The sequence below is a fragment of the Balaenoptera acutorostrata genome, chromosome 15, assembly GCF_949987535.1.
Source record: "Balaenoptera acutorostrata chromosome 15, mBalAcu1.1, whole genome shotgun sequence".
NCBI lineage: Eukaryota > Metazoa > Chordata > Mammalia > Artiodactyla > Balaenopteridae > Balaenoptera > Balaenoptera acutorostrata.
In genome coordinates, this window is record NC_080078.1 from 56,194,636 (window position 1) to 56,338,814 (window position 144,179).

The 144,179-nt window shown below is 40.5% G+C and overlaps 4 protein-coding genes across 7 annotated transcripts in view; 2 read left to right on the forward strand and 2 right to left on the reverse strand.

Annotated features, from left to right (window-relative positions):
* The first annotated feature begins 25,220 nt into the window (after nucleotides 1–25,220).
* LRRN4 (leucine rich repeat neuronal 4) lies at nucleotides 25,221–40,546 on the forward strand. Its single transcript, XM_007191803.2, has 6 exons — nucleotides 25,221–25,376; nucleotides 25,728–25,835; nucleotides 28,384–29,062; nucleotides 30,926–31,130; nucleotides 37,564–37,701; nucleotides 39,255–40,546. Exons 1-6 carry the CDS (start codon nucleotides 25,221–25,223, stop codon nucleotides 40,498–40,500), a joined length of 2,532 nt encoding a protein of 843 aa, XP_007191865.2. The 3' UTR covers nucleotides 40,501–40,546.
* A 3,654-nt stretch (nucleotides 40,547–44,200) lies between these two features.
* On the reverse strand, nucleotides 44,201–70,731 carry CRLS1 (cardiolipin synthase 1). The gene is made up of 7 exons (XM_028168925.2): nucleotides 70,194–70,731; nucleotides 67,265–67,402; nucleotides 62,533–62,662; nucleotides 49,655–49,740; nucleotides 48,643–48,711; nucleotides 46,936–47,027; nucleotides 44,201–45,190 (listed from the first exon to the last, which is right to left on the reverse strand). The coding sequence occupies exons 1-7, from the start codon at nucleotides 70,497–70,499 to the stop codon at nucleotides 45,103–45,105; spliced, it is 909 nt and encodes a 302-aa protein (XP_028024726.2). The 5' UTR covers nucleotides 70,500–70,731; the 3' UTR covers nucleotides 44,201–45,102.
* A 20,091-nt stretch (nucleotides 70,732–90,822) lies between these two features.
* MCM8 (minichromosome maintenance 8 homologous recombination repair factor) lies at nucleotides 90,823–134,628 on the reverse strand. 2 transcript variants are annotated; one of them, XM_007191721.2, is made up of 19 exons: nucleotides 134,356–134,628; nucleotides 131,145–131,291; nucleotides 130,767–130,850; nucleotides 128,670–128,752; nucleotides 127,227–127,376; nucleotides 120,347–120,450; nucleotides 119,362–119,560; nucleotides 115,229–115,314; nucleotides 110,565–110,716; nucleotides 110,125–110,320; nucleotides 106,946–106,976; nucleotides 105,882–106,022; nucleotides 103,701–103,842; nucleotides 99,679–99,874; nucleotides 97,707–97,926; nucleotides 97,209–97,418; nucleotides 96,292–96,368; nucleotides 92,146–92,335; nucleotides 90,823–91,435 (listed from the first exon to the last, which is right to left on the reverse strand). In XM_007191721.2, exons 2-19 carry the CDS (start codon nucleotides 131,287–131,289, stop codon nucleotides 91,343–91,345), a joined length of 2,499 nt encoding a protein of 832 aa, XP_007191783.2. In that variant the 5' UTR covers nucleotides 131,290–131,291; nucleotides 134,356–134,628; the 3' UTR covers nucleotides 90,823–91,342. The 2 variants fall into 2 exon arrangements, with proteins under 2 accessions (XP_007191783.2, XP_057386038.1); XM_057530055.1 differs by lacking the exons at nucleotides 119,362–119,560; nucleotides 120,347–120,450.
* A 148-nt stretch (nucleotides 134,629–134,776) lies between these two features.
* Nucleotides 134,777–144,179, forward strand: part of TRMT6 (tRNA methyltransferase 6 non-catalytic subunit) — a 12,757-nt gene continuing 3,354 nt past the window's right edge. Inside the window, exons 1-10 of one of the 3 annotated variants that reach the window (XM_007191719.2) lie at nucleotides 134,777–135,061; nucleotides 137,606–137,733; nucleotides 139,201–139,310; nucleotides 139,863–139,954; nucleotides 140,085–140,168; nucleotides 140,434–140,558; nucleotides 141,325–141,683; nucleotides 142,078–142,163; nucleotides 142,813–142,915; nucleotides 143,018–143,104. In XM_007191719.2, coding sequence (XP_007191781.1) covers nucleotides 134,934–135,061; nucleotides 137,606–137,733; nucleotides 139,201–139,310; nucleotides 139,863–139,954; nucleotides 140,085–140,168; nucleotides 140,434–140,558; nucleotides 141,325–141,683; nucleotides 142,078–142,163; nucleotides 142,813–142,915; nucleotides 143,018–143,104 — 1,302 coding nt within the window. In that variant the 5' untranslated portion in view covers nucleotides 134,777–134,933. The remainder of the gene's footprint in view (nucleotides 135,062–137,605; nucleotides 137,734–139,200; nucleotides 139,311–139,862; nucleotides 139,955–140,084; nucleotides 140,169–140,433; nucleotides 140,559–141,324; nucleotides 141,684–142,077; nucleotides 142,164–142,812; nucleotides 142,916–143,017; nucleotides 143,105–144,179) is intronic. The other 2 variants (XM_057529783.1, XM_007191720.2) reach the window with 2 other exon arrangements.

Here is a 144,179-nt window from a genome sequence, read left to right on the forward strand (position 1 = left end):
ATCTTTAATGTGGCTGCTTTAGCTCCAGGCATTATGTCACATGGCTTCATTTAGCTACAAGGGAGATTGAAATATTTGGTCTTTATTCAAAGTAACATGAACTCAATTAAAAACTGGTGTTCTTTTTCTGATAAAGGTGAGAATAGTTGTTGGGAGATGAGGAGCTCCCTCTGCCATAAGCTCCTGTTACATGCTACACACTATGTCAGCTGCTAAGGAGAATCTATTGAACAGAGTTTATAATCTAGCAAGAGACAGGCCTCTGAGCAAATAACTTTGTAATGTTGTATAACAGGTATTCTTGATATATAAAAAAGATATATGAGAAAAAGAGGAGAGAATAGTTTTGTTAGATCAGGAGCAAAGTAGGAAGGATTTCCCAGAGGAGGAGACATTTAGACTTGGCTTTGAAGGAAGAGTAAGAGTTTGCCAAGTGAGGAGACGGATGGGAATTAGGCCAAGCTTGCCAGAGTAGCCACTAGTAGAGAGAGCCACTGAATGTTCTTATACTTGTGGGGCCATAATCAGATTTGCATTTTAGAAGCATAAGTCTGGCAGCTGATGGAGGATGGTGGTAGGAGGGCTACGTTGGAAGTTGGAGGGTCAGTTCAGAGGCTGCTGTGATAGACAAGTCAAAAGACACTGAGGACTGGAGCTAAGAGAGTGGAGAGAGAGATAGGAAACCTGAGAGCTATCTCAGAACTAAAATCAGCAGACTTTGCAACTGTGACCAACACTATTATTTACCCACCAACACAGTTTTACCTACCAACACAATTTTCCCTTCTTCCTTGCTAACAAAACTGGAATTTGGCTGAGGGAATGTGTCTAGACCCAGGCATGGATCTTTATTGGTCTGGACCAATCTGACCATCCTGTTCCACACTTCCCAGTTCCCTTTGCAGGTAGGGGTGTCCATGTGACCGGTTCTGACCAATGAAGCCTAAGGGAAAGTACACTGTGGAGATTTCTGGGAAAGCTTTTTCCATCCTGATAAAAGGGATATGCAGCTGGCTTCACCTTTCCCATTTTTCCTGCCTTGAATGTGGATATGTTGCCTGGAGGTACAGCAGCCCTCTTACAACCCAAAGGCAACAAGCCTGAGGATGAAAGGATCCCCTTTGATGGTGGAACCTGAAAACAGAAGGAGTCCATGTCATCATGGGACAGCTGAAGGGACACCAACAGCTGCCTAATTCTGGACTTTTTGTTATGTGAGAAAAATAAACAAATGTGTTTAAGCCACTATTATGTAGGTTTTCTATAAATTTCAGCTGAATGTATCCCCAGCTGATTGTGGTGAACAGTAAACAAGTGAATTTGTAGAGTAATGGAGCAGAGGGTCGAGCTTTACCTACAGTTTCTAACTTGGCTAGTTGGGTGGATGGAAACCCAGTTGATAAATTAAATATAAAGGATACTGGAGACCAGAGCCTCCCATCAAGCCTCTTAGATAGCCTCAACCACCAGAGGGCAGAAAGCAGAAGAAAACTATAATCCTGCAGCCTGTGGAAGAAAAACCACATTCACAGAAAGATAGACAAGATGAAAAGGCAGAGGGCTATATACCAGACGAAGGAATAAGATAGAACCCCAGAAAAACAACTAAACGAACTGCAGATAGGCAACCTTCCAGAAAAAGAATTCAGAATAATGATAGTAAAGATGATCCAGGACCTCAGAATAAGAATGGAGGCAAAGATCAAGAAGATGCAAGAAATGTTTAACAAAGACATAGAAGAATTAAAGAACAAACAAACAGAGATGAAAAATACAATAACTGAAATGAAAACTAAACTAGAAGGAATCAATAGCAGAATAACTGAGGCAGAAGAACGGATAAGTGACCTGGAAGACAGAATGGTGGAATTCACTGCTGTGGAACAGACTAAAGAAAAAAGAATGAAAAGAAATGAAGACAGCCTAAGAGACCTCTGGGACAACATTAAACGCAACAACATTCGCATTATAGGGGTCCCAGAAGGAGAAGAGAGAGAGAAAGGACCCGAGAAAATATCTGAAGAGATTATAGTCGAAAACTTCCCTAACATGGGAAAGGAAATAGCCACCCAAGTCCAGGAAGCACAGCGAGTCCCATACAGGATAAACCCAAGGAGAAACACACCAAGACACATAGTAATCAAGTTGGCAAAAATTAAAGACAAAGAAAAATTATTGAAAGCAGCAAGGGAAAAACAACAAATAACATACAAGGGAACTCCCATAAGGTTAACAGCTGATTTCTCAGCAGAAACTCTGCAAGCCATAAGGGAGTGGCATGATATACTTAAAGCGATGAAAGGGAAGAACCTACAACCAAGATTACTCTACCCGGCAAGGATCTCATTTAGATTCGATGGAGAAATCAAAAACTTTACAGACAAGCAAAAGCTAAGAGAATTCAGCACCACCAAACCAGCTCTACAACAAATGCTAAAGGAACTTCTCTAAGTGGGAAACACAAGAGAAGAAAAGGACCTACAAAAACAAACCCAAAACGATTAAGAAAATGGTCATAGGAACATACATATCAATAATTACCTTAAACGTGAATGGATTAAATGCTCCAACCAAAAGACACAGGCTTGCTGAATGGATACAAAAACAAGACCCATCTATATGCTGTCTACAAGAGACCCACTTCAGACCTAGGGACACATACAGACTGAAAGGGAGGGGATGGAAAAAGATATTCCATGCAAATGGAAATCAAAAGAAAGCTGGAGTAGCTATACTCATATCAGATAAAATAGACTTTAAGATAAAGAATGTTACAAGAAAAAAAAAAGAATGTTACAAGAGACAAGGAAGGACACTACATAATGATCAAGGGATCAATCCAAGAAGAAGATATAACAATTATAAATATATATGCACCCAACATAGGAGCACCTCAATACATAAGGCAACTGCTAACAGCTATAAAAGAGGAAATTGACAGTAACACAATAATAGTGGGGGACTTTAACACCTCACTTACACCAATGGACAGATCATCCAAAATGAAAATAAATAAGGAAACAGAAGCTTTAAATGACACAATAGACCAGATAGATTTAAATGATATTTATAGGACATTCCATCCAAAACCAGCAGATTACACTTTCTTCTCAAGTGCACACAGAACATTCTCCAGGCTAGATCACATCTTGGGTCACAAATCGAGTCCCCGTAAATTTAAGAATATTGAAATCATATCAAGCATCTTTTCTGACCACAACGCTATGGAATTAGAAATGAATAACAGGGAAAACAACGTAAAAACCACAAACACATGGAGGCTAAACAATACGTTACTAAATAACCAAGAGATCACTGAAGAAATCAAAAAGGAAATAAAAAAATACCTAGAGACAAATGACAATGAAAACACGATGATCCAAAACCTATGGGGTGCAGCAAAAGCAGTTCTAAGAGGGACATTTATAGCTATACAAGCCTACCTAAAGAAACAAGAAAAATCTCAAGTAAACAATCTAACCTTACACCTAAAGGAACTAGAGAAAGAAGAACAAACAAAACCCAAAATTAGCAGAAGGAAAGAAATCATAAAGATCACAGCGGAAATAAATGAAATAGAAACAAAGAAAACAATAGCAAAGATCAATAAAACTAAAAGCTGGTTCTTTGATAAGATAAACAAAATTGATAAGCCATTAGCCAGACTCATGAAGAAAAAGAGGGAGAGGACTCAAATCAATAAAATTAGAAATGAAAAAGGAGAAGTTACAACAGACACCAAAGGAATACAAAGCATCCTAAGAGACTACTACAAGCAACTCTATGCCAATAAAATGGACAACCCGGAAGAAATGGACAAATTCTTAGAAAGGTATAACCTTCCAAGACTGAACCGGGAAGAAACAGAAAATATGAACAGACCAATCACAAGTAATGAAATTGAAACTGTGATTAAAAATCTTCCAACAAAAAAAGTCCAGGACCAGATGGCTTCACAGGTGAATTCTATCAAACATTTAGAGAACAGCTAACACCCATCCTTCTCAAACTCTTCCAAAAAATTACAGAGGAGGGAACACTCCCAAACTCGTTGTATGAGGCCACCATCACCCTGATACCAAAACCAGACAAAGATACTACAAAAAAAGAAAATTACAGACCAATATCACTGATGAATATAGACGTGGAAATCCTCAACAAAATACTAGCAAACAGAATCCAACAACACATTAAAAGGATCATACACCACGATCAAGTGGGATTTATCCCAGGGATGCAAGGATTCTTCAATATAAGCAAATCAATCAATGTGATACACTATATTAACAAATCGAAGATAAAAACCATATGATCATCTCAATAGATGCAGAAAAAGCTTTTGACAAAATTCAACACCCATTTATGATAAAAACTCTCCAGAAAGTGGGCATAGAGGGAACCTACCTCAACATAATAAAGGCCATATACGACAAACCCACAGCAACATCATTCTCAATGGTGACAAACTGAAAGCATTTCCTCTAAGATCAGGAACGAGACAAGGATGTCCACTCTCACCACTATTATTCAACATAGTTTTGGAAGTCCTAGCCACGGCAATCAGAGAAGAAAAAGAAATAAAAGGAATACAAATTGGAAAAGAAGAAGTAAAACTGTCACTGTTTGCGGATGACATGATACTATACATAGAGAATCCTAAAACTGCCACCAGAAAACTGCTAGAGCTAATTAATGAATATGGTAAAGTTGCAGGTTACAAAATTAATGCACAGAAATCTCTTGCATTCCTATACACTAATGATGAAAAATCTGAAAGAGAAATTATGGAAACACTCCCATTTACCATTGCAACAAAAAGAATAAAATACCTAAGAATAAACCTACCTAGGGAGACAAAAGACCTGTATGCAGAAAACTATAAGACACTGATGAAAGAAATTAAAGATGATACAAATAGATGGAGAGATATACCATGTTCTTGGATTGGAAGAATCAACATTGTGAAAATGAGTATACTACCCAAAGCAATCTACAGATTCCATGCAATCCCTATCAAATTACCAATGGCATTTTTTACGGAGCTAGAACAAATCATCTTAAAATTTGTATGGAGACACAAAAGACCCCGAATAGCCAAAGCAGTCTTGAGGCAAAAAAATGGAGCTGGAGGAATCAGACTCCCTGACTTCAGACTATACTACAAAGCTACAGTAATCAAGACAATATGGTACTGGCACAAAAACAGAAACATAGATCAATGGAACAAGATAGAAAGCCCAGAGATTAACCCACGCACCTATGGTCAACTAATCTATGACAAAGGAGGCAAAGATATACAATGGAGAAAAGACAGTCTCTTCAATAAGTGGTGCTGGGAAAACTGGACAGCTACATGTAAAAGAATGAAATTAGAATACTCCCTAACACCATACACAAAAATAAACTCAAAATGGATTCGAGACCTAAATATAAGACTGGACACTATAAAACTCTTAGAGGAAAACATAGGAAGAACACTCTTTGACATAAATCACAGCAAGATCTTTTTTGATCCACCTCCTAGAGTAATGGAAATAAAAACAAAAATAAACAAATGGGACCTAATGAAACTTCAAAGCTTTTGCACAGCAAAGGAAACCATAAACAAGACAAAAAGACAACCCTCAGAATGGGAGAAAATATTTGCAAATGAATCAACTGACAAAGGATTAATCTCCAAAATATATAAACAGCTCATTCAGCTCAATATCAAAGAAACAAACACCCCAATCCAAAAATGGGCAGAAGACCTAAATAGACATTTCTCCAAAGAAGACATACAGACGGCCACGAAGCACATGAAAAGATGCTCAACATCACTAATTATTAGAGAAATGCAAATCAAAACTACAATGAGGTATCACCTCACTCCTGTTAGAATGGGCATCATCAGAAAATCTACAAACAACAAATGCTGGAGAGGGTGTGGAGAAAAGGGAACCCTCTTGCACTGTTGGTGGGAATGTAAATTGATACAGCCACTATGGAGAACAATATGGAGGTTCCTTAAAAAACTAAAAATAGAATTACCATATGACCCAGCAATCCCACTACTGGGCATATACCCAGAGAAAACCGTAATTCAAAAGGACACATGCACCCGAATGTTCATTGCAGCACTATTTACAATAGCCAGGTCATGGAAGCAACCTAAATGCCCATCAACAGACGAATGGATAAAGAAGTTGTGGTACATATATACAATGGAATATTACTCAGCCATAAAAAGGAACGAAATTGAGTCATTTGTTGAGACGTGGATGGATCTAGAGACTGTCATACAGAGTGAAGTAAGTCAGAAAGAGAAAAACAAATATCGTATATTAATGCATGTATGTGGAACCTAGAAAAATGGTACAGATGAGCCAGTTTGCAGGGCAGAAGTTGAGACACAGATGTAGAGAATGGACATATGGACACCAAGGGGGGAAAACTGCGATGAGGTGGGGATGGTGGTGTGCTGAATTGGGCGATTGGGATTGACATGTATACACTGATGTGTATAAAACTGATGCCTAATAAGAACCTGCAGTATAAAAAAACAAACAAAACAACTAATACTAAACTTTCATTGGGTTATTTGTATGGAAATATGGTAATATAAATGTTTCAGACATTACATGAAATTTCTAAAAATCTTATATTTGTATTTGTATGGAAATATGTTAATATAAATGTTTCAGACATTACATGAAATTTCTAAAAATCTTATATTTGTATTTGTATGGAAATATGTATGGAAATATGTTAATATAAATGTTTCAGACATTACAGGAAACTTCTAAAAATCTTATATGTTCTGGTATAAGGTTATAAGTAATAATCCTAGTTATTACTTTAAAATGTATATCTCAGAAATAACTAATTTTCTTGTCAACTGCATTATTATGAACTTTCATCAAATCTTTAACCATGGTCATTTTTAAGTCTTCTGTCATTTACAGACAGTTCTGGGTGTACTCTGATGATTTTGCAAATATGTTCCTATAAAAGGGTTTCATCTTCAAGAAATTCATGGAAAAGACTCTGACAAGTACAGGTTTCTGGTAACTGACTGTACTGCTGAACTGAATGAATAAGCATTTTCAGAACTCTAATGAAAAACTGATGAACTCATAAAAGTGCTAACAAAAGATCAAGATGAAAAAAAATTAATTACATGGGACTGAGTGAACTGATGAGGATGAGTATAATTTTTGTGACTTTCTGTCTGAATTAAAAAAAAAAAATCCCACAAGGACTCAGAGGCAAAGAATATACAAATCAATTTTCACTGCAAAGTAAAGGAGCTGTTACAGTGGAGGATTACTGGACTGAATGTCAATATTATGACATAGTATGAGTGTGTTTCATGTTTGGTAATTGCAATCATTGTTGCTTTTGTTGTGGTCATCCATGTACAATGCTTGGTGTCAGTCTATTTATCTCTTGTAAAAATAAAATACAGTGTGTGTGTGTGGAAAAAAAAAAGAAATAAAAGGAATACAAATTGGAAAAGAAGAAGTAAAACTGTCACTGTTTGCAGATGACATGATACTATACATAGAGAACCCTAAAAATGCCACCAGAAAACTACTAGAGCTAATCAATGAATTTGGTAAAGTTGAAGGATACAAAATTAATGCACAGAAATCTCTTGCAAAATTAATGCACAGAAATCTCTTGCATTCCTATACACTAATGATGAAAAATCTGAAAGAGAAATTATGGAAACACTCCCATTTACCATTGCAACAAAAAGAATAAAATACCTAGGAATAAACCTACCTAGGGAGACAAAAGACCTGTATGCAGAAAACTATAAGACACTGATGAAAGAAATTAAAGATGATACAAATAGATGGAGAGATATACCATGTTCTTGGATTGGAAGAATCAACATTGTGAAAATGAGTATACTACCCAAAGCAATCTACAGATTCCATGCAATCCCTATCAAATTACCAATGGCATTTTTTAAGGAACTAGAACCAATCATCTTAAAATTTGTATGGAGACACAAAAGACCCTGAATAGCCAAAGCAGTCTTGAGGGAAAAAAACGGAGCTGGAGGAATCAGGCTCCCTGACTTCAGACTATACTACAAAGCTATAGTAATCAAGACAATATGGTACTGGCACAAAAACAGAAACATAGATCAATGGAACAAGATAGAAAGCCCAGAGATAAACCCATGCACCTATGGTCAACTAATCTATGACAAAGGAGGCAAGGATATACAATGGAGAAAAACAGTCTCTTCAATAAGTGGTGCTGGGAAAACTGGACAGCTACATGTAAAAGAATGAAATTAGAATACTCCCTAACACCATACACAAAAATAAACTCAAAATGGATTCGAGACCTAAATGTAAGACCAGACACTATAAAACTCTTAGAGGAAAACATAGGAAGAACACTCTCTGACATAAATTACAGCAAGATCTTTTTTGACCCACCTCCTAGAGTAATGGAAATAAAAACAAAAATAAACAAATGGGACCTAATGAAACTTCAAAGCTTTTGCACAGCAAAGGAAACCATAAATAAGACGAAAAGACAACCCTCAGAATGGGAGAAAATATTTGCAAATGAATCAACTGACAAAGGATTAATCTCCAAAATATATAAACAGCTCATTCAGCTCAATATCAAAGAAACAAACACCCCAATCCAAAAATGGGCAGAAGACCTAAATAGACATTTCTCCAAAGAAGACATACAGACGGCCACGAAGCACATGAAAAGATGCTCAACATCACTAATTATTAGAGAAATGCAAATCAAAACTACAATGAGGTATCACCTCACTCCTGTTAGAATGGGCATCATCAGAAAATCTACAAACAACAAATGCTGGAGAGGGTGTGGAGAAAAGGGAACCCTCTTGCACTGTTGGTGGGAATGTAAATTGATACAGCCACTATGGAGAACAATATGGAGGTTCCTTAAAAAACTAAAAATAGAATTACCATATGACCCAGCAATCCCACTACTGGGCATATACCCAGAGAAAACCGTAATTCAAAAGGACACATGCACCCGAATGTTCATTGCAGCACTATTTACAATAGCCAGGTCATGGAAGCAACCTAAATGCCCATCAACAGACGAATGGATAAAGAAGTTGTGGTACATATATACAATGGAATATTACTCAGCCATAAAAAGGAACGAAATTGAGTCATTTGTTGAGACGTGGATGGATCTAGAGACTGTCATACAGAGTGAAGTAAGTCAGAAAGAGAAAAACAAATATCGTATATTAATGCATGTATGTGGAACCTAGAAAAATGGTACAGATGAGCCAGTTTGCAGGGCAGAAGTTGAGACACAGATGTAGAGAATGGACATATGGACACCAAGGGGGGAAAACTGCGATGAGGTGGGGATGGTGGTGTGCTGAATTGGGCGATTGGGATTGACATGTATACACTGATGTGTATAAAACTGATGCCTAATAAGAACCTGCAGTATAAAAAAACAAACAAAACAACTAATACTAAACTTTCATTGGGTTATTTGTATGGAAATATGGTAATATAAATGTTTCAGACATTACATGAAATTTCTAAAAATCTTATATTTGTATTTGTATGGAAATATGTTAATATAAATGTTTCAGACATTACATGAAATTTCTAAAAATCTTATATTTGTATTTGTATGGAAATATGTATGGAAATATGTTAATATAAATGTTTCAGACATTACAGGAAACTTCTAAAAATCTTATATGTTCTGGTATAAGGTTATAAGTAATAATCCTAGTTATTACTTTAAAATGTATATCTCAGAAATAACTAATTTTCTTGTCAACTGCATTATTATGAACTTTCATCAAATCTTTAACCATGGTCATTTTTAAGTCTTCTGTCATTTACAGACAGTTCTGGGTGTACTCTGATGATTTTGCAAATATGTTCCTATAAAAGGGTTTCATCTTCAAGAAATTCATGGAAAAGACTCTGACAAGTACAGGTTTCTGGTAACTGACTGTACTGCTGAACTGAATGAATAAGCATTTTCAGAACTCTAATGAAAAACTGATGAACTCATAAAAGTGCTAACAAAAGATCAAGATGAAAAAAAATTAATTACATGGGACTGAGTGAACTGATGAGGATGAGTATAATTTTTGTGACTTTCTGTCTGAATTAAAAAAAAAAAATCCCACAAGGACTCAGAGGCAAAGAATATACAAATCAATTTTCACTGCAAAGTAAAGGAGCTGTTACAGTGGAGGATTACTGGACTGAATGTCAATATTATGACATAGTATGAGTGTGTTTCATGTTTGGTAATTGCAATCATTGTTGCTTTTGTTGTGGTCATCCATGTACAATGCTTGGTGTCAGTCTATTTATCTCTTGTAAAAATAAAATACAGTGTGTGTGTGTGGAAAAAAAAAAGAAATAAAAGGAATACAAATTGGAAAAGAAGAAGTAAAACTGTCACTGTTTGCAGATGACATGATACTATACATAGAGAACCCTAAAAATGCCACCAGAAAACTACTAGAGCTAATCAATGAATTTGGTAAAGTTGAAGGATACAAAATTAATGCACAGAAATCTCTTGCAAAATTAATGCACAGAAATCTCTTGCATTCCTATACACTAATGATGAAAAATCTGAAAGAGAAATTATGGAAACACTCCCATTTACCATTGCAACAAAAAGAATAAAATACCTAGGAATAAACCTACCTAGGGAGACAAAAGACCTGTATGCAGAAAACTATAAGACACTGATGAAAGAAATTAAAGATGATACAAATAGATGGAGAGATATACCATGTTCTTGGATTGGAAGAATCAACATTGTGAAAATGAGTATACTACCCAAAGCAATCTACAGATTCCATGCAATCCCTATCAAATTACCAATGGCATTTTTTAAGGAACTAGAACCAATCATCTTAAAATTTGTATGGAGACACAAAAGACCCTGAATAGCCAAAGCAGTCTTGAGGGAAAAAAACGGAGCTGGAGGAATCAGGCTCCCTGACTTCAGACTATACTACAAAGCTATAGTAATCAAGACAATATGGTACTGGCACAAAAACAGAAACATAGATCAATGGAACAAGATAGAAAGCCCAGAGATAAACCCATGCACCTATGGTCAACTAATCTATGACAAAGGAGGCAAGGATATACAATGGAGAAAAACAGTCTCTTCAATAAGTGGTGCTGGGAAAACTGGACAGCTACATGTAAAAGAATGAAATTAGAATACTCCCTAACACCATACACAAAAATAAACTCAAAATGGATTCGAGACCTAAATGTAAGACCAGACACTATAAAACTCTTAGAGGAAAACATAGGAAGAACACTCTCTGACATAAATTACAGCAAGATCTTTTTTGACCCACCTCCTAGAGTAATGGAAATAAAAACAAAAATAAACAAATGGGACCTAATGAAACTTCAAAGCTTTTGCACAGCAAAGGAAACCATAAATAAGACGAAAAGACAACCCTCAGAATGGGAGAAAATATTTGCAAATGAATCAACTGACAAAGGATTAATCTCCAAAATATATAAACAGCTCATTCAGCTCAATATCAAAGAAACAAACACCCCAATCCAAAAATGGGCAGAAGACCTAAATAGACATTTCTCCAAAGAAGACATACAGACGGCCACGAAGCACATGAAAAGATGCTCAACATCACTAATTATTAGAGAAATGCAAATCAAAACTACAATGAGGTATCACCTCACTCCTGTTAGAATGGGCATCATCAGAAAATCTACAAACAACAAATGCTGGAGAGGGTGTGGAGAAAAGGGAACCCTCTTGCACTGTTGGTGGGAATGTAAATTGATACAGCCACTATGGAGAACAATATGGAGGTTCCTTAAAAAACTAAAAATAGAATTACCATATGACCCAGCAATCCCACTACTGGGCATATACCCAGAGAAAACCGTAATTCAAAAGGACACATGCACCCGAATGTTCATTGCAGCACTATTTACAATAGCCAGGTCATGGAAGCAACCTAAATGCCCATCAACAGACGAATGGATAAAGAAGTTGTGGTACATATATACAATGGAATATTACTCAGCCATAAAAAGGAACGAAATTGAGTCATTTGTTGAGACGTGGATGGATCTAGAGACTGTCATACAGAGTGAAGTAAGTCAGAAAGAGAAAAACAAATATCGTATATTAATGCATGTATGTGGAACCTAGAAAAATGGTACAGATGAGCCAGTTTGCAGGGCAGAAGTTGAGACACAGATGTAGAGAATGGACATATGGACACCAAGGGGGGAAAACTGCGATGAGGTGGGGATGGTGGTGTGCTGAATTGGGCGATTGGGATTGACATGTATACACTGATGTGTATAAAACTGATGCCTAATAAGAACCTGCAGTATAAAAAAACAAACAAAACAACTAATACTAAACTTTCATTGGGTTATTTGTATGGAAATATGGTAATATAAATGTTTCAGACATTACATGAAATTTCTAAAAATCTTATATTTGTATTTGTATGGAAATATGTTAATATAAATGTTTCAGACATTACATGAAATTTCTAAAAATCTTATATTTGTATTTGTATGGAAATATGTATGGAAATATGTTAATATAAATGTTTCAGACATTACAGGAAACTTCTAAAAATCTTATATGTTCTGGTATAAGGTTATAAGTAATAATCCTAGTTATTACTTTAAAATGTATATCTCAGAAATAACTAATTTTCTTGTCAACTGCATTATTATGAACTTTCATCAAATCTTTAACCATGGTCATTTTTAAGTCTTCTGTCATTTACAGACAGTTCTGGGTGTACTCTGATGATTTTGCAAATATGTTCCTATAAAAGGGTTTCATCTTCAAGAAATTCATGGAAAAGACTCTGACAAGTACAGGTTTCTGGTAACTGACTGTACTGCTGAACTGAATGAATAAGCATTTTCAGAACTCTAATGAAAAACTGATGAACTCATAAAAGTGCTAACAAAAGATCAAGATGAAAAAAAATTAATTACATGGGACTGAGTGAACTGATGAGGATGAGTATAATTTTTGTGACTTTCTGTCTGAATTAAAAAAAAAAAATCCCACAAGGACTCAGAGGCAAAGAATATACAAATCAATTTTCACTGCAAAGTAAAGGAGCTGTTACAGTGGAGGATTACTGGACTGAATGTCAATATTATGACATAGTATGAGTGTGTTTCATGTTTGGTAATTGCAATCATTGTTGCTTTTGTTGTGGTCATCCATGTACAATGCTTGGTGTCAGTCTATTTATCTCTTGTAAAAATAAAATACAGTGTGTGTGTGTGGAAAAAAAAAAGAAATAAAAGGAATACAAATTGGAAAAGAAGAAGTAAAACTGTCACTGTTTGCAGATGACATGATACTATACATAGAGAACCCTAAAAATGCCACCAGAAAACTACTAGAGCTAATCAATGAATTTGGTAAAGTTGAAGGATACAAAATTAATGCACAGAAATCTCTTGCAAAATTAATGCACAGAAATCTCTTGCATTCCTATACACTAATGATGAAAAATCTGAAAGAGAAATTATGGAAACACTCCCATTTACCATTGCAACAAAAAGAATAAAATACCTAGGAATAAACCTACCTAGGGAGACAAAAGACCTGTATGCAGAAAACTATAAGACACTGATGAAAGAAATTAAAGATGATACAAATAGATGGAGAGATATACCATGTTCTTGGATTGGAAGAATCAACATTGTGAAAATGAGTATACTACCCAAAGCAATCTACAGATTCCATGCAATCCCTATCAAATTACCAATGGCATTTTTTAAGGAACTAGAACCAATCATCTTAAAATTTGTATGGAGACACAAAAGACCCTGAATAGCCAAAGCAGTCTTGAGGGAAAAAAACGGAGCTGGAGGAATCAGGCTCCCTGACTTCAGACTATACTACAAAGCTATAGTAATCAAGACAATATGGTACTGGCACAAAAACAGAAACATAGATCAATGGAACAAGATAGAAAGCCCAGAGATAAACCCATGCACCTATGGTCAACTAATCTATGACAAAGGAGGCAAGGATATACAATGGAGAAAAACAGTCTCTTCAATAAGTGGTGCTGGGAAAACTGGACAGCTACATGTAAAAGAATGAAATTAGAATACTCCCTAACACCATACACAAAAATAAACTCAAAATGGATTCGAGACCTAAATGTAAGACCAGACACTATAAAACTCTTAGAGGAAAACATAGGAAGAACACTCTCTGACATAAATTACAGCAAGATCTTTTTTGACCCACCTCCTAGAGTAATGGAAATAAAAACAAAAATAAACAAATGGGACCTAATGAAACTTCAAAGCTTTTGCACAGCAAAGGAAACCATAAATAAGACGAAAAGACAACCCTCAGAATGGGAGAAAATATTTGCAAATGAATCAACTGACAAAGGATTAATCTCCAAAATATATAAACAGCTCATTCAGCTCAATATTAAAGAAACAAACACCCCAATCCAAAAATGGGCAGAAGACCTAAATAGACATTTCTCCAAAGAAGACATACAGATGGCCACGAAGCACATGAAAAGATGCTCAACATCACTAATTATTAGAGAAATGCAAATTAAAACTACAATGAGGTATCACCTCACACCAGTTAGAATGGGCATCATCAGAAAATCTACAAACAACAAATGCTGGAGAGGGTGTGGAGAAAAGGGAACCCTCTTGCACTGTTGGTGGGAATGTAAATTGATACAGCCACTATGGAGAACAATATGGAGGTTCCTTAAAAAACTAAAAATAGAATTACCATATGATCCAGCAATCCCACTACTGGGCATATACCCAGAGAAAACTGTAATTCAAAAAGACACATGCACCCTAATGTTCATTGCAGCACTATTTACAATAGCCAGGTCATGGAAGCAACCTAAATGCCCATTGACAGATGAATGGATAAAGAAGTTGTGGTACATATATACAATGGAATATTACTCAGCCATAAGAAGGAACGAAATTGAGTCATTTGTTGAGATGTGGATGGATCTAGAGACTGTCATACAGAGTGAAGTAAGTCAGAAAGAGAAAAACAAATATCGTATATTCACGCATGTATGTGAAACCTAGAAACATGGTACAGATGAACCGGTTTGCAGGGCAGAAGTTGAGACACAGATGTAGAGAACAAACGTATGGACACCAAGGGGGGAAAACCATGGTGGGGTGGGGATGGTGGTGTGCTGAATTGGGCGATTGGGATTGACATGTATACACTGATGTGTATAAAATGGATGACTGATTAAAAAAAAAAAAGAAGTAGTAAGAGTGGTCATTTTTATTTTCTTCCCAACTTCAGGGAAAAATGTTTAATATTATTTAATATAAACCAAAAATAATGATGCTCACTGCAGGCTTTTGGTAGATATATATACTTTATCAGATGGAGGGGGTTCCCTTTTTTTTAAACATCTTTATTGGTGTATAATTGCTTTACAGTGGTGTGTTAGTTTCTGCTGTATAACAAAGTGAATCAGCTATACATAAACATATATCCCCATATCCCCTCCCTCTTGAGTCTCCCTCCCCCCTCCCTATCCCACCCCTCTAGGTGGACACAAAGCACCGAGCTGATCTCAGGGTTTGCCTTCTATTCCTAGTTTGCTAAGACTTTTTATTTTAGTGTCTTGGATTGAAATAAATGTTTATTCTGCATTTACTAAGATAATCATATAGATTTTCTTCCTTATTCTGTAATTGTGCTAAAGTACATTGATTTTCAAAAGTTCATACCAACTTGAATTACTGGAATACACTTTGTGATGTCATATCCTTATTTTATTTGAGTGCTGGTGTTTTGTCGAGAATTTTTGAATCAGTGTTCATGAGATAGCTTGATCTGTGATTTTTCTTGTATTAGCTTTGTCAGGTTTTGCTATAAAGGTTACACTTGTATCATTAATGAATTCAGAAGTGTTCTTTTTCTATTTTCTAGAAAAGCTTGTGTGATATTGGCATTATTTCTTCCATACGTGTCTGGAAGAATTGAAGCCACTTGGAACTGTGATTTTCTGTGTGAAGATATTCAGATTTTTCTGTTTCCTATTGTGTCAATTTTGGTAAATTGTGTTTTTTAGTATATTTGTCCATTTTATCTAAATTGAATAAAGTTTCTCATAAGATGAAAAAAATGGATACTGGAGGGAAAGGAGGCATAGATAATAATCAGTGGACATAGACAGTGAGTTTGTTTTGGGTGAGTCTGATATCTCTATCATTCCTGACATGATGTAATTCTATGAAGTATGTGTGGACTTTGGCAAAGGTGCATCCTCAGAACTCCCCTTTGGAAATTCTCAGCAAACCCTCATTCACCTTACTTGGGATATCCTGGCTGTAGATGAATCTCCATTACTTTCATGGGGGATTCAGTTTTTGGAAATATTTAAAACTAAATAAGGTGAGTTATGAGATTGTGATAATTTTTTTTTAATAAATTTATTTTATTTATTTATTTTTGGCTGTGTTGGGTCTTTGTTGCTGCGCACAGGCTTTTTCTAGTTGCATTGAGCGGGGGCTGCTTTTTGTTCTGGTGTGCGGGTTTCTCACTGCGGTGGCTTCTCTTGTTGCAGAGCACGGGCTCTATGCCCGCGGGCTTCAGTAGTTGTGGCTCGCAAGCGTAGTTGCTCTGCAGCATGTGGGATCTTCCTGGACCAGGGCTCGAACCCGTGTCTCCTGCATTGGCAGGCAGATTCTTAACCACTGCACCACCAGGGAAGCCCCTAGAACGAGATTGTGATAAAATATTTTGGTGAATGCTCTAATAAATAAAAGTAATCCTGTTGATTGTTTTGTGCACGAATCATAAACTCCTTCTAAAAGCAATTCCGGAACAAGAATTACAAATATATTTTCAACACTAAAAGCATCATTTGCAAAAGGATACCACCTACCAAGTAACTCTGCTCAAGACCAACTCTTGCCAGAGAGTTTTTTTAATTACTCTCAGGAGTTGATGATCCAAATATCCTCTCAAGTAAAACAGGCAGGTATTTTCCATGTCCTCAGTACTCCTAAAAAAAAGAAATGATCTCAGAGTTCTAATCCTGGGTTCTTTCTCAGACTTACTTTATGAAGTTACTGTAGTTCCTCCAAGCAATAAAGCTGAAATAACAGCACATACCCCCCATCTAAAGGAGTGTGGTGAGCAAGAATTGGTCGTCAACTTCCTAGAATTTGGAGCATCTCTCATATGTTCCACAAATACTTGGCATAATTAACAATCACCAATAAACTGATTTTGTTGTTAATGTATACTTGAGGATAAATAATCATGTACTTATGATCTATATTCTTTTCAACAATAACAGAAAGCCATCACTGTTAAACTCTGCTTTTCAAACAAATACCTAATGTTCCTACTCTCTAAAATTACTATGACGTACACCTTCTTTTCTTCTTAACCCTCCTCAACACCTACCCTCAGCAGATGATGTGTAACATAATTGCCTGCACATTATTGGGCACAGTGAAATCATCAGAGGGGAACAGCCTCATCTTTTCACTCTGCATCCGTCCTCACAATGTCCTTCCCTCCTGCCCCAGGGAGAATAGTGCTCAGTCTCCAGCCTTTGAGTATTGTCCCCTTGTGACCTCCGAAGGACTTGTTGATTCCTGAAGTTTCCTCTTCTCTCTCCCACATCATTCACCTCTACCCATCTCATGGTGCATTCCCATCCAGCCTGCAAACATGTTCTGTATCTGTAGGAGTTTAAAACATAGCTGCAAATTCTCTGACTGTCCTCCCATCAAGAGGTGGGGGCTATGTCCCCTCCCTTAAATCTGGGTGGGCTTCTGGCTGGATTGACCAATAGAGTACAGCAGAAGTGATATTCTGTGATGCCTAAACATCAGTCATAAAAGGCCACGTAGCTTCTTTCTTGTCACAGGACACTTGGAGCCCTGAAACCACCATGCTAGAGAGGCCACAAGAAGGCACTCCAGTTGACAGTCCCAGTGGAGCGCAGCCTTCCAGCCATGCTCACCAAGGTTCCAGACCTACGAGTGAAGCCATCTTGAACCCTCAAAAACAGCCCGTTCAACAGCTGAATACTATCAGTGACTCCAGTTGGTGCAACGTGGAGCAAAAGAATCATCCAGCCAAGCTATCACCAAATTCCTGGCCAACAAAAATCATGGAAAAGAATATAATGACTATTGCTTTAAGCCACTAAGTTTTAGGGTACTTGTTAGGCAGCCACAGATAACTACAACAATATTTCCAACCTTAAAAAGTTTTGAACTCCACCTTATCCCATTTTTCTGCTCCTTCTCACAGCAAAATTTCTTCAAAGAGTTAAGAAGGCTAATACTACCCCGTTTCTCACGTCCTTAACTCCTCCTTCTCTGGCTTCTGTCCCTTCGCCCTACCCCAAACTCTGCTCTCATCCAGGTCATAAGTGTCCTCCCCTTATTCGCTCTCTCAAAGCCTGGTTGGCTGTGCCCTCCTCACCGAAATTCTCATGATACAGAACTTTCCTGAGTTTTCTTCCCCCTCCCTTGCTGCTCCTTCTCAGCCAGATAGGCTGACTCCTCCTCCTCGGCTCTACCTGCAAATGTTGGCCCAGCCCCCTCCTTTTCTCTCTCCACACTTTCCCTGGGAAGCCTCAACCAAGCCATTGGCTTTAAGCACCATCTATGTGGTGACGCCTCCCAAGTGTAGCTCTCCAGCTCTGACCTCCCCCCAGAATTCCACAGTCTAGTTATTTCCTCAACATCTCCTCTGGAAGTCCAGCAAACATCTCAAATTTAATATGGCCTGAACAGAGCCTGTGATTTTCCTACCCTGAATCTGTTGCTCTCTGAGACTTCTCTTTCCCAGTAAATGGCATCTCAATCCATCCAGTCCACAGGCCCAAAAGCCTAGGGATCATCCTTCATACCTTCTTCTCTCTCCTCCCTCATGTATTAGTTTCCTGTGGCTGCTATAACAATTGCCACAACCTCAGTGACTTAAAACAACACATAATATTATTCAGCCAAAAAAGAAATGAAAACTTGATAGATGTTACAACTCAATGGACCTTGAAAACATTATGCTTAGTGAAATAAGCCAGACATAGAAGGGTAAATATTATATGACTCCACTTATAGGAAGTATCTAGAATAGACAAATATAGAGACAGAAAGTAGAACAGAGGTTACCAGGAGTTGGGGATAGGGGAGAAGGAGGGGTTAGTATTTAATGGGTTCAGCGTTTTTACTGCAGATGATGAAAGTCTTTAAAGCAAAGATAATGGTAATATTACACAACATTGTGAATGAGTTTAATACCACTGGCTTGAACACTTAATGAATGGTTAAAATGTTAAATATTATGTTATGTATATTTTACCACAATAAAAACAACAACGGTAGCATAGACATGTATTCTCTTAAGAGTTCTTGAGGTGAGAATTCTGAAATCAGATTCACTGGGCCAGAATCAAAGTGTCAGCTGGACCACGCTCCCTCCAGAGGGTTTAGGGGAGACTCCACTTCCTTGTCTTTTCCAGCCTCTAAAGCTGCAATCCTCACTCCAGCAGTGGAGCATCTTCCTTCAGTCTCCACTTTGCCTTCTTTTTCTCTGCTGTAAAATCTCCCTCTGCCTCCCTCTTCTAAAGATACTTGTGATTACATCCAGATAATCCACGATAATCTCCCCATCTCAAGATCATCACCTTAATCACACATGCAAAGTTCCTTTTGCTATATAAAGTAGCATCTACAGGTCCCAGGGATTAAGACATGGATATCTTTGGGGGCCATTATTTAGCCTACCATACCTCACTTTCAATCCATTGACAAATTCTGTGGATTCTACTTTCAAAACATATTTCAAATGTGTATACTTGTCTCATCTTTTATTGTCATCACTCTCAAGCCAATATCATCACCTCCCCCTTGGATACATTCAACAGCCTTCTAATGTAACTCCCTAGCTTTGCTCTTGCCTACAATAGACATAGAAAAAGAATGACCTTTTAACACACCAAGCAGGCCATGCACAACTTACTTGCAAGATAGCGTCCCTAAAAAAAAAAGATAGTATCCCTGCCTCCGCCTCCCCACCCCCACATTCCTCTAGACACAGAGATCTGCTTTCTGTGGCTCAAACACAGCAGGCCCTTCCTTGCAGGCTCTTCCCTGCTGTTCCCTGGGACATTATTCCCATGGCTCTTGGCATGACAGCTCCATCCCACCCTTGGGTCTCAGTTCAAATGAAGCAACCCCTCTTGATGATCATCTCCACTCTCCTCCCCAATTCCTTTACATCATATCAGCCTGCTTATTTCCTTTATAACTCTTACTGCAATCTGTAAGTCAGATTGTGAATTATTCATGTGTTTGCATGTTGTCTGTATTCCCCAACAGAATGAAAGCTCCTGAAAGAAGAAACTAAATCTGCTCCAGCATTTAGAACACTGGTTAGTGCAGAGCAGAAGCTCAGTGTGTTGAATTAATTAATTAATTAATTAATTAATTAATTAATTAGTGAGTGAATGAATAAATGAACAAACGAACTTGACACCATAATCAAGGCCTGTATCAACCCAAATAGACAAGGATATGCTGCAGTAACAAGCAACCTAAAACTACAAGGTTTATTTCTCACACTACATATGCCTGTGTTCAGCCTCAGGGGAGTTCTGGTCTTCCTAGGGACCAGGCTGATGGAGCAGCCACCATCCCAAATAGTGCCAATTGCAAGAGGGGAAGAGAGATCCCTGAAGGGTCTCATACAGCAATTAAATGCATTGCCTGGAAGTGGCACACACCGCTTCCTGTTACAACTCATTGGCTGGAACAAAACATGGAAACATGGTCCCACTCAACCACAAAGGGCCAGGAGTACAGTCTCACCAAGTGGCCAGAGGGAAAGAATCTGAAATATGCAGCAAATAGCACAAATGATGACCACAGGGCCTTTTACAAAATGGCCCAAGATACCTTCCCATTCTCTCTCTCCCCCCACTCCTCCTCCAAGGCTCCTGCAATCCTCCTGCCATATTGAGCTGACCCTTCCCTCAACACACCATCACTTGTCAAAACTGCATTTCTTTGTGCATAACTGGAACCTCTGCCTGGGATGCTCTTCAGAGGTTACCACTATCCTAACCTTTGATTAGTTTTGCCAATTCTTGAACTTCATATAAATGGAACCATATGGTATGTACCCTCGTGCCTGGTTTCTGTTGCTAAACACAGCATCAGTGAGCATAATCTGTGGTGTCGAGCGTGTCATACTTCATTCTTTTTTGTGGCTGTGTCATGACTATACCATTGTATGACTATACCATGATTTATGTATCTATTTTCCTATTTATAGCATTTGGGTTGTTTTCAATTTGGGGCTTTTGAATAAAGCTGTTATAAACATTCTTTTGGTGGATATATGCACTCATTTCTCTTGAGAAGAAACCCAAGAGTGCAATTGCTGGGTCACTAGGTAGATGTATGCTTGGCATTCATGGATCGATACTGCCAGTTTTCCAAAGTAGTTGTATCACCTGACACTCTCATCTGCAGAGCATAAGAGTTCTAGCTGCTCCACATCTTCCCCAAAACATGGCACCGTCAGTCTTTTTCATTTTGGCCATTCTGGTGGATGCATATTAGTATCTTACTGTGGTTTAAATTTGCATTTCCATGGTGAGTATTGACATTGAGCACATGCTTGTTTGCCTATTGGATGGCATACATTCCTTCATCCCACAAAATGTTATCAAACGTCCACATTGCATGTGCATGTGGCTATAGCAATGGGAATAAATAACATCCAAGCTCCATGAAATTCCAAATCATTGCCTTTTTTGTGCAACTCAAACACTGTTGATTTTGGAAGAATTTTATTCAACATATTAAAAATCTAAATAAATATACAGGCAAACCCTGACTGTTCTTCTATGTAAAATCCCAAATTAGGAAATATAACTGATCAGAAACAGAAGGGGAGGACACAGTTAATAGACACTTATTCATTCAGCAAATATTTCTTAAGCACATACTGTATGCAGGTACGGCCAGATCCTGGAAACAGCAGTTCATGGGCTAGACACGCCCTGGGGCTAACAGAGCTCACAGTTCAGCCCTTTGTAACGCGACAGTGCACTCACACTGTGCGGGATTGTTTTCTGTCTTCTGCCCCTTCTAGACTGGGAACTGCTTGAGGACGGGGTCCCTCTTTTATATACTGAGAACCTGGGGCAGGTGCTGGCATGTTCTGAGGATACATGTGCTCAATTGCTAAGCCTGAACCAATTCATTTACTTAAAAATATGAGACAGAAGTTTAAGGATACATTGTACCCAATAAAATATTAGCACTGTTAGGATGCGAACCCAGTATCCTGTCCCAGTTTAAGGAAATTTTCACTTGTATGCTGCCTCTGGGCTGTGGTAAATTCGAGAATGTAGTTTATAAGAACAGCCTATATGCTATCTTATCCCACTTCCTACAGCCACATGCAGAATTAAGTGGCAGAGTCTGACTTTTCAGTTTTAATCTTTTCCACTACAGATTTTAACAAGACCCCAAATGGTATGTATTTTTTTTTATTTCTAAGCATCCTACAAATCCTCATGCTAAAATTTTACTGCCACTGAGTGACACCTCAATAGAAAAATAAATGAGTCTCAACCCGTTACTATTTCATTCCCTCAAGGTCATTTCCTCACAGGCAGATCGGCCACATCAGTGGAGCCCACTCAGATGTCTTGGGCCCCACCTCTGCTCTGCATACCATTCCATGAGAGCTGCTGCCCGGAGACTTGACAGCCTGGTACCATCTCCTCCCACAATCACCCTCCCATTCCTCCAGCTTATCTCTGGTGTCAGAGAAGAATGAGCCTTCAAGTTTGTACATTCCAACTCCAGCACTTGGGGGAAGAACCCTCAGCACAGTCATCTGGCATCTGGACGGCAGGGCAGGGGAGCTGGCTGCCCAGGCACCTGTCATCTAGGCCAGGCCCCCTCACCCAACCCAGGCTGCCAGAACTGTGAACAGAGCCAGACAGGACTGCCTTGGAAAGCACAAATTCTGGGTCTCTGGGGCAGCCTGTATTAGGGGTATTTATTTCTGAGGTTCTGGGGGTGGCATCAGGACAGCAGGTGTCAGAACCCCTAGAAACTCTGCCCAGTCACCTGATGAGTCAGGTGTGTTTAGTCATGGGAAACCATGGGGAAAGGCCCACAGTGCTAATGCCAGGGCAGGTGAGACCTGGCTGACTGTGCAAATGAGCCCAGAGCCCAGAATAGAACAGTGAGAATTAGGTCACCTTTCCTTCTCACTGGACTATTCGGACACAACTATGTGACCCCAGACAAGCCAATTTCCCTCAGTGGCGCTCAGTTCTCTCCCTCTAAAATGGACAAGGAGGGGTGGAATCAGACAAGTTCTAAAGTCACGTCTAAGGCCAAGGACCCATGACTCTGATTTTGATCTAAATCCAGAAAAGAACTGTGGCCAGGTGTCTAATTACTGGCTCATTGTTTTTCTCCTGCAGGCTATGGGTTTACTAACACTCTAACCTTGTGATCTTCTTCCAAGAGACCTTCCCCCCAAAGATCCATGGGAGTACTGGGAAAATGGATTGGAGACTTCTTTGTGACTCAGTTCTCTCCTTCCATTCCTACCCCCACCCGCACCCACCATGCCCATCTCAACACTTACCTGAGCCCTTCTCAAGGCTGGGATGCTGGCAGACCTCGGATGCAAATCTCAGGCACTTGCATTTAATGTTTGCTGTTTTGCGTCCTGCCCTATCCACACCTGGGCACCTCGGAGGACATTCTAACTCACCATGTACTCTTTTCCCATCCATTTGTTGAGTGTTTCTCCCAAGTGCCAGACTCTACTCTGAGCACCTGGGCTGCCGAGAAGAACAATGTGGCCCGTTCTCAGGAAGTTGTCTTAAATTAGGGAGGAGCGCATCAGTCCGAGTGACAGCAGTTAACCCCAGGTCAGCTGGGAGAGAACACCAAGTGAGGACCTGCCTGGGAGAAACCTTGAAGGTGCTACAGCAGGTGCCGCCAGTGCCCACCCATCCCCCTAGCCCTCCTTAGAGTTCTCAGGGCAAACCAGACGTTCCAGGCAGTAAGAGCCACAGGAAGAACCCTTGAGCCAGCAAGCAGCAGAGACTAGGGGGTAAATACCCCACCACCTGGCCACATGATGAAATAATCCCAAGGCGGCTGGCCACAGCCTCCCAGGGGATCCCAGGGGGACTGAGTGACCTGCTCATTAACACACCTGCAGTGCCTGCCCTTCCCGGTCTCACTTCCTTACTCCCTCTCCATGCTTCTTAGGATGGTCTCTGGAATAAACTACATGAATTCATGTCTTTACATCAGGGCTGACTTCTGAGGGAAGCCACAGTAGGTCTGGAAGAGTGAGCTGGATTGGGGAGTAAGGTGATCGGGGGGAGGGCACCCAGACAGAGGAGCTGCTTGGGAACAGCGCTGGAGGGCGGGACGAGGCATGGCATTCTGCGTGGGGCAGCATGTGGAGGACACACTTGACCCCAGGACTCTGTTGTGGGACCTTAGCACCCTTGTCCAAAGGGGACAAACACTTCAGTCATCTTTTCCAGATGTGTCTGGAAGAGGAGAAGCGGCTGGAGAAGACAGCCAGGGCTTTCCTGAGAGGTGCCCGGTGGCCCTGCCCAGCCATCTGCCTCAGTCAGTCCTGGGTCCACAGGGAACCAGGAAGTCGGCTCCGTTTCTTTGGAGAATGAGCTGCTCAGCTATGAAAGGAAATATCCCAACTGTCCTGGCTTCTTGAGTGATTTGGATCTCTCTAAATATTTGGAAGAATTTCTTTTGTGCTTACAGGGATATTACAGTGTCAAATGCTGAGGCCTGTGGAAGGCAATAGAAAGCAGTGGGTAAGCCAGACAGACTAACTGGTAGTGTGCTCCAGAGCCTAGTCAGCCTCTGGGGGCCTCAGTTTCCTTACCTGTAGCATGGGAAAAATCGTACCTGGTGAGCATTCAGTAAGATAATGCATATGGCATTAGGCTCTGAGTATAGTAAGTGCTTGAGGATGCTGGTGACAAGCAGAGTGCACCCCTGGGGCAAGGCCCACCTGCCACCTGGGTGAGATCACAAAGCAAACGCCACCGTGCAGGATCTGCCACCAGACTCCCCGGCTCAAAGGTCCACCTGGGCAACCCCCCGAGAGTGTGTCTGCTTGGGTTGGGTATGACCAGAGCAACAGAGCAGTCCAAGGGCCGAGCTCATACATCGGGTCCGCCTGTGCAGGCCAGGCCCTTGCTGACACTGGTGAGCCAGCCAGCAAGCAGCGGGGACAAGAAGCTGGCTCAGAGGGCCTGGGGCTCTGGCAATGACGCTGGCCAGGTGATGACCTCAGCCAGGTCCTGTCCAGACCTCTTACCCCGCTAGTGTACAGAGGAGCACACTGACATCGCTCTCTGGGGTCCTCTTTATAGGCCTCCATGTTTTCTTGTTTTTGGCCACACCGTGCGGCACGCAGTATCTTAGTTCCCCAACCAGGGATCGAACCCCTGCCCCCTGCATTGGGAGCGCCAAGTCCTAACCACTGGACCGCCAGGGAAGTCCCTTTGTAGGTCTCCATGGAGAGCCACTTCCTCCTCAGAGTCTCAGTTCAAATGGGCATGTTTCAGTGGGTTCGGCTCCCTCTCATCCGGGCACCCCTGCCTGAACACCCCAAACCTCTGCTGGCCTCAGGCTGTCCGTCACCTCCAGGGCAGTCCCAGCTGTTACGCTCTGAGAGAAGCTGAGGCTTCAGTTGACCTGCTGGGTGCTCTTCCGCCCGTGAACCAAGTGAAGGCAGAGGTAAGGGCCTTACCTGAGGCCACCCACTGACCCCCCACATTGGTCCTCTCACCTTCCCACCTTTCCCTGACTCCTGCCTCCCACTTGACCTCCCTGTGTTTATGGCACAGCATTTCTACCTCTGTGGCCTGCGCCTCAGGCTCCCTGGTAGCAAATGCACTGCCCCAAACAGGGCTGCACAGCACAGGCCTCTCCCCACCCCCATGTGGGGCTGATGAAGGTATACTTCTGAGCAGCAAGGCCCCGGGCTAGCAATTAGGCTGAAAGGATATTTTTGAGGCTTTGGGTGGAGAAGGCCTCAAAAGAGATCCCCGGGGATTTGCAATTAACCAATTAAACATGCCAATTCCCAGAGGTCCTGGAGTTCCTCAGCGCTGCTCAGATAAGAACTGACAAGAGGAAGGATGAAGTTTTGGTCTCAGAGGTCTGTGTAAACAATGCTGGGGATGATTAACCCCTAGCCTGGGGTGAGGGCGGGGGTGTGCAGATCAAAGGCCCTCAGATGAATGAACAGTCTTGGAATTCTGGGGGAGAAAGGCACCGACTGCTCTAAAAAATTTGCTCTAAGCAAAGCACATTTAGCATCCCCATGGTTTCAGGGAGACCTGGGGCTTTTGGTAACCAGGATTGATCACCCCAGCCACGGGGCAGGAATGATCTTTCTGCATTTCTGCCCTCTTTATTGATTCCCACCCCTGATGAGAGACAAACATCCATGCTGTCACTGAACTGAGTCCCAGAGAAACCAAACCCATCCTTCTTGGGGATTCCTGGATCCGGTCCATGCCTGCCCCCGCTCTCACATTCCTCTGAGGACCCCCCACTCCTGCCGCTTTTTCCTTCCTATAGACTGGGATACCTTCCTCTTTTGGGGAAGGGGGCTTCCTCCTCATACCAGCTCACCATTCAGCCTCCATCCATCCCAGGAAATGGGGACCACCTGGCAGGAGGATCAGATTCCTGGGAAGTGACGGGGCTGCCTCTGCCCCACTGCCCCCATTATCCCTCAGTGCTCACCTTGTCCCGGAAGAGTGGACTCCCTCCATCGCTCAGGCCCGGGAAAGGCGGCTGGCTGGCTGCCTTGCTGGCTGGCTGGCGAAAGGCCAGGTGAAGATGGGGGAGGGCTGGGGGGAGGTGCCATGCCCCGAAAGGGGCAGGGGCAGGCCCAGGACACAGGCAGTGAGAGTATTGGCTGAAGACCACAATATCTCGGTAGGGAAGGAGGGGCTGCAGGGGCTGGGGTATCTGAGGATCCCTGGGTGGGTGGGGCCAGGGCCAGGGGCATCTGGGAAACAGACCTCCTTCTGAAATTCAAAGTTGAGCTGCTAAGCTACTGGCTCCTGGAATCTGTAAGACAAAACTGAAGACTGTAGACGGGCATCCAAGACTGCCACACTCTGAAAGGACAGCTTCCAGGTGAGTGTGACATATTGCTGGACACATGGACTCCTAGCCTCAGTTTCCAGGATCTTTCTCACTGCCTTGACACTCCAACTAGCAAGAGGGAGGCCCTTCCCCTGGAGCCAGGGTGGTTGCTCAGGGACTTGGCAGTCAACAGAGAGAGCTGGAGCAGGAATACACACCTGCAAAAATGAGGGGATGTCAAGCAGTGACCTCAAGGTCAGGACCTAGTTGGAAGTAGCTCTGCGGCATCCACAGCAGCCCATGGCTGCCTGATCTATCCCTACCTGATCTCCCAGCTGCCCTGTGCAATCCTGGGTACTCCAGAAACTCCACATCTAGCAGCCCTCAGCCATCCCTTCTGGGCAGGGCTGACCTCAGGAGCCCTAGCTTTTGTTGGGACCAACATGGGATGAGGAAATGCTTGACTCCAGGTTCCCAAGCCCCACAGTGGTCTGTGGGCTCCTTTCTTCCCTGAAGGCAACCCTGAGTGCCCTCCCAAGAAAGAGATCCCAGAATTTAAAGTGTGACTTGCAAACTAGGTTACTGGCAAACTGGACTCACCTGTGGCTCCGCAGTTCTAAGGGGAAAAATTGGGGCAACTGAGTGTCGTTGGAACTAATAAAGTCTTCCTTAAGTCTCATGTTTATTATACCCCAGCAGAGCTTCCTCCCGACTGAGGCCATCCACTGGCGTGTTACTAATATACGTTTATGCAGCAGCGTCTGCACACCTGGGGAGAATTTGCAAAGAGAAAGGCCATGTTCCCTTCCCCCCAGGAACTCATGGGATGGGGACAAGCAAAGGGAGAAGGTTACTGGAAAGTTCAGGGACAGATAAGGGAGGCCTTCCTCAAGAGGTCACCTGTGGGTGGAAACCCTCGAGTGAATTAGAGGGAAAGGCAAAGCTAGGGGAAGCAAGGGCAGGAGGTGCCGCGGGGTACCTGCGGGAGATGATGGGGCAAAGCAGGCAGAGGCCAAGTCACCGCACATCTGGTGACGCGGGGGAACAGCCCTCGCCCTTCAGGGAACATCCAGGGCTGGGCTCTTCCTGGGGAAGAGGCGGCGGGGGGTGGCGGCGGCGCATTTGCCCCTTCGTTCGGCGTTTCCGATGCATTTTATGGGTTGGTCCGCTGTTCTGTCTCCAGCCAAGCGCCATGTGGTGGACTCCGTTGCTGCTGCTGCTGCTGCTGCTGCTGCTGTCGACGGCGCCGCGCCCGAGCCGGGCGGGGCCTCTCCAGAAGGCCCCAGTTTTCCAGCTCCCTCACCAGGGCCCCTGGGGGAGCGGGGTCGGCAACGCCACGGTCTCGCCCTGCGAAGGGCTCCCCGCCGCGGGAGTCACGACCCTGACCCTCGCGAACCGCGGCCTAGAGCGCCTGCCGGGCTGCCTGCCGCGCGTGCTGCGCAGTCTCGACGGCAGCCACAACCTGCTGCGCGCCCTGAGCGCGCCCGAGCTCGGTCACCTGCCGCGGCTGCAGGTGCTGACGCTGCGCCACAACCGCATCGCCGCGCTGCGCTGGGGGCCCGGCGCGCCCGCGGGACTGCACACGCTCGACCTCAGCTACAACCTGCTGGAAGCCCTGCCGCCGTGCTCCGGGCCCGTGCTGCCCGGCCTCCGAACGCTGGCGCTGGCCGGGAACCCGCTGCGGGCGCTGCAGACCGGAGCCTTCGCCTGCTTCCCCGCGCTGCGCCTGCTCAACCTGTCCTGCACCGCGCTGGGCCGCGGCGACCACGCTGGCATCGCCGACGCTGCCTTCACGGGGGCTGGTGGCGCGCCCCTGGCTGCGCTCGAGGTCCTGGATCTCAGCGGCACGTTCCTCCGGCGCGGTGAGTGCGGGCGCCCGGTGTCGAGCCCGAGTGGCCGGCGATCTGGGGAGAAAGGGCTGTGAACTTCCTCGAGGGGCGCTGCCCCGGGCGCCTGCTCACAAGACCACTCAAAAAGACCCGCCCCGAGATTCCCCGAGCCGAGGGCACCCTGTTCGAAGCGCCGCACCAGGCTTCACTCCTTGAGTCCCAAGAGGTGGGGACTATTATCTCCGTTCTGCATGTGAGGGAACCAGGGCGCAGAGAAAGGGGAATGGCTGGCCCGCGGCCTCCCAGGTCATTAGCGGTGCCTCCACATCCGAACCCAAGCGTTCTGGGTCCAGAGCCCACACTTTTAGCCTCTCTGTTCTGCTCCCCAGCAGAGCTGGTCAATGCTTGTAAAATGGGGAGTGGATGCAGCGCTTTGGGGCTGATGAATGGACGAACTTGGTACCAAACATTTAGTTAACGTGAAGTACCTGATGCTCAGAGGATGCATTCATTGATTTCTATTCAGTTGGCTAAAACTCTTTCTGTGAATGTTGAATCCTTCAATAAGACACAGGCGGCAGGTGAGAATACCTGTTTTCCTGCACTTGGCATGTTCTGACTCTGATTCACAAGGTTGGTTTTATTTTTAAAAAACACTTCTCGTCTACACAGTAAGTCCCCTACATACGAAGGAGTTCTGTTCCTAGAACGTGCTCGTAAGTCCAATTTGTTGGTAAGCCCAACAAAGTCAGCCCAGGTACCCAACTAACACAATCAGCTATATAGTACTGTACTGTAATAGGTTTATAATACTTTTCACACAAATAATACATAAAAACAAACACAAAAAATAAAGAAAACATTTTTTAATCTTACAGTACACTACCTTGAAAAGTACAGTAGTACAGTACAATAGCTGGCATGCAGGGGCTGGCATCGAGTGAACAGGCAAGAAGAGTTACTGACTGGAGGAGGGAGAGGAGGTGGGAGATGGTAGAGCTGAAGGATCATCAGCAATAGGAGACAGAGGGCAAGCTGCAATTTCATTCATGCCTGACGTTGATGGCACAGGTTCTGGTTCCTTGCTGCATTCAATTCTATCTACCCTCTTTAAAAAAAAATCCAGTGATGTCTGGGTATTAGCTCTTTTTTTCTTATCATAGATGACATGGTAGCACTGGATTGCATTCTGAACAGCTGCTGCAACCTTCATGTACTGTTCTACATTCCAATCCTGTGCCTCAAAAACTAACAGTGCCTCCTCAAATAGAACTAACTTACATGATTGGATATGCGAATGCATGTTCGCATCTTTGAAAGTTCACAACTTGAATGTTCGTATGTAGGGGACTTACTGTAATCACCTGTTCCACCACCGACAAGAGAACAAAGAACAGGAAACAGGAGAAGGGGCACGTTCTCCATTTACTAGGAGAGCCACGAAATGAGGTTTCTGGGCCTCCTCCTGCCTCACTCCTCCTCTCCTCCTTCCTTACATTCCTCAAAGATTTCCCTTGCTTCTAGTAGCCATCAGAGTAAAGGCTGGGGTACTTCTGTGTGGGGTTTAACAAGAGGGTGGGGCAACAGTGGACTTGGAGACAGTGTCCTGGGGTCAAGCCCCACCCTGGCCCTTCCCCACTGTATGGCCTTTCACCAGTCATTGTCCTCTGGGGCCTCAGCCACCTGGGGCTGGAAAAGGAAGAACTGGTCATCTCCGAGGGCCCTTCCAGCTGAAATGGCTCATGCTTCTGAGATTCCCAAAGCTGCCCACTGTACCCATGCTCTGCAATGACCTTCACCACTCACCTTGTCACTCTCATCGTTTCCTTAATCCTGTGCCGGCCTCCTGGGTTTATGCCTTCCCAGGTAGTGGGCAGTTTCCCCTCTGTGTTTCAGTTCAGTCAGGATGGATCAGAGACCTGCCGAAGCTCACGTCCCTCTACCTAAGGAAGATGCCCAGGCTGAACAGCCTGGAGGGGGACATTTTCAAGGTGACCCCTGACCTGCAGCAGCTGGATTGTCAAGATTCGCCAGCACTTACCTCTGTCCATACACACATCTTTCAAGACACACCTCTCCTACAGGTCCTTCATTTCCAGAAGTAAGTGTTCCTGAATCACGTGACTGATTTTTGCCCATTACACTAAGTTGAATAGGCATAACTATTTTATAGGATAAACCAGACCTTACTTTTCCTTCCACTGCTCCTTCAAGGCCTCGCTGGGGTCTTGTTCCTCCTCATCCTTCGGGTGATATGGTGGGCACATCCTAGAGAGTCCATCCAGCCTAAAAACCAAGCAAATCAGTCTTGTCCAGAATAATGTTAAAACTTCAAGCTCTCATGCATGTTAACTTTCCTTTAAGCCCAGGATGAGAAACTTGCAGTGGGAAGAGGAGTTGAGGGCATCAGGGTCTTCTCTATTTCTCCATCCACCTGCTTCCCCATGTGTTTATGCAAGTCAGCAGCCCCTTCCAGGGCTTGAGCAGGTCCTACTTGCATTGGGACCTGGGGATGGTGCCGTCTGGCCCAGTGGATGTCCCAAGTGTCACTGTATCCACCCTCCTTCCCAAGAGCAACTACTGTTCTGACTTCTAGCAGGAAGGGCAACGTGCCTTTGAAGATGATCCCAGGCCACCTCCTTTCCTGTGGGCCCACAACTGGGCCCTGGGAAGCAAGCACTGTTGCCCCACCATCACTCTCAATGTAGCCACTTCTCTTTTTTCTCTGCTAGCTCCAGAGTACTCACTTTGGGGCTTATCACAAGGGAAAAGGACACAGAACATGCAGAGCACTTAGCTCAGTGCCTGGCACATTGTGTGTGCTCTATAACATTAGTTAAGATCATCATGGTGGTTGTGATGAAGGTGATATAATGATGACAGTGATGGTGGTAATGGTAACTCTGATGATGGTGATGATGGTGAACTGGTGATAGGATGGTAATGGTGATGAAATGGTAGCAGTGGTGATGATGTGGATGAGAGTGATATCATCTCTGGCTCAGACTCCTCTTTTGAGCTTCAGACTAATGCAGCATTATTTAAGGTTATCAGATATGGAACCAAACTGCCTGGGCTCAATCCTGACTCCACCCACCACTTACTAGCTATGTGAGTTGGGGCAAGTTACCTAATGCTTCTGTGGCTCAGTTTCCTCATCTGTGAAATGGGGATAATGATCAAATCCTCCCCCATTGCATTGTTGTGAGAGGAAATGTTTTGATATGTGCCTAGAACAGTGCCTGGCACAGAACAGGAGGTTTGTATTATTATTACTGGGCATCTCCACTGGATGTCTCATAGGTCTTTCAGGATCTAGCACACAGCTAGATACATGAGCCTGGAAATCATGGAAGGCCTGGGCTGGAGATCCCTAACTGAGGACCCTTAGCACAGAGATGGTGGAGGAGGCATCAGGTGATGACGGTGGATGCTGATGGGGATAGTGGTGAAGGCACCGGTAACAATGATGCTGTTGAGGGCGATGGTGGTGGTGATGATGACAGCATGGCCCTTGCTTTCAGGGAGTGCACAGTTCTGTAGGCAGCAGACATCTGCCAATTGTCATGATACGCTGGTATCAGTAGAGGCACACACCATGTACCGTGCTATAAGGCAAGTGGGGTTAACGATCAGCTCCAGCAGACTGGAAGAAGAACATAATTGATCCATACCTTCAACGGTGAGTCCAAACTCACCAGGTGGAAAAAGGCAACCTAGACCCCAAGAAAAGCAGGCATACCTGGGTCAGAAGTGGTGGCTGCTTCCTCTCATCCCTACGCTTCTCAGTTCACTGCAATCTGACCACCCACTTCAGCTTCATGATTGAACGGGACCAGTGGCATTTCAGCTGCTACGTCCAGTGGACACTTCTCTATCCATTGAGCCCCTTGTTGAGTCTTTCCTCCCTCTTGACACTCTCTCCTTGTCCTCAGGATGTTGCCCTGGTGCTTCTCCATCCTTTCTGGATAGGCCTTCTTAAGGTCATTGGCTATTTCCACTTCTTATAACTTTTTTGCATGTCATTTCTCACCCTACATGCTTCCTCTAGCATTGTCCCCACCCCCTTGTCTGATGCCATAGGATTTGGCAAAATGTGGGGTGTTGGTGACATTCATTCTCAGTGGAGCCAGATGGGAGTGGGTTGAAGAGTCAGTGCAGGTGTAGACGGATCTTAAGGTTGGCTCCCCGGTTACCAGGTCCAGCCTGGTCTCCATTCCCAATAGCTCCTGTGCCAGCCCTTCCTACCCGCCCTGCAGGGCAGCTTGAGGTCAAGTTCTCAACATTCCCTACCCCAATAACCAAGAGCCTTCTAATCAGTGACTCCACCTTCAGGGGCCCACATGTTAGTGCAGGAAGTCTCAAACGTTTCTGTGCCATGGACTCCTGTGGCAGTCTGTGAAGCCTATGGGCCTTTCTCAGAAGAATGTTCTGATATACATAAAGTAGGGTACATACGTAGGATTCCAAAGAAACCAATTATAGTTAACAAAATATTTTTAAATGTGTGTTTTAGGAATATATGTGTGTGGGGTGTGCTTCTCTATTTAACACCGTAAATAACAAAATCCAGCAGCAGGTCCAATAACTTCCATAATTTTGATGATTATAAATGACAGAAAACTACTGAAAAGTGATATGGAAATATCTGTGATTTGTCGGTGACTCACCTGTGGTTTGCTGCCTTCTTTTGCCACTGTTGCAAATGGTTAATTTCAGTTAGAGGTTTGTGAAAGTAAAGAAGTAATATTCTCCATCCAAGTTCACAGACCCTGTCTCCAAGGACTTCAGGTTAAGAACCCTTGTAACCCAGTCACCATATTCAGCCAAGAGATCTGTCTAAATTGTAATCTGATTGAGTCTTAAGCCAAATGAAAACCTTTCCATGCTTTCCGTGGCTGGAGGGAAAGGTTTAACTCTCTGGCTGGCTCAGCCCAGGCCCCCACTGTACCCCGCTGTGCTCCAGCTGGGGGAGAAGCCACTCCCAGAAGTCTGGGAGCTCTCAAGCCTCTGAAGCTCATTAAATGCCCTCTCCCCTGCTGGACCCTCTTCCCTTCTCCTCAGCCTGCCTTGCTTCTGGCTCTCCTTAACGCACCCACAGCCTCCCCTGGGAGGCTGTCTGTGATAGATGCTGGGGGATGTGTGCGTGCCCTGGCACAGCCAGGACCCTCTGAAGAGGGGATGGCACCCTCCTGGCTGCTCTGCCAACCCGGCATGCCCAACGCCATCCACAGTCCTCTCCGACAACGCTACATGCAGGAGGGAGACGCCTTCGGCAATATTTCAGCAAAAAAAGAAGAGAAAAGGGATTGTTTAGAGGGCGAGGGGAAACTTCTTCCACACTAGGGCTTTGTCAGTTCAGATGCAGAGAACACCTAGGTGCCATCATGCGTCAGGACGTGATGCAGGCTCTCCCTCAGCGTGTGGATGGCAAATGCAGCTTGTCTTTATCATGTGCAGGTTGCACTGGATGGCAGAAAGGGCTGTCAGATAAGGAAAAGACTCCTTTTCCTTATTTATAAAATGAGTGAAATATTGGGAATTCCCTGGCGGTCCAGTGGTTAGGAGTTGGCGCTCTCACTGCCGGGACCCAGGTTCAATCCCTGGTCAGGGAACTAAGATCCCGCAAGCGCAGCCAAAAAAAAAAAAAAGAGTGAAATATTATCTACCTTATGATCTGACATAATGATAATCAATGAGATAATGTTACCTGAACCACTAAACCATGTTACTTCCCCCAAAATATGGTAATCCTTTTCCTCTCCCCTTCAGGCAAAAAGAAAAATATTTCCTTTGAAAGATGAAGTGCTAAGTAAACTCCCATCCTGAGATTTCTACTCTATCTCTGTGAATCCTGCTAAAAGCGAGCATTTGCATATATAGACACATAATGTGGGTACCCCTTAAGTTTCAATATAAATGGCACACACATATAGTCAGTGCTCCACAGGGGACAACTGTCAGGTGCCCACTGGCCAGGAGTGTTAGAGCAGATCTGGGTGGTGGGTCCTTCCTTGCCCAGAACATCTGCATCTCCCCCAGAGCAGGAGAAGGTGGATGTTTCCCAGGCAGATGGAGAAAAGCCAGCCTTTGATGGGAAGAGGCCTGTAGATAAAGTGTAACTCCTGTTGCTCATGATGCTCAGATTATAACTGAGAACATGCACAAGAGGCCAGGAGACTCCAGGAGTTGAGACAGTTGAGGCCAAACCCTCAGTGAGGCTTTGGGCAGAAAAAGCAGAAAACCAGGAGGGGGCCTGCCATTGCTAGGTGTGGTACATTGTTTGCAAAAATGGCCCTGGTAATTCCTCCCATCCCTGTAGACACACCCCTTTGCAATGTGACTTTGCAGCTCCTCCCATCAGGAAGTAGAGTCTCTTCTCCACCCCTTGAAGCTGGGCGTGGCCATGTGACTTATTTAGGCCAGAGGGACATCAGCAAAGGTGATATAAGCAGAGACTTGAAAGCAGATGAGCTGGCCGTCCAGGCTCATCTCCCCCTGCTCTGCACCACCTGTGTGGCCCCAGCAACATAGAACCCCGAGCCATCCCCAGGTCACCATGCTGTCATGATCCAGTGCCTCTGCACTGTGTGTGTTTCCTGGCCGCTGCTTTCCTCTGCTCTGCCAGGGAAATCCTATGTGTTCAAGACTCAACTTAAAAAAAAAAAGTAAATCTACACCTATATTTATAGCAGCAGTATTCACAATAGCCAAGAGGTGGAAACAACCCAAATGCCCATCAAAGGATGAATGGATAAACAGCATTTGGTATATACACACAATGGAATATTATTCAGCCTTGAAAAGAAAGGAAATTCTGATGCATGCTACAACATGGATGAACCTTGAAGACGTTATGCAAAGTGAAATAAGCCAGACCCCAAAAACAAATACTGTGTGATTCCACTTATATGGGGTCCCTAGAGCAGCCAGATTCACAGAGACGGAAGGGAGAATAGTGGCTGCCAGGGGGTGGGGGGAGGAGAGAAGCTGGGGGGAGTTATTGTGTAATGGGTACAAAGTTTCAGTTCGGGAAGACGAAAAAGTTCTGGAAACTGATTGCACAACAGGGTGAATACACTTAACACTGCTGAACTGGTTAGAAATGGTTAAAATGGTAAATTTAAAAAAAAAAAAAAAAGAAAGGAGATGAGCAAGCTGGGGCTCGCCCTCTCTTGCTGGTGGGGACTGGTCCAGCACCATGTGCGCAAGCCTCCTGGGTGATGAGAGACACGTGGAGAGAGGTCCCGGAAAACCCAGCTGAGGCTCCATATATGGGAGGCCATCCTAGACCTTTCGGGCCCAGCTGAGCTGGCCCAGACCATAAAAATCACTGAGTCAACCCACAGAATCATGAAAAAGAATAAATATTTATTATTTTAAGCTAAGTTAGCGAGAGCTAACTGATACACTTCAGTGAGGCATCTTCCAAAGGACTGGTGTTGAGTGCCATCAGCTGCAGTTCAACTGCAATAGTATACGTTCAAGAGTGTTCTCACTAATTAAGAATTTCTGCCATTTCTTGTGACTGGTCTATAATAACAATATCTTTTTTTTTTAATATCTTTTATTTTATTACTTATTTATTTTGGCTGTGTTGGGTCTTTGTTGCTGTGGGCGGGCTTTCTCTAGTTACGGCGAGTGGGGGCTGCTCTTCCTTGCAGTGCGTGGGCTTCTCATTGTGGTGGCTTCTCTTGTTGTGGAGCATGGGCTCTAGGCACGCGGGCTTCAGTAGTTGTGGCACGTGGGCTCAGTAGTTGTGACTCCCGGGCTCTAGAGCGCAGGCTCAGTAGTTGTGGTGCACAGGCTTAGTTGCTCTGCGGCATGTGGGATCTTCCTGGACCAGGGCTCGAACCCGTGTCCCCTGCGTTGGCAGGCGGATTCTTAACCACTGCGCCACCAGGGAAGTCCAACAACATCTTACTTTTTTTTTTCTTTTTTTTTATAAATTTATTTATTTATTTATTTATGGCTGTGTTGGGCCTTCGTTTCTGTGCGAGGGCTTTCTCTAGTTGTGGTGAGCGGGGGCCACTCTTCATCGCGGTGCGCGGGCCTCTCACTATCGCAGCCTCTCTTGTTGCGGAGCACAGGCTCCAGACGCGCAGGCTCAGTAGTTGTGGCTCACGGGCCTAGTCGCTCCGCGGCATGTGGGATCTTCCCAGACCAGGGCTCGAACCCGTGTCCCCTGCATTGGCAGGCGGATTCTCAACCACTGCGCCACCAGGGAAGCCCCAATATCTTACTTTTGTTTAGAGATTTATATTTATAAACACTTTCATCATCACAGACTCTTTTTGATATAACCAGCAGGGAGGATTGTCTCCATTTGTTTTGAGGGGTGATACTGACGGGGTTAGGTTTGTATCCCTACAGATGAAAAAAAAAAAAAAAATCCAAGGTTATTAAGAGTTTGCTCAAAGCAATATCATCTAGCACCTAACAGAATGGATTTCCCATGACACCACCGTGGCTCTCTGGGTATAGTTTTGACCTGATTGTAAAAGACTGACTTAATAGATTTTTGTGCATTCCAGCTGCAACTTGAGTTCCTTCCCTCCTTGGAACCTGCATTCCTCCCAGGTCCTGTCCATCAACCTCTTTGGCAACCCTCTCACTTGCAGCTGTGAGTTGTCCTGGCTCCTCATGGATGCAAGGAGGATTGTCCTAAGCAGGTAACACATTTACAAAGCAGATGACTGAGGGGTGAGGGCCTGCCCTCCGGAGCTGAAGTTCTCACAGCTCATATCTTGCTCATGTAACCATGCTGGACAGGTTGGCAGTGCTGGGTGGGGCGGCCGTTCCTCATGTAGTCACACTCAAGAACCCAGGACATAAAGGCTCTAGTTCCCTCCCAGCCAGCCAGAGGGGCAGAGAGCATGGAGGACCCCCGACTCAGGAGGTTTTAATGGGCCAGGCCAGGAGGTGGAGCTCACCACCGTCACTCACATCCCATTGGCCAGGAGGTGGAGCTCACCACCGTCACTCACATCCCATTGGCCAGATGTCACTTAGCAGGCCACGCCTACTACAAGGGAGGCTGGGAAATGTAATCTAGCTGTGTGCCCGCTAGGAAAAGAAAGTGGGCGAAGTAAATAGCTAGCTTGTCTCTGCTAAAGCGGAGTTACCATTGCTCATTTTACAAACGAGCGAATTGGGGCCCAAGGAAGAGAGGTACTTACTTAGATTCACGTAGCCGCTGGGTGGAGGAGGCAGGATCTATACCGTCTTCCAAAAATGTGCTCTTAACCACTGGGCCCCACTGAGTCCCCAAAACGGAGCCTGGCCTATAAGTCCAGGGCCAGTGGGCTTATAGAGCTCTCGTGAGACAGGAGAAAAAGAATTCCTATGGAGACTTCCCATTGGCTGCTGGCTGGAAGAGTTGTTTTGCAGTGGGGAGCCATGCCCAGGCTGGCCACCAGGAGAGGATGCGGGCTGGGGACACCTCTGGTCTTGAGCACCCTCAAACCACCTCCACCAGCTAATCTGTTCTCCTTGCAGCTCACTTTGAGAGCCCTGTCCTGTGGGGTTCTTTTCTCACCTCTCACGCAAGCCTGGATATCAAGTGGGGCTCAGTCTGCCCCCCTGCCCCCTTCATGTTGCCTCTGGCACCCAGACCCTTTGCAGTGAAGGGCCTTGCTCTGGTATAAATGAAAAGGTTGAGAGTACTTACTACTGTTGATTTTGGCTGTTACTTAACCTCTTTGTGCCTCTACCTCCTCATCTGTAAAATGGGGATAATAGTGCCTACCTCATGAGGTAGTGCAGACTAGATTGGTTTATACAGTAAAGTGTTAGCAATAGTCCCTAGCATGCAGCAAGCACTCAAAAAATGTTAGCTAGTATGAGTATTGTTACTAGTACTCACCACTAGGAAGCAGACAGGTGAGAATAAAATGGCAGACCACACTTAGAGCATCTGGACTGCCCTTCACCGGGCTCACCCTGGGTTTTGGCTCTGCGTTTAGTAGCCAGGCTATCTTGGGCAGTTAGTCCCTCTTTCTGAGTTCCCATTTTCTTCTCTGCACAATGGGAGTGATGAGGGGAGCCTCCTACACAGGTTGCCCTGATGGTCACTGGGGTGACCCATGTTGCACGTGTACCACATGGCACCTGTCAGATGTGTCACAAGGCTTGGGAGAGGGATTATCTGCACTGAGGACTCAAAGCCCAGCACAGAAGCAGCCCTGATGCCAAATACCTTCTAACCAATTGGCCTCCCCTCTAGGGCAGCAGACACTGTGTGCACACCAGCAGCAGGATCCAGTGGCACCTTCTCAGCCCCTCTTTTGCTGTCCCAGCTGCCAAGTGTGTGCCATTCGGACCAAAACACCACCTTCCTTGATTCCAACCCACCCGCCTCAGTCTTCTCCACCCACACACCATCTACACAGGGTCCCTCCACCCTGCGGAGCACAGCCCCCTCTACCCAATCTGCGGGAGGCCGACAGAGTGTTACCAAGGTGCCCTCCCTCCCTGTGGATCCCCCCACACGAGCGGCGGGGCCGCGGCACAGCCTTGCCGAGGACGGGGCCGTTCCCTCCACTACTGTCTCTCCAGCAGGTTCCAGCAACTCTAGCAACCCACCTAGGGCTGCGAGCACAGCCGGGACAGAGCACCAAGAAGAACATGCTGCCCGGCTTGTCCTGGAACCTATTATCTCAGCTGCCTCCACCCCATGGGCCAGCAAACACCCGGGTCTCTCCCCTACCTCCCGGAACCCAGGGAGCACGCCTCAGCCCGCCCGGGGGACACGGGCCACCCCGCGGGCTCCCCACCCGCCTCCTTCCCAGGGCGGGATTCCGGTCCTGCTGCTGGACGACTCCAGTGAGGAGGAGGAAGAGAGCGGGAAGGAGGAAGTGGGGGCGCCGGCCCGGGATGAGCCCTGCGATTACCACCCCTGCAGGCACCTCCAGACGCCGTGCGCAGAGCTGCAGCGGCGCTGGCGGTGCCGGTGCCCCGGCCTCAGCGGGGAAGACACCCTCCCGGACCCCCCCAAGCTGCAGGCGGTGGCCGAGACAACTGACACGTCGGCGCTAGTGCGCTGGTGCGCCCCCAACTCGGTGGTGCGCGCCTACCAGATTCGCTACGCGCCCGAGGGCCGGCCGGGGAACCAGTCGGTGGTATGGGACGTCTGCGCCACCGCGCGCCAGCACGCCCTGCACGGGCTGTCGCCGGCCACCACCTATCGCGTATGCGTCCTGGCGGCCAACGGCGCGGGCCTGAGCCGGCGCGGGGCGTGCGCCGCCTTCAGCACCGGGCACAGCCCAGCGCTCGTCGCGGCCGGGCTGGGTGCTGCGGGAGGCCTACTGCTCGTCAGCACCGCGCTGCTGGCCGCTGGCCTCTGCCGCCGGGGCCGGACGCCACGCTCCCCGAACCGCCGCACGCAGCTGCTGGCCTACCGCAACCCCGCCTTCGCCGCCGAACCCGCGCCGCCGGCCCCGGCCTCGCTCCCGCGGGCTAGCGATCGCTGAGCACCCGCCGCCTACGCAAGGAGAAGGCGGTACCCGGGTCCCGAACGGCCCGTCGGCCCCGAGCGTCTCTCCCTCGCGCGAGGCCCGGGCTCCTCGGGCACACGTGGCACTCCCCGCGCTGAGTTCCTCATCCCCGGGGACCTCACTGCCTTCGCTTCCTGCTGCTTCTCTCTGTTCCCAGAAACGTGATGGTTCACGCTGCCGGGCATCCCTGTGTGTGGTTTTATTGGGGTTTTTCAGCAGTCAGTGCCCTTCAACGTCCGGTAGAATAAATAGAATTGTGTGTGTAAGTAGGAAGAGAGAAAACAAATGGCGCAATGAGGCCGCTTTTCTCATATTGGAAACGACATCCTCAAGTCATTTCAGAGAAGTTCCTCATGGTCAAGCTCTGGCTAAGGGTCCTGTTATTCAAGGTAACGACTCCAGTGAATTCTCATCACCCGCTCCTCCCCACAGTGGAGTCTTAACCTGAGAACCGGTTATGTTCCCTCAGGCCTTGCAGGTTCATTAGTTCATTTCAGGGTACAGCAGCAAGTGTGCTTCTAGCTTTAAACTGCAGTCTTCCGGGAACATCTGTGAAACACGGGGAAGGCTGTCCTTTCAAACTCGGTTTTTGCTGCATTTCACCTAGGACCAGGTGGGCAAAGGATCTGTGAACTCCTTTTTTAAGGAAGCATAATAATTAATAAGCTCACTTTCAGGAAACTTTTTTTTTTTTTTAAGAGAGAGAAGAAATAAAAGGAAAACCTCAAGGCTCTGGCTAGAAGCCAAAGCATTTCTCTGCTCAGAATGCATCAAACAAACCTTTTTTGTATGATTCGTATCTGACTGTGGGCTATGTCTCACTACACCTTTTTTTTACTTCTGTACAAACTTAGGGGGGGAAAGAGACTTTATTAAATTAAAATGGGGGTCATAGATCTAGATTTTAGTTTTCTACGTTAGCATTTATGTAAGTTTCCTGTGGCCACTGTAACAGGTTACCACAAACTGGGTGGCTTAAAACAACAGAAGTTTATTCTCCTACAGGTCAGGCCAGAAATCCGCAGTCAAGGTATTAGCAGGGTTGGTTCCTTCTGGAGACTGAGGGAGAACTATTCCATGCCGGCCCCCCTCCCCCCGCTGCCCCCACCCCTCCGCCCCAGTGTCTGGTGGAAGCCAGCAATCCTTGGGTTCCTGGGCTTACAGGCGCATCACTCTTATCCATGCCTCGTTGTCTTGTGACAGTCTCTGTGTCTCATGTGTCTAAACACCCACCCCCCCCCCTTTTCCATTCTTTTCTCCAGGCTTATTGAGATATAATTGACATATAACCTTGTTTAAGGTGTACAATGCAATGATTTGATACTCCTATATATATAGAAATAATTAAAATAAGGTTAGTGAACACGTCTGTCACCTCATACAATTATCTTGTGTGTGTATATGAGTGTATGTGTGGTGAGAACTTTTAAGATCTTAGCTACTTTCTAATAGTATGGTATTGTTAACTGTAGTCATCATGAACTTGTAACGGGAAGTTTGTACCATTTGACCACCTTCACCCATTCCTCAGCCCACCCCCCACCCTTAGGGACCACCAATCAACTCTGAGTTGGTTTTTTTAGATTTCACATATGAGATGATACTGAATTTGTCTTTCTCTGTCTTTTTTCAGTTAGTATAATGCCCTCAGGGTCCATCCATGTTGTTCCAAATTGCAAGATCTCTTTATTTTTTATGGTTGAATAATATTCTATTGTATATATATTTTTTCTTTATCCATTCATCCACTTGACACTTAGATTGTTTGCATGCCTTGATTACTGTAAATAATGTGACAATGAACATGGAGGTGAAAATATCTCTTCGAGATAATGATCTTATCTCCTTTGGATATGTACCCAGAAGTCAAATTTCCATCTTCATATAAGGACACTAGGCAGTGGCTTAAGGCTCACCCAAATCCAGTATGACCATCCTAACTTGATTACGTCTGTAAAGACTCTATATCCAAATAAGGTCACATTCACAGGTACTGGGGTTAGAACTTGAACAATATCTTTGAGGCACAATTCAACCCACAACAGCATTTACTTCTATTCCAAGAAAAAAAAAAAAAATCAAGTTTGATTCCCATGTATCTTTTGTTTCCATGACATGCTGCAGCACAAAAACCATGCTGCAGAAACTAAGCATATCCAAGTTTGACCTGAATAACTGTATTTCTAGGTGAAGTTTTGAAAAGGCTTCCCAAAATTCTGAGGTGGATCCGTAGTTTCATCACATATGTAACCAAGAGAAATAAGACTGATTTAAGATACCTACCAGCTCCAAATTTAAAATTGCAAGGCAAAAGTCCAAAATGTGACTAACATAAAAGCCCTCAGGCATGTAATTAAATTATCCCAATGCCTTTTTTAGCTTAATATCAAGATTGAGGGACCTTCCCTGGTGGTCCAGTGGTAAAGACGCCACACTCCCAATGCAGGGGGCCCAGGTTCAATCCCTGGTCAGGGAACTATAATCCCACATACCGCAACGAAGCCCGCACACCGCAACTTCTGAGCCCGTGCGCCCTAGTTGCCTGTGTGCTGCAACTAGAGAAGCCTGCGAGCCACATCTAGAGAGCCCATGCACCGCAAGGAAGACCCAAAGCAGACTTAATTAATTAATTTTAACAATATTCCTTAAAAAAAAAAAAGATTGAGTCTGTTATGTGGAGGCATCAAAATGAATCTGTCTTGCTTGGAGTCTGTATGCATGAATATACACTCAAACATACCTAATACAATTTCAATGTTTTATGGACCAGCAGAATTTATGTCTTATAGCAATTCAGTATCCAAAAACCTACAGGTTGAGGAGGAAAAAAATCTATTAACCAGAACCAGATTAAGACTTTGATACTAAAGAGACTATGGACCCAACCCATAAGTCACTCCAAATAGTATCAACACTAGACCATAAATAAGCATAACAAGACACAAAATTCTAATTTTTCCCCTACTTTATTTCAAGTTCTCCCTTTTTTAAACATCATTTTTGTGTGCTCATACTTTGCTAGTGCTGAGACATGGTCAATGTGTCTCTTGGGTGGTCCAGCAATGGGACTTCCACCTCGAGGCTCACTGCATCCCAGGCCATTATGAGACATTACAGGAGGTTCCCGAAAGGGAGAATGGCCAGCCTCACACCACCCTTCTCTCACCCCCTTCCACTGGATTCCTTAGCAGTGTCCCTGGCTGCAGGCTTCAGCATTTTCCAAGCCAAGGATGGCTCAACAGCTAATCTGGGAACAAGGAAGCCAGGAACAGCAGGCAACAAGGGGCACACTGATCCAAGGATGCCACAACCAAGAGGCATGAATTTTGCTTATAACTTCTCATTTTAACACAGCTTAACAGGCTATGTTTAGATAATCTCACTGTATGAGTCCATGTTACACTTAGGTTAGACCTCGGGACAATGAGCAGCAACAGGCCTCCACTGTTAAGAGGAAGCAACCAGCACCAGCCACTTGTCTTTCTCTTCCCTCTCCCTGCATCGTCCATTCTCTTAAACATGACAGCGTAGCAAGAATAGGGCTTTTCAGTCAGATGATCCCAAACCAATTATTTTTACAATGTTAAGTGCAAGTGATATATCTGAATGGACTTTATGAATCAGAAAACTTCGCAACAGCAGATGACCGTGGAACACAGACAACCCAAATTGAAGGTCACTTTTTTCCGGCTCTTTTATTCCTTTAACATCTTAACAAAAGAAGATTCCCCAAAGCTTAAAAAAACCTTTGAAAAATATAATTTCATATTATTTACATAACATATGAATACAGGTCCCAATATCATACAAACATTGTTATGTTAGAGATACAGTGGGAAGGCATGATGTAACTCACTGCCTCTTGGATGGCTAGGGTAACAGACATGTTTTCATTTTTCAACTACCTTTGTCACTTATTATCCTGATGCATAAACTATTAGGCACCTGAGAGGTTGGAAGACTTCTGAACATGAACTTCAGTACCTTCTATTTTGATCTTATTTATTATTTTCAAAATTTACTGCATTTTAAATCTCTTTACAAGTATACTTCATCCACAACTAAGCTACCTTTATAGTCATTATCCTAAACAATCAAATATTAACCACATGTACTGTTAATGTGTGCACAGATCTAAAAGTCAAACAAACAACTGTGCAGCCAAGTTGTACAGGATACATATTTAAACCCAGGAAATTCCCTAGTGCTTTGTGAGCAATCTAAATTCTATTAAAGTGACAACTCTTCAGTTTCCATGCTCTAGACTGTTTTTTGTTTTACAGATCAAAAAATGACTGACAATAATTGGAATAATTGCTACTTATAAATTAATCAAGAAACCTAAGATAAAAAATTCTAAATTATAGTTTTATTTGTATTTAAAAATACATTGAAAATTCTGCATATGCCCATGATCAAGCTTATTTTCAATGCATTTTACTTAAATTTTGATGACATGGTTTGTTCTGACAAGTCCTTTTTCAAGCTGAACACCAAAAAAGGAAACTCCTGTAGATTTCCACTGGCCCTGCCACCGATGATATATATTGCTTCCTTGCTAATGATGATGGATGACTTTCATCTGCCTTTTATCACCTGAACAGTTTTCCGACCATAATGATAATAACTGTAAGCTGATGCAGCTGTGGTAAAAGCTGTAAGACACCTTTTATGGAAGGAAAGAAATAAAATTTAGTCTAAACTCTAAAAAATGTTAACTATAAGAATCATAAAGAATACATTTAAAAGAGTTGTTTCAAAGTAAAAAAGCCTGTGTTGGTGTAACTTTTTTTTTTTAACAAGAATTTAAATATACTGCTTTTCTTTAAGACTTCATTTGAATCAGTAATGTCAAACAGAATTAATCTAGTTAATCAGTCTGAAAAAAATAATAATAGCAATTGTCATTTTTTACCCAGACATTATTCTAGGTAGTTTTATTTTCACAGCAAGCTCATCTTACAGAGGAAACAGTGCGCCAGAGAGCTTGCTCAGGGCCACAGAACTATGAATCTGGCTTGGTTCCAACTCTAGAGCCCTTGTGCTCCTCCCACTGTTCCACGCTGCTTAGAGTGTTAGTTTTAGAAGCTATTTCTTACAGATCTTGGGAATTCTAATATCTGAGTCATTTAAAATAAAATTCAGCTTTCTTTACTGATATTTCCTTAAAATTAAGGAGAATTAGATTAATCAGATTCTCTTTGAAATGACACGAGTGACACTCAGGGCTTGCTGAGTGCTCGCAGCTAACACATTCCTTTCTGGTGCACACATGTGCTTCTGTTTCCACCAGGTGAGGTGTAGGCTCATCAGGACTCTATCTGTTTGATCCCAAACCTGTTTATGCCAGTTTGATATCCTAAATTCACACATAATGAAACATACAGGTAGGAAGAGTCACTATTTCTGAGAACTAAGCTGGAGGCTTTGGAAAGGCTTGATATCATGGCGAGTTGCTAAAAATTACTGTCAAAGTAAGTAGACAATGTAATTGTTAAAATACTAGAGAAAATGGTAAAAATCTAGAAAGTTTCTATACTCTGCTTCATAAATGTCTTACATTCTTATATCACTTTAAAAGAAGCAGAACATGAAAATCACAGAGGTTGTATTATGGATGTAGTTTTTTGCAAGAAAGAAAAAAATCCCACTGATGAGCCTATAATCAAAGAAAAGGCATTGGGCCTTTATCAGAAGACGTAGGACGAATCAGAATGAATGTATGATTATATATTTTAGAAAATAAAATGTCTAGCGTGTGTATCATTTTTAAAGCTTTTTAGCTTAACTGACTTTAGTTAACCAACTATTTTCTGGCTCAGACTGCATCAAGCAAAGTTTTAATTATCGAGTTAAAAGTGGAGTAAAAATACAGTGCTTTAGTATCAGTGTGGCATAAAGTATGAATGTGACACATTTTCAAGGCTATACATAACCTTAATAAAATAAAACTCAAACTCCTTTCTCCAAGTTTCTCTCCCACTCTGCCCCCTTCACTAGGCTGGGTGCACTGTCCCCTTATCCACTCTCCTGCATGTCTGACTTTGCTCAGGGTCTGTCCTTCACCAGAATGGCCTCCCCTCAGTCTCTTTCCACCTAGACCTCATGGCTCAAATGCCACTTCTTCCCTGAAGCTTTCCCTCTTCTTCCTACCTGGAAGTATTTTTCTCTCCTCCAAAACCCCAACACATTATCTGTACCTCTCATCCCTTCTAACTTGCATGAAACCCCCTATAACTTCTATATCCTATACTTGATAGTAAGCTTCTTAAAAATGGTATCAATCAAAAAATATAGCCCACAGCTTTACCCAGTGCTTAATAAACATGATTAAGAACAAAGTAATTCTAGGATTGTCACAATAAGCCATTTTGTTGACATTCTCAGAGAGTAATTCTAAGTTTAGCTTACCACAGGATCTGAAGATAAATGCTGTCAGCATAATTGAAAACCGGAGCTGCCAAAGAAGCTGCCACCAAGATTAACTGGACTGCTGTGTTAACCTAAAAAGAAGAAGTCATAAATGAACAGTGCCAACCCAATCATGTTTCAAGCTCACGAGAGAAAGGCATAACCCATCACAGTGTAACACAACAGACCCTCAGCTTGCTTGATGTTGTAATATCCCTGCCAAAGAAGCTGGCATTCACACAAAAGGCTAAACTTCACTAACGGGCTCATCTGTCTCCACAGCTGCCCTATATAGTGAGGAGAAGGGCAACTATCAGAAAACACCACTATCCTGAATTTCCATAGCAATTCAATAATGTTGCAAAGTTCTTTGCCTTTTTCTCAGTTGCCTATTAAAACAGCCCTGTGAATATGGAAATAATGAAGCTACTCTTCACAGGTAAAAAGGTAATGAGTTAAGTGACTTGCCAGCAGTCATAGCAGGTTACAGATCCAAACCCAGAACCCAGATTTCCTAGTACTTCATTCAATACTCCTTTCACTTGCCTACCACCTGTCAAACCTATGAGGTTAGAAAATTGAAATGCACTAATCTCCATGAGAGAGGCTCTCAGTTCGGAAATGAGTAGGTTTCCCTACCCTAAAAGACAGCGTGGTGGAGAAAAGGAAGACAACAGAACCACTGGAGACTTCCTCTACTCATTGAGAGAAGCATTCTGGGGAAGCGGGTGATGTATGAATCTGTGGGTGATGTGTCTAGAGAAGCACCTATGTTCTCTCATCCATTCTGCAGCCAAATTACAAGGATTCTACTCCGTTTTAAAAATAATAAAAATTGTCTGGAGAACTCCCTGCAAGCCCAAGGAATTGAGGCATTTGTCCCTGGTACCTCTTTAAGCCACCTTCTGTACAGTGCTATACTCCAATTACTGTACTTGATACTTATGTAAGTCACAAAAATAAATAGGTAAAATAAATAGATAGATAGATATAAATAAATAAATAACGCATATTTGTAGGTAAAAATTCACCCTAGGGAGTCTCTGAGAGTAAGAGTAATCATCCCTCCGTCCCAAAGACGACTGACATCCCTAACCTGTTAAACCTCTGTCACAAGGCATGGAGCAAAAGAATAATTACAGCAAACTTACCAAGGCTACTAGTAAAACAAATGTGCCTTCAGAAGCATTAATAGTGTCCTCTCTGTGTGCAAAGACTGGCATACAGTTATTACCCTGAAGAGGGCTCAGGAAAACAGATGGACAACTAGGAGTAGGAGTTGTTTATTAGTGAATAAAACTTTCTCCTATCCCTTTCCATGTTAACAATCGATCTTGCAAATGAAAGGACCTTGTTATATGTTTTCACTACAGGGAGGGGTGGGTAGTGAAACCAGAAAGGAATCTTCATACTCTGTGTCAATATGCAATTACATTTCCACTTTCTACACCTCCCCTAAGTGGTGGCCCTAATACCTCATTTGGAGACTTAAATTCTTACACCACCAACACAAAACACAACATATATACTAAAGATCCAGAAAGCCTGGAGGACAAAAGAACTGGGTTAATGACCCCACTCTCTATTCTCTATGGTCAATGCATTAAAATGTGTCTCATTTTCAGCTGCTCCAAGCTGAGGTTTATAGTCATCATAATAAAAATCCACAAGGGTTTTTAACTTAAAAGGATGTTGTGTGTCTCTTACCTTGCTGATGAAGGTTGGTTTTAACCTAGCAGTGGCATAGCAAGGATTGAAATACTTAGAAAGTGTTCTCTGGCAGAGGACAAAAAAAAAAAAAAAGTTTATTCATCATTCAAGTTTAAAATAAATATTTTGTTATTATATGTAACAGTTACTGAGTGTATAACACATGCCTGGCTATATGCTAGATAAACCCTTTATCTCCATCTTCTTTTATTATACTAAATGAGCAACATCTACATTCTTCATAAATCACCTACAGTTTACTGAAAACATATTTTTTAATTTATAGATTTCTCAATTTCTATAAATTTCTAACACAATAAGTATCATAAAGTCTGCTTGACTACGTCTTTCTACTAAATAGACTCAACAAATCTCCCTCATCACTATTTTCTTTATAGGCTAAAAAGAACCAAAATGAATAAAATACTGCCATTTTCACTGGACTGGGAATCAAAAGATGAGGTTATGTTCGTGAGGTGGTTATAAGCTATGCTATGCTTATGTGCTCAAATATTTGTAGAACCAATGAACAGATGTGCAAACAGACCACTCCATGCTCATAAAACTGTGATTTTAAAAACCAGTTCTAGATAATCCATACTAGAAGCTAAATTAGACAGGGAAGGGTGCTTACTTATACAAAACACTCCTAACAGAGTTTGCTGCTAGGGATGGGGCTAGCTGGCCTGAGTTTTATGGACTATCAACTAAAACAATTTTGACTTATAACAAAAACATCCTTTTAAAAAAAACTGATTATTCATAACAAAAACATCCTTTTAAAAAAAACTGATTATTCATATGTTCACTGAACAGCTACCATAATGGGTGATTCAAATAGCAAGATGACAGTTATGTCTGTTTTCTTTAAATTCCTAGTAAATGGATTGAATACATAATTGTCATAAATTATTCCCATAAAGTGAAACTCAGTACACAATACTGATTTTTTTCTTTTGCCTTAAGTTACAAGTAATACTAAAAGAACATTTTTTTGAAACAAACTCACCGGTGTTGGAAGAGTTCGATATCTGACATAAAAAACAGCAGCAATCAACATTACATCTCTTGAAATTATCATATAAGTAAGTGGAACTGAAAATCAAATATAAAATAATTTTGATTGGGATTTTGAAAATTATTGAGACATTATACATACAATGAAGGCTTACCATAAACTGGTGCTTCACCTAAGCAAAAATTTTAAAATAAACACTTATTGATGCCTGTTTAGGGTCCTTACAGTGAACCACTGATTTTTATATTTTTTTAACCTGCCTTCAAAACAAGGTGAAAGACAGACTATGGCTTTTAAAGTCACATTTCAGAATGTTGATCCTCTCACCCCTTTCTGTATTTTTTTTTTCCTTGCATACGTTTTTAAATTGCAGTTATCAGTGTCAGCTCTACTCAGCCCTCTACTCAGCCCTATTTCCTTTGTTACTTCCCAGCTTTGTAAATTTAGAAAAAAGATCACCAAGCTCACTATAATTACATGGAATGAGATGGTAAAAAGGTTGGAAAGGATGCCGGGACTCAAGGCATTCTTTTTTCTTTTTTTTAAAAAATAAATTTATTTATTTTTGGGTGCGTTGGGTCTTCGTTGCTCACGCGGGCTTCTCTAGTTGCGGCGAGCGGGGGCTACTCTTTGTTGTGGTGCACAAGCTTCTCATTGCGGTGGTTTCTCTTGTTGCGGAGCACGGGCTCTAGGCACGTGGGCTTCAGTAGTTGTGGCACGTGGGCTCAGTAGTTGTGACTCGCTGGCTCTAGAGCACAGGCTCAGTAGTTGTGGCGCATGGGCTTAGTTGCTCCGTGGCACGTGGGATCTTCTGGGACCAGGGCTCAAACCCGTGTCCCCTGCATTGGCAGGTGGATTCTTAACCACTGTGCCACCAGGGAAGTCCCAACTCAAGCCCTTCTGACTTTCAAGAACTCTGACTGCTTGCTTCTGCATTCTAGATTATTTTATGAACAGTAAAATTTGCTATGTGTACCACTTGTGGAGAACCAAAATATCTTCATTTTTGCCCAGCCAGTTCCTATCCAGGCAATTGCTATTTTTTCTTCTGCTCATTCATTCAATGAATTCTAGTTAAACATGAATTCAACTTGTTGATAGTTTTCTCATTATTCCTAAGATCCTACAGGATGGTCCCAGTGCCAGCAGAAGGACATTTTAAATGGATACCCAAGGAACTCCTGCTCCCTTGTCGAATGAGAATGGGAGGGCAGAGATCGTTTCATTTTACATCCTTCCACGTTGAAGGAAGTTTTAACCATGAATATATGTCATGTTATTAGAAAAAAATATTTTTTTAAAAAGGAAAAAATCTCGAGGCTAACAGTTCAAATTGTTTCAATTACTAAAATAAAAGAATCATGCACATCCCTTCCATAATACTTTCAAACAGCTCTTTGTGAATTACTTTTAAAGCTATACTTAGGGTCCTCTATTGGTTCAGAAACTTATGAAAAATCTCACTAATTAATTACAGATTTAAAATTTAAATCTCTGCTGGTTGTGGCTGTGATGTAAGTGTTGATCCTTGGCCTAGTACTCAACAAGACGATTCCAAAGAGAAAATGTTTATCCACTCAAGTCATGGCATTTGGAGCATAAAGAACACTCGGCTGTATGAACCAAGTAACAAAACAAGGCAGTCATGATTTTTAGGAGGATTTTTGTGCCTGTAAACCAAACTTTTCTATAGTAATAATCAGCTGGCAAAATCAAATAACAATCAGATTTTATTTATTTTTAAAATGCAGCAAACTCATGTGAATTATATACAGTAAACACAACATTAGCGGAAAATAAACACCTGTTACTGTAGTTCATCACCACAGGGGAAAAAGAATATAATTTAATTCTAAATAAGGTTTCTGCAGAAGAACAGAGGAGGCAATTCAATACACTGCAAAGCCTTGGGCTCTAGTTCTATTAACTACTAAAATTACCATTTACTGGGCATCTGGCACCATTTAAGTATTTTATACATATTATGTCATTTAATCTACATATCAACTCCATGATATGTGAACCATCATTACCCCATTTTACAAATATTGAAAACAAGCCTCAGGCAGATTATAAAACCTGGCCAAGGTCACCAGTTAGTCAGTAGTACTGCAGAATGCATCTCTGGGCTCAGTTTACCATGTTAACAGTCTGGTGGAAGATAGGACTGTTTACAAAATCCAGTGTTCCCCAAACTGACTACTCATCACAGAATCACCTCGTGAAAGCTTCATAAAAGCAAAGATGAATGCTCCCTGGGGGTTCACAAGCACAGCCAGACTGGGACCAGGCTGCACCGGGTGATCTCTAAGGCCTCTGCTAACTGAGAGCACGTATACATACAGGCTCTTACTGTGATTTGGGGGGCAATTTTGTCCAGTTCCCTGGCTTTTGAATCTTCTAACTGTTCCTGCCTTCTCTCCCGGCCTTCCTTTCCCTTTTCCTCCAGGGCTAAAGCAGCTTTCCTTTGTCTATTAGAGTATGATAGTGTGTTAGGGAGGTGTAAAATGTGTCAGGGAGTGCTCCAAGGTTTTCCTCTCTATTTGCTAACTCTGTCTGAAATACAGTTTCTGCAACAAAGAAGTACATCATGAGCAAATTTATTAGTGTTAAAGGGAAATAAAATCAAGTCACTTTTATATAGCAGAAGTGATCACTATCAATAGCATACATTATTGCATTGAAAATAATAAAGTTAACACACAGCCATAGTCATTTGTTTATGTATTTTCTATGGCTGTTTTCACACTACAACAGCAGACTTGAGTAGTTACAACAAAGACCACATGGCCCATAAAGTCGGAAATATTTACCATTCTGGCCTTTACAGAAAAAGTCTGCCAACCCTTGTTCTACATGTTAATCTCTAAACCAGGACCTCTGCAATCTCTAAGGAGCAAATGGAGAGCTCTTACCTACAGAATAGACCTAAAGGTACTGAGAATTAAGGGCCATGCCTGGTCTCTCACTGCCTGTTCACCCTAGAGGGTAGTATACCACCCAACAAATTCCACCAATGCCCAGGGAGCACCCAGTTAAACATTTATGAAGTAAGCAGCCAAGGATCACCAGATATTTTAGCAAAGTCTCCATCATGAAAGAGAGACCAAAACAAACAGAAAAAAAAAAAAAGAAGAAAAGAAATAGATACAATATAGGGGCTTAAAACCATCCCCCCCCACACACACACGCAAAAACAGATAGACAGAAGATGTCCTGAAATGATGATACTCACCTATGAAGTAAGAAAAAGACATTTAAAAAATTATTTATTTATTTATTTATTTATTTATTTATTTATTTATTGGCTGTGTTGGGTCGTCACTGCTGTGCGCGGGCTTTCTCTAGTTGCGGCGAGTGGGGGCTACTCTTCGTTGCGGTGCACGGGCTTCTCATTGCAGTGGATTCCCTTGTTGTGGAGCATGGGCTCTAGGTGCACAGGCTTCAGTAGTTGTGGCACGTGGGCTCAGCAGTTGTGGCTTGCGGGCTCTTGAGCACAGGCTCAGTAGTTGTGGCGCACGGGCTTAGTTGCTCCACAGCATGTGGGATCTTCCTGGGCCAGGGCTCGAACCCGTGTCCCTTGCACTGGCGGGCAGATTCTTAACCACTGCGCCACCAGGGAAGCCCCTTTGTTTTGTTTTTAAAGAACATACAGAACAAGAGCTCTTTATTTCCTCTTGGAAATTAAAAATGATAGCGATAAAAATGTCAATCGAGGGACTTCCTTGGCAGTCCAGTGGTTAAGATTCCACACTTCCACTACAGAGATTGAGGGTTCAATCCCTGGTCGGGGAACTAAGATCCCACATGCCACGTAGTACAGCCAAAAAACAATTTTTTTAATTAAATAAATAAATTAATTAAAATGTCAGTAGAAGGGGTAAATGACAAAGTTGGGGAAATCTCCCAGAAAGAGAACAAAAAGAGTTTCCAGTAAGAAAAGAACCTAGGGAAAAATGTTCAGAACTGAAGGATAAGTTTTCAGACTGAAGGGGCCTTCTTAGTACCCAGCACAATGGAAGAAAGACTTACTACAAACTCTAGTAGGATCTAGAACATATACCATTGTAAAATTTCAGACCTATAGGTAAATAAAAAGATCCTCAGGTTCAGCTCCATTAATATCTGAGTAGGTAATAATTCTCCTGCTAAGACAATTAAAGAAGAACGTTAAACAAAAAAATCTTGAAAGTGAAAAGCTTGTAAGATGCTAAGAAAGTATCAGAATGAGAACTCAGGAAAATAAAGCCTAGGCACTCAAAGCCACTCAAAGCCACTGTCCCTGACCCTAGGGAAGTAAGCCACAAAGCTGAATAGGGGTTTTGGCAGCCTTAAAGGGCGGGGGAACAGTAGTCAAAGCCCAGAGCCCTCAGGTTGGGCAGTGACAAACCACCTCCTAGCTTTAAGCTGGGATCTGAACAACTATTCCCACAGGGTTGGGAGAGGAGATGGCCCTAAGCAAACTAAGCCTTAAAAAAGAATGTCTTATCATCTGGCCATCTAGGTGGTCCCAGACTGTTAGCATGCCTAGATACCTGGCAGAACTGAACAAAAAATCTCCTCTGGAGAGTAATGCCATCATCCTACACATCAAGATATTCCTCCAAATTATTTTCTTAAATATTAGTACAGTGTCTAAACAGTCAAAAATAACCAAAGACATAAGATACCATTAGTAAGAATCAATAGAAACAGACACATGAAAGAGACCCTCAAAAGATATTTCAGAATTATCAGCGTTTATAAAACTAAAGCTTACTATGTTCAAAGGGATATAAAAATCAAGATTGAAAATTTCAGCAGGGAACTGCAAACTATAAAAGATGATTTACTAAGTTTGAAGAAGAATAAAATAGAGATTTTATAACTAAAAAATATAATAGAAGACTTAAATGAATTTGGCACAGCTGAAGAGAGATTCAGTGAAATGAAAGAGCAAGCTTCATTAGTAATCACCTAGAATGGAGTGCAGAAAGATAAAATGAGGTATCATGCAGAAAAGAGGCTGAGACACTTTAAGGATACAGTGAAATCTAACACAGGTATACTGCAGTCCCAAAAGAAGGAGAAACACAGACAACAATACCTGAAGATTGTGGCTCAGAATTTTCTAGAACTGATTAAAGATATCAATCCACAGATTAAAAAGCCCAACAAATCACGAGCAGGATAAATAAAAAAGAAAATCACATCAAATATTGTGAAACTATGGAAAACCAAAGAGAAAGAGGAAATCTTAAAAGCAGACAGAGTAAAAGTACCTTTGAAAAAGAAATGGGTTAACAATTTCTTATTACCAACAATGGAAGTGAGTAGACAATTGCATGGTTCTTTAAATGTACTGAAAGAAAACAACTACCAGCCCAGAATTTTATACCCAACAAAAATATCCTTCAAGAATAAAAGCAAAATCAGACAGAGAAAGACAAATACTGCGTGATATCACTTATATGTAGAATCTAAAAAAAAAAAAAGGGAAATAGAAAGAGGTTGGTAAAAAGACACAAACTTTCAATTTTAAGATGAAAAAAAGATGAATAAGGTCTGAGGATCTAATGTATAACACACTGACTAGTTGGTAACACTGTACTGTATAATTAAAATCTGCTAAGAGAGTAGAATTTAAATGTCCTCACACACACACAAAAAAAGAATAAAGGCAAAATACAAATATTTTCAGAGAAACAGAGAAAAGAATGTACCACCAGTAGACCTGTATTAATAGAATTTCTAAAGATATACTTTAGAGAAAAGGAAAATGATTCCAGGTGGAAGGTCTGAAATACACCAAACATAAACCAGAAAAAAGTATGAAGATACATCTAAATGAACACTGACTTAATAAACAATATCATGTGGGTTGAACACATATATAAAATTAAAGTATGAGAATAACCTAAATTGAGAAAGGAATAAATGGAGTTAAAGTATTCTAAGGCCCTTCCAGTGTCCAGAAGGCGTATAGGCATCCCTCGGTATCCATGGGGGGCTGGTCTGAGGATCCACCCTGCTTCCCCCCAACATATACCAAAATCCACAAATGCTCAAGTCCCTTATATAAAATGGTGTAGTATTTGCATATAACCAATGCACACCCTCCCATATTCTTTAAGTCATCTCTATATTACTTAATATCTAATACAATGTAAATACTCTCAGTTTCCAGTTTGCAGCAAAGTTTGGTTGGACTTTCTAGATTTTTTCCCCCCAATCTGAGGTTGGTTGAATCCGTGGATGTAGAACCCACAGATACAGAAGGCCAAATGTATAGATTTGTTAACATTAAACTTTGATAAAGATGAATTATAATTTTGAGACTAGCTAAACGTTAACAGAGTGTAAAACTTTCCAATTGGTACAGGAAAACAGTGATAATAATAGAATATAGACAAAAGTAGAATAGAACATACAGGCCAAATAAAACACAAAATAAAATGGAAGACTGCTACACAAATATTAGTAATCATAGTAAATGGATTAAATGTTCCAGTTGAAAGATAAAATATTTTTAGACTGGATAAAGTAAAGAAAAACCATCTATCTATATGTTATTTATAAGGAATATCTAAAGTATAAAGATGTGGACAAGTTGAAAGTAAAAGATTGATTTATCATGTAAACACTGACCAAAAGTAAGCTAGTGTAGCTATAGTAATAGTCAACAAAAGAGACTTCAAGGCAGGGATTTCCCTGGCGGTCCAATGGTTTAAGACTCCACCTTTCCACTGCAGGGGGCACAGGTTCAATCCCTGGTCAGGGAACTAAGATCTCACATGCCACATGGTGTGGTCAAAAAAAAAAAGAGAGAGAGAGAGAGACTTCAAGGCAAAACTCATTTCTAAAGATATAGAGGGTCACTTCAAAATAAAACATTCAATTCACCAAGAAGACATAACAATTCTACTTTATATGCACTTATTAATAGCATGACTTCAAAAGACATGAAGCAAAACTCAGAGCTAAAAAGAAAAAATAATGGAAAATTGGACACAGCAGGAAACTCTACTCTCTCAGTAACTGACAGAAAAGCAGACCAAATGTAAAAAATAATTCCGTAAAGAAGGAGATTTAGCCACCAAGATTAAAAACTTGACCAGGGACTTCCCTGGTGGCACAGTAGTTAAGAATCTGCCTGCCAATGCAGGGGACACAGGTTCAATCCCTGGTCCAGGAAGGTCCCACATGCCGTGGAGCAACTAAGCCTGTGTGCCACAACTACTGAGCCTGCATGCCACAACTACTGAAGCCCGCATGCCTAGAGCCCATGCTCTGCAACAAGAGAAGCTACCGCAATGAGAAACCCATGCACCACAACGAAGAGTAGCCCCTGCTCGCCTCAACTAGAGAAAGGCTGCGTGCAGCAACGAAGACCCAACACAGCCCAAGATAAAGAAATAAATTTATTTACTTAAAAAAAAAAAATTGACCAAATGGACATATGTAGAACATCATACCCAATGACTGCAGAATACACATTCATTTGAAAAATGCATAAAATGTTTATAAAATTTGACTGTGTACTGGGCTGAAGGGCTAAAATCACAGAGCATGGTCTCTGAACACAAGGTAATTATGCTTGAAATCGATAACAAAAAGATACCTAGAAAATCCCACAAATTAAGAAATAAATGTTTATTAACACCATAGGCCAAAGAAATATCATAATGGAAATAGATTACTTTGAACTCAATAATGACAAGAACACTAATACCAACATATGAGATACAGTGAAAGGGACACTTAGAGGAAATATATAGCCTTAAATGCAAACTTTAAAAAAGAAAAGCTGAGGGAATTCCCTGGTGGTCCAGTGGTTACAACTTCGTGCTTCCACTGCAGGGGGCTCAGGTTCAATCCCTAGTTGAAGAACTAAGATCCCACAACGGCACAGCCAAGAAAACAAAAAAACAAAAAAAAAAGGAACAAGTTAAACATTCACCTACAGCTGCGTTGTTCAATACAATAGCCATGAGCAACATGTAAAGATAAAGCACTTGAAATGTTGCTAGTCTGAAGTGAGAGGTGCTGTAAGTGCAAACAGCACACTGGCTTTTGAAGACAGAGTATGAAAAAAAATCTCATTAATGATTATTTATTGATTATATAATGAAATGACAATATTTTCCATCTAGTGGGTTAAATAAAATATTATTAAAATGGGGGGTGGGCTGGCACAGGCAGCAGTGCATGCACAGAGCACTCAGTCTCCACTGTAGCAGAAGTGCAAGCACACACACACACACACACACTTCACCTGTTTCTTCTCACTTTGAACATAACTACTAGAAAAATTTAAATTAGATCTATGGTTCCCATTATATTTCTACTAGACAGGACTGATCTATAGAATTTAGAAAAAGAGCAGAAAATAACCAAAGGAGGAGACAGAAATAAAAGAGCAAGATTTAATGAAGTAGTAAACATATCAGAGAAGTTTGACAAAGTTCAAAGTTGGTTCTTTGAAAAGATTCATAAAACAGACAAACCTCTGGCAAGACAAGTCAAAGAAAAAAAGGGACAAATAACTAATAATTAGGATGAAAAGGGGGGCATAGCTACATAGCCTACAGACATCAAAAAGTTAATGTGGATACTATAAATAGCTTATGGTAAATTTTTTTTTAATGTAGCTGAAATGGACAAGTTCCTAGAAAAACATCACAACTCACAAAACAGACAAAAGATGAACCAGAAAAACTGAATCACCCTGTAACCACTTTTTAAAAAAATGAATCAACTATTTTAAAACTTTTTCCCAAAGAAAACTCCAGGCTTCAATGGCTTCAACAAGTTCTACCAACATTCCAAGAAGGAATAATTGCAACCTCACACAAACATCTCCCAAGAATGGGGTGTGGGGTGAGGGAGTACACTCCCTAAATTCATTTTATGAGATTATTATAAACTTGATATTAAAACCTAACAAAGGTAGGGGACTTCCTTGGTGGTCCAGTGGCTAAGACTCCACGCTCCCAATGCAGGGGGCCTGGGTTCGATCCCTAGTCAGGGATTCCACATGCCGCAACTAAGAATTCACATGCCACAACTAAAGATCCCGCATGCTGCAACTAAGACCCAGCGCAGACAAATAAATAAATATTAAAAAAACAAAAACAAAAAACCTAACAAGGGTATTTGTAGAAAAGAATTCCAGGCCAATCTTGTGAATCTAGATGTGAAATCTTCAACAAAATATTAGTAAACCAAATACAGCAATATCTTCATAATATATCATGACCAAGTTAGATTTGTAACAGGAATGTCATCAGGTTGATTTAACTTAGAAAATCAATAACGTAATTCACCACACATTAAGCTTAAAGGGAAAAAATATGACTATCATAATACATGAAGAAAAAAATTTTCATAAAATTCAATATCCAATGTAAAAAAAATTCTGAACAAACTGCCAGTAGAAGTGAACTTCTTTAACCTGAAAAAGGGGTATCTACAAAACCCTACAGGAAATGTCATATTTAATACTGAAAGACTGAAAGCTTTCCTTCTTAGACTGGAAATAAGAAACAGATACCACTCCTACTCAACACTGCACTGTGCACTATAGTGAGGAAAATTTTTAAAAAGGTAAAAGGATTGGAGAAGAAGAAACACACTGTCATTAATTATAGATAATACATAATCAAGGATACAGAAAATCCAAGAGAATAAAGAGTTCAGCAAGTTTTGCTAGACACAAAAATCACTGTTAGAGATGGAACTGATTTCATCCTATCAACATCAGCTATTACAAAATGAAATATTAAAAAAGCTACCATTTACAAAAGCATCAAGAACTATCAGTCACCTAGAAATAAATCTAATAAAAAATTACTTATTACCTCTCTAGAGAAAACTGTAACATTTTAACATTTTAACAGACCTAAATAGAGTAAATACAACATGTATATGGACTGGAAGACAATACTGTAAAAATACCAATTCTTCCAAATAAATCTGTAAATTCAGTGCAATCCCAATAAAATCCCAACAGGTTTTTCTGGGGAACTTGAAAGCTGATTCTAAAATTCACACACAAATGAAAACAGGTAAGAATATCAAGGTGGAAGAACGTGCTCTATCATATATCAAGACTTCTGGGGGACTTCCCTGGTGGCGCAGTGGTTAAGAATCTGCCTGCCAATGCAGGGGACACGGGTTCGAGCCCTGGTCCGGGAAGAGCCCACATGCGGCTGAACAACTAAGCCTGTGCACCACAACTACTGAGCCTGCACTCTAGAGCCCACGAGCCACAACTACTGAAGCCCGTGCACCTAGAGCCCGTGCTCTACAACAAGTGAAACCACTGCAACGAGAAGCCTGCGCACCACAACGAAGAGTAGCCCCCGCTAACCGCAACTAGAGAAAGCCCACGCACAGCAACAAAGACCCAACGCAGCCATAAATAAATAAATAAATAATAAAATAAATTTTTAATAAAAAGACTTTTAGCAAAGTAATAATAATTAGGGACGGTACTGGTGCAAAGATAGACAAATCAATGGGGAATAAACTAGACAACCCAGAAATGGACCCATGTATATATGCACATGGCAGTGAGTCTGGAAAGTATAGACTTTTCAATAAAAAGTGCTGGGATAATTGGGTATCCCAAGAAGCAGTTAGAAAATTAATATTTAAGAGAGAGAATTTTTTTAAACCATCAACTAGGAATTATGCAAAGAAATCTTAAAAGCTTTCTAATACAAAACATAATCACAGGTAAAGGAAAAGGTATCAGAATGGCATGAGACTTCTCAACAGCAAGATGGAATCTGTTAATCTATAATCAGGGTCTTTAAAATTCTGAGTGAAAATAACCTGCAATTGAAAATTATGCCCCATTCAAGTAGGGAGGGTAGAACAAATACATTTTAGATGTCTGTAGAATAAAGACATTGTACACCTCTAAAAACCTGGCTGCCAGGCTGCATCCTAGCATAGGAAACAACTGGAGATTCTACTCCACCAAAAGGAGGACCATAACAAGGAAGCCATGGGAGCCTGGAAAAACAAACCCAACACAGAAGAGAGAAAATGGAAGTTCCCAGAATGATAATGAAGGGAAGTTTCAGTTCCAAAAGCAACCTACATCAGTTGTATCAACAACATCCATAATACCAAAACCTGGAAACAATTTCTGTGTTCAACAGGGAAATACCTGGGCTGGCCAACCTTTGTAAAACAATACAACAAAATACAAAGTAACTGTGAAAAATGGGAAGCATGAAAATACACATACACACACACATACACTAATTTTAATTGTGAATGTTAACAGAATGCTCCTTAGGATCTTTTTTCCTACGAATTATATATATTACTTATAGCATACCCCTGCCCCTTCAATACCCCCAACCATACACACACCATAATTCTGACTTTCAAAGTAGCACATAAACAGTAGTCTAATTCATTTTTAAATTTGGTATGTGGATTTAAAAGCCTAAAAGTAGGGACTTCCCTGGTGGCGCAGTGGTTAAGAATCCGCTTGCCAGTGCAGGGGACACGGGTTCAAGCCCTGATCCGGGAAGATCCCACATGCCGTGGAGCAACTAAGCCCGTACGCCATAACTATTGAGCCTGCGCTCTAGAGCCCGTGCCCCACAGCTAGAGAAGCCACCACAATGAGAAGCCCGCACACCGCAACGAAGAGTAGCCCCCGCTCCACTCAACTAGAGAAAGCCCGTGCACAGCAACGAAGACCCAACACAGCCAAAAATAAAAATAAATAAATAAATTTATTTTTTTTAAAAAGCCTAAAGGTAGAGGAGAAAAAGAACCTCTAGATTGGGAGACTATACTAGACTGAAACGCCACTAAACTTCTTCCTATCAAATGTCAGTAATAACATGGTGTTGAAGGACCAAGTGGCAGCTTCTTTGTTCTCAGGTTCTAACTCTTGGAAATAAACAGTTTAATCTGAACCAAAGGATTAAAAACTGAGAAACACAGCTGAAGTAGAAAATGAACAACCAAAAAAGCACATACAAAATACAAAAGATCATAAAATTTTGTTACAAAGAGTATTCAGAGGCTTCCCTGGTGGTGCAGTAGTTGAGAATCCGCCTGCCAATGCAGGGGACACGGGTTCGAGCCCTGGTCCGGGAAGATCCCACATGCCGTGGAGCAACTAAGCCCATGCACCACAACTACTGAGCCTGCACTCTAGAGCCCACGAGCCACAACTACTGAAGCCTGTGCACCTAGAGCCCGTGCTCCGCAACAAGAGAAGCCACCGCAATGAGAAGCCCACACACCACAACGAAGAGTAGCCCCCGCTCACCAACAACTAGAGAAAGCCTGTGCACAGCAACGAAGACCCAATGTGGCCAAAAATAAATTAATTAATTAATTAATTTTTAAAAAAAGTATTCAGACAATGTACAAACTACGTGTATAATTTAAAATTGCGTAATACCATCTAAGTAATAATAATAACAATGTGAAATTTTATAGACATCTTTAGGATTTCAGAGCTCTCACTTATTAAATTGTACTTAATAAATAATAACTTAGGAAAACTTTAAATTGCTTTCAAAAGCTAGGCACTAAGAAAATCATAGTTTCAAAAGATTCTAAGATAATATGAATTAACTCAATTTTTTTGAAATATTTACTCAATTTTAATTTTACAAATTTTACTAAGAAAACAATGCATTCTATAGTATATACAAGGTCATAAATTCTAAAGTAAAACAAATAGCTTGGCAAGCAAAACAGTTCAATAGTTTAAATTTAGGGAAACACTTTAAAGTTGAAAACATATTTTTGGAACAAAAATTATTTGTCTCTCAATCAAGAGAAATCCTAAGCTGATAAATGTGATTCTTCCCTGTACTATTTAAAAGTACGCATGATGGCGTTCTTACCTGGAATAAGATCTGCATAGGTCAAGCTAACATATAAGATACTGATAAGTATTTTATCAGCAAGTGGATCAAGAGCACTTCCCAAAGCTGATTTTTGACTGGCCCAGTTTCGAGCAATAAATCCATCCAACTGAAAATAGAAGTTTTTTTTTTTAATAAATGTCATAATAGGTACAGAGTAGATATCTTGAAGGTTAAGAGATACCAGAGTAACAGCTATACTTGCATAAAATGTAGATAAAACCTCTTCTGTCTCTTACCCCCAAACCTTCTGTTTTACTGGTATACATTTAGCTTTTAAATTACCAACTGGTCAGAAAATGATTTCACTTTTCTACAGAAAAAAATTTTCACTTTTCTTTCTCAAGGCCTTCAGCTATTTTGCAATGTTTTCACAATGCCCCTTTGTGGGATGAACCCAGACACAAATTTAGAGATGTAAAGAACCCAAATAAAACTCAAAGAAAGCAGGACTGACAGAGCATGGACTAGGCACCCCACCCCAACCCACCCCTCCCATCCCCCGCCCCTTGAGCGCTGGGCTAGTTCACTACAGCCAAAACAGCTGCTTTTACTTGCAAGGACTACCGTTTAACTTCGAGATTTTCTAACTTCCATTCCTACCTACTTTTCTATAATATGACCCAACTCCCTATGTTTTAGCTGTTATTATTTTTATTTTATTCTCTTTTAACTGTTATTATCAATATTTTTTATCTAGTGCCACTGTTAATTCCATGTCTGACTATATTGCATGACCTGTATTTGAATACAAAACTCAGTCCTCTGTACCTGGCCTACTTACAATTTTTGATATGAAAATTACTTATTCACTACTCTTGGAAACAAATTATATTTTAAAGCAGAGGTCGTACTTGGGTTACCAGGGGGCCAAAGAGGCCTGCAGGCTGGTTTTGTTTGACCTGCCCAGTGATTTTATAAACATAAATTAGTTGCCAATATTTAAATATTAAAAGTCTTAACTCAAAAAATCCAGATCTCCAGGCTCACTTGAGAAATGGGAAGATCTGGCCACCCTGGGGCCACAAAATTGACTGAAACCAAGTACTGCCTATTTTCATTAAACGAGGCAGATATTTTCTGGTTTTCCAAGTCCCTACCCTGGCTTTTACTCATTTTATTTAACTTCAAACTTCAACAAATATTTGAATTTTCTAGTCCTAGTTCCAAGGAAAAAGATCAAATTAATCTAGACATAATTTAACATGGTACATTTTAAAGGATAAATAAGTCCTCCATATCTCAAGTATTCCAATGACTTAGAGCAGTCGTACAGGACAATGGTTAAGAGCAGTCGTACAGGACAATGGTTAAGAACTTACTCTTCGCAGCAGAGCATAAGTGGTTCAAGCACTGGCTCTCCCACTCACTTAACTGTGTGACTCTGGGCAAGTTATTTGGCCTAAGCCTCAGTTTCCTCATCTGTAAAACAGAGATAGTGCTACCTACCTCGAAGGGTGGGTTGTCTCAGTACATAATGTGATTAATACTTGTTTAGCACTCAGCGCTTAGTAAATCCTCAAAAAAGCAGTTACTAGCTATTACTACCTCAACTGAAAAAATCTATTTTCTTAAGTATACTATAGGTAACACTAACAGAAAGTGCCTAGAACTGGGAGTTGGGGCCTTGGAAGATTCAGGTGTCAGTCTCTGATCTCAGGGAACTTAACCTCCCATTTTTTCACCATCATCACCCTCTTGTCTTCATTGTTCCTCTACCCACATTGGATTCCAAGGTCATCAACATCATCTCTTCTTTGTAAACCTCTATTACTCCCTACTCCACTCTCCCTCAACCCTGCTTAAATACAACTATCATGTACTCCAGGCCTGCAACCAAGCAGCTGAATACTGATCAAGAAAAACACATAAATGGGCTGATTGATCTCACTTTTTCATGACCACAAATCTCCTGTGGGCACTCAATACTGCCTGCAAACCTACATCTGCTTACTGTGTTTACCTTCTCTATTCACAGTCTGCTCATCCCTCCCAAAGCCTCTCTCTCTAGCTCATGACCATGTCTATATTTGCTCAAAAAACGGAAACAGATTGTCAGCCCTCCCTCGTATTCCCACCTCCAAATCCACCACCTACTAGCGTCCATGCACATTCTCTCTGCGTTCCCTGATCCCAGGCCCTCTTACCTTCTGAGTTTTCCCCACCTCCCCTGCATCATCAATCTCTCTCTTCCTACCCAGTCATTTAATTAATTAGTTAATTAACAACAAAAATTTCCCCAGTATGTATCTCTTTATAAACAACCCTTCCTTGACTATCTCTCTATTCCCCTATGAAGCAAAACTTGCTCTATGTGACATCTATTGTCATCACCACCTCATGTATGCTCGCCAGCCCATTCTGACTGCCCCACCCTCTAGAGATTGTACTCATAAAACTCACCAATGAATTCTACATTCTTAGCTTACTTGACTTCAACACAATTGAAACACTTTCTTCACTTAACATCTGGGACACCTTACTGCCCAATTTTTTCTTTCTTTCTCACCAGCTATTCCTTCTCAGTGTCCTTTATTGGCTCCTTCTCCATTGCTCCATTTATTGTTCTTTTCTCTGACCTCTTCTCTTCTTTTACCACAGCCTAGATGATTTCAGCCAGATTTGACCATCTATATGATGATAACTCTTAAATCTATCTCTAACCATGATTGCCTCCAACTCCAAACTACTGTATTCAACTACCCAATGTTACCTCTATCTGAACAGGCATAACAACTCTTTTCCCACAAACCCTGTCCTACCCTGAGTGTTGACCATCACAGAAAATGTAAACCTCCATGCATCTGCTTGTTGAAAAGGAAAAAAAAAAAAATAACAGCCTAGCACTCCTATTTAATTCCTTTCTCTCACCCCACATATCCAATCCACTAACATATCAACTCTATCTTCAAAACATATTTCCCAACCCACCTCCCTAGATTACTATCAGCCTCATAACCAGACTCTCTGCTTCTATTCTTGCATTCCTGTAATCCATTTCCCATATACAACATTCCCCTACTTAAACCCTCCATGAGTCCAGCCATCTGCCCAGCAGCCATTCTAGAGGCATCAAAACCTACATGAAGTAAATGTAATATGGTGCCAGTTAACTCAGGTTTCCATACACATTGTCTTAGTTATTTAGAAAAGTATAAATGAGGCCTCTCCCATTCGATGAATATTGCAATCTCATGTGGCAACTAAAAAAACCTACAAACCTAAAAAGAGCAAATCCAGTAACTGAAAAAGATCTTGCCTATTACGAAAAAAAAAATTCCATTTTCAATATAATGGCCTTTGACAGACTTGGAGACCATATTAATAAGTGGAGGGCTTCAGGCTTCACAGACAAAAGCAGGGACAAAAGAAGAGATTGTGAGAATGAGGAGAAGTTGTGACAAACAGGAGCTAAACTCGGGAAAAAGAGGTGGTAACCACTTCAAGAAACTGTATTTGATGCATATTTGGAAATGCCACATAACAATGCAAATGCCCTCATTTATTTATCCTGCAGAAGCTTCAGCTAATTCTGTATTGCTCAACAATGCTACTGGGCAGGTGGAATTTTGTTTCTATGAACCTCAAAGGGAATAGCTGATGTTACAAAGAAAGATGCTATGTGATTTTTATCAACAGAAAATTAGTTTCTCTTTATTCTCACTGAATACTGAGCAAAGCTTTTCAAACATACATCAGTTTAAAGAGGCACCAAATTATTATTGCCTGTCTGGGTGCTCACTTGGATCTCAGACCAGCCTTGTACAAGAATATACAATTTATATATACAATGTCTATTTCTACATGCTTTTGTCCTAATTTAAAATCTTTCCTCTACCTTTTCCCCACTTCCTTCAATTGTGTTTTTGCAGGACATGTAGTTTTACAAGCCATTTCAAATCTTTTATGCAACAGGGTGGGTGATAAATGCAAATAATGTCATACATGATGATGACTGGCCAGTCCACAAAAGCCTATATAACACATAGTGAGGCTTTCTGTTAGAAAATTATTTTCCAAGTTCTAATTAGAGATAACCTGAATAAATCTTTCCCTTCCTATAAACTGACACAGTGGTGTCAAGGTGCTCTTTTCTCCTTGGTCCATCTGCTGGGAGAGTGGAAGAAGGAAGGATGTCTAATGCCCACCCAGGGCAGGGTCTTCTGGAAGGTGGTCAGAGGGGTGTAGAGAAGGAATCAAGGACCAAATCTGTGGGGTGCCTATGGCCTCCTGCCAGCATAAACCTGAGCAGAGATCTGGCCTCTGCAAGCTCCCTGGTCACAACAACTGGCCCACTGTTTCCCTCTCCACCAGTAAAACCAACTGTTGTTGCAGATCAGATATTTCTCTCTACTATATAAGTAGAAAAAAAGTCTCACAGCTTCTCTCCTTTATTTCTATCCCTAAAGCAAGTACTTGGTCCTTTGAGAATTTCTAAGGTTTTTTCTTTTATGAAAAAGTTAAAAACCAAGAGTAAAAAGCTCCCTCTCCCATGCCTCCCTACAACCTCCACTTCCTTCCTTAGATCATATAAAGAATAACAGAGTCCCACATAGATGTTAAAGACAAGCCTTTCACAAAGTACTAGGTGAAATTCATCTTGAGGATTTCCTTCCAAAGAAAAGCAGACTGAGGCTGTGCTATTTCAGTGTAGTAAAGACCCTGGGATTTAGAAGGGGAGCAAAACAGGGGGAGTGCCGGTACAACTTACCAAATCAGTTAGCCCAGCTAAAGCAAAAACTCCTAGTGCAATATTAAAATCTTCTTCAATAATCAAATAGCCCAAAACCGGGGCCAAGCCAATTCTCGTCATTGACAACATATTTGGGATTGTCCATGGGTTTTCATACTGAAACATAAAGACAACAAAATTTAAATACTATAAATTCATACTTTAAATAACTATATACATTGGAAAAATACACTCCATCAACTTAAAGGTTAGAAGCTACATAAACCTTAAAATTAGTACTTTCAGTTTTAAAATCCATTCTGTTCTTTTTACACACATCTAAAACTGTTAAGAATGCAGAAGATGAAGATATGTCATATACCCAAACACAGACTAAAATGTTGGCTGTATATAGAGTAGGTTTTCTCACTAAAGAGAGAAGGAAGAAACATGTATTATCTATCATATAAGTCAAGCCTTTAATGTATTACTTCACCATCAGAATTCAAAACTAAAAACATACTGCTTTTAAAAGTGAAAATTCAACATTGTAAATCAACTATATTAAATAAAATTTTTTTTAAAAAAGAATTACTTTCCCATTATACAAAATTTAAAAAAAGATCTTCAGGAAGATCTTATACTTCAAGTAGACAAACGGTCTAGAAAGTGTCAGAAAAAAGCCAAATTATCAACCATGGGCATTTTGGCTAAAAAACATTTATTGCAAATAACCTCTCCTCACTCCTCTGCACATACCCATCAAAAGAATGCTAAATGCCATATACAGTGTTGGAGATACGAATGAAGAGGAAAAAAACATTTAATTCCATAACCTCATCACTAAACTGGAGAACTGCTAGAAGAAAATGGAACAAGGAAAAGGGATTGAGATACTTAGGAAATAAAAGAGGTTTTGTAAATTTGTTTAAAATAGCCACAGAAATGTTAAGATCCCCAACCAGAAGCTGAGGGCTTTCACAGCTCCCCTGTGGGGGGCTTTATGATTCCTTGAAACTTCATTTGGAGCCAAGGTGTTTGAAGTTGGCACCAACAAAAGGGCACCTCGGCAGCTGCTCTGAAAACCATTCCTTCCTTGCCAAAGTCTGTTTCATGAGAGGGTATTTCAACTTTAAAAAGCCTCAGCCTAGTGGAACTACGATACACTGCACAAAAAAGGGTACAGAAATAATACAGAGAAAATGTCATTCCCTAAAGGCTGGATTTTTTTCTCCACTGAGTCAAGACTGCCAGCTCTACCCCATGGGACTATCTCCTCACAAGATAACCCTACTTAACCTCTTTATCAATCAGTAACCTATTTGCCTGAATCTTAATTTTGATTTTTTTAAAAAGTAACAATTTCCTCTTCTAAATACCTCTTTTAAAATACCTTCAACCATTCTGCAAGAAAAGCCAGTTCTCTAAAGATACTAAGTTTGTGTTTATAAACAGAACCCAGCAAGAAATGTTCACCTCAGTTTGGAGGAATAATGGGGTTATTGGGGCCCAGTGGCAAAATACCGTCACTAAAGCTACAGAAAAATTCAAATTCTGCAGGAAACAATCACCAAACAAGCAGCACTCCAAACCTCTACTCAAGGACCTTCTGTTGAACTAATCCACATTATATTAATTAAATGGAATCATTCTTGGAACATATTCCAAATTCAAGTTCAAAGGTCCAAGTGTTTCAGAGTCCAGAGAAAAAAGATAAGTCTGTTGACCATACTGTGATACAGAGTAAGTCAAATACTGATCCAGCATTACAGTGGCTCACTAAGGGGGGTGGGGAGGTACAGTTCATGATTGACAAAAAGGAAAAACAAAGCAAAAGGTCAGAATACAGAGGCCCAAAATTAAACTCAGAGAGGCCCATGGGGAAAAATTAAAGACACAGTTGTAAACAGCCAGATCATTTCATTTGGTGAATTAATAAACCAGACTGAATGTTCTTGGAACAATGAAAGGGATTCCTTTTAGCTCCACATAAAATATTTCAGTTAAAATAAAATACCTCAATTTCTAATCATTAAATTCGTAAACGTTTCTAGGTTAAAATTAAGACAGCTAATCTCAGATTACCCAACCAGATAACCTGTGGCATACTCGACCAACTACTGCCGTTCTGGGAAGGACTTCAGCCAGGATATGGCAACCTCAAAGCATCCAGCATTCATTCAAACCCCACCATGTTCTAGCTATTAATGTAGCTGAGACCCCTGCCAGGATGTGGCCACCCCAACCCATGCTGTACAACTGATGAAAGCAGCACAGGGGCCCACTGAAGACATAACAATTGAAGATGTAATAATTGCATGAGTCTTGCTACATGACATCAAAAGCTCTCCCACACTCATGCTCTCATGTCTTCTGTTTGGTCAGTATTTCAACAGGTAAGCAGACAAATATTTTCCTCCGTTACCTCAGGAAGAGAGGTTTAATCTTTTTCTATAATTAGAGATTAAAGGATATTTTAATTACTATTTAAATTACTTAGTTATCCTTCATCATATGTAAAGTTACCAAAGGTCAAATGATAAGTTAACCAAACCTGCACAAGCAAACAAAAGGGCCTGTATATCTTTCTGAAGACGCCCAGAGACTTGCCCTAAACACTGGGGATTCGCTTCAGAAAATTTAAAATGAGCTTTTAATAAGACAGGTGAAGGCTATTTTTACCAATGCAGTATCCAGAGGCGCGTCCAGCTACCGGTGCGGATAGAGGGGAAGAAGAGGGTTCTAACTTGACCACCGAGACAGAAGGAGGACGCGGCTGGTACCCCTGACACTCACCCCGACCGAATGATCTGCCCATAACTTCTCTTCGGGGAACGCTTTAAAAGTTCTGAAACGGAAGCATCGGACCTCACCGGCCACGGCACGTTATTTGCGTCCGGGACCGAGCCCCGCCGGAGCAGTCGACCCCGACCCAGAGTCGCTCCTCCGCCTCCTCCTCGGTACGTACCAGGCTGGCGGCGCTCGCCGGGCCCCACCGGCCGCCCCGGGCCTCGGTGGCGGCGTCCTTTTCCGCTGTGGGCCCGGGGGCTGCCTTCCCCGCGCCCGAGCAGTGGGCCCGCGGGCTGGCCCCAGGCAGCCGCAGGCCGAGCGCAGCCGGGCGCAGCCACCAGCGCTCCGCCAGGCAGCCCAGGCAGCAGGGCACTGGCGGCAGCAAGGCCCCGCGGGCGCGCCCCTTGCCCGGCCGCGCTCCGGGCGCCCACACGGCTACGCGCAAGGCACCCCACGAGGCGCGCGCCACCCGCGAGGCCAGCATGGCCCTGCGGGCGAGCCGCGGGGACGCAGGCGGCGAGAGCTCAGCAGCCCGGGGCACCGGCGAGTCGCTTCCCCATCGAAGCCCCGCAATATCGGAGAACCTCGACAGCCTCCATACTGGTTCTCAAACCTCAGCACGTTCGGTTATACCAGTGGCCTGGGCCGCCAAGAACGGACGCCGTCGCGACGCTTTTGCGACACCGTCGCCGCTGGCCTTGGCGGCGGCGGCGGCGGCGGGAGTCACGTGCCGTTAGGCCCAGTGGGCTGCCGGGTAGCGGTTCGGCGCGGCGCCGCAGTCCGCCCACAGGCGGGACCCGGACTCCGTGGGGAGGCGAGGAGAGGAACGCGCAGGGCAGGATTACTGCGCGGCGACTGTGGCCGAGAGAGAGCGGGAGACATCTCGCGCCCCGGCCGGAAACCCGAGGTGTGCGCGGCTCTGGGCACACTTGCTAGAGTTTTACATATTGCTAAAATGTCTGATACAGAGGAAGTACTTAATACTAGCTCTCTGTTCTTTTCCCTCTTTTGAGCGTTGCATATGCCCAAAAATATGGGTGTTAGAACATATCAGTAATAGCAATTACTGATCGTTTACCTGAAAAAAGTGTTTACTGTAGCCAGGCTAGAGTGCGTCATCCCGTTTAATCCTCCTAGCAACTCTAGGATGGGTTCCATTAGTATCTTACTTTTACAGATAAGGAAATTTAGGCTTAGAGAGGTTCAGAAACGTGCTTATTAGAGGAATATCCAAAATAAGAATCAGCTCATCGTTAATTAACTGACAAATTTTATACATTAATTATTAATATAGAAGTTATAAATTATATTGATTATTGCTATATTGTTATTAATATTTATTAATATTGCAATGTTACAGACCTGTTTTCTTGTAGAGTCTATGTCAGAGTGAATTTGAATGGTTCTTGTGGCCTCTGCACCATCCCCCTCAGCTGTGTCTGTGATGACAGACCCACATTGAAGTTGATCTTAAACTTAGTTCAGGTAGCTTAGGAAAGACCAATTGAATTTGAACGTCATTGTAGAGCTGAGTATTTATCAAAAGAAATCTTCAACTTCTTACACACATATTGAAATGCTGATATTGAGAGAAAAATTAAAGTGTACTAGCAATGTAAAAAGGATAATTTTAAAAAACAATGATATTGGAATCAAATACCTACAACTGATACATAGACTTTCTGGATAATCCTGTCAAGGGGGAATGGGCAGTATTTCAGTCTCTTATCCCTTCCACTCAGGGAACTGCGTTTACTCACTCTTGCCACCTTCTCCTAATTTAGGACACTTTCTCATTGTCTCTTGGGATTTTTTCTTCTCTGTGCTCCATAAGCTGTCAATCCTGCTGCATCTGCCTCTAATAGTTGCTATGAGGGCATGATCTTACTTGCTTTTCTCTTCATGTTTTTTTCATTTCTTGCTCTGATAGTTTTTATTTCTATTCCTTTTGGTATTTATCTAATCTTGTTTTTCTAAATTCTAGTTTAATGTGCAATTATTTATTCAACTTATGTACTATCAATTTATGGTAATCTAGTTTTATCCAGAACCATCAAGAATGATACCATCAAGAATAACACCTGAGCTCTTCACTTAGTTGCTTTATTGTTTGGAGATAGCCTTTTGGCTCATAGGCAAAAAATAGTCACAGAAATTAAACCATGAAATATCATTTATGGTTTTCTGTTTAAAATACAATTTTAGTCGTATGTATTTTTTGTATATTTCTGTGTATGGAATTACATTATGCTAAATTGTAAGTTTTTAAAATAAAACTTTTGTCTATTGTCTGTGTAGTGATTTCATTACGTTCTTCTGTTTCTCACTTCAATATAAAATTAGAGAAAAAATTAACCCCCAACTAAAACAAAACTCACACTTTAAATATAGTAAACTAGGAAATGGGGAGGTGTTGGTTAAAGGGTACAAATTTCCAGTTATAAGTTCTGGGGCACTAATATACAGCATGGTGACTATAGTTAACAGTACTGTATTATATACTTCAAAGTTGCTCAGAGAGTAGAGCTTAAATATCCTCACCACATACACACATACACAAATAATTATGTGTGGTGATGGAGGTGTTAACTAACCTTACTGTGGTAAACAATTCCCAATATATACATGTATCAAATCATCATATTAAATTTACACAATGTTATATGTCAATTATATCTCAATAAGGCTGGAAAATGTTTAATAAAATATAGGAAACTATTATATATATGTATATATGTGTAATATAGAAAGTCAGCTTTACTACGGACTACTGATATTATTACTAAGTCTTTATAAAGTAGGGCAGTTAAGTGTCTGGCATTTTGGCCTAAAGGTCAATGACAGCTCAATACATAGAACTAAAAAGTAACAGTGCTTCCAACAAACCATTTCCTTAACATTTTAAGACAGGAGAACATGCAGCTATCAGTCTTTGATCTCATTTTGTAGAACATGACAGGTGTCAACAAATGAACAGATTAATCTGGGATGAAGCGTGGAGAAAATGCAGAAACCCAGTAAAACAACAATCCCAGGTATAAGCTGTTAGGATACACATAGTAAATAGTAGTGAAGCATATTTGCTAACATATTCAGCTTAGAGGAGGGCAGGGGGCAGAGGAAACCTAAAAATTCTACTGTTAGTATTTGATTTATAATAAGTTAATTCCCTGTTTCATAAATTGTATAAGTTAATTTCTATCCAATAAGATTAACTAAATAGGTGGGCAGCTCATATGTCTGAGGGATTGGGAATCTCTGTCACTGGACTTTTTCCCAAAATTAGGAAAAAATAATTGGAAAAGTAAGCCTGTAACAAGAATCCAAGTAAGTATCCATATATAAGCCCTAAGTCTCTTGCTTGAAATTAATTCCAATTTTTATCTCTTCACCCTTTTTATTAGAATTATTTTTTTTAAGAACTAGTCAGGTGTCTTATCCCAACTTCTGTAGTCAATCATGTAAATTCTAACAACAAAAGAACAGGAAAAGAGAAAGGATTGTAAATAATTAACCTTGAATAATTAGCCAGTTGACAGTGTGCTTAAGTTACTTCTTTGAAAGCATAAATGCTAACAACAATAGCTACTAATATCTACGGTGCAGTCACAGCGGAGCTATGGAGCTATACCATGTATGGCTTTTTTATTTAAATAAATTTATTTACTTATTTATTAATTTTTGGCTGCGTTGGGTCTCCGTTGCTGCGCGCGGGCTTTCTGTAGTTGCGGTGAGCAGGGTCCACTCTTTTTTTTTTTTTTTTTTTTAAGGATTTTTCTTATTTATTTATTTATTTATTTATTTTTGGCTGTGTTGGGTCTTCGGTTCGTGCGAGGGCTTTCTCCAGTTGCGGCAAGCGGGGGCCACTCTTCATCGCGGTGCGGGGACCGCTCTTCATCGCGGTGCGCGGGCCTTTCTCTATCGCGGCCCCTCCCGTCACGGGGCACAGGCTCCAGACGCGCAGGCTCAGCAATTGTGGCTCACGGGCCCAGCTGCTCCGCGGCATGTGGGATCCTCCCAGACCAGGGCTCGAACCCGTGTCCCCTGCATTAGCAGGCAGATTCTCAACCACTGCGCCACCAGGGAAGCCCAGGGTCCACTCTTAATTGCGGTGCGCGGGCCTCTCATTGCGGTGGCCTCTCCTGTTGCGGAGCACAGGCTCCAGGCACACGCGCCTCACCAGCTGTGGCATGCGGGCTCAGTAGTTGTGGCTCACAGGCTCCAGAGCACAGGCTCAGCAGTTGTGGAACACAGCCCGTGGCAGCTGTGGCACACAGTTGCTCCACGACATGTGGGATCTTCCCGGACCAGGGCTCAAACCCGTGTCCCCTGCACTGGCAGGCGGATTCCCAACCACTGGGCCACCAGGGAAGCCTCTGTGTATGGCTTCTTATCTTTTCATTGATCCTTTGCTGAGGAAGTTGTGAAAATAAAAATGTTGCCCCTAGAGGGTAGTATTGTCTCGCCACTCAGCTGCAAAGCGGTGCAGGTCGGGCTGTGCTGAATATAGGCACGTCTTACCTCTGCTAAAGATTCCTGGATCCTGGTTTTAGGCTTTTGAAAATTCTGCAACCCACTCATTCTTTCCCACTTGTCACTTCTATTTGAAGCATAAGCTTTTTGAAAAGAAAACTATCCCAAATCTATTCATTAATATTTTCTGTCTGTTAATAGTCTATTGATAAACATAGAGATATGTTTACCCTCTTATATTAGACATACAATAAGGTATATTGTTTGTTACTTATATTAAGTTGTTCGATCTGGGACACAATAAACTTGAGCCACTTTCTGTTTCCTGGGACCAGAAGAAAATAATTATAGTGCAAAGAAAATAGCTCTGCAAGTGGATGGGTCTTATATAAATAATAATTGGAAGGTAAAGCCAAGTCAGGAAAATGAAATTATTTCTCTCCTCAGGAACCAAAGAGAGCTAAGTTTTGTAGGAGTGAGCTGTAATCACTCATCCTAACCCCAAAGGTATTTTGAATACCTAGTAACACAAATAAGGTACAGGTTTAAACCATTGTAATAACTACACGAACTAACAGTCTAAACAGGAAGGAATGAAGTGATTGGGTTTAGATTTGAAACACATGTACCCAAGAGAGGGCATTAGTGGTAGGGTCAAGCTCTTCAGGGTCTGCAGAGATGAACTCTATAGAGTCTAAACTCTATAATTTAGATTGCTCTTTAAATTATTAAGAGATCTAAATTCTTTTTTTGTCAATTTCTAGTGCCAGCCTTTGATTATTCCTTTCTGAGAAATTATTGATGCTACTAGAATATGTGAACAAGTCTTTAGCTAAAAGTTTATAAAAACTCATGTAAATGGTTCATTTCTTGTAGGAAGCTTCAAAGGAAGTAAAAACAGTCACATAGGCAGGCATTATCTACAAACAAGGAAGTGAAAGATTTGTTTTTAATACTTTTGTCCTATTTTCCCTTAGTAATAAAAAAAAATTTTTTTTTTGGCCGTGCCGCACAGCTTGTGGGATCTTAGTTCCCTGACCAGGGATTGAACCTGGTCCCACAGAAGTGAAAGCACCGAGTCCTAATCACTGGACCACCAGGGAATTCCCAGTAGTAAAATATTTTTAAAGTAACAGCAGGATTTTTAACATTATTTAGCGTATGACTTGCTTTATTTTTTGTTCCATTTCTCCTTGTCAAAAATTTAAGAATCTTGTTTTCTATAGCTTAGAGAGACCTATTTTAATGTTATCATCTAACTATCCAATCCATTTCAGGACAAGTGACTGAATTTGAAAGATGATAAACACCTCCACACACCCCTCCCCAATGGAAAAAATTTAAACCAATACTGTGGATTCTTTCAGTGGTTTACTTCTGAGAGAAACCTTCAACTGTGAGCACAAGATAATTTTTTTGCTCCACAGAATACTCAGCACTTTAGTTAATTTTAAAGGGGTTATATAATATCTGCAAATTGAATACAAATTTGAGAATTTTGTTTTTTAAAGTGTTTTTGAATGTGGTAAATATTCTTCAGCTACTGATTTCCTATACATACCCCGTATTCCTTGAAAACTTAACAGTTTGTTAGTTCTCATATTTTTAGAAACCATGTCTCCACACAACTCAGCATTAATTTTTTTTTTTTCTTTTGGCTGTGCTGCACAGCTTGCAGGAGCTTAATTCCCTGACCAGGGATCGAACCCTGGGCTCTGGCAGTGAAAGCACCAAGTCCTAACCCCTGGATCACCAGGGAATTCCCAGCATTAATTTTTTTTTTCAGTTAAATCAGGTTGTTTAATAACTTTAATTCTGGAGCACGTGTTTATATCTAGGAAAAGGTGGTGTAGGGCTGAGCGGCTCAGTACTAGTAGAAAAAACAGTTGTGTTTCTTGGCAAAATTTGAGTTAAACTATGACTCTTCTTATATTTTGAGCAAAATACAGGGCTAGATCCCTTTTGAAATATTTTTCAGTCTTTACCCACTCACTAAAACTGAGATTTTTACCCAGTAAAACTGGCTGTTACCAAAGTATATCAACTTGTATACAAATCAGCCACAGTTTGGAATAGGTTTTCTGATACTAAAACCACACTCTGATATTTGGCTACCGCCACCTCTTCTATTTTTGTCAATTCCAAGCCCATTTCCCAGGAAGCAAATTAAACTAAACATATTATTTCCTTTCCTCCACAATTAGAAAATTCTTCTATACCACTCATGTTTAGATTCTAGGGAATCTACATGTCTCTGTTCTCAGAGAGCTTACATTGCAAGCTGTCTGGACTCCAGCCCCTAAAAGATCAAAAGCATCTTCCATGGAATGTTTTGCAGACTTCCTATATAATCCAATGAAAGCTATAAAAAATAAGCAATACAAATTTTGGTAAAATTTCAAGGGATTTCTATAGCCCAGGAGACCCACTCACCAACCCCATGGTCATAACCATTGTGGGCAATGCTCACTCACACCTCTGTGTTCAGAGCTCAGGAGGTATTATGGGCTCTTTGCCATGTTCACATCTTGTGCTTGTTCTCTATGGCCCCTAATTTAACATATTAAGCAGAGAAGAAAAGGGGATAACACCTCAGCTTTTAAAGGTGTCAACATAGCAACCAAGAAATTTCAGTGCCTCACTCTTCTTTATTCACCACCTTGGTGAAGGAGTGGGTCCTTCATCCCAGACCCTTCACTGAGAACCTCTCTAGTCCAGATGCTGTTTGGGTAACCTCTGATGATACAGAAACTATAGCAAAAAAGGCATCTTTCTTACTGTCTCACAGCGAAGGTGTCAATAACAAAACGTGAAAAACTTCCACAACTGAAATGTTAGCTAACAGTCTTTTTCACTGAGAGGTTCTCCAAACATTCAGTGAGTAGGAGACAACAAAATGCATGACTTGCCTCTTTTTTTTTTTACACAGCTGGTTTTCAGTGTCATGACTAGGTATCAGCTCCTTTTGTGAGAATACTGTTTATACGATGTTGTATCACTGTCCTATTGCTATTGCAACACCTTACCACAAACTTAGTGCCTTAACACAAATTTATTATGTTACAGGTCTGAAGGTCAGAAGTCTAACACGGATCTCACTGGGCTAAAATCAAGGTGTTGACAAGGCTGTGGTCCTTTCTAGAGGCTCTGGGTAGCATCTGTTTCCTTGCCTTTCCCAGATTCTAGAGGCCACCCACATTCCTTGCCTGATGCCCCTCTTCCTCCATCTAAAAAGCCACCAGGGTTGCATCTCTTTGTGCCTTTTCTCCATAGTCACATCTTCCTCTGACTGACTCCATCTGCCTCCTTCTTCTACTTTTAAATTCCTTCTGATTATGTTGAGCCTACCTAAATAATTCAGAATAATCAATCTCCCAATTTTAAGACCAGCTGATTAACAATCTTAATTTTTTTTTTTGGGTGTGGAAGTATGTTTAATATGTACAATCTTTTTTAAGCACCTTAAGTTTTCTTGAATAGATCTACAAAATTATCTTTATCAAAGACTGAGAATATATTTGTAAAAATGAGTTCTAGCCCAGATGGAGTCACTGGTGAATTCTACCAAACATTTAAGGAAGAAATCATACAAATTCTCTAAAATATCTTTAAGAAGATAGAAGCAGAGGGAATATTTCCTAACTCATTCTATGAGATCAGCATTACCCTAACACAAAGAAACAGACAAAAAATACTGCAAGGAAAGAAAACTACAAACCAATATCTCTCATGAATATAGATGCAAAACTTCTCAACAAAATTTTTTTAAAACAAATCCATAAAACTATAAAAAATATACACCACAACCAAGAGGAATTTATCCCAGTTATGCAAGGCATACTCAACATTTGAAAACCAATTAAAGTTATTCATCACATCAACAGGCTAAAGAAGAAAATCAAATGATCATATCAATAGATGCAGAAAAACATGTGACAAAATTCAACACCTATTCATGATTGAAAACTCCCAGTAAAACAGGAATAGAGGGGAACCTCCTCAATTTGATAAATTTTAAAATAAAACTGTAGCTAATGTCTACTTAACGGGAAGAAACTAGAAGCTCTCCTGCTAAGATCAGTAACAGGGCAAGGATGTCTCCTCTCATCATTCCTTTTCAACATCATATAGGAAGTCTTAAATAAATATAGTCAACTGATCTTCAGCAAAGGGGGAAATGCAGTACCATGGAACAAAGATGATCTATATGATGCTGGAACAACTCTTTTCTTCGTCTTATGTGCCATCCATATTTTTATCATTGATCCAGGTACTGCAATTCTTAGGCTACCACCAGGTTATAGCTAAAGAGGGATGTTAGCACTCTGCATGTTGAAAGTTGTCATCAAAGAGCATAAGGTGTTGTTGGTCTGGGTAGGTTGAGGCAGAGCCTGATTAAGAAAGAGTCCTTTTCATTTCCTGTTCTCCCAGGTACCAAGCTGATCCTCTCACAATCATTTTACACTGAACCAGGCTTTTTCAAATGCCAGTCTGATCATCTCATTCTTCAGGTGCAAATATTTCAATGACATCTTATTGTTCCCTGAGAGAGGAGTCCAGCCAAGTGAACGAATATTCGGCCTCTTATTTACTCAGTTGTTTCTCTTCTCCCATTGCCTCTTTAAGTGTAAGCAAACTACTTACAGAAGCATTTCAGCCTGCATTGTTTAATTGTCTATTACTCAGCTGTGGCCTCACCAGGTACTTAACTTACTTATGAATAATAATGACTGGGATATTGTTCTAAAATGCAGCTGGAGGAGGTCATGGAGAGGACATAAGGGCTGGTTGCACGGAGAGGTGGGCCCAGGCAATTCCGCGACTCCACCATCAGGCTAGCATAGGCGCCTTCCCACATCCAACAATCTTAATTTTCCTTTGCCGTATAACCTAACATATTCACAGATTTTGGGGACTAGGATGTGGATGTCATGGAGGGGGGATGACATTTTTTCTGCCAAATTTGTGAATACAGTGCTTCTCAGGACTGAGAAGGAGAGCCATTTTCAATACTTTAGATAATAGACCATCTTTGAGAAAGAAGTTTTCAGGCTATCCAGTGTTTTCAATATACCTAGAAGAGGTCTGTTGAAATTATTATTCGTATATGGAGGTAAGGCTAAGGTTCTCTAGCCTTAATGAATTATTCAGTGACTTTGCAAGTCTGTGTATTAAGAATAGTTTCAATTTAAATGTCAAAATCTCACTCAATTTTTTAACCTTTTCATTTATTTTTATGTCTATCTTATCAAGTTATATATATATAGTTATATATATATATATATATATATATATATATATATATATATACACGGTAACTAATTCCATTGTGTAGAAAAGCTGATGATGAAAATAAATATGTACACTCTACCTTTCTACCCCTAGGCCCACGCTCCAGAGCAAACCTGGTATAGCTTTTTTTAGTTCTTCTGATAGTGACCTCTATAACTTCAAATAAAGCTAGTATGTAGTTTTTGTGAATTAATATTGCCTCATAACTTTTTAAGTATATAGTAGGTGAGCTGGGTAGAGTGTTTTGGATAAAGGTATATCAGTGAGGATTTAGTTACGGGAAATGCAAACCATTCTTGGCACATTAAAAAGAAGGATTGTAAAACAGAGATGATTGTAATATTGTTGGAAGGGCTGGAGGAGTGGGCTGCATGCTGGGTCTCCAGGGCTGACTCCCAGAAAAACACTACAGGTCTGGCTTGCCAGGGGAGCTTCTACCCCCACAACAAGAAAGGTGGAGAATTGGGGCCTGCCAATGTCACACAACTGCCTCTTAACAACTGCTAGAATGCTGCTGCAGAGAAATTAAATGTCTCCTCAACTACATGTGCCAGCAGAAAACAGCAAGCAGGAGGAAGATGGCTCTCCAATTCTACCTTCCAAATCTAATCAGTGGACTCCAATTCACACTCAGAATTCAAGCGGCAAAAGGACTTTGGGAGGGAATCCCCTGGCGGTCCAGTGGTTAGAACTCCGTGCTTTCACTGCCATGGGCCCAGGGTTCCATCCCTAGTCGGAGAACTAAGATCCCACAAGCCACGCGGCACAGCCAAAAAAAAAAAAAAAAAAACTTTGGGAAACGATTCTTTGCTTTCCAACCTCTGCATTATAGGAAAGCACACTAGGAAGATGGATTGGGTGTCAGGTATCAAAATCACTTTATTTACTACCATCCACCTCTTTGGCTAGTCAATATGCACACATGTTCATTCTACCCATTCATAAACATCTGTATAACAATGGCAACTTAACATTCCAACGCAAAAACTATATTTCCCTTCTCTATAAACGGAAGCTATGAAGATCTATCACTCACTGTGTGGTGTTTATTCCTACACTCTGCTTGATAACCTCTATCCAAAGGACTAAATTATCAAGTTGACTACTACCAATACATTTTATTTCAAATAATAGGGGAAGTAAGGGGGGAGGCAAATTGCTTAATGTACAAATACAGGTCTTCTTTCTGCAACTGGTCTTGAGGTTCTAGTTAATATTTAGAAATATCTTCCTCCATTCCCGTTCTGTATTCCCTTTTTACTCGGTCAGCATCTCAGCTGGTCTGGATTCTCTACCTGGTAGGATGACTCAAAGCTTCATCCTGAGGCAACTGAGCCCGTAACGATCCTGCCTATAGTTTCCACCACCTTCTATTAGTGAATGTGAACATATTAGGAACTGCCCTAGAAGACCCTCTAAGTTCTGGAAATGTCTTCCATGCCCCAATTTATATCAGTGACCCAGTTTTCTCCTAATTATCAAGTGGAAGCCGACTAATTCTCTTTATGTTTTCTACATCATAGGCACAAGATCCCAAATGTTTAGGTGGTAGTTTCAACATCCAGTTCAATGGAGTCATTGTCCTGTCTTCTGGTAGAAGTATTCCTCCTTTGGATAGTAAGACCTCTAGCTAGTAAAGCCCAATTTTATGGGCATGCAAAGCAAAAACTTTATGAATGGATCATTAGAAGTAACAGTGACAAGGTGTTTCTCTTACACCTTGGTTCCTAGACCCATGTGTCCTGGCTGTGTAAGAAACAGCACCATAAAGTGGTCACTGGCTTGGAGAAAATAATTCATCCTGTAGGACAGTACCCCAGACTTGCTAGGTATTATCAACTAGCTGGCACTGTAACTGATTTTTCATTGTCCATTCCAGTGTTCCCTCAGGCCAGATGCTCTTAGGTGATGGGGTACATGGTAAAGACAGTACCCATGAACTTCAACCCATTGCCTTACTTCTTCAGTTGTAAAATGACTTCCTTAGTGAGAAGTAATATGTGGGATATCATGACGGTAAATAAGTTTAATAAATTCACATATGGCATTGCTGAAAGAAGTAAGGCAGCAAGAGCAGACCTATCCAAAATAAGCTCACTTCTTCCAGAGAAAACAAATTGCTGCCCTCTTGCGGCCCAAAGTAATTGATCTGCCACCAAGTGGCAAGCTCATCCCGCTGAAGTTTGGCACTGTGTTGTCTCAGATAAGCTGCTCTGCTGTCAACTTAGACCCTCAGCAATGGTGATAGTCTAGGTCAGTCTTGGTAAAGTGAAGTTCATGTTGTTGAGCACATGCCTAACTGCAACCCCCGGCCCCGTGGTCACTTTGTTCATGAACTCATTGGCCAGGGGCTGGGGTGGCTGGAGAAAGAGACTAACTGGCATCCACGGAATAGGTGATATCTGTTTAGTTGCAAAGCTCCTTTGGTGCGCATTCATGTGGACCCAGGTGTTCTCAGACTCAGAGTACATTCTTAGAAACTTATTCACAAGCCTCTTCCCCAGACTGATGTTCATTCATTCAGCAAATACTTATTGAGTGACTGTCAGTGCCAGGTACTATTATAGGAACAGGGGACTTAACAGTGAAGATAATAGTTAAAAATTCCTATCCCCATGGAACTTACATTCTAGTGGGATGAGGAAATAGACATAAACAAGATGAATAAACTATACGGTATATTAGATTGTCAACAGAGAAACAGAGACGGAAGATAGGGTTGGGGAAGTGCAATTTTAACATATCTTTTTTTTATTATTATTAATTTATTTATTTATGGTTGTGTTGGGTCTGCGTTTCTGTGCGAGGGCTTTCCCTAGTTGCGGCGAGTGGGGGCCACTCTTCATCACGGTGCGCGGGCCTCTCACTGTCGCGGCCTCTCCCGTTGCGGAGCACAGGCTCCAGACGCGCAGGCTCAGCAGTTGTGGCTCACGGGCCCAGTTGCTCCGCGGCATGCGGGATTTTCCCAGACCAGGGCTCGAACCCGTGTCCCCCGCACCGGCAGGCAGATTCTCAACCACTGCGCCACCAGGGAAGCCCGGGAAGTGCAATTTTAAACAATGTACGGGGAAGATGTCACTAAGAAGGTGATATTTGAGTAATGACCCGAAGGAGTTGAGGGGATGACCCATGTGGCCCTTTGATTGAAAAGCAGATCAGAGAGGAGAAACAGCATGTGCAAAGGCCCTCTGGTAGAATGTGCCTGGTCTGTACAAGGGCCAGCAAGGAGACCAGTGTGGCTGAAACAGAGTGAGTGAGAGGAATGAGAGCAGTAGGAGTTGAGGTTAGAGTGTGAACATGGGGCAAGATATGAAAGGCATTGTAAGCCATTCACGTATTTTTGCTTTTGCTCTAAGTTAAGCACAGGCTTGACCATCTTGTTTCTTGACTGTTGTTTCTTGACTGGCTAAGCCACATGATGTATGCTTGAAGTTATGCCCACTGGGGAAAAAATCCTTTTCCCAGTGTTCTTCAGAACACTGTGTTCTTCAGAACACTGTGTTCTCCTTAGAGATTCTGTAATATAGCAGCACGCCACTTTTGGCTAGTGCCAGATGTCATGCAGAACCACCTGTAAGCCAGGTTCAAAATGTTTCTTTCTCAGCTGAACTACCCCATGAAGCCTCAGATATGGAAGGGAGAGAGCAGTATGACAGGACCAGACTCACTGGGAGTGTGAGTCACATTCCTGAAAACATACTGGGCCTTTGCGACCAATTCAAGCCTGTTCTTCCATACACCCCTTTCACTTTATGATGAATGCCACTACATCCACTCAACATTATGGCTTGGTGGATCGGAGAATACCTCTTAGTGTCCTGTGGCCAGTAGATGAGGGCTCAGTAGAAGGCCTGGAGCTGTTTCTGAAGAGGAGGAGTAGTTATTGGCTGAAGAGAACCAGGACTTCTGCCAGTCCTGGAGGCCTATGTCGTGATTGGCCTATGAGGACCTGCCGGGACCAGGTTCCATCGAGTAATCTGACACAGAAACTTACAGCACCAACATCACTAAGATGTTTGCACTGCAGCCTGAACCAACGGGCGAGCCTTCTCTTGCTCTGAGCCTATTTGGGTCCTGGACCAAATTCCAGTGTGGGGGGTGGAATTTTCCCACACCACCAAGCAAGTCTCTGGACATCAGCTGGGTATCCTACAGTTTGACTCAATTCTGACACTATCAACCTGGAGATAGTATCAGATTCCACAGGTGAAGTCCCATAAGACTGCCCTCTACCTCAGATCCAAATCCCAAGCCCAGGTTGTTACCTGTGCTTCTAGTTGGCTATAAATCAGAGGTTCCCACAAATCCCCTCCTTGGGTGTGAATAATTAGCTAAAGCTGCTCACAGAACTCCAGAAACCCATTTACTCACTAGATAACTGGTTTATTGTAAAAGGATATAACTCAGGGACAGCCAGATGGACGAGATGCATAGGGCAAGGTATGGTGAAAGGATGTGGAGCTTCCATGTCCTCACCCCAAATCTCCATATGTTCACCAATCCAGAAGTGCCCCTAACCCTCTCCTTTTGGACTTTTATGGAGGCTTCATTACACAGTCGTGATTGATTAAATCATTAGCCATTGGCCATTGATTCAACCCCCAGACTCCCTCCCCTCTTTGGAAATCAGGAGGTAGGACTGAAAGTTCCAACCCCCAATTGTGTAGTTGCTTCCCTAGTAACCCTTAGGTGCTTTCCAAAAGTCACTTCAGTAACATAAACACCGTAGTGATGGAAAGGTGATAAGACACCCATTTCACTTGTATGGCTCTGAAGTGATTTCAGGAACTGAGGACAAGAGACCAAGTATTATGGCAAAAAAAAATGTTCCCATTTTTTTGCTTATTGCTCAGGAAATTCCAAAGGTTTGGGAAGCTCTGTGCCAGAAACAGGGATGAATATATAATTCATAAATCACAGTATCCCTGAGCCACACTCAAAACTAAAAGTATCATGGATTATACTTATTGTATAAGTATCACACCTAGTGTGTTGTATCTGGCTTCCAAAATCCAAAGAAGCAGGACAAGTATTGTGACTCTTTCAGAGTGTAATGGGGTGCAAAGTACAGCAACTTGTCTTTCACTTTGCAGGGTATATTCTGATATGGTCCTAACTACTGGAATCCAGAAGCTTCACTGAGGAGACAGACCCCTGAATTTTTGTGGGATTTACCTCCAAGGTTATGGTATGGATGACCTGCCAAGGTATCTAGGGTAGCCAGTATAGTCCGCTCACTTATCATTCTATCAGCATGACGTCCTCAGTGTATGGACAAGAATTGGCATCCCATGGGATGGGGAGATCGTCAAAGTCTCTGTACACTAAATTATGACAGAGAGTCAGAGTTGTCACGGACCTGAGATAAGATAATGAAGAAATATTGTTCTTGACAGGTGAAAGCAAACTGCTGCCAGTGTTCTCTTATTAATGAGATAGAGAACATAGCATTTGCCAAATGTATAGCTTCCTGCCAAGTTCTAGGGGCTATGCTGATTTGCTCTAGTAAAGAGGCTACAATTGGAATTGCAGCTGCAATTAGAGTAATTAAAAACATTCTACTGCTGTCTTTCTAAGACATCTTCTACAATAAAGTGAATTAAATAGTGCACTTTATCTTCCAGAAGAAATGGTGGCAGTAATCTCTGTGATTCCTCCAGCAATGCAGCATTGCCTTTGGTTTACTATTTTGGCCTTACGATACTATGATAATAATATATGGCCTTCCTATCAGAATAGCCTTGATCCAAAAATTAGGGAGCCAAGTGGAGATTTTTTAATTTAAGTATGTCTGCTCCAATTAGGCGTTCAGGAACTGAGGTAACTATAGGGTAGGTTCAGGGACCCATTGGTCCACTGTAAGATGGACTTGGGCCCAAACTCTATTTATTACCTGACTCCAATAGCTACACCCCACCCTCCACTCAACTGTAATCTACAGTGATATTCTGCTTAATATCCTCGAAGTTCATCCATTTTGTTGCAAATGGCAAATTTTCATTCTTTTTTATGGCTAGGTAGTATTCCATTATATATACATATATATTTTTGGCCTCCCCATGGGGCACGCAGGATCCCATTTCCCTGATCAGGGATTGGACCCGCATCCCCGCTCCCCACGCTGGGAGCGTGGAGTCCCAACGACTGGGCTGCCAGGGAAGTCCCTATTTTTATTTAGTTATTTATATATATATTTTTGGCCACACTGCACAGCATGCGGGATCTTAGTTTCCTGACCAAGGATCGAACCTGTGATCCCTGCATTAGGAGTGTGAGGTCTTAACCACTGGACCACCAGGGAAGTCCCTAGGTCCCATTTATTTATTTGTGCTTTTATTTCCTTTGCTTTAGGAAACAGATCCAAAAAAAAAAATACCACTATGATTTATGTCAGAGTGTACTGCCTATGTTTTCTTCTAGGAGTTTTATGGTTTCCGGTCTTACATTTAGGTCTTTAATCCATTTTGAGTTTATTTTTGTATATGGTGTTACTAGAGAATGTCTTCTTTATTCTTAATTTTTGTCCACTTGACTACCATGAACGGAGGGAAGTAAACCAGAGTCTCTTACTACTTGACTTCTGCATTTCCTGGTCTCTCTTATAGTTTCTGCTCCCTAATGCTATTTGCAACATAGCCATAATTATTATATAATTTTATGAACTTCTCTGCCTAGAATTATAGAAAATATTCTTTAATAAAGCTTTGCCTTGACTTCAGTCTTCTTTTATATTAAGATGACACCCTTGCTTTCTGTTTGTATTTTCCTGGTACACCTCTGTCCATACTTTTATTTTCAACTTTCTAATTGACTGTTTTAGGTATATCTTGCATACAAGAGTTTGTGATCCCATCTGAAAGACTTTTGTTTCAATATGTGAGTTTAGCCCATTTGCATTTATTGATTTGACATATTTAGGTTTAGGTTTACTTCTGTCATGAATATGTTAGGCTCTTTTCTTACTTCTAAAACTTTCCATGATATGTTTTCTTGTTTTGCTTTGTATGTTTCTGTTCTAAAATTTGTACCTGGGATTTATTTTAATCAGGAATGGTAAGCTGACAGACATGAGACAACTGCCTTTGAAAGAATTTATTACTTACACTTCCCAAGAGAAGGGGGCAATACCACACCACAAAGGGCCACAGGGGGAAGCATCAGGGCTGGTCAGAAGGCGGGAGCAAGGGGGAAGCCTAAGTGTTTATTGCTGTGGTTGCGGGAACTGGTGAGGTGAGGATGTCCCCTATTGGGCACGAAACATAGATACTGGCGTTTGTTGTTGGAAGGTTTGTAATCAGAGAAAGCTGGATCCCAGCAGAGATGTAAACAACTTTGGACATTAGTTTGGCCTTGCAATTAATGGATGCCAAGTAGACAACAGAGGATCTAAGAAACACAGAAGAGTTTCTTCTGATAATTTAGGTTTATATCATCTTTTTTAATAATTTCATCTAATAGTTTTAACATCTGACCTTTTAAGCAGTATCTATTATTTTCCTCTTTGAACAATGTATGTGAACATAGTATATTTATACTACATAAGTATATATTATATAAACATATAGTATATGTGTATACTATTTATGTAGTATATTTCCTCTTCCTTCTCTCTCTCATCTATCACCTTACTTTGTTTGATGTTATCTGTGCTGACTTTTGTGAAATGTATTTTTTATACTATTAATAGATCATCTTTAAATACCTTTTAACCCTCTATCCCACAAAGACATCATATTTACACTACTATCTACCTTTTCCTTCCTTTCTTTTTTAAAATCAGGACTTAATATTTACATTCTGTTCTATGGCAATAATCACATTTATTGGTCCTACAGTTAAACGTTCAGTGTACATTGCCTTTTTTTTTTTTTTGGTTTTAATTTTCCATTCATCTAGTTTGCTGTAAGTTGTATTTTGGTTTCCCCATGTCCCTGGTACAGAAGTGACATTCATGGGACATGGAGGCAACGGCACTTCCCTCTAGTGCCTTGTGAGGCAGTAGGGTTGTAGCAGCTTCCTCTTAAGGCCAATTTTAGAAATTGCTCCTTGAAGCTTATCCTCTTAACTCACCAGCTTTCCAACAATCCTGTGAGCTAACTAAAATTCTTTCAAAAACCTCCTTTTTCTGCTTAATCAAGTGAGTCAGTTTCTACTGTTTGCAACCAAGAGTCTGCAAACCACAGTTCATGGGCCAAATTGGACCCACTATCTGTCATTATTCAATGGATTAAAAAAATTAATTATCATTCTAGACACATGAAAATTTTATGAAATTAACATTTGTGTCTGTTTTATTGGCACACAGCCACACTCATTTGTTTATGTAGTGTAACAATGGCAGAGTTGAATAGTTGTGACAGAGGTCATATGACCCAGAAAGCCTAAAGTTTTTCCTATCTGGTCCCTTACAGAAAAAGTTTGTTGACTCCTGGTTTGCAACTAAGAAACCTGACCTAAACATCTGGGTATAAAATTCTTTTTTAAAAATTTCTGTGGGCTTCCCTGGTGGCGCAGTAGTTAAGAATCCACCAGTCAATGCAGGGGACACGGGTTCGAGCCGTGGTCCGGGAAGATCCCACGTGCTGCGGAGCAACTAAGCCCGTGCACCACAACTAATGAGCCTGCGCTCTAGAGCCCGCAAGCCACAACTACTGAGCCCACGTGCTGGAGCTACTGAAGCCCATGTGCCTAGAGCCTGTGCTCCACAACAAGAGAAGCCACCGCAATGAGAAGCCCACGCACCTCAACAAAGAGTAGCCCTCTCTTGCCCCAACCAGAGAAAGCCCACGCGCAGCAACAAAGACCCAATGCAGCCAAAATTAAAAAAAAGAAAAAAATTTTTTTTTTGTGGGCATTGCTCTACATGTTTCAGTGATGAGTGTTGTTTTGGAGAAATTTGAGGACAGCTAGATTTTTTTTTCTCCTTCAAAGTGGCATCTGTATAACTTCTCATTTAACCTCTCCTTAGAAGCTGCTGCCACCAATCTGTATGCCATATTCACACTATTGCAAAGGTGGGGTTTTACCTTTTGCTCCAAGAGGTGTGCAAAGTACACTTTGAGAAACACTTCGTTGCTTCCTTTGGAAATCTTCAGCCATAGGCATCATCTCTGCCTCCTCCCTCATGCAAGGCTGCCTGGGTCATCCTGACAGCTCTTGACAGTTCTTCCTAGTGTTGGGGTTTGGGGTCTCAAGTTGTTTCCTAGTTCACAGAAGATGGACTATATATTTTTGTTCTTCAGTTTCCTCATTGCTTTTGAGCAACTTCCCAGGGGAAACAGGGGAGAATGCCTCCTTCTTGTAACTAGAAACTCCTTTCTCTTTTATTCTCTTGTTCTTTTTCTATATTCTTAAATCAAGTTGCTTAACCACTCTGATTAAGTTCTGTACCACTCTGTGTCCTCATTTATAAGTGGTATAATCACCCACTTCATGTGTGTTTACCTCATAGGGGTATGTGGTCAAAATCTGTTTTACATGCTAGGGCAGTAGTGGTGAATAAAGCAAAGTCCTTGTCCTTATGAAGCTGAACAACAGATGATGGCTTGAGCCAGAATAGTGGAACTGGAAGTAATGAAAAGTAATCAGATTTCAGACATTTTGAAGATAGTGCTGAGAGGATTTGTTGATGGACTGATTAGGGGATAAGAGAGAGAGTTAAGATAACTCCAACATTTTTGGCATAAGAAACCAGCAGGATAGAGTTTTTAAACACTATAAAATTTCAAAACACCATGGAAAAGGGAAGGTACAAATAGCCTGTCAAGAGAAAGTAAAGGTCACATACCAAGAATCAAAATCAGAATGGCTTTGGATTTCCAAACAGCAAAACTGAAAACTAAAAGCAATAGAGTAATATCTAAAATTCTGAGTGAAAATGATTTCCAAACTAAAATTCTATGCCCAAACTATCAATCCATGACTAAGGATAGAATGTGCCTTATAAAATCTTCCTCAGGAAGCAACTAGAAAATGGATTCCACCAAAATAAAGGAGTAAAACAAGAAAGACATAGGAGCCAGGAAATGGGAGAGAAAATGAGGCATCTCATGATGACAGATGTGTAGTTCAGAATGGAAAAGGCTGGAGAACTCCAGAAGAGGTGTCTCCAAGAAGTTAAAACAGACTATTTGATTTGTCTGCGTATTCTAAGAGGAGATTCAGACTTACAGTGGAGCCTTGGGGGTCAAAGCTAAGTAGCTGAAAAACAAATTATTAATTCTAAGGAAAACAAAAAGTTGTACAAGAAAGGAGATGAATATATTCAACAGTCATAATAAGATTAAAGCCAAATACAGATTTAACTAAAAATTATGATATATAACTAAATTGGAAAGAAATGGGGAAGTGTGTATGTATGTATATATTTATGTATGTATGTAGAAGGATTTAAGAGAACCACGTTCTTATCTTCTAAGGTAAAAAGTCAATATAATTTTTGAAACTGAAAACTCAAGAATGAGCATTACTATAAATAAGATAATAAGAATTTACTATATAGCACAGGGAACTATATTCATATCTTACAATATACTATAATGGAAAAGAATAGAAAAAAAGGATATAATATATACATATATATGTATAACCGAATCACTTTGCTGTACACCTGAAATTAACACAATATTATAAAACTATACTTCAATTAAAAAAAAAAAGAATTAGCATTACTAGCGTGTCCTTTAGAAAAACAGAGGTAAATGGGAGAATAGTTGAGACTGAACAGAAAAATAGGGCATGTGGAAGAGTGGAACAGACGCTGCTAGGTTTTAATGTTAGTCTTGCACAACGGACATCCCTGGCGGTCCAGTGGTCAGTGGTTAAGACTCCACGCTTCCACTGCAGGCGGCACGAGTTTGATTCCTGGTAGGGGAACTAAGATCCCGCATGATGCACAGCATGGCCAAAAAAAAAAAATTTTTTTTAATATAAATAAATAAAACATACTTTGAAAAAAATATTAGTCTTGCACAGCTATTTATTTAAAATTTTTTTCAGTAGCTAAGATGTTAAGCTTAGTATGCCAATATATGGATGGAAACTAGACTTCTGGTGAGCTTGCAGTAGTATATACAGAAGTCTAATTATAATGTTGTACACATGAAACTTACATAATGTTATAAACCAAAGTCAAAAAAAAGTCAATATAAAAATTTCCAAATTTTTTGGGAATTGAAAGTTTGTTTCAATTTATTTCTAAAAGATATTCAATCTTGTGTGTCAGAACTATTTAAACATTTAAATGTAACTGTGAATGCTTACCCAGATGCACATGTGATATGCAAAACTATGAAATATTTATAAGAATGAAAGACAGGTCAAAAATAAAACTATAAATAATTTCTAATTACATCATTTAGATAAAATATAAACAATTTATTTTTAGCCTTTTGGAGAAGTAAAAAATTAACACATGACTTTATCACTTCTTAAATTAGTTCAACACTCTTTTCCTATTACATTACTTTTGGGATGTCATTTTTCAGATAACATTTTTTTTTTTTTTTTTTTTGGTGCATATTCTTCATAATAAACCCAGGAGGGCCTGGCTTGGTAGCTCTTTTACATAGTTTGAAGCTGGTAAATCTTTGGGCCTTTTTTCAAGAGGTAACCTTGGTCATTTAGTGATCCAATAAAATTTTCGAAATCAGCTACCTGGAAAAAAATATCAAAAGAGTTAGCTCATTAAGTGATATACAAAAATATGATTTTTAAAATCAATCTCTCAAACAGTAATATACAACTGTCAAGTTTCTAATGCAAATAAAATTATTTGTACTTCTTACAGAAAAAACTGCCTACATATAAACCTTGGATTCTATAATGCCTAGCTAGTCAAAAATAACTCCAGTTTGCAGAGAATCTTTTATATTTCTTTTAGCTTAGCTTCAAAACAAAAATTAGACTAACTTTTGAAATTGAGTGAGCAATTTTCCGTATAAACTGTTTTACGTGTTTAAAGTGCTATTACACCCATTTTCACTAAAACTTTTAAGTAGGTAGAGCAGGTGGAATCATGTCCATTTAACAAATGAGAAAACTGAGGTTCAACGATTTATAAGGATGACTTGCCCACAGGGATTGTCAGGATGACATGGAAACTGAGTCTTGCTATGATGTTTTCCCCTATCAAGATGCTGAAAACTCTTTAGTAGGTATGAATTTTAGATAAAAACTGTTTTTTTAAAGCTCTGAGCAACTAATTTTATATCTTAAAGAAAACAAGCCTGTATTTTTAAATACTCCAAAAACACCTATTCTGTTCTTTTAATCCAAATCTTTTGATATTTAAATGTTCTACTATATTAATAAAGGCCTCCTGAAATTATTATAAAAAGATTTACTAATTATTTGGTTTATCATACCTGAATGTTTAGCTCTTTGGCAATCTGCCGAAGTTGATGAAATTGAAATAAATTATTGTAAGTTCTTTCAGCAATGTTGTTGAGAGTGGAAATAAATCTTTTTGCTGTTGACCTATTGCTCATTCCAGAACCATGCTGGGATCGTTCAAAATCTAGGTTCCCAAATTCATCAGAGTAAGTTCCTAACATGCTTATGGGAGGGAAGAAAAACAAAGTTACCCAATGTGGCACAGCTAGAGAAATTTTTGTCCCAGGCCTCCAGGTTATAAGAAGAAAAATGTGGAAGTAGTCCTAAGGCTCACGTAACAAGCATTTAAACATGTATTTATTGAGTGGCCACTGTGTAATTCACTGTGTATGAACAGTTTGGGGATAAAAATACTTTGGACACAGTTACCACTTTTAAGAAACTCCCTATATTTGCAAAGAGAAATGCATAAAAATACAAAGTTGATAGGCTACAATATAAATAACTGGAACATTCTTTTTGATTCATGAAAAAAGAAATTCTAAACATACTAAATTTAGGCTTTACTTGGTAAAGATGTGTTCCAGCTCCTAGTGCAGCATCTGGCAAATAAAAGGTGTTGAAAAATACTCTGGAAAATGAACTAGAAAGGTTCTGCTGAGTTGCAGTAATGATGTTTAGATATTAAAGAATACGCCTATTACTCCAGCTCTCTGCTGCTTTCCTCCTATTTTCACAGTATCATCAAGGAAAGAAATATGTACTTGACAGTAAATTTTAGCCAGAAGTCTGAAAGTACTAGTTAGGCGTACAATTAGCCAGCCCTGTTGCTGATTCCCTGCCTGAATTCTCTGCCTGTAAATGAGACATATGTAGTCTCACAGCCAGGCTCTTAGGCAAAGATGTTATTTAATCAGGAATTAATTAATCAAATATAAATTGGTCACTTCCGAGGCAGTAGGCTTATCGTGGTGAACAAAGTAGGTGCAATCCCTGCCTTTAAGAAGCTCACAGGAATGAGTTTAAAGGGTTACTAAAAACACAGCTTCATTTTGTTCCCTGAATAGATAGGAGCCCACATGAAAGAGAATGAACTGTACAAATAGGAATATGAGTCATCCAAGATTGTAATAATTGATAAAACAATTTGATGAATGTGTTTCCCCTAGAAATATAGTATAATCTTATTTATGATTAACTACTTTACCATATAATTTACCATATACTTCATTTCTCATAAAACAGTTGTCACAAATGCTTTAGGCTACTATGCTATTTATAATAGCTAATATTTACCTTAATTATATTTATTTACCATGTGCTATCCTATTTAGTCCTTCCAGCAACCCTATGACTTAGAGACTGTTCTTATTCCCATTTTATAGATGAAGAAACAAAGTCTTGGAAGATGAAGTGACTTGCCAAAGTTACACAGCTAATGAGTGGCATATCTGTGATTTGAAGAAAAGTATGTAAAATATGAGTTACTTTCCTTAAACAGAAAAAACTCTCACAGTGGTCTCTTAACCTTTGAAGGTGGCTCTGTTCTCTTCTGCTTCCTAGTTTATTTCCAATTTTAAGAGAAAGCTTATGTGAACTGTTGCCCATAAATATGTGGTTTTGATAGTTATGTGCTCTGATAATTGTGATGTACTGTCACAGTTTAGATTTTTCTTATTTAGGCTTCTGCTTCCCAGGTAAAATGTAATTTTACAGGTTCCAAACCATGTTAAGGGCAAACATTCAAAAGTTGAAGAGACAGAAACTCTGAAATGGGGACTTCCCTGGTGGTCTAGGGGTTAAGACTCTGTGCTTCCACTGCAGGGGGCACATGTTCCATCCCTGGTCAGGGAACTAAGATCCCGCATGCCACACGGTGCAGCCAAAAAACAAAACAAAAACAAAAGAAACTCTCAAATGGAAGGTTTAATGAATGAAAAATGATTACTGAGATCAACCTTACCATTAATGCAGTACATTTACTGAGGGCCTACTGCGTGCTAGGCATCAGTCTGGGCCCTGGGAGTACAGTGGTAAATGCAACAGATAAGGTCCCTTCTCTCAGAGTTTAGACTGAGAACAGAAAGCATGTTAAGTATCACAAAGCACATAATTCACGATCTAGTCTCAACGTGTTTAACTGGGTCTTGATCTCTACCATGAAAATAATGCCAGGTAACTCCAATCATTTGGAATCAAACTAGTCTCTTTTTTTCCAGAAAATTTTTATAAAAGTTAATAAACACTCAAGCAATTCAGGGAAACAAACTGGAAATCTCATGTGGGTGCTATTTACACTTAATAATGAGAACTCTTTTTTCAGGAGCCCTGAAGAAAATGGACAGCCTGAAACTAATTCAGTTTTACCAGCAAGGCAACTTTGAGAAGTAGAAACAAATACAAGTTCCACAAGGAAAAGCACATGTAAACACTGTCTGACATGAGTATTCAGACATGCAGAACTATTCATAAATGAGCACTGTAGTATTTTTATTGAAAAGGCAATTAGAGCATAATATACCTTGCTTAAGTATAATGCTCAGATATGAGAACTAATCCATGGTGTCCACAGACCTGTGGATTTATTGTAGAGAAACACCAGATTGGCTGGCTGCTTGAGGCAAAGTTTGGGGTCTGAGGCCTTGGGAAAGTGACAAAGGGTAAAGCCTCAAAAACCAAATGCTACAGGTGAAGGAGAGTGGCTGGGGTAATCTGACCCTTGATTTGCTTGACTGCCAACAGTCTATGAGGTAGAAGCACATGACACTCTTCAGTAGAGCCAGGCACCAGAAAACCCAAAGAAAGGGCGAGAGAGCATTAAAAAGAAAAGAAAACCAGGAGTGGCAATCTTGGCTCCACTCCCAAAGGTGAAGCACGTAAGGGTAGAATGCACAGAAAGAGAAAGATACACATACTCAAGATTGTGAGCAAAGAGGCAGCTTCTTGTCATTAAACGAGAAGTCCCTGTTGTTGGTACTTGTTTTCAATTAGGAAAAAATTTTAGAATCCACGATTTCTAGAATTTTGGTTGGGTTCAGTGACTTACTTTCCTATGAAAAAAGGATCTCTATTAGGACTCTCAGTTTCTTATTGGTCTCGTCTCCCAGGAAGTTAGACCTACTAGAAGTCAGGCAGGCAACTGGTTTTTGTGGCCATTCCTTTACTTCATATGCTGGTATACTGAGCCCTGGCAGCATGTTGTATGAGAAAGTCTAGTAATTCCTATCTGTTTGCTTATAAATGATCAACTGGAGGGTCTCCAGCACAATGAAGCCAGCCTGGTAAAATTTTCACCTACAAGACCCCTCGAACCCTAGTACTGAGTCACGTAAAAGAGAAAATTGATGGTTCAAGTGCTGTGTGATGCTAAACCAGTAAGATATTAAGACATAGAGGGTAATATGTTAGGAATTGGTCGAAAGGGTTGGTAGTCATTAATTGTTAATAATTTTATTCATTATGAGGCAGTTAGTTACTCTGGGGACAGCAATAAAAAATTAAAAGCTGTCAATTCTTTTTTTTTTTTTTTTTTTGGCCGCACCACGCAACATGTGGGATCTTAGTTCCCTGACCAGGGATAGAACCTGCGCCCCCTGCATTGGCAGCTCAGTCTTAACCACTGGACTACCAGGGAAGTCCCCAGAGAGGAGATCTTTAAAGTTGTCATCACAAGAAAATAAATTGTAACTGTGCAGTGATGAATGTTATCTAGACTTACTATGGTGATCATTTTGATATACGTATATCACATATATATATAAAATCATTAAGTTGTACACCTGAAACTAATAATGGTATATGTCAATTATATCTCAATTGAAAAAAAAAGGTACAGAACAGACTAAGTCATATGCTATTTACAAGAAAGTAATGGGTGTACTGGTAGAGAGGAAGGGTGGACGGTAAACAGGATGGAGGCAAGCCTTCTCAAAGTATGTTTCTGAATTGATTTTAGAACTATGTGAACGTATTACCCATTCAAAGAAACCTTTTTTTTTAATGTAAAGATTATTTACACAGGAATATTTTAAACCAGAAAAGTACAATTTGTTCTGAGGAAAATAAGTGATCAAATGGGCTAAATAAAAATAATTTTGCTTGTCCCAGTTAAATATATAATTTGAGATGAAAAGATGACTGGTATTTCACTTAAAACAGCATTTAAAATGTAATCTTACCTATATTTCATAATTTCAACTATATCCTCAGCATCTTCTTTGGTTGCTTCCTCTCTCAATTCCAACCTTGCTCGTGCCTTTGAAAGAAAACAACCATCTTCAGATAACAAAAGATAAATATATTTAACATTGATTGAGCAGGTATAGTATGTCTAAGTTTATTTCATTTATTCATTTTACACTAAACTTTTTTGGGAGGAGGGACTGTAGTATGAAAAGTCACAATTTAAAAAAATTATCTGAAAACTTGAGTATGAAAATTATCACTCATTTTAAAATCTATTTTTATCTACTAAAATAGACTTTAGTAGATAAAAATTTTTTGAACAGCTTTCTGAATGTTCATTCTAGAAGATTTGATTCTGAAATAGACTTGCCTTGTACTTTCAGGAAATCATGCCTAACTAATTTGTTAAAACAACAAAGATGAGTTAATCAGATTCTAGGAGCAAAAAAGCTCAAACTCTGATCCAGCTAATTTTAACTGCCAGAGTTCTCTTAGCATTCCATAATTGTGAATAGATGTTACTGCTGTTAGAAAAACAGGCACTTACAGACCTGTCATGTATAAAACCAAATACTCCTAAGATATTTGACACATTCCATGTTCCCATATGCTCACTTTTGAATCCCCAAATCCTTAGTTAACCTAAGCAATCTTCAAACTTCAAGAGTCTCCTAAGTGTCATTAAAGGAAAAAAAAACCCATTGCATAAGTAACTGGTCCTGCTTTGAAAAAAATGGTTAAACTTTGATATGTTATGTATATGACAACCCTTTAAAAAACATGTATCCACCCATTTCTAATGTCTCTCAGTAGGAAGAAAAGCAAATCATTACACAGAAAATTGAGAGAAATGTTATTACCCTCTACTCCCTTTCTAAGCCAAAAGAATGTGAACTTAAAATCAACGAACCTCTGTTAGACGAATCAAAGATTCCAGCTGCCTAGTAGTGATTGGTGAGCTATTTAACCGCTGGCTCTGTTTCCGGAGCTCAAGGTAAAAATCCTGAAGAATCTGAGCAGCTTCTGTGGATAGCCTTGGAGAGACATACTGCCGAGCATAACCAATGTACTTTCTCAATAGCTGGTGGGGAATTGGATCTATTGTTTCTCCAGGAACCACCTACAGCATGATAAAAAGGCCCAAGATAACAAGGATAAGTAGCAAATAAAATCTTTCTGCTAAAATAACTTGTTTAGATAAATAGACCAAATAAGCCAAACACTATAGTTCTAGCTCTCAGTCTAGTTGACTTAGATTATTTCAACTGAACTTTATATAAACTCTAGTATTATAATATAAAAGGTATTTGCTATGAAAGTTTACATACTACTGCTTTACAACAAGCAACACACTGAACTCTGACATTCAAACAAAACTGAACTGAACGATTAAGGAGAAGAAACATACCTTTAGTCTTTCTGATAGTGGTTTATCAGAAACCACTTCAAGTATAGAAGTATTTGAATCTTGACTATTCATACGAGCTACTGTGGCACTGCTGACAGCTCTCTGCTTTCCAGCCCTTATTGCAATCACATGTTCAGAGAGTAAATGATCATGATCCTCATTTGGGGTGTCTAACAGGATAAAGACTAAATCAAATCTGGATAGTAGGGCACTCCCCATTCTAAAGGTGTGAAAGAAAGAAGAAACAGTGATTGGAATTAAAACAAACAGAAAACCTAGAAAACTGTTTACTCACTTGCTTACCAATCAAGTTCCAGGTAGAACTTAAAAAAAGAAAATGAAGCTTCAGGTTAAAGAAACAAGCAATAGCTTCTGGATTCAATATACCCACCAACTCCAGAGACACACCAGGTCACATGTACACAGCCTTATATGTACCTATATCGGTATGTTGAGGATGCAGTCTTTTCTCACACCATCAAAACCACTAAATTCTTCTCTATGTTCTATATCACTCCCTATGATTTAGGACCATTGAACTTGTAAGCTAGAATGCTACATGATACATTGAAGGTTATCTGGATGCGTAGTTCTTAATCTTTTATATTTTCTGTCTCACCAAAACACTGAGTCTCCCAAAGTACCTATGCCCATTTAGAAGCAAAAATACCACTTTTTCTTAAAGGGGCATTTATATGTCTATTAGTCATTATAGTAAAAGTGCTGTGTTTTACTTAGTCATTTCTAAATTTACCAACCAGATAACTCCTTTGAGACCAACAAACTGAAATCCAGAATGGTTAAAGAATTTGACCAACATCCTAGTGGTACCACTAAAAACCAGAATCCAAGTTCCCTGGATCCTTGTTCAATAAGATCTTTCTGATCTTTCCAATACAGGACTTTGTCATTTCACTAAGAAACACTAACAGATGGCTTTTTTGGTGGTGGTAGTACAGAAATAACCAGAATCTCAAAGTACAATTGTGTTTTTTACTATGTACCATTCCTACAGTAAAAGTATTTATTATTAAATATTAGAAAGTTAGCTTTTTGTTTCCCACTAGAATTTAAAGTTCCAATTTTTCACATGAGGCATCTTTTTGTCTTTTTCTCATTTACGCATCATTTGAGTCTATTTTCCCCTCCCCATACATTTTGTCCAACCCGTACGGAACAAATTAGAAGAGAAAGCATACACACATACAGATAGAAACATTGGTTTTGGAAAAAAGTGGGATACACATATACAGATAAGTGTGTAATGTACTCTTGTCACTTAACCATAAAGCATAGACATGTTCCCCTATCACAGTACATACAAAGCTACCTTCATTCTCCTAATTGCTACTTTCCACAGTACAGTCTTATTATATAGTTCAAGCACTTCCCTATCGATGGGGGCACTTCAAGTTATTTCCAATCTTTGGCAGTGATAAACAATGCCGTAAGACCCACCCTGTCAACATATCTTTGTGCACTCTTGTGCCTATTTCTGTGAGTATAATTCCTAAAAGAATTGGCTGGAACAAACAGAATATACATTTAAAATAGTGATAGACATGTCAAGCTGTCCTTCAAAATGCTAAACTATGTACGGGAGAACCCATTTCCCCACCCCATTGCCAATAATGATTAATATTTAAAACATCTGCCAATCTGGTAGATGTCAATAGCACTTCATTGTTTTATTATTTTATTTTATTTTGGGCTCACTGTGTGGCATGCAGGATCTTAGTTCCCTGACCAGGGATCGAACCCATGCCCCCTGCATTGGGAGCATGGAGTCTTAACCACTGGACTGCCAGGGAGGTCCCAGCACTTCAGTTTTAACGTGTAGTGTTCTAACACATTTTTGTCCATTTATTGGAAACTTGCAACTTCTGTGAACTCTCCATTTATGTCCTCAGTTATCTTCTCCATATCTATAGGGATTCAATATATTAAAGTATAAATATTTGAAGAGACTTACTTTAAATTCTCAGAAACTGTTTTGGCTTTATTGTAGTGTCCTCCTACTGGATTGGCAGCAGCAATAATGGAAGTTCTTGCAGGAAGGCTGCAAACCACGCCAGCCTTAGCGAGACTAATACATTGCTGTTCCATGGCTTCTAACAAGGCTTGATGTTGATTCCCCATCTTATCAAATTCATCTATTCCACAGATACCTACAACCACAGTAAAATAATTCAGACAAAAAATATTCCTTTCGTCAAGTTTCAAACCTGACAAGATAGAAATTATTCCACAATAAAGCATATTTCCACTAGTTTCCAACAGTTAAAATTATAAAATGTCATACAGTACAAAATTTGTGCTTGTTTTACAGCAAATAAAATATTTATCTTATTTAACTGTTATCTAATATTTACTCATTTAGCATTTTCCTTAGGCAAGGCACTATGTTGTGAGGGTTACAAAAATGAAGATATGAGTGACCCTCAAAAAGCTTAAAGACTTAAATTTGAACAGATGAGATAAAATATATACACATTTAAGATAGTATATTTTAACAACTATAATAGATATGCATAATCATATGAATTTTCTGGGGGTGGGGTGGAGTTAAAAGAGGAAGGGGAATCTGGAAAGGTTTCAAGAAAAAGGTGCTATTTGGGCTGGGTCCTTTGGGAACAGTGGACAGCATGATTTGGGAAGGAACACAAAGCCTCTAAAGTCAGAAGTCTAGAGTGCAGTTCTCAGCAATGCCAGGTGTTGACTGTACAACTGTAGAGTTAACTGTACACTTAACCTCTGTAAACATCATATGAAGACCCACCACTGAAAGGGGAGGAGGGGTGGTAAGGAGTATCAGTTTTTAGATTCCACCTCTAAGTGATATCATACGATAAGTCTCTTTCTCTGTCTGACTTATGTCACTTAGTATGATCGTATCTAGGTCCATCCTAGATAAAACATTTTATGTGCCAGTTGTATTACGTCTAAACCACAGGTTACTGGAGGCCCTCTAACATTACCTTGTAATATTTTTCCTCCCCTTCTCCCCATACCATGAGCAATTTGGTGGTCATGTCCTGAGGGCTTTGCTATGGTTAAACGCCTCTATATCTACTCTATGATCAGTCAGTCCAGGACTCTCTGGAATTGATGGTGTTATTGGAAATTCTCAAGATTACTAGTACAGTTCCTCAGAGGTGTGGACAGGGTAGGAACAAAGTCAGGCTACCTCTTTGCCAATTTTCAAAGTTTAAAGCAGGGGCTAGCAAACTTTTCCTATAAACGGGCAGATGAAATTTTTTATGTTTTGTGGGCCACATATAGTCCGTCACATATTCTTGGGTTTTTGTTTGTCCTTTACAATACTTTAAAATAGCTTGTGGACTATACTAAAATAGGCTGAAGGTGGGTTGACCTGTGGACTAAACTTTGCCAACCCCTGGTTTTAAAGCATAAAGTTTAAGTTGTGAAAATTTTACTCTTTTTCTTGTTTGGCTACAATTGGTATATCTTGTTGCTTTTTTTCCCAAACAATTTTTTGGTCATTTCATTAGATATCGAAGAAGGGAAATATTATAAAACAGCTCTATTTCTCATTTTTTCCCCTGAAAGTCTTCAGTAAAGATTTTAGTAGGATCCTATTTATTATTTAGTAGGATTCTATTTGTTCTAGAATCTGGTCTCTGCTGACTAATATTCTTTTGTATTTTAACAGTGATATTTTTACCATCATAGTGCTTGGCTTATCTACATAGATTTGAAAGAGAAGGGCATGGACCTTTTTTTTTTTTTTTTTACTTTATTTTATTTATTTTATTATTTTTTGGCTGCGTTGGGTCTTCATTGCTGCATGCGGGCTTTTCTCTGGTTGCAGCAAGCGGGGGCTACTCTTCGTTGCAGTGCACAGGCTTCTCATTGCAGTGGCTTCTCTTGTTGCAGAACACAGGCTCTAGGAGCACAGGCTTCAGTAGTTGTGGCTCACAGGCTCTAGAGCGCAGGCTCAGCAGTTGTGGTGCATGGGCTTAGTTGCTCCGCAGCATGTGGGATCTTCCTGCACCAGGGCTCGAAGCCGTGTCCCCTGCATTGGCAGGCGGATTCTTAACCACTGCGCCACCAGGGAAGCCACGGCCATGGACTTTTAACACTGTGCATCTTATTAAATCACATTAGCTATCTGCACAGCTAAACCCTGTATCACCTTCAACTTCTATTTAATGGAAAGTCTGACAGCTTAACAATGAGTAACCTCTTCCTATTTATTATTTTCTTCACCTGGTAACCTAGCAAAAATACGGTCACTTCTAATGAGCTATATAATAACCAGATATATGTTTGTTGAATTTATGCATTCATCGAATATTTACTGAATGCTTTTTATATATCAATACTATGTTCTAGGCATGCGGGATATAGCACTGCAAAGACAATATTCTCTGTCCTTGTGAAGGTTACATTCTATTCAGTGTTGGGAGGCAGACAATAAAAAAAGTAGACCATATGGTATATTAGAAGGTAAGAAATGCTCTGGAAAGAAAGGTAGAGTAGGGTAGGAGAACAGGGTCTGCTGGTGGTGGGGGGGGGGGGTGGTCACAGTGTAAAATGTGGTGCTAAGGGAAGGCCTCACTGGGGTCAGGACTTTTGAACAAAAATTTGGAGGAAAGGAAATAAGCCTTGCAGACTATCTGGGGTAAGAAGGTTCCAAAGTACAAAGGCTGCAATGCAGGAATGTGATGTGCCTGGAGTGCTGGTGGTTATTCAAGGTATAGCAAGGAGGCCAGTGTAGCTGGGGAAGAGGAACTAAGAGGAAAGTAGCAGGTAACGAGGCAAAAGAGGTGATTAAAGGGTGCCTGGGCCACTATCAAACTTGGGCTTCCACTGTGTGAGACGGGAAGGCACTGGAAGGTTTTGAACAGAAGAATAATGTGATCTAAGTTTTAATGGGATTGCTCTGCCTTGTTAAAAACAATAGGAAGGGCAACGGTGGTCAAAGGCATACCAACTAGGAGATCACAGTAATGATACATGTGAGAGATGATGGTGTCTTGGATTGGGGTAGCAGCAGTGGAGAAGTGGTTGGATGCTGGTTATATCTGGAAGGTAGAGCCAACAAGATTTGCCGACAGACTGGATGTGAGGTATGTGAAAAAGTCAAGAATGTCTTCACGTTTTCTGATATGAGCAAATAAAAGGATGGAAGTGTCATTTACTAAGATGGGAAAAAACTGTAAGAAGAATAGGTTTAAGGGGAAGATCAAGACTTTGGTTTTGGACATGCTAAGTTTGAGAAAGCTGTAGAGATACTGCATAGGCAAGGGGAAATATGTGCCTGGAGTTCAAGGGAGAGGAAACATAAATTTGGAAAATTTCAGGATATACGTAGGTAAAGAGCCATGAAGCTAGATAAGATCATCAAGAAGTTAAGTACAGACTGAGAAGAAAATAGTACAAAAACTAAGTATCCTGAGGAGCCAACCAGTTAAGACGTTGGGGAGACGAAGAACAAGTAAAGACTGAGACTGAACAGTGAATAAAAGTAAGAGGAAAACCAGAAGAGTGCAGTGTCCTTGAAACCAAGGAGATACAGTATTCATTGATGCAGCAGTGATCAGCTGTGTCAAACATGGCTGACAGGTACTGGATTTAGAAATGTGATGTCACTGGCAAACTGGAAGGAATGAATGACCTCAGCTGGACTGGAACCTAGGCACTGCCTGATACATGCACAGGAATATGTTTTCCCAATAGGGTTAAAGCATCACAAAGAGAAATTTAGGTAGCAAAGTCCAACTGGCGATCTCTTCCTGCTGAGCCTTCCAACTAGATTTCTTATAAACTATCCATCATATCCTGAAAAAACAAACAAACAAAATGATGAGATGTGTATTTCTAGTTTTTCTGGCACTCATTCTCAACTCACTGGTTGGGACGGTGCTGTCCAAATGACTCTTGGAACAGACTGTAAAGAAATTAATTGAAAAGGAAAAGGCTTAAAAAAAAAAAAAAGCCCTAAAATTATTATTTGCTTTGGCCTCTTACCTTGATCACCAAGTACCAGGGCACCAGCTTCCAAAGCAAAATCTCCAGAGGAACTATCTTTTGAAAGAGTTACAGTCAAACCAGAGGTGGTTGTGGTATTACCACAAACATACACGCCACGTGGAGCAACGCTGCACACTGCCTAATGAAACAAAGAGTTTAAGAGAATCAACCAAAGTAAAAGGGAAATAATAGCTATAGTAGTTGCTCACAAATATTAGCTATATGCCAGGTATTCTTCTAAGAGCTTTACTGTACAATCTTCACCACCACAGTAAGACGAAGGTAACACTTCTGTTACTGATGTAGAAACTAAGGTCTGAAGAGAGTAACTTACACAGCTATGAAGGTGTGACGTCAGGATTCAATCAAACCCAGGCAGCCTGATTTTGAAGTCTGTGGTCATGTGAATACTCTACACAATTCCATTTTATCCTTCATTTTCAAGTTCAAATAGAAAAAATGTAAGTACTAGGTTTAGTTTCAGCGACTCCAATGCTTCTTTAAACATCAGGTAATAAAATGGCTCACTAGTGCTCACCTTCTGAGTAAACAAGATACGGCACGACAGAATAAAGGACACAACAGCTATAAGCATGGATCTCTGGAGTCAGGCAGACCTGTTTAAGTCCTGGCTCTACCACGCATCTACTGGTGGTGCTGCTCTTGAACCTCTTCTGAGCCTCAGCTTCCTTACATTTTATCACATACTGCCTTGAGGAATAAATGAGATCGTATATGCAAGACACTTAACCTGGTACCTGGCATACAATACATGCCCCGTGCAAGGCTGCTGTACACAGCTGTGCACCCCACCACCTTAGGAGACAGCACTCTATATACTGTTATCTATGTCAGTAGTGCGCTCTGGACTTGCGTAGCACACAACCCAAGTGATGCTTTGGTGCCTAGCTAAATAAATGTTAGCTATCATTATTTTTGTTACTTGTAATTCCTTAGTTGTTAGTTTGAGAGTATGATGGCTTGCTAAATGGTCAAAGGAAAACATAATTTAAAAATATAAACAACTCATAACTGTTAGTGTTAGCCTAATTTTTAAAAACCTTGGCTTAGTGGGGCTAGCAGACTTACATGCAATTCAGATCCCGACATGCACTTTTACATGCATATTCTACCCAAGTATACTGTTTTCATTTTTACTATCAACTCTGTTTCACCTATAACTGGGTACTCTGTGCCTCAGTTGTCAGACTTATAGCATGGGTTCAGAACAGAATTTTTAAAAAAAAGTTGACCCAATTGGCCAAAATGAACAAAACTGGGAAACACAGGATTAAATAAATATCAGATTAGGAATTAAAATGATAACTGATTTAACACTCAGCCATAGGGAATAAATAAGCATGTCCTCTGACATGAAGGACAGTAGGTTTATAATACAATGAGATCGAGTTTTCAATCCTGGCTGCACTTCAGAATAACCTGTGTTTATAAACAGGTAGATGCTAGGACCCTAACCCAGAGATTCTTAATTCTTAATACTGGGGAAGGCCACGGTATTTTCGAAAAGCTCCAAAGGTGATAGTGATATGCATTGCTGGCTTACCAGGTATCACTCCAAGGAAACCACAAGCACTCCAACCAGCTGCATCTTCTAGGGCCAGCATAAGCCCTGGAGGGGAGAACTACTAGGCTCTGATTGGCACAGCCAAAATCATCTTGGGGACCAACAACAGACTGGTCATAGAAGTTTCCTTGTTTTAGACTCAGAAAGAAGCAGTGGAGATGGATAGGACAGATCTCTTACCTTTATCAGACTATTCTTAAAGCCCAATACAGTGTTTATGTAGTTGTATGAAGAGATAACGGGTGACCCTGCTTTACTTTAACTATTCTTCTCATAGGTGAGGTCACAACAACAAAGACTAGCAAAGCAATGCTGGATACAAAAAAGGGGGTTAGGGAAATGGTTAATATTTCACAATAGTTGACATCTTAACAGAGCAGCATGCTTGTGCAGCCTGAGTGACAGGAGACTGGCTCGATTTGAAAGGATGGCCAGATACAAATTATATATTACTCACACAAACCCCAACTCACACTACCTGACAAATAATACCCTCTGGAACACAAACACTGCATGTTTAAAGAAAATTCACTTGTGAATTTTTCATGCATTTTACAAGCAAAAGGTCAAATACTAAATGTCTGATTTCCTACCTGTAGCATCTGACTCTTTCCCAAGCCTGGGTCTCCAACAACAAGGACATGTGGGTCTCCTCGAATTGGAATTCTGTTTTTGTCATCTGCATACTTCTGGCTTCCTCCAAAGAGTGCTAATGCCAAACCTGCTTTAACAAGCTCAGATGTGAAAGGAGAGAAAAAACAAAAACAAGTGAGAAAAACATAAAGATGACTAGCAAAAGGGGTGCTCCTCCTTTGTTTACAACATTTGTGTGTGGATTCTTTTTTTTAAAAGCATGACTGAACTTTGTTTTTTTTCTTTTCCTAAGAAAAGTAAGTCTAAAAATATAAACTTCTTTAATGTAAATGATTAAAAAGTGAAAATTAGAAAGCATATAAAATCAGGTATCTTAAAAGTCACTGAGTGAAGACCTACCTTGCCAGGCATTGAATCCATTCCACAAAACTGAGAAATCTTTGTTAGTTCTGCTTTAACATTTACAGTGTCCAGAGTCACTTTAAAAAAAGACCATTCCTACAAGGGACTGTAGTTTATCTCTCATATCATCCATTTATGGAGAATAATGATTCATATTAAAATATGAGGGACTTCCTTGGTGGCGCAGTGGTTAAGAATCTGCCTGCCAACGCAGGGGACACAGGTTTGAGCCCTGGTCCAGGAAGATCCCACATGCCGTGGAGCAACTAAGCGTGTGCGCCACAACTACTGAGCCTGCATTCCAGAGGCCGCAAGCCACAACTACTGAGCCCACGTGCCACAACTACTGAAGTCCGTGCACCTAGAGCCCGTGCTCTGCAACAGGAGAAGCCACCGCAATGAGAAGCCCGCGCACCGCAACAAAGAGTAGCCTCTGCTCGCCGCAACTAGAGAAAAGCCCGTGCACATCAATGAAGACCCAACGGAGCCAAAAATAAATAAATTAATTAAAAAAAATACTAAACTTTATTGCTTTAAATAAATAAATAAAAATAAAATATGAATAACTGGCCAACAGAAATGACTATTTTTTGTGAAATCTCTATATACTATTTTTGCCAAATTTATGTATTTTTGAGCAAAGATGAAGTAAAATACTTACTTCATGACCAAAAATGACAGGGCAAAGCGAGCTGAAAAACAGAATACGACTTATAAATTCTAACTTACATTTCAGTGATACACTAGAAGATCTACTTTACAATTTGCTTAACTTGCTTTCTTTAGCATCAAAATAGTAAAAAATAAAAAATGTACATCTCCTCAAACAACTCAAGAAATTTTATTCTAACAGTAAATTTATCAAAATTCTTGGTGAATCTACAAAGGGAAGAATGTTTTAAAAAGTGTGCCTGTGTAAGGGAGACAGGACACTTGTAAAGCATTTATATTACTAGCCTTTAAAATGCATCATAGGGACTTCCCTAGCGGTCCAGTGGTTAAGACTCCACGCTTCCAATGCAGGGGGCGCGGGTTCAATCCCTAGTCAGGTAACTAAGATCCCTCATGCCACATGGAGCGCCACAAAAAAAAAAAAAAAAAAAAGATCATAATCATGGTCTTCTACTTTAGGCTTTAGGATACAGAATTATATTATATTTTACATGAATAGACATCTTTAGACCTGTGCAGCCAAGTCACTGAAAGAAGGAGACTAAAGGGTGAACTGAGTACATAATAAAGGGATAAAATTTCATTTTTTCAGTTCAAAGAATCAGAATAAATAAGCCCATATATGAATATATAAAGTATTATGTTGAACATAAAGAAGTAGTTCCCATTTATCAATAGTATAAACAGGAACAAAAAGGACAGGGAGGAAGAGATATAATCAGAGTTAACTGTGAATCATTATCCCTGTTAATACATGTCAACACAGAAGTTGGTGTCCTGCCACTTCCCCTTGGCAGTCATTGTTCAGCGTGCTCCTGCATGATCACTGCTGGCCTCCTACCAAGCACCTGCACCTGTCTGCCAAAGGGCTTTCTCTGGCCGCAGAAGCATCATCAGCAGGCAGGCTGGGCAGGCCAGAAGTGCTAGGGTGTCTAATATTCTCAGGAGCAGCCCCAAATCTAGGCCCTTAGATGGAAAAATACTGAGGCTAGCTCTACAGTCAAGTGTCCCAGAGGCCTCAGAAGGATTAAGCCTTTATTAAGCCTCCATTAAGGTATCATACACTAACTGCCCTCCCTTCTCTGTCTCACTTCTTCATTCCCCTCCCAGTATTTCTGGGGATCACCTCCCAAAGAAACTACATTTATGCAAATCATTGCTTCTGAAGAAACCTAAACTAAAACAGCCTTCTATTGTCTTCTCCATTCTCTTTTCATAGGCCTCAATTTGTTAATCTAGCAAGGGTTGACAACATTTTTCCTAAAGGGCCGGAAAGTAAATAGTTTCAGTTTTACTGTCTGGGTCACAACTATCCAACTTTTGTCAAAGTCAACAATCAATAATTTGTAAATAAATGGGTGGGGCTGTGCTCTAATAAAAACTTTATTTACCAAAACAAGCAGCCTGCCTAGTTTGCCAACCCCTGCAAGATTCACAAATGGAGGACCATGAAAAATTCAAGTTTTGATGTTGGAATCACAAACTTAGAACTAAAAGGTAAAAGCAAACTGTAGGAAGGAAACCCAGGTTTTTCATACTAACTTATCTTCCTTAAGTATGACAGAAGAAGGACCACTGCAAATGTTCCATTTTTATTTATGACCGGTAAGAGGTACCAATCAAAGAGGTGTTTTGGTCCTCAACCAGGGTGTTCCTTGGCCACTTGCTACAAACCACTCACCACTCCATCATTTATCCCCAGATCACATCGCCACCCTAGCTCAGAACACCCTCTCTCCCAGGGTGGGTTTGGATGGCCATCTATTCAAAGGACATCTTTGAGGGTTTAAGGACAAAGAACCACTGAGGAACGCTATACTTTTCCCAGCTTGCTAATTAACATATTAAAGGCAGAAAGAAAAACTGTTAAATTCTCCTCAAGCCCAAAGCCTAGGTGAAGAGAAAAGCGTGACAAGATCAATTTTTCTAATACAATGAACTTCAAAACCTCAGTTCTTTACCTGTTTGGTACAGCTACTATTCGGTCTCTCTCATTTTCTCCTATTTCTTCAAAATTATCCAAAAATTTGTCAAAATATTTCAAAATAACAGCACATTGTGTTAATTATGTTAAGTACATCATGAAATCTCATTTAATCTTCAGAACAACATTCTGAGGCAGGTATTATTATTTCTACTTTAAGAAGATAACAACATTCTGAGGCAGGTATTATTATTTCTACTTTAAGAAGATAAAAATGAAGGAGAAATTAACATGCCCCAGATCACATTGGAAGTGGCTGAAGCAAGATTCTAACTCAGGTTTATCTTCTAGAAAAGGCTCGTCATCACTAAAGCAAAAACGCCTCCACACTGCTTCTTCTCTACTGCAGGGCAATAACACGGAAATAAAAAAATATTCTGAAATACTTATCAATAGTAAGTGACTTCGATGTGAACCTATTTCTTGCTTTTTAAAAGTAAACAAACGACCCCCTACACACAAGTAGTTGAAATGACTTTGTAATTCACTGTCCCATGACTCTTCTGTTAAGTAACCAGATTGTGTGATATAGTAAATTTTCCTTATTGTTTCAACTAGAGATCAGCAAACTTATCTGTAAAGGTACAAACACATAAATATCTGTGAGCCATTCTCTATCGCATCTACTCAACTCTGCCCCTGTAGCTCAAAAGCAGTCAGAGACTATGTAAATGAACAAGTGTGACTGTGTTCCAATAAAAGTTTACTTATGGATAGCAAAATTTGAACTTCATGTAGTTTTGTGTGTCATGAAATATTCTTTTAATTTTTTTCAGCTATGAAAAAATGTAAAAACCACTCAGCTTACAGGCTGTACAAAAATGGGTGATTAGCTGGATTATATCTCTTCCACCTTGTCCTTTTTGTTTGTTCCTATTTATACAATTGACAAATGTAAAATACTTCTTTATATTCAACATAATACTTCATATATTCATATATGGCCTTATTTATTCTGATTCTTTGAATTGAACTGAAAAAATGAAATTTTATCCCTTCTTTAAATATTATGTACGCAGTTCACCGCTTAGTCCTCCTTCTTTCAATGACTTGGCTGCACAGGTCTAAAGATGTCTAATGAATTGTAATTTGCAAACATTTTGACTAGTTTTCAGTTACTGGTAGCCAAGAGCACTCCCAACATGCACATGATAAAATAAAACTTGAGATAACCTCATACATACTTGACAATGAGTTTAAACAGGTTTTCTTCAGATTGAATCTCCTGGATGGCATAAAGGTCCTTAAGTGAGAACTCCATCAATGTTCCATGCTTACATCCATCCTCGGAAGCTTTTGTTTTCTGTCCTTTGCTATTGCTAACAGAATTTGCTTCAATGTACAAAAGGAACATGCATTTGTCATTCTTATTTCGAGAACCTGTAAATTTCAAAGTATGATACACAATAATTGGTATTTTCATTTTCCCTACAAAGATTCAAGTAGAATGTAGAAGAAAGGCATGGTGAGCTATAAATAAACTTTTATTTTAGAGGAAAAGTTTCACCTATATAAGAATCAAGTTCTTTAAATTAATGGAAATTCAGAAGTATCTTAAAAAGGGAAAAGATGAATGCTGACAAACTACTGAGGGACAATCGAATTGAGGAAAGTTATACCACACCTTCCTCAGCATTTGAGACTTTGACAACTCCAGTGATAGTGACTGTGTCTCCTGGGACACAGCTATCCACAAGATCGTGAACAAGCTCACATTCTATTGTTCGTGGAATCCGACCTGCTTCTCGCTGATCATCAGACATCAACTCCTGGATTCTAAAAAGTTAAACAATTTTCAGTCAGTACATATACTGACTTTGGGTTATTTTGTCAACATATTAACTATTCAGGGTCCACATGGTGCTGAGCTAGATAAAGGGCAGTTAGTTTAAAAAAAAAAAAAAAAAAGAGAAAGTTCAATGGTACATCTAAAACTACTTCAGCAATTTCCAATTAAAGATGGCAGAATGGGCACATGCATTTGCCTACCTTCCCTCTAAAGTGTCCACCAAAATAACAGTCACTAAAAGAGTGAAGAGAAGTTTTGGGGCATGCAGAGGTGCCATCAACAAATAAGAGCTATTAATGAAATTTTATAAAACAGCAAATGGGAAAGTATTGATGGACAAAATAAAATGAATTCCAGAATACACACGGGAAAAATTTACAAGGGTACAAGAGAAGTGGGAGCCAATGTTCTCAGCCCTAGAGAGGCTTCTAAGTTGGAGGTGGCAGGAATGGAGAGTGGGAGCAGATGGCTGAAATAAAACAGGATAATCAACTGAAAGACAAGTCGCAGAATAGCTGTTCAGAAATTATTTGGAAGGTGGGTGGATAGGTGGGTAGGAGAAGAATGAGGGCATCCCAGGAAAGCCATCAGGCTTCCCCACCTGGCAAAAACCAGAGCACTGTTTTTTTTTTTTTTTTTATAAATTTATTGATTGATTGATTGATTTTTGGGTGTGTTAGGTCTTCGTTTCTGTGCGAGGGCTTTCTCTAGTTGCGGCGAGCGGGGGCCACTCTTCATCGCGGTGTGCGGGCCTCTCACTATCGTGGCCTGTCCTGTTGCATAGCACAGGCTCCAGACGCGCAGGCTCAGTAGTTGTGGCTCACGGGCCCAGTTGCTCCATGGCATGTGGGATCTTCCCAGACCAGGGCTCGAACCCGTGTCCCCTGCATTGGCAGGCAGATTCTCAACCACTGCGCCACCAGGGAAGCCCCAGAGCACTGTTTTAAGGAAACAGAGCCATCTACTCTATGAGGGGAACTAAGGTGTCCAGAGAGGATATCAGAGCTCCAGCATAAGCCTCCTCATTCTGGCATTTGAGGAGCCCAAGCCAAATTCAAAAACACATTCATAAAGCAAAATCTGGTAGTCAAAACCCTACCCTCTATCCAGGGATGAGGCTTTTTGAAGAAAAACTCCTACCTAAAAAATAGCAAAGGAAACCTATCCTACCTACTCCAAATAATTTCTCATTCCTCATCAGATATTTGAGGACGAAATGGCAATAATTAAAGAAGGAGAAGAGCATTAAAAACAAAGAAAAAACTGCTTAAGAGTTTCTGAGAAAATGTTACCATCATAAAACAAGAATGAGCTGCTATGAAAAAGAAACTATTGGAAAACAAGTGTGAGATCAGAAAAATTAAAGACATGTATATAAAAATCAAACACTTATAGAAGGGATACAAGCAAAAGCCAAAAAAGTCTAGAAAAGAGCATAAAGAAAACAAAGGGTGAAGGACAAACAACTAAATGGATACACCTGATAAGAAGCCCAAAGAGAGAAAACAGAAAATAGATATTCTAGAGTTGAAGGGCCAATCAGTATCAAGCAGGATGAAGACACGATTAGATAGACTCAGACGTTTTCAGAACACCATGGATAAAAAGATGACGAAGAGTAGGAAAAGTGCTAAACAACAAAGTTATAGTCCAAATATGAAGCATATTAAAATATGGGATAATTCAGTGGAGTATAAGAAAAGAATCCATTTTGATTTTGATGCTTGGATCATTTTCCTTTAAGGGGCAAAAAGCCAACAAAACAAAACAACCCAGTGACACAAATTACATTTCTTTCTCTTGGCATCTGATCACCTGACTTGATTCTTTGTTGAACAATATTTACGTTATCATAAAAATGTAAGTGCTGTTTGTTGGTTTCATTAGATACGACCTATGAATAAAACATGGAAGATAATTCTCATTAGAAAACAGAAATAAACCTTGACAATTTAAAAGTAACGTCATACAGAAAAAAGTCTAGAGGTGGAAGGGGGAGAAGGGACAGCAGGTACCATGTCTCTAACATCCTCAGCTCACAGAGTGGATGAGTAAAGTGAAGGAATAGACATAAGAATGTTATCTAGAATTATGTATAAGGCAACAAGAAGTTGTGGGAACTGTGGCCTTCTATGCTGATTGACTTTTTAAAAACATACACATTACTTTAAAACTTTTTAATTTAATCACTTAAATGATGAATGTAAGTACAAACCCTGCTCCATGGTTACCCACTACTTTCACCCTCAATGCATATTTAAACACTGGCGAACTGCAATGAGAAGTGTCAGAGTGACACAACATGCTAAGGTCACCTTGCTTTAAAAAAGTATATTTTTAGGGACTTCCCTGCTGGTGCACTGGTTAAGAATCCACCTGCCAATGCAGGGGACACGGGTTCGATCCCTGGTCCGGGAAGATCCCACATGCCGTGGAGCAACTAAGCCTGTGCGCCACAACTACTGAGCCTGCTCTCTAGAGCCTGCGAGCCACAACTACTGAAGCCCGCATGCCTAGAGCCCGTGCTCCACAACAAGACAAGCCACCGCAATAAGAAGCCGGCACGCTGCAACAAAGAGTAGCCCCCACTCGCCAGAACTAGAGAAAGCCCGCACGCAGCAACAAAGACCCAAAGCAGCCAAGAAAAAAAAGGAAAAACAGTATACTTTTTGACTTTTCTTATTAAAAGAACACATATTTCTATGTGTCACCTTTGTAAAAATTTAAAAACACAGATAAACAGAAAGAAGAAAATAACAATTACTTTCATCTCACCTCCCAGACAGTATACTCTCAACATGTTTTTGTATTTACCAGTGTTTTTTTTTTTTTAAATAAAGTCAGTATTGTACAGTAGAGAACATTCTGTGACCTGCTTTATCACTAACTTCATTGTAAACATTTTTGGATGTCATTTCAAAACACTCTCCTACATCATCATAATTAATGGCTACACAATAATTCATAGTATCATCCTTTTTATAATATTTTCTTCAGATGTTTAGGTTATTCTCCATTTTTGGTTATCAACACTGTGAAAACATACTTTCAGCAAGCTATTTCTGCACATACTGTGACTGTCTTCATCAGGTGAACTTATAGAACTGGGACTGCTGCAACTGTTAAGGCTTCCGATTCTGATATACACAATAAAGCTGTCACCTTGACTCATCCAAACATTTCAATGCACTAGTTGAGAAACAATAACTTAATTCCTTATGGCCATCCAAGCTAGGGCTCAGAAAAAACTGAAACTGAATTTACTGTATATGGCAGGAAGGAGGCTTTTCTTCTAGGGCAAAAAATCATTTTATATACCTATATAGTAATAGAATAAAACAATTAATTATGTAAGCTAATATTGCATTAACGAAGTTTTACTATAACTAACTCATTTAAAATGAACCTGAGCAATACCTTACTTTTAAAAACTCAAGAAAAGGATTTAAATGTCCTCCTTTTCTCAGTCATCTATCCCTAAGTTTGATTTCCTAATATTAGGAGATGATCATTCAAACCCAGTTAAAATATTTAAGCCTATTTTTAGTCTGTTTTTACCTGAAAACAAAGAAATTTTGTTCAAATAATTAAGTCACTCTGAATCTTCTATGCATCTACTGTGAACCTTATAGCACCTTTAAGGCCCTCACCACCCCCTTCAGTGGTGAAAGTGCTATAGACATGGGCTGGAAACCAGGCTCCCCCACATGATCACACTCAAGAGCTTTAAACATTTCATCTTTTATAAAATGGAGTGTCTGTAAAGATCTCAGCATAGTGCACAGTTAATTATTGTATATATTGGTCTTGGTTTTTATAGGGCATTAGGAGGTCAAGCTAGGACAGGGCTTGGTAGCAATCTACTTCACTTTTCCCCTATGTTCTTAGTTTTCAAAGACCATCTGTTTCAGCCAAGTTTCCTGGATAGCACCCTGACTTCAAAACTACCCATTATTTTATATTTAGGGATAAGTTATGGGACTACAGCCAGAAAAAAATGGAATAAATTGTTAAAAATATACACAGAGAAAACTATCTGACTTTAAAAAAAACCCAGTTTTTTTTAATCACCTATAGAAAATGTCTCATGGATATTGTGAACATAAAATGAAACATATCTATTTCTAAGGGATTCTCTATTTTAAAACTTCAAAACAATATTATTTCTAGGATATCACATTATGGAACGAAACATACAGCTTTGCTTATATATACATCCAATTCAATGAGTCACATAAATGAGATATAAAATGATTTCCCAATAGCAAAAGGACATAATACTTGCACATTAAATCCTTTCTGGAATCTGATAGAAAACAAATCTCAAATAAAGACAATTGTCACTCCAACACATAACTCTGCACCAAGTAAACCTTTTACTATATACTTTATCACAATCTACAGATAAGAATCAAAGTATAATACAGGAATACTGTAGATTTACTTGGCAGTATGAGAGCTCTAAAACCTGCCTTTTATTTAATAGTCTGATTGCTTACTTGATTGACTGCCAGTCCATCGTAGCTGTGAGAGGAGAGCTTCGGAGAGCAGTAAATGACTTCCCTCGACATGCAGGCACAGGACACTGCAACAAGATTAATTCGCATTTAAATTTTGATAAACTACAATCATATCTCAGGAAAATTCAAGTTAAAATGCTTCATTTAGTATTGGTTTAAAAGTTGGTCCCAGAATGGTATTAAAGGAAGATGAACTAAAAGCCGCAATGACTTTCTATTTCCTTCTGTACTGATTTTGTTTTTGAGGCACTTTTTCAGCTGGTCCCTCTTGATGACTGCTCTTATTCTTTCTGCTGTGGGTATGCAAGTCTCTTTACACACCTGTCACACCAAGCACTTATTCCTTCCTTTGTGCCCAAGTAGTCTCCCAATCCTTGAACATTCCCTTGTATCCTGTCCCACATACCCAGCCCCAATCCTCTCCTTTTCAAAAGCCTTTCCTGGGTCTTCTTTAATCCCCAATTCTCCTATCTAACCTCCTTTTGCACTGTTTGTATAGTATAATATTTATTGTACCACACAGGCAGTCCTCAACATGTAAGTCAGTTGTGTTCAAGTTTTCGTAAGTCATTTGTTTGCTGTTTGTACCTCAAGATGCATTTATAAATACAGAGACTGTGGCAGACTGTGTTTTCCAAATACGGTTGTAATAGTATCTCCCTTCAAACCTTTCTAGAACCTTGCCACTCCCCTATAAAGAGCTGGAGTCTAATTTCCCCCTCCTGGGATGTGGACAGGCTTGTGACTCACTCTGTAACCAACCGAATGTGACAGAGTAATGCTGCCTGACCTCTGAGGCTGCCTCAAAAGAGGCAAAGCCATTTCTGCCTGTCAGCTGGACCTCTGTCTCTTGAAGCTACTGGCAGTCATGTGAGCAGAATGAGCGTCCTGAGCTGCCATACTGTGTGCAAGAAGCCAAAACCAGCCCACATAGAAAGACAACGCGGAGGAGAGATGCTGGCCAGTGCCCAGTCAGTCCAGTCGCTTGTTGTTCCAGCTCCATAAGAGACCAAGAGCCAGAAGTACCCAAACAACCAGTTCTTCCAAACTCCTGACCCACAGACACCATGTGAAATAATAAAATGATTGTTGTTATTTTGAGCTACTAGGCCGTAGGGTGATTAGTTATGCAGCAATAGTGACTGGAACAACTGTCTTTCTGATCACTTTGATTCACTGAGGTTCAGACACGAGTAATCAAGTCAGCGTTACTACCTACTGTATTAGAGGGCATGGAAATACCTTGACAAAATAATGTTTACAGAAAATATCCAATTTAAATCAGGATTTAAATTCTGTCCTTGCCAGGGAATTCTCTGGAGGCCCAGTTGTTAAGACTGTGCTTTCACTGCTGAGGTCACAGGTTCAATCCCTGGTCAGGGAACTAAGATTCCACAAAACGAGCAGTGTGGCCAAAGGAAAAAAAAAAAAAATCTGGCCTCTCTGACCTAAAGGCAGTCCTGAATCTTAAGCCGAAATAGTAGGTGACACCCATTTACCAACACCATTGATTATTCAGAACCAATAGCTGAATCTAACGTACTCTGTTCTTCCTAAAAGAGAAGGAAGCCTTAGGAATTTCAATCTGAGTAAAAATGTAATAAATGTTAAACTTATTAAAGTCTAAGGATGATAAAGGCAACTCTGGAAAAGAAGAATTGGTATGGCAAGTCTTCCTACCTTATCAAAAGTTTAAATAAGGTCAATGTAAATAGGATTGTGTAGACCTGGTACAGGACCAGTGAAATAACACAGACTCACATGTCTACAGGAGCACAGTGTACTACAGATGATGTATTACACATCAGTAGAAACAGAGGGCTTAATTAATAAATGGTGACAACTGGCTTTCCACCTAAAAGAATAAAATTAGATCCTTAGCTTTATGCCATTCAAAAAATTAAATTTCAGATGGACGAAAGATCTAAATAGAAAAAACAAGACTTAAAAGTATTGGAAGAAAATGTAAGAGAGATATTTATAATGAGTGAGTGAGGGAGGCCTTCTTAAGCCATGCAGAAAATGTAAAAGTCATAGAAAAAAGACTGATCAATTTAACCATGTCAAAATGTATTGATAAAACTCTAAAACAAAAAATGTAGGGACTTCCCTGGTGGCACAGTGGTTAAGAATCTGTCTGCCAATGCAGGGGACACGGGTTCGAGCCCTGGTCTGGGAAGATCCCACATGCCACGGAGCAAGTGAGCCCGTGCGCCACAACTACTGAGCCTGTGCTCCAAAGTCCGTGAACCATAGCTACTGAAGCCCGCGCACATAGAGCCCGTGCTCCCCAACAAGAGGAGCCACCACAATGAGAAGCCTGCGCACTGCAACAAAGAGTAGCCCCTGCTCTCAGCAACTAGAGAAAACCCACGTGCAACAGCAAAGACCCAATACAGCCAAAAGTTAAATAAATGAATAAATAAATAAATTAAAAAAAAATTTACCACAAAGTTAAAAGATAAACTAAAGACTGGGAGAAAATATCTATAATGTAAGAAATCAGGGCTTCCCTGGTGGCGCAGTGGTTGAGAGTCTGCCTGCTAATGCAGGGGACGCGGGTTCGAGCCCTGGTCTGGGAGGATCCCGCGTGCCACGGAGCAGCTGGGCCCGTGAGCCACAGCTACTGAGCTTGCGCGTCTGGAGCCTGTGCCCCGCAAAGGGAGGGGCCGCGATAGTGAAAGGCCCGCGCACCGCGATGAAGAGCGGTCCCCGCACCGCAATGAAGAGTGGCCCCCGCTTGCCGCAACTGGAGAAAGCCCTCGCACGAACCGAAGACCCAACACAGCCAAAAATAAAATAAATAAATAAATAAAGTAGCTATAAAAAAAAAAAAAAAAAAAAAGAAATCAATGCTCAGTATCTAGAATTCATAAAGAACTCCTATCAATAGTATAAACAGAAAAATGAATAGAAAATTCAATAAAGAAAGAAACTGAATGGCCAATAAAGATGTGAAAAGATGCTCAAACATAACAGAAATCACAGAAATTCATATTAAAAATGTAATACCATTTTACACCCACCAGTCTGGCAAAAATTTAAAAACCTAACAATACCAAGTGTTAATGAAAATATGGGGAAATGGTAATCACTTGACACCACCAGCAGGGGTGTAAGTTGACACCAACATTCTGGAAAGTACTTTGGCAACATCTAAAAAAGTTAAAAATAAGCATAGCATATAACCGAGAAATTCCTCTGCTAAGGAGACATGTACAAGAATGTTCTCTGCAGCATTATTTGAAATTATGAAAAACTGGAAACAGCACAATGTCTGCCAAAAGCATGGATAAACAGTGGCTATTCATTTACTCCACCCGACAAATGAAAGAATTAGATATGTATTAAGATAGGTAGAACTCCAAAATAACCAAATGAAAAAAAGTTGTAATTTGTTACATTCAGTATATCATTTACGTAAACATAAACAAAACAAATCCTACATATATAGTCAAGTATGAAAATGTAGACTTGAGGAATACATGCTGATTTCAGAATAGTGGCTCTAGGGGTGGAACAAAGTTAATGGAACAGAGGAGGGAAACAAAGAGACTTTACCTTTATAACACTTAATATTTTTTGTTAAAAAAATTAGCTAAATATTTGCCAACTCATAATGCTAGTATACAGATATTAGTTGCATTATTCTCTACACTTTTCTATAGTTTTAAAATTTATAGTTTAAAAAAAAAGTTAACAAAAAAGGAATGCATCACTTTCCAACAGCAGAATAAAGGAAAGAAAATAATATGTGTACCTATTAAGTCAAAATATAAAAATATGAATGGAAAGAATACAAATTAACTTCAGGATAATGACTGTCTCTGGGAATGGTACAAGCAAGGGGTAAAAAAAGACAAAAGCTGTACCAGTAATGCTTTACCTCTTTCAAGATACAGCTGGAACTGGAAAAATGTAAATTCTGAGTGGTGGGTAGAGATGTTTTGATTATTTATTTTCTGTACCTTGAAGTATTTTATAATTAAAAAACTGAAAATAAACAATAAAAATAAGCTCTGTATTTAGAAACACTGGGAAATGTTTTCTGTAAATTGATTTGCCTTCTTTACCAAGATAAAGAAGGAAGTAGTTAAAGAACATGGTATCACCTTTGTGGGAAGATTATATTTTCCATCTGGAAGAGAAAAACTCTGAATTTCTCCACATGCAGAACAAAGAAAAGCCATCTTGGTACAAAGAGGCTTTATATTACTGACACGAACCACTGTCCCTCTCAGAGCAATGTATTTTCCATAGTAATTTGCTCGGACATTCTTGAGCTGTGTTAAGGGCTCATAGTTGTATACCCTAAAAACAAAAACAGGAACATATTTATCTATACATTTACAATGAGCAGAAAGGTGAGGTTGTCTGCATTTTCACAAGTCCCTTTTAGAAGCAATTATGGAATTCTCAAACCATATCACCCCCATATATATCAGGAATTTTACAAGTACTAAATCATTCTTAAAAATAAAAAAAGTTAAATCTTCCCTTTTCCTCTTGTCTCATTGGCTGTTCTCTAGGGAAAAAGGAAAAAAATAATGCCAAAAGGAAAGTCTCAGATTCAGCAACTTCTGAGTCTCCAACTTCTTTTTCAAGAAATGTTAGGAAATGTCTTTTTTAAATTCTAAGGAAAAAAAACCAAACAACCTTGATGATTACTTTATTCATCTCTTCTAATGAGAATTTAAAATCTTATAATACAATAAAAAGTTGAATTCAAGAAAAAATTTCATTTGTTCTCTGTGTTTAATAGAAATCTAATAATTTTAACAAAATTTAATCACACCACTTAGTGTATCACATGGATTATTAAAGGTAAATAGCAGGGTCTTGATAAGCATACATCCAAAATCAATGCTTACAAAAATTTGCAGGTTCACAAATCAACTTATTTGGGCAGAAAAAGCTTATTTCTATCACGATCTCTTCAAATTCAGCAGGTTCACTTGGGTGTGATGACCAATGAGTTAGCAAGAAACTCATATGCTTTTTACTGATTTCTTTGGCTTTATAAAATGAGGTTCTCACTCTTAAACAGTCTTTAATGCCTGTTTCTGAATAATAATTCAATATCAGCAAATTCCTCACCTTGTATGAATGTGTGGCACATTTACCATTGTTTCCCCATTTCTAGACAATCCTTCTTGGGCTTGTAACTCAGCTGCATGCCTTTCAAGATCCTTAGTTAACACCTACACAAGACAGACATTTACTCAAAAGTTTGAAAACAAGATATCTTCTTGAAGCAGAACTCTTTTATAGAGAATATGAAGTTAAGAATATAAACAGCTACCCACCACCTCCCATCAAGAGCCTCCCATCAAGCCTCTTAGATAGCCTCAACCACCAGAGGGCAGACAGCAGAAGCAAGAAAAACAACAATCCTGCAGCCTGTGGAACAAAAACCACATTCACAGAAAGACAGACAAGATGAAAAGGCAGAGGGCTATATACCAGATGAAGGAACAAGATAAAAACCCAGAAAAACAACTAAATGAAGTGGAGATAGGCACCCTTCCAGAAAAAGAATTCAGAATAATGATAGTGAAAATGATCCAGGACCTCGGAATAAGAATGGAGGCAAACATCGAGAAGATGCAAGAAATGTGTAACAAAGACCTAGAAGAATTAAAGAACAAACAAACAGAGATGAACAATACAATAACTGAAATGAAACCTACACTAGAACGAATCAATAGCAGAATAACTGAGGCAGAAGAACGGATAAGTGATCTGGAAGACAGAATGGTGGAATTCACTGCTGTGGAACAGACTAAAGAAAAAAGAATGAAAAGAAATGAAAACAGCCTAAGAGACCTCTGGGACAATATTAAATGCAACAACATTCACATTATAGGGGTCTCAGAAGAAGAAGACAGAGAGAAAGGACCAGAGAAAATATTTGAAGAGATTATAGTCGAAAACTTCCCTAACACGGGAAAAGAAATAGCCACCCAAGCCCAGGAAGCACAGCGAGTCCCATACAGGATAAAACAAAGGAGAAACACACCGAGACACATAGCAATCAAATTGGCAAAAATTAAAGACAAAGGAAAATTATTGAAAGCAGCAAGGGAAAAAAACCAAATAACATACAAGGGAACCCCCATAAGGTTTACAGCTGATTTCTCAGCAGAAACTCTACAAACCAGAAGGGAGTGGCATGATATACTTAAAGTGATGAAAGGGAAGAACCTACAACCAAGATTACTCTACCCAGCAAGGATCTCATTTAGATTCGATGGAGAAATCAAAAGCTTTACAGACAAGGAAAACCTAAGAGAATTCAGCACCACCAAACCAGCTCTACAACAAATGCTAAAGGAACTTCTCTAAGTGGGAAACACAAGAAAAGAAAAGGACCTACAAAAACAAACCCAAAACAATTAAGAAAATGGTCATAGGAACATACATATCAATAATTACCTTAAACGTGAATGGATTAAATGCTCCAACCAAAAGACACAGGCTTGTTGAATGGATACAAAAACAAGACCCATATATATGCTGTCTACAAGAGACCCACTTCAGACCTAGGGACACATACAGACTGAAAGTGAGGGGATGGAAAAAGCTATTCCATGCAAATGGAAATCAAAAGAAAGCTGGAGTAGCTATACTCATATCAGATAAAATAGACTTTAAAATAAAGAATGTTACAAGAGACAAGGAAGGACACTACATAATGATCAAGGGATCAATCCAAGAAGAAGATATAACAATTATAAATATATATGCACCCAACATAGGAGCACCTCAATACATAAGGCAACTGCTAACAGCTATAAAAGAGGAAATCAACAGTAACACAATAATAGTGGGGGACTTGAACACCTCACTTACACCAATGGACAGATCATCCAAAATGAAAATAAATAAGGAAACAGAAGCTTTAAATGACACAACAGACCAGATAGATTTAATTGATATTTACAGGACATTCCATCCAAAAACAGCAGATTACACTTTCTTCTCAAGTGCACACAGAACATTCTCCAGGATAGATCACATCTTGGGTCACAAATCAAGCCTCAGTAAATTTAAGAAAACTGAAATCATATCAAGCATCTTTTCTGACCACAACACTATGAAATTAGAAATGAATTACAGGGAAAAAACCGTAAAAAACACAAACACATGGAGGCTAAACAAAACGTTACTAAATAATCAAGAGATCACTAAAGAAATCAAAGAGGAAATCAAAAAATACCTAGAGACAAATGACAATGAAAACCCGACAATCCAAAACCTATGGGATGCAGCAAAAGCAGTTCTAAGAGGCAAGTTTATAGCTATACAAGCCTACCTCAAGAAACAAGAAAAATCTCGAATAAACAATCTAACCTTACACCTAAAGGAACTAGAGAAAGAAGAACAAACAAAACCCAAAGTTAGCAGGAGGAAAGAAATCATAAAGATCAGAGCAGAAATAAATGAAATAGAAACAAAGAAAACAATAGCAGAGATCAATAAAACTAAAAGCTGGTTCTTTGAGAAGATAAACAAAATTGATAAGCCATTAGCCAGACTCATCAAGAAAAGGAGGGAGAGGACTCAAATCAATAAAATTAGAAACGAAAAAGGAGAAATTACAACAGACACCGCAGAAATACAAAGCATCCTAAGAGACTACTACAAGCAACTCTACGCCAATAAACTGAACAACCTGGAAGAAATGGACAAATTCTTAGAAAGGTATAACCTTCCAAGACTGAACCAGGAAGAAACAGAAAATATGAACAGACCAATCACAAGTAATGAAATGGAAACTGTGATTAAAAATCTTCCAACAAACAAAAGTCCAGGACCAGATGGCTTCACAGGTGAATTCTATCAAACATTTAGAGAACAGCTAACACCCATCCTTCTCAAACTCTTCCAAAAAATTGCAGAGGAAGGAACACTCCCAAACTCATTCTATGAAGCCACCATCACCCTGATACCAAAACCAGACAAAGATACTACAAAAAAAGAAAATTACAGACCAATATCACTGATGAATATAGAGGCAAAAATCCTCAACAAAATACTAGCAAACAGAATCCAACAACACATTAAAAGGATCATACACCACGATCAAGTGGGATTTATCCCAGGGATGCAAGGATTCTTCAATATATGCAAATCAATCAATGTGATACACTATATTAACAAATTGAAGAAGAAAAACCATATGATCATCTCAATAGATGCAGAAAAAGCTTTTGACAAAATTCAACACCCATTTATGATAAAAACTCTCCAGAAAGTGGGCATAGAGGGAACCTACCTCAACATAATAAAGCCCATATACGACAAACCCACAGCAAACATCATTCTCAACGGTGAAAAACTGAAAGCATTTCCTCTAAGATCAGGAATGAGACAAGGATGTCCACTCTCACCACTATTATTCAACATAGTTTTGGAAGTCCTAGTCACGGCAATCAGAGAAGAAAAAGAAATAAAAGGAATACACATTGGAAAAGAAGAAGTAAAACTGTCACTGTTTGCAGATGACATGATACTATACATAGAGAATCCTAAAAATGCCACCAGAAAACAACTAAAGCTAATCCATGAATTTGGTAAAGTTGCAGGATACAAAATTAATGCACAGAAATCTCTTGCATTCCTATACACTAATGATGAAAAATCGGAAAGAGAAATTATGGAAACACTCCCATTTACCATTGCAACAAAAAGAATAAAATACCTAGGAATAAACCTACCTAGGGAGACAAAAGACCTGTATGCAGGAAACTATAAGACACTGATGAAAGAAATTAAAGATGATACCAACAGATGGAGAGATATACCATGTTCTTGGATTGGAAGAATCAATATTGTGAAAATGACTATACTACCCAAAGCAATCTACAGATTCAGTGCAATCCCTATCAAATTACCAATGGCATTTTTTACGGAACTAGAACAAATCATCTTAAAATTTGTATGGAGACACAAAAGACCCTGAATAGCCAAAGCAGTCTTGAGGGAAAAGAGCAGAGCTGGAGGAATCAGACTCCCTGACATCAGACTATACTACAAAGCTACAGTAATCAAGACAATATGGTACTGGCACAAAAACAGAAACATAGATCAATGGAACAAGATAGAAAGCCCAGAGATAAACCCATGCACCTATGGTCAACTAATCTATGACAAAGGAGGCAAAGATATACAATGGAGAAAAGACAGTCTCCTCAATAAGCAGTGCTGGGAAAACTGGACAGCTACATGTAAAAGAATGAAATTAGAATACTCCCTAACACCATACACAAAAATAAACTTAAAATGGATTTGAGACCTAAATGTAAGACCGGACACTATAAAACTCATAGAGGAAAACGTAGGAAGAACACTCTTTGACATAAATCACAGCAAGATCTTTTTTGATCCACCTCCTAGAGTAATGGAAATAAACACAAAAATAAACAAATGGGACCTAATGAAATTTGAAAACTTTTGCACAGGAAAGGAAACCATAAACAAGACGAAAAGACAACCCTCAGAATGGGAGAAAATATTTGCAAACGAATCAATGGACAAAGGATTAATCTCCAAAATATATAAACAGCTCATTCAGCTCAATATTAAAGAAACAAACAACCCAATCCAAAAATGGGCAGAAGACCTAAATAGACATTTCTCCAAAGAAGACATACAGATGGCCAAGAAGCACATGAAAAGATGCTCAACATCACTAATTATTAGAGAAATGCAAATCAAAACTACAATGAGATATCACCTCACACCAGTTAGAATGGGCATCATCAGAAAATCTACAAACAACAAATGCTGGAGAGGGTGTGGAGAGAAGGGAACCCTCTTGCACTGTTGGTGGGAATGTAAATTGATACAGCCACTGTGGAGAACAATATGGAGGTTCCTTAAAAAACTAAAAATAGAATTACCATATGATCCAGCAATCCCACTACTGGGCATATACCCAGAGAAAACCGTAATTCAAAAAGACACATGCACCCCAATGTTCACTGCAGCACTATTTACAATAGCCAGGTCATGGAAGCAACCTAAATGCCCATCGACAGACGAATGGATAAAGAAGTTGTGGTACATATATACAATGGAATATTACTCAGCTATAAAAAGGAACGAAACTGAGTCATTTGTTGACACGTGTATGGATCTAGAGACTGTCATACAAAGTGAAGTAAGTCAGAAAGAGAAAAACAAATATCGTATATTAACGCATGTATGTGGAACCTAGAAAAATGGTACAGATGAATCAGTTTGCAGGGCAGGAATAGAGACACGGATGTAGAGAACAAACGTATGGACACCAAGGGGGGAAAACTGCAGTGGGGTGGGGATGGTGGTGTGCTGAATTGGGCGATAGGGATTGACATGTATACACTGATGTGTATAAAATTGATGATTGATTAAAAAAAAAAAAGAATATAAACAGTTCAGAACAGCATATTAACAGAACTCTAACTGCCCTTTAAAATTCTGATATTTAATTATGATTACTTATTTTATAGTGGATTATGTTTAACCTGGGGTTTTGCTGTCCTTGGACTGGAAAACTCCAGCATCCCTGTCTGCTACCTTCTGTGTCAACTAAACCTAGTATTAAAAGTCCTTACAGTAGCCCCCCAAAGCTATTCTGGATGGATTCTGGTGAAAAAATATTTTCTACTTCTCCAAATTCAGTGATTAAGATAAAGAAAATAAAGATGACTTTTGAAATAACCAATATTTACTTCCTTGGCATTTGACATTAAGTAAAATAAATATTTAACATCTACTTGTGTACAAAGCAGTATGCTGCCAGTCTGAAAAAATGAGATGCAAATATGCAGCTATAATTGCTACCATAAAGATTTACAGACAAAAAACCATGTGAGTTTTGAAAAGGGGTCATGAGAAAGGTTTCAGAGTGACAACTGAGTTAGGCCCAAGACATTTGGACATGTGAGGCAAGGGGCGTTCTATGCCAAATGGACAGCACGTGTAAGAATCCTAGAGGGAGCTTAGTTTAGCTGGATGGAAGTGAATTTAGGAGAGCAGGGAGAGGAAGTTGAACCAGGTTATGGAGGGCTTTCAATGCCACACAAAGGGTTTGGATATCATTTGGCAGGAAAGAGTCACCACAGTTTCCAAGGACAAATCGTGTTTTACCATGTATGGCAACAGTTAAGGAAAGATAATGAAGTCTTACGACAGAGGCTGTAAGCATGGAAAAGAGGTGGATTTAAGAGATATTTTAGAAATAGAAGTGAAAGGATGTGGTAGTTTAGACATGAAGAACTAATGAGATGGATTTCCCTGGTGGCGCAGTGGTTAAAAATCCACCTGCCAATGCAGGGGACACAGGTTCGAGCCCTGGTCCGGGAAGATCCCACACGCCGCGGAGCAACTAAGCCCGTGCGCCACAACTACTGAACCTGCGCTCTAGAGCCTGTGAGCCACAAGTACTGAGTCTGCACGCCACAACTACTGAAGCCCGTGCACCTAGAGCCTGTGCTCCGCAACAAGAGAAGCCACCGCAGTGAGAAGTCCATGCACCGCAACGAAGAGTAGCCCCTGCTTGCCGCAACTAGAGAAAGCCCGTGCGCAGCATAGAAGACCCAACACAGCCAAAAATAAATTAATTAATTAATTAATTAATTTAAAAAAACAAAAAAAACAAAAAAACTAATGAGCAAGAGGAGTCTGAAGACAACAGCCAAGGTCCCCAGCCTTGGGTCACTAGCAGTGTATACATCTTTGCAACGAATCTTTGTAATAAACCCTCACCTGGATACCCTGACCTCTTCTGCTCTATGTCCAGTCCTCAGTACCACTTTAAGACCCACCCTAAACCTCACCACGCCTATGAAGTCTTCCTCTGACAGGATAGCAACCTTTCAGTTCTAGCAAAAGTCTGTTGGTAGAAACTAAGAATCTTTTAGAGAAGTTACTGTTACTGTGAAATCTTCCTTTAAAATTTTGACAACAGTCTCACAAAATCAACACTTACCTGATGTATTGCCAGACCCATGCAAGCCAGGGTTTTCTCAGGTGTATCCCTTAATTCATTTGCTATATTTGGTATCAATTTAGCTATTTCGTCATCTTTTGTCAGTTCTTTAAAATCCACCAAAATACTTCCCTTTCTTTCTATTTCATCCTATAAAATATTAAGGTATGAAAATAATGATTGCTTTTTTACCATATATGAGCATTCAATCACATGCTTTGAAGAAGCATATAATGTTAATATAGTGATAATATCAGCTTATGCAGCTCAATAATAAAAAAAGAAACCCAATCAAAAAATGGGCGTAAGACCTAAATAAACATTTCTCCAAAGAAGACACACAGATGGCCAAGAAGCACCTGAAAAGATGCTCAACATCACTAATTATTAGAGAAACGCAAATCAAAACTACAGCGAGGTATCACCTCACACCAGTTAGAATGGGCATCATCAGAAAATCTACAAACAACAAATGCTGGAGAGGGTGTGGAGAAAAGGGAACCCTCTTGCACTGTTGGTGGGAATGTAAATTGATACAGCCACTATGGAGAACAGTATGGAAGTTCCTTAAAAAACTAAAAATAGAATTACCATATGACCCAGCAATCCCACTACTGGGCATATACCCAGAGAAAACCATAATTCAAACAGACACATGCACCCCAATGTTCACTGCAGCACTATTTACAATAGCCAGGTCATGGAAGCAACCTAAATGCCCATCGACAGATGAATGGATAAAGAAGATGTGGTACATATATACAATGGAATATTACTCAGCCATAAAAAGGAGCGAAATTGGGTCATTTGTAGAGACATGGATGAATTTAGAGACTGTCATACAGAGTGAAGTAAGTCAGAAAGAGAAAAACAAATATCGTATATTAACGCATACATGTGGAACCTAGAAAAATGGTACAGATGAACCGGTTTGCAGGGCAGAAATAGAGACACAGATGGAGAGAACAAACGTATGGACACCAAGGTGGGGAAAGTGGCGGGGGTGGGTGGTGGTGGTGGGATGAATTGGGAGATTGGGATTGACATGTATACACTAATATGTATAAAGCAGATAACTAATAAGAACCTGCTATATAGAAAATAAATAAAATAAAATTCAAAAATTAAAAAAAGAATGTGATAATAAGTACTATAAGTTTTGTGCCAAGCACAGTTCTAATATTTAAAATGTATTAACTTATTTATGTCTCTTAACAACCCTTTGTGGTAGGTATTAATAATACTCTCATACTCTAATGATAGATGAGAAAACACACAAAAGAAAGTAATTCACCAAAGTCCACACTGCTGGTAAGTGGGAAGCTAGCAGCTGGACCAAGGCAGTCCAGTGTCTATAACCACAATCACTAGCACCTCAAATACATTGTTCAATAAGATGACACATAAAGGTGGACTAGTAGCTTTGTTATACAAGAACTTTACCTTATCGTATAAATCAATACGCCTTGTGAAAAAGTTTTCAAATGCTTGAATCTTCTCAATAAAAGGAGAGCTGTCGCTGTAAACTAATCCAACAAATATGGCATCAGCACTAATAAAAATTACACACGTACAAGTATATTTTTCATGAGACAGAAGAAATAGTATATACATGGTAGATGACTTCTAACTGCTGTACAGTCTGATTACATTTAGATAAGAACTGGTATAGAATGTAAACATAAGATTCTAAAACAAGTTTAGGTCTGCATAATCTGAAATGCAGATAGGAAGTGTCTCTCTCTAAAAGCACCAATATCTGAAAATCTTTACATTGAGCTGTGACACATAGTAAGATCTACTAGTTCAAACAGCTTACATAATAAAGCGAAAACTTAAGCCACTAGCACAGGGAGATCAGCTCGGTGCTCCGTGACCACCTAGAGGGGTGGGATAGGGAGGGTGGGAGGGAGCCGCAAGAGGGAGGGGATATGGGGATATATGTATACGTATAGCTGATTCAGTTTGTTATACAGCAGAAACTAACACAACGTTGTAAAGCAATTATACTCCAATAAAGATGTTAAAAAATAAATAAATAAAATATGTTGAGGTTTAAAAAAATTTTTTTAAAGCCAAAGCTTAGCACACTAACTAAACTCTTACTTCTTTGCAAAGAAAATCCTACTAGTCCAAATAGCCATTTGTCAAATCCTTTCCTGAGATCAGGAGAGGCAGACTACCACTCGACTCTGGTCCCAAAACTGTAAAGTTATCTTCCACATTGTGAAGTTCTATAACATTTTTGAATTGGTCTCCCACAGAGAAACAGTACAATGAAGCAGTTCGGAAGTACAACTGGCCAAAGGCAACTTGTGAACTCCATTTTTAGGACCAGTCCAAAGATCACTTCTAGTATTCTGAGCTAACTGCTAGGGAAGTATTGTGGGTGTTGGTGGCTAATGCATCCTAAAGCAACAAAAGACACATCAACTATGAAACATAACATTTCTATGTACCAGAGAAAAACAGACTCTCAATATAGAAAACATTTGTAAAGCACTTCATTCATTCACAAAATGAATACTGAGTGCCCGGTATGGGGCAAGATCCTTGCCCTTAAGCAGTACAGTCCAGTGGGTAAAAAAAAACACAGATATACATAAACACAAAACCCATATCTCATAACAAGCATATGATACTATCAGAGCACAGGAAAGATGATTCTCCAAACCCATACAGACAGATGTATGATGTTAACTGATATTCTGGATTACAAAAAGGAGATTCCTTAACTATGTTTCTACACAAACTGTGCTGGTCATTGTCTCTTGGTTCCAAGCCTACTCTTCTATTTTCAGCTTTGTGATTCTTTGATCAAGATCTGCACAAGGCATTTCCCAGACTCCTGTAAGATTCTGCCAATTAGAGGCAACTTTAGAGACTGGCAGGTGGCAGGCAGGAAGGAATTTATTCTTGTTTCCAATTCTTTTCAGCATCTCTCCAGCTACAGAGGATAGCTACAGTTCTAGCCTCCAGCTCTAAGCACCAACCATGCCACTCTCCTGCCAGAACTACCAGCAGCAACCTGCTTATTAATTCGCCTCGGTGGTCTGAGCATAGCTCTGAAAGATATCCTTCAGAGGTCCAAGCACAGCTTTGTGGGGTGCCCCTCAAAGGTCAAAGCCACAGCTATGCTGTGGCTCCTCCTTTGAATTCTTAGGTTCTGATAACCTCAGCACTACTTATCTTTTGTTCCCTCAGGCATAAGGGTGGTTGTTGCTTTCCAAAGTTAACACTATCTGGGAGTTTACCTCAGTGTTCCCTTTTTGGTCCTTCAGTCTTCTATCTGTATACCTGATTCCCTGTATTAAATCCTCTTTCTGAAATACCTAGTGTGGTTTGTTTTTCTGACCAATAGAAAATGAAAAATTATGCTCTTGAAACATAAACATAATTCAATTGTTTGGGTGAACTAAGATTAAAGAAGAGGGGAGATATATATATACGTAAGCCAAATGAACAGTAATATGAGATGTAGCATCCAAAAAAAGTTAAGGAAAATAAGACTTATGGTACTTTTTGCACTTTTAACTCTACCTTCTGACAAATAAAGCTTCCAGCCTTTATATGGTATGAATTGATCCAACGTTGATTGTAGTAGCAAAGACTGTGGGGTTTGTTCTGAAAAAAACAAACAAACAAAACCACAAAAACAGAATACTAGGTTAATAGAAACAGAACATTTTTTTTTCCTATTTGCTTCTCCTTATAACAATGAGACCCTGACATGTTATTAATAGAATATCTAAGTTACAGATTTCAGTAAGAATTTTGGATATTAACATCCAAATATTACCTTAAGGGTAATGTCAAATAAAAGACAGACAAATTTGAGTTAAACTGCTTTTCATGACAGGCATGAACAGATTCCTTCACGAAGGAAAAAAAAATTGCACTACTGTTGGCCTCCCCTACCAGGATGTTTTCCTGTGGCTTTATTCACATCAGGTCTGTGCTCTAGTTCTCTCCATTTTCCTGAGAAGCTCCCACCACCTCTTCTTCTTTTCCAGTTTTGAAATCTTCCTCGTCCAAATCCTCTGCCTCTGTACTCTCCATTCATGTCTTTTAAAAGATAGAGATTAGGAAAGTCCTCATCAAAACTATAGGAGAAATAGTGCTCCTAAAAATGTATTAACATATTACTAAGAAAAATTAATATATATTCTAGTTTGAGACCAGCAATGTTGCACAGTATGGTACAAACCCCAAACACTCTGCAGTAATTCTTCTTATCTTCGTCTCTTTTTAAGGCATACCACAGATGTTTAACCAAGTATACTGAATGCTTATGCCTTTTCTTATTTTTGTCATGGGATTTATCATGGGATAAAAGTAAGAAAAGGTATAAGAAAAGGTACCATACCTGTTTTCATGGAACTCCCACAATAGAAATGAAAATAAGACAGATAATTAACTCTAAGATACCTCTGTAGTGTTGTGAGACTTATTACAGGGCAGCACTGGCTGCACATTATCCTGACCTGTGACATTAGGAATATATCATCATAGCTCCTTATATATAGACAATCCAGCTGTGCCATATCCACTTTTATCAGAGATACATGGATATCCTTTTTTTAAAAATTTATTTATTTTTTTTATTTTGGCCACACTGCGTGGCTTGAGGGATTTCAGTTTCCCGACCCAGGACACGGCAGTGAAAGCACCAAATCCTAACCACTAGACCACCAGGGAACTCCCTGGATATTCTTACATAGGCATCTAAGACAGATCTTTCTGGGGAAGCACAGGAGTGGGACGGGTACATACATGTTTCAACCTTTCTTTTCCTGTAGGGGCCAAAATGGAAAAAAAGTTAATTTTCCAGATTTAGAACGACTGTGCTAAAACGACAATGAAAGCAAGATCATTTCTAGGCCAATACTGATAGATGGGTTATTTGCAATTTTTAGATAAATTTGTTGAAATGCAATAAAGTTTTTCTGAAAGCATGTCCATATTTGTTAATATCATTTTGGGGGCTATTTATCCCTTCCTGCTTTTTTCTACTTTGTACATAGTGAGATACTCATTTTTAAAAATATTTTATTTTATTTTTTGCCTTGCCATGTGGCTTGCAGGATCTTAGTTCCCTGACCAAGGATCGAACCCGGGCCCACAGCAGTGAAAACGCTGAGTCCTAACCACTGGACCACCAGGGAATTCCCAAGATACTCATTTTTATTAAACTCAAACCCATAAAGATAGTTCCTGGTTGAGAATCAATAAATCAAAATATGTGATCTTTAAAAATGGGTTTTAAGGGGCTTCCCTGGTGGCGCAGTGGTTGAGAGTCCGCCTGCCGATGCAGGGGACACGAGTTCAAGCCCTGGTTCAGGAAGATCCCACCTGCTGCGGAGCAACTAAGCCTGTGTGCCACAACTACTGAGCTTGCGCTCTGGAGCCCGCAAGCCACAACTACTGAGCCCATGTACCACAAGTACTGAAGCCTGTGCGCCTAGAGCCTGTGCTCTACAAGAGAAGCCACCACAATGAGAAGCCTGCGCAATGCAACGGTCGCTGCAACTAGAGAAAGCCTGTGCACAGCAACGAAGACCCAACGCAGCCAAAAAAAATTTTTTTTAAATGGGTTTTAAAATAATTCATATAAGTAGAGCACAGGGCAGTGAAACCATACTGTATGATACTGTAAGGGTGGACATGAAATCATGCATTTGTCAAATCCCACGAAACTATACAACAAAAAGAGTGAATCCTAATGTAACTATGGATTTTAATAACAATGTATCAATTTTGGTCCATCAATTGCAACAAATGTATCACACTAATGCAAGATGCTAATAATGGGGGAACTGGGGGTGGGGGAAGGGAAGAGGACCTATATGGGAACTCTGTACTTTCTGTGCAATTTTTACGACAATAGTTGTAAACCTACAACTATTCTAAAAAATAAAGTCTGCTGAAGAAAATAGTTTACTAATACAACTCAATATCCAAAAAATGAACAGAGGACTTGAACAGACATTTTTCCAAAGAAGACTTAGAGATGGCCAAGAGGCACATGAAAAGATGCTCAACATCGTTAATCATCAGAGAAATGCAAATCAAAACCACAATGAGATATCACCTCACACCTGTCATAATGGCTATCGTCAAAAACACAACAAATAATAAATGTAGGGGAGGATGTGGAGAAAAGGGAACCCTAGTACACTGTTGGTGGGAATGTAAATTGGTGCAGCCAGTATGGAAAACAGTGTGGAGCTTCCTCAAGAAATTAAAAATAGGGACTTCCCTGGTGGCCCAGTGGTAAAGAATCTGCCTTCCAAGGCAGGGGACGCGGGTTCGATCCCTGGTCAGGGAACAAAGATTCCACATGGCGCGGGGCAACTAAGCCCCCATGCCACAACTACTGAGTTCGCGCACCTCAACTAGAGAGCCTGCATGCCGCAAACTACACAGCCCACACGCTCTGGAACCCGCGCGCCACAAATGAAAAGAAGAGAAAACACGCACGCCACAACTAGAGAGAAGCCTGCGCACCACAACGAAGAGCCCTCGCACCGCAACTAAGACCCGACACAGCCCCCCCCAAAAAATTTAAATGAAGTATAATCTATAAAAATTGAATCACTATGTTGTACACCTGAAACTAACATAACATTATAAATCAACTATACCTCAATAAAAGAAAATAGTTCATATCCTAAGGACAAAAATAAATAAGAATATATCCATAGACTGTAGTGCAATTCATTACAAGACAGAGTATCCGCATCTTTATTTAAAGCGATTTAAATTAGTATATAAGTTAATAACAAGTTCATGTTATGGGCACTAACAGGGCTTTGATAATCATCTAGACCACACCATACGTTAAGAAACTGAAGACCAGAGAAATTACGCGAACTGATCAAGATCAAAGTTGTCTGTTGACAGTACTGAGCTCAAACTTCGTCTCCACATTCCCAAGCTGAAGTGCTCCTTCGACAATGCTACGTGCCGTATCTTTTTCAAACGAGGTAATATGGTGAGAACAACTAGTAAAAATTCCAACATAAATGCAAGAGGTAGGACTGGAGAATGGGTAAAAGCCACCCGTCGAGCTTCTATGCTTGGTTAAATACCCCACTTCATTTACGTCTCCTCAAGACTAAGTTCTTACTTGCAAAAGATGGAGGTCCCAAAACTCTCTTAGTTCATGGGGGGAAGCACGACGGGGCGGAGGAGACTCCGCGGTCCGAGCTCCTCAGGTGACCCTGCCCAAGCCCCGCAGACTCTTCACCCTCAGCTCTCCTGACGTCCCCGCGCGGGATCGAAGCTCGTCTGTAGGAGCGGCTCGGGGACCTCAGCTTCTCCACCGAGGCCGCACAGGGGAGCCGAAAAATGTCTAGAGCAGGGCGCCACAACAGCACGGCTAACCAAAGCCCAGTTTTCCAAGTTCTTTTTTGGCGCTTCTGTGACGCAACTTCCGCCCGAAGCTGCGGCGAGACCGGAGGGGCGTGACGGAGGGCAGCCAATCAAGAAGATCGGCCTGACGGAAGCCTTGAGGCTCCCGGAAGCTGTCCTGAGGTTCGTACCAGAAAGCGGAAGCGGCGCGCAGCACGTGGGGGCGGTGCCGGTCGGAGGGCTTTGAGTCTTGGTTTGTGGGAGGTGAGGCTGCTAGCGGTTACAGGCCAGGGCCAGGGGCAGAGCGCGGGGAACTGGAGAGACGCTGCGGAGCTTGGAGACCGGCTGAGCGTCATGGAGGGCTCTGAGGAGCAACCGGGCCCACGGCCACCGCATCCCGGGGACCACCGCATCCGCGACGGCGACTTCGTGGTGCTGAAACGGGAAGATGTGTTTAAAGCAGTGCAAGTCCAGCGGAGAAAGTAAGTCAGGTCGCTGGCCTTAGGGGTTCTCCGCCCCCATCTTCTGGACACCCTATCCCTCCAGGGTTCCATTCTTGGATTCCCAATCCATTCTGGATTCCCAGTCCTCTCTCTCGTCATCTCCTCTCGGATCTTCCCACAGAGGCCTTTGCCCCCAGAATCCCATCCTTGGCCCTCGATATCTCCCTCACTCCTCTGTCTTCCTACAGAATCCCCCTCCGTGATCTCATACTGGCCCTCTATCTTAAGCATCTCACTTACTCTTTCCACGGTCCTTTTCCCATTCTTGGCCCTCAGGTGCTCCGCCCCTCTCTCCAGGCCCCCACCCCACCCCCTGTCCTGGGGTTCTTTCCCCAGGTTTTGAGTTCTTCTCTCCTGTCTTCTCACAGAACCCACCCTTCACTCTCTAGTCTCATTCTTGCCTCCCAGAGCCCCCCTCATCACAACTTTATTTTGTATTCTTGAAACCGGTGCTTTTTTCTTTTCAGAATTTCTGATTAGAAATGTGTAAAGTGCTAATACTAATTATTTAAGCTTTTTAATTGAAGTATACCAGTGCAGCAAAGTCCTTAGGTTATACGTTCGATGGACGATTCCACGTGCAGGTGAACCTTTGGTTTTTCCTTCTCGTATTGTCCTTTTAAGTTGCTTTATCGTGAGATGTGGTTGTTTGAGTGTGCTTCTTACAAATGTGCTCTTTTAGATAAGAGCTTTTCGTTCCCAAGGAGACAGACAGTAACATCTTTATTTCTAAAAAGTATTCTTTAGACATTTATTTTGAAACACTTTTCAACAGTTTTCTTGGCAGAAGCCATAGCATTAGTTTCCATTTTGTTTAGAAAATGACTCTTTGAGCTCAACTACATCCCAGGCCAGACTCTCCCTTCACTCTTTCCTCGGGGCTGCAGTCATCTGGTTGAGCAGAAGCAATCCTGCCTCTGTGAGCAGACTCTGCACATCCCCCTCTTCCCCAAGGAAGGTGTGGCTCCATGTCCTTCTGACTGGGTCCCACTTTCCTGACTAGGGCAGTGACCTCCTGTCAGGCCAGTCAGTTTGAGTGACACACCCTTCTCTGCATATCAGACCAGCTGCCAGAGGGTAAACCCAACCCAGCTCAGACACAGTGTTTTGCTAGCACTGGGCTACTCAAAGGATGAGGCAGGGGAGGATACACATCTGGGCTGAGCTGAGTTTCAGCTTCTCTGAGGGGATTCATGTCAGCAAATATTTAGAGTGTCTGTTATGTGTTAATCACTGAGGACCCAGCAAAGAGCAAGAATTGGCCCTGCCTGGATACTTAGGACCTTGGAGAAATTCACTCAGGTGGTTCAAGTAAGGAGACTTAATGAAGATGTGACACATACACATACAGAGATGTGACAAGGTTTAGAGAACCAGTAGAGACTGGTGATGTATCCAAGGGTCTAGAATTGTGGGAAGCCTTCAGCAAGGGAGCCTGTGTGATGTGGTCTGTGCATTCTGTCATGGTTGGCCTCTTGGGGCACAGAGAAAGAAAGAGAAGGTGTAGGATGGGGCATAAAGAAAGTTAACCAGTGTACATCTTTCAGAATTCAGAGTTCTGTTGATATGGGCCATGTCCTGAAGCTAAGCAGGGCTTCCCGAGATCCATTTGTTCTTTGCTGGATAGACCGTGTGGTGCAGTGGAAAGAACCAGTCTTTTAGGTCAGGCAGACTTGGATTTGAATCCCAGCTCCTACTGTGTAACTGAATCTTGGGCAAGACACTTTTCCCTCAGTTTCAAGTTTGCTCATCTGGAAAGAGCTGTGTCCCAGGATTACATAATTGAGAATTAAATCAAAAAGTATGAAACACCTGGCACATACTGCCTAACCCCTGATTGACACTCAGTGGGTGTTAGTTTTTGTCTTTTGAAAGGAAAGTTTTTTGTTTTTGTGGGATTTCCCTTTTAAATAGTAAGAAGATAAAAATCTGGGTAATGGGAAAAGCTAAGATTGCCTGGGCCTCAGTAGAGCCTCATCAGTGTTAGGCACTGTTTACAAATGTGTAGATTGTCAATAATGTTCATATGTATATATCATTTGCTTTTCCTGGATGATTTTCAAAGAAAATGCCCAGTTAGGCCAGGGAATTTGTTAAATCCCTGTCATCCCAATGATTGTTCAGTTTTGAGATTTTTCTTGTGTAAGTTACAAGAGGCGTCACAGTGTGTGTCTCAGTGGCATGGCAATCTTGCTACTCAGGAAATCCAAAGTCTGCGAGTTTGGACATCCTGTCAAACAGTGCAAATTGGAGCCAGACCAATGCCTCAGAAGAGGAATGTCTTCTGTCTTTGTTTCTCATTCCAAATTCAGTGTTTTTGTGGCTTCTTTATTAATTTTGTGCAGTGTTTTGTGTTTCTGGCCCCAACCCGATCCTCTCTAGTTCATTTGTCGGTTCATGGTCAGAGATAATGCTGCTGGTCATCCTTTAGAGAGACTGATTATGAAATAACCTAGGTTGAACGAATCGTTCCTGTACTGAATACAAATGAGATTCAGCTAATTGATTGCATTTCTTCCCCAGAAAAGTAACTTTTGAAAAACAGTGGTTCTATCTGGATAACGTCATTGGCCATAGTTATGGAACCACATTTGAAGTTACCAGTGGAGGAAGTCTTCAGCCTAAGAAGAAGAAGGAAGAGCCTACTTCAGGTGCACTGTACTACTTAGGATGTATGAAATAGATGCTCTTGAGCTGGCTACTCAGAAACCTGTCAACTCGAATTAATTCTAGAATGCTAGACCAGGCTGTCCCCAAAGAAATCTAAACTCATAATCTAAGAACTGTAGCTTGGTGGAATGAATTAGGGTCTGCCTTTGGCTTTGAGATACCTGGGTTCTGACCCCTGCCCATCATTAACCAGCTCTTCGACCTTGGGCCAGGTATTTGATGCCATGAATCCTTGCAGCTTCATTGTAAGAGTGGGTGTGGAGCCCTGTTGGTGTCTAGAAGTTACCAGCTCTTGAGGTAGTTAGCATATAGGGTAAGGATAAGAGATCTGGCTTTGAATTCAACTGACTAGGTTTAAGTTCCAGCTTCATCACTTACTTTGTAACCTTGACCTAGTTATTTAGTTTCTCTAAGTTTTATATTCTCATCGGTAAAATAGGGCCATAAACATGTTTAATGCCCAAGCTGTAGTGAGTGTTCAATCATATGACACATAGGAAGTTCTTAACAGTGCCTTGCCTGTTAGAGTAACGACCCCATAATTTTAGTATTATTGCTAATTAAAATTAAATACTTAAATTTTTATCAAAATAAATGTGCTTAAATATTTTATTAATAAAATTAAAATACTTAATTATTAAAATTAAATAATTAAAACACTATTGAAGTTCTGGTTCAAACCAGTTTATTAAATACTTTTAAATCAACATTCGTGTTTTTATTAAGCACCAGATATGTTCCAGACATGATTAAGCAGTGCAATTTCAGCAGTTCCTTAGATAGACTATCCCATAAAATTTATTTAGCAGTGGGGGACACCAAAAATAAGCAAACCGCATAATTTCAGGTGGTGATGTGTGCTGTGCAGATGATAAAGCAGGGAGGTGTACTGAAGGCTGATTGAAAGATGTGAAACTTGGCTGAGATGGTGAGCTCAGCCCTGAGTGATGGAAAGGATCCACCCACTTGGAGATGTCACAAGAGCATTCCAGACAGAGGGAGCAGCAAGTGCCAAAGCCCCGCATTGAGACCATGCTGCTGTGTCTAAGGAACAGAAAGAAGGGCAATGTGGCTGAGTACAGGGGTTGAGAAATGAGCCCTGGAAAGGTAGCCAGGGGCCAGGTCATATACAACCTTGCGGATCATCTTTGAATTGCTACTGGAAACCACTGTGGTTTTGTGCGTTGGAATAGATGAGCCAATTTGCATTTTAAAAAGAGAACTTTGGTGTCAGGTAGATTGTAAGGGGACAAGAGCGGGAACAAGAATATGAGTGAGTGGCTTGGAGTAGTCGTGACAAGAAAGGATAGTGGATTGGGGTGGGGGCAGTGGAACTGGAAGGCCAGATTTAAGTGGCTGATGGGCTGGATGTGGATACGAACTTAGAATAGGAAAGATTTTTAAATAATTTCAGATCATACATGTCATAGAGCAATTTTCTTCCTTAGAGACCAAAGAAGCGGGCACTGATAATCGAAATATAATTGATGATGGGAAATCTCAGAAACTTACTCAAGATGACATAAAAGCTTTAAAGGACAAAGGCATTAAAGGCGAGGTAAAATTCAAAGGATTTTTTGTTTTGTTTTCATTTGGTATTTAGGAAATTGCTTGCATTTTAAAGCAGACTTCTCCTAAGGTAAAATGTAAAAATACTGTACACTTCTGTTAAAAATAGCTTGAAGTGTATATTGCAATTCAGTATATCAAAGATTTTGTTTCTTACAGGCAGGAATGTAAGTGAATGACATTACTAATAGTGTTAGCAAAAGGGAATTTGATAATTTAGTGCATCTCAGAGCTTAACTTTGTTCATTTTCATTAATGTTTTCAGCCAGTGTCTTCAGGACTGACAGTTTTCTTTACCTCTTTTCTCCCTTTATTGTATATGTCTGTTCTTTTACTTTGATTTAAATGGAGTTTAAAGTACTTACATTTTAATACAAATTCTAGATAGAGTATAAAAATACAAAGTTCACCCATTTGGACTTCTGTGGAAAAGGGCCTGGAGAATCAGACCTTTGGATACATTCTGGGGTAAGAAACCTTTGAAGTTATCTGTGCTGTGAAAATAAAGTTTCAGGAAATCTGCTTGCTCCTTTTCTTATAGGAAATAGTTCAGCAATTAATTGAAAATAGTACAACATTCCGAGACAAGACAGAATTTGCTCAAGATAAATATATAAAAAAGAAGAAAAAGAAGTAAGTAATTTTTGTTTTTTAAAAAATGAAAATATAAAATCTTTTTATAGATTTATGAAATATATTATTAAAAATAAAATATTTTTAAACTAGCTTTTTAAAACTGATGTTCTGTTTTTCCTTCCCCCAGATATGAAGCCATGATTACTGTTGTGAAGCCATCCACCCGCATTCTTTCAGTTATGTATTATGCAAGAGAACCTGGAAAAATTAAGTACGCTTTGTTTCCTTTCAAAAGTATAATTGGGGGAAAGTATATCTTTAAGAAAGTCATGATTTTAAGTAAAATGAAAATCTTGCTCATCTGCATAAAGTGTCCTCCTACTTCATAAATTGTAAGTCCTTTTTTACTATTGCCTCCAAAGCAATCAATAACCTTATCAACATCATTTTTATGAAACAAACAAAACTTGAAAAATTATGATTAAAATAGCAGACTTTGCTTAGCTATAAATGAATGAATCATTTTTTTTCCTTAGCCACATGAGATACGATACACTAGCCCAGATGCTGACATTGGGAAATATCCGTGCTGGCAATAAAATGATTGTGATGGAAACATGTGCAGGCTTGGTGCTGGGTGCAATGATGGAACGAATGGGAGGTAAGATTTAAGGTTTTCAAGTTCATTAAAACCCTACCATAATTTGAGTCGAGGGGTCTAAAATATTCAAACTCATGGAAAGTGAGGTTGAGTTACTGGAAGCGAATGAAATGACTTGGGTGTGCCTGCACAGCTCCAGTCTCTGGGACCTTCCTCCGTAGCCCACATCTCCCAGCCTGAGCTGTGCTGGCACTCCCGACGCAGTGTCCTTTCCAGCTTCTGTGTCAGTGGAGATGGTTCTGAAGCCTGTGACTGGCTAGGACCTCCAGGACCGTGATTTCAGTTAAACTCTTGGATAGCTGGTGCTCATTTTATTGGCCTGAATTGAGAGTATAGGGTGGGAAGAATACTAGGGATGTATTCTGTACTAGAAGAGTACAACACAGCCTGATTTAGCTGCCCTTTTTATGACCCCATTGAAGATAAGAACTTTTAACTGCCCTGTTTAAAGATTGGACTTGGGGGATGCTGAGAACCAGTCACCAATCATGTGACATACAAAATTTGTATGATCACAGGGTTTTACTGTAGTGTCAAGGGGGGTACACTTCTTTAACACTTCCTGTGTACCTGTTTAGAATTATGTTACCCCCATTGGGAATACGCATGGACTCCAGATGGACCCCCAGAGGAGGTGCATCACCTTCAACCTCTGAACAGCGTAAAGCAGAGAGACCTTCAGTCTCCTTACTGTGGAGTACCCCGAGGGTTGCATAGTCTAGAGCCGCCTCCATTGAGCAGATATTTGTTTCTTTTGTCTGTTCAGGTTTTGGCTCCATTATTCAGCTGTACCCTGGAGGTGGACCTGTTCGGGCAGCAACAGCATGTTTTGGATTTCCAAAATCTTTCCTCAGTGGTCTTTATGAATTCCCCCTCAACCAAGTGGACAGTCTCTTAAATGGAACATTTTCTGCTGAGATGTTATCTTCAGAGCCAAAAGACAGTGCTTCGGTTGAAGAAAGTAATGGCACACTGGAGGAAAAACAGACTTCAGAGCAAGAGAACGAAGACAGCATGCCAGAGGCCCCAGAGAGCAATCACCCAGAAGAACAAGAAACAATGGAAATTGTATCTCAAGATCCAGACTCTAAGGAGCCTAAAGAGAGAGGAAACAAAAAGGATTATGTAAGAATGTTAAGAGTTCCCACTACCCTCAATATCTTCCTCAGGGCTTCATTTAACTTCATGTAAGCCCTGAGATTTGATTTGGCTTTGGAGCATCAGCTCCCAAGATAACAGATATCAAAACAGACAGAGAAAAAGTGTGTGTGAGTGTACACACGTGTGATTTAATCTTTGGGATGGAGCTTTAGGATACAGAAGCATTGTATAGGTGGCTGCATGGTGGTTTTATAACCAAAGGGCTCTCTTATGTGTTTTCAGCTTCCTTATAAATGATCTCCTTCTGTTGCCTTAGTCCAAGTTGATAAATATCGTTAAAATGTTTTGACAGACCAGTGTTTCCATAAACCCGACTGAATGACCTCAGTATGTTGGTATCTTATTTTTCTTCTTGAAGATTCAGGAAAAGCAGAGGAGACAAGAAGAGCAGAAGAAAAGACATTTAGAAGCTGCTGCTCTGCTGAGTGAAAGAAACGCAGACGGGTGTGTTGATGAAAGAACACAGGCGACATCTTGGTGCTCGTGGGCTCTGCTTCAAGCAGATTCGTGTTCTCTGTCTGCTTGTCTATTTTGGTTGTAGTGAGGGCAAACGTGATGATTCTGTCTTGGGTTTTTAAAGAAAGGAGGCTGCATCTGGCAGAGATGGGAAATTGATTATGCTGATTTCAGAGCTTTAGAAGAAATCGAAATTTCTCCAATGATGGCACATCAGGTTGGGCTGTGTACCCCGCTAGGCGCAGGTTGGGGGGCATTCCAGTTGATGTGATACTGCCTAAGGGCATGGGCTAAGGGAAACCTGACAGGAAAGGCAGATTCAGGTATCTGCAAAGCCAGTATTACAATGTTGGATTTGCTTCCAGATTTTTTTTTAAATCAAGACTGTCATTAGAGTTGCCAACTCTAAGTTGGCCACTTAGAGGTTGCCAAGCACCACGAGAGTTTATAATCCAGTTTGTGTTTCCTAGAAAGTAATAGCTCGTGATTTTATTGTTGGAATCTCTAGAATGTTGTATTTAAAGTGCTTCCTTGTGTGAGTCATGCAAATAAATACGTGATATTTTAAATGCATTTTAAAACCTATGCTCTGCTTTGGGGACGTAGAGAAATAATTTGTCTAACATTTTCCTTGCAGTTTAATTGTAGCTAGTCGTTTCCATCCCACTCCACTGCTGCTGTCTTTGCTGGACTTTGTGGCTCCTTCAAGGCCGTTCGTGGTCTACTGTCAATATAAAGAGGTAATACTGAAACAGAGTGGACAGGAATTCTTGCATCTGAATGTTGTTTCTCAAATTGCACCCTCAAAATAATTATTAACAAAACTCTGTTTATGCCTTTAGCCTCTGTTGGAATGCTACACAAAACTGCGGGAAAGAGGAGGGGTCATCAATCTCAGGCTGTCTGAAACCTGGCTCAGAAATTACCAGGTATGTGTTCTCACAGCCAGTCCCTGGGAGCTGCTCTCCTGGGTCGCTGGCTCTGCACAGTAGTGCCAGAAGCTGTTAAATAGGGATCTCCCTGTTTCTATCTATAGGGATGAAAGAGTCTCACGTCTGTAACTCAGAGAAAGTGCCCTGACCTTTCCTGACCCTTTTTTCTTTTTTCACGTCATGATCTATTACTCAGATACCTGAGTCCAGAGACATTTAAAATGCAAATGACTGTGGTTTGAGATCACTGTAGAGGGAATAACTGATAATAGCAAAATCCCTAGGCTGACAAGAAAGTGACCCTTTCCTTTCTGCTGGGATGTCTTTGCAGCAAGTGTTCGAGAGTTCCTGGTGGGCTCCGTGTCAGTTCAGGTCCTCTGGAATGTATATGCGAAGATAGAATTAAAAGCGTAAGAGAAATGCCTGTGAAAGATAAGAGGGAGCGGGATTAGGCAGGGAGAGCTGTCAGACCGTGATACAGGTCTGATGCCTGTGACAAGTGGGAGGAAGGATGGGAGGGGAGGAAGGGCATGCAGTGCTGCTCTGAGAAAGTCTCAGCCAGGATGACGAGGAACCCCAGAGCAAAAATTGCCCATTAAAGGAGTTCTGTGTTGGACAGAAATGGTCCAGTTGTGGTACCCATGCTCAGTTATCAACTTGGAATAGCCTCCCTGGGTGTGAATCTCAAAGAAGCAGCAGCTAGAGGCTTTCTGTTGCTTCAGCTCACAGCCAGTTCCCTCTTAGAGATCTGGGGGTGCACCTCCATGGCTGTCACAGGCCCTGCCCTGCTTGCTGGACATCTTACTTAATCCAGGACACTCTGCAGACCTGGGAAACCCTGTGCTTCATGGTAGTCATCTTATTTAGCTCTGGGAACAGGAGAGAAGAATTTTTGACAGAATTAATAGAGTGTTGGAGAAGGAAGGCTCTGGGTATATGTCCAGTAGCTACTTCTCCATGGACCCAGCTCCACTGTTGACCATGAAGAAAGAGGGAGAAAACCAGGCCCAGAGCACTACACAAACCAGTTGCCCTTTCACCACCAGAAACTTGCTTCAGGTTTAAGAGAAAT

Bases quoted from the DNA above. Each gene is read 5' to 3' on its own strand.
- MCM8 (XM_007191721.2), bottom strand. From the start codon at position 131,289: ATGAATGGAGAGTACAGAGGCAGAGGATTTGGACGAGGAAGATTTCAA. The intron at 128,753-130,766 runs GTAGAGTTAAAA...TTGTTGGATTAG, and splicing joins GAAGCTTTATTTGTCAGAAG to TTTACAGCGACAGCTCTCCT. The intron at 115,315-119,361 runs GTGATACCATGT...ATCTTGTTGCAG, and splicing joins AATATAATCTTCCCACAAAG to TGTCCTGTGCCTGCATGTCG.
- CRLS1 (XM_028168925.2), bottom strand. From the start codon at position 70,499: ATGCTGGCCTCGCGGGTGGCGCGCGCCTCGTGGGGTGCCTTGCGCGTA. The intron at 67,403-70,193 runs GTACGTACCGAG...TTTATGTTTCAG, and splicing joins CGGCGAGCGCCGCCAGCCTG to TATGAAAACCCATGGACAAT. The intron at 62,663-67,264 runs GTAAGTTGTACC...TTCTATTTTCAG, and splicing joins TAGCTGGGCTAACTGATTTG to TTGGATGGATTTATTGCTCG.
- LRRN4 (XM_007191803.2), top strand. From the start codon at position 25,221: ATGACCAGAGCAACAGAGCAGTCCAAGGGCCGAGCTCATACATCGGGT. The intron at 25,377-25,727 runs GTGATGACCTCA...TGCTGGCCTCAG, and splicing joins CTGGCAATGACGCTGGCCAG to GCTGTCCGTCACCTCCAGGG. The intron at 25,836-28,383 runs GTAAGGGCCTTA...TTCTGTCTCCAG, and splicing joins TGAACCAAGTGAAGGCAGAG to CCAAGCGCCATGTGGTGGAC.